The sequence below is a fragment of the Hermetia illucens genome, chromosome 1, assembly GCF_905115235.1.
Source record: "Hermetia illucens chromosome 1, iHerIll2.2.curated.20191125, whole genome shotgun sequence".
In the NCBI taxonomy this organism is placed as follows: Eukaryota; Metazoa; Arthropoda; class Insecta; order Diptera; family Stratiomyidae; genus Hermetia; species Hermetia illucens.
In genome coordinates this window covers 220,112,383-220,241,953 of record NC_051849.1, presented here as the reverse complement: position 1 = coordinate 220,241,953, position 129,571 = coordinate 220,112,383, and the positions used below count along the sequence as shown (strand labels likewise).

Here is a 129,571-nt window from a genome sequence, read left to right as displayed (position 1 = left end):
TGGTGCATGGAAAGTTATAGATAAATTTACGCTTTAAAGCTGAAGATTCAAGTTCTGAATGTAATTTAAGACTAATCGAAATGCTAACGTCTTACTAACACGGGTTCGTTTCCAACACGTCTGAGAAAGCGTCTCATGCAAATAGTTTGTTACAATATTACGAATAGAAACCTTCTCAATGATATCAAAGCTCCTATGAATTAGCGGTTAGATCAATAGCCTTCAATGGGAGATGCTCATGATCTGTAGCTTCCTGTATCTAGCCAGACAGATATCAAGTTACCTATTATTTTGTTCATGGATAGAAACCCAAAGCTTCAGTGCGCAATAAGAAACAGAACCTACGATGTCAACCTTTATTACAAAGTATATTGGTTTCGTTATCCATTTGTTTAGCAGCAAGTGCAGTTAAAGTCGTCCAAGTCCACCAGTTCCCGTATTCACAGTTCCAATCTACAAATCTTCATCCTTCTTTCTGTTTATTCCTTCTCATCTATTTGAGGAAAAGGGTGGATTGGTATCCACCATAAAGCTGCTGAACACCCACAGCTCTACTACCAAACCATATCCCGACCTCTAGGCGGTGTGTGTGTGTATGGTGGGGGAGAAGCTACAGCTTCTGAGCACTCAGGCCGTGTTGGCCCATTGTACTCGCTACCCCCGTCTAACGGAATATTCCGGATTCGTTAACGTATCGCAGGATTTCCATTAATGGATGTGATGCTACCCGTCGCAACCGGAGAACATCGGCACCAAAAATCCGATGCCTGATGCGTCCATAGGCGGGGCATTCACATAGGAAATGCTCCCTGGATTCCGCTTCCTCATTACAGGAGGGACACATAGCATCTTCGGTAATTCCTATTCTGAACATATGCCCAGCTAGTGAATTATGGCCTGTCAGAATGACCACAATACACCTGCAAGTCCTCCTGCTTTTCGACAGGATAAACTTTGCGGTACGTATGTTGGGTTCTGGCAGCATTTAGGCTCTGCCACCTGTCATTATGGGAAGCTTGTTCCCAGTTTTTGAAAACAAACTTAGCCAATGCTACTGATATCCCAATTGCTGGCTCCGGTCCCGGCATAGGGGAGATTGAACCCTCTTTCGTCCGAGATTTCATTTCCCTCTATGCCACAGTGACCAGGTACCCAGAGTAGTTCCACCGTATTGAATCTAGACATAGAGTTCAAACGGTTTCTGCATTCCTGAACGATTTTCGAGGTGATCAAAGGACTGCTCAATGCCTTCAGTGCAGCTTGACTGTCACTGCAGATTGCGATGCGCCTGCCCTTCAACCGCTCGTCAATCACCCAGTTTGCCACCCTTAGGATCGCATAAACTTCGGCTTGAAAAACCGTGGCATATTGTCCCAAAGGAAAAGCCCACTTCTCGTTTTTATTCTAGAGGTAGACTCCGGCTCCAGAACCCTCTTCTGTTTTTGAGCCATCGGTGTAGAAGACTTCCGTATATCCCGCCACGCATTCCTCTGGGTCTTCCCAGTCCTCTCTACGCTTCAGGGTAACTACATATCTTCTACCAAACAGATGTATGGGAACACGAGAATCGGAAGGCATTGTAAGAACTGGATTCAGTCCTCCCAGTAACTCTTCCAATGCTCTGTGCCCCCCACATCCGTTGTTTTCCCATAGATCTAATCGAATTAGCCTATGAGCTGCTCTCATTGCAGTGCTTTGAATAAATATATCCAGGGGCTGCAAATTGAGTAGTGCATTCAGAGCTGCGCCGGATGTCGTTCTCATGGCACCAGTGATACCCAGACAAACAGTTCTTTGCAGTGCGGCTAGTTTACGGTGAAAACCTTTTTGTCTCACCTTAACCCACCACACTACGGATGCATATACGAACATCGGCCTAACGATGGCAACGTATATCCACATTACCACATGAGGCCTGAGGCCCCATGTCGAGGCAAAGGTCCGTCTGCACAGCCCATAAGCTGTGAGAGCTCGTTTCATCTTTACCTCTACATGTTTGTTCCAAAGAAGTTTTTTATCTAGAGTGACCCCCAGATATTTCACTTCTTCGGAGAGTTGAAGAGTAGTACCCCTCATCTCAGGGAGGCAACGTTCATCCAGTTTTCTCCTTTTTGTGAATAAAACCAATGTGGTTTTATTTGGATTAACTGGCAAACCATGTCTAAGGCACCAGCTGTCTATCAAATCAACGGCACGCTGTATATTCCTACACACCGTTCCAAGATCCCGATCAACAGCAAGTACAGCCACGTCATCAGCATAAGCTTGAGCGTGTATTGGCAAATTTTGCAGTTCGCATAGCAGTGAGTCGATCAGCATACTCCACAGAAGCGGCGAAAGCACACCTCCTTGGGGGCAGCCCTTCGTTGCTTCCGCAGTCAGGTAACGATCGACCCCTACCTTAGCGCACAACAGTCTTTGCGTTAGCATAGCATGGATCCACTTAATTAAAGCATCATCAACACCATGCACTCTGGCGGCATCACAAAGTTTTTGAAAAGGCGCACAGTCAAAAGCCCCTTCAATGTCCACAAACACCCCCATCGCGTACTCACCATTTAAAGTTGCATCCTCTATCTTTGTGACCAAAGAATGAAGAGCAGACTCACAGGACTTTCCACGTTGGTAAACATGTTGGTTTTCACTAAGTGGGTGTGACCTAAGTGCGTTTCCACGAATGTGACGCTCCACCAGTCTCTCCAAGCTTTTCAGCAAGAATGAAGTCAAGCTGATCTGTCTGAAGTTCTTTGGATTAGAATAGTCATCTTTCCCAGGTTTCGGTATGAAAACTACCTTAACCTGTTGCCAAGAAGAAGGCACGTAGCCCAGAGCAAGACATCTTCGAAAAATATTTCTTAGAGGTCGCTCTAAATGCTCCATACCCTCCTTTAGCATTGCCGGATAGATGCCATCCATGCCAGGTGCTTTGAAATGTTCAAAGGACAGTATGGCAGCTCTCACCTTTTCATGGGTAACAACCGCTTTCGCAGTGTTCCAGTTCCCCTTGCAACGCTTACGTGTTGAAGGGGTTGCAAGAACCACTTCTCTCACCCGTTCTCCCGGGTGATGTACTTCCAGGAGGGTCTGTACTGAGTCCAGTCTGGAGCTCGTGAAAGTACCGTCGGGTTTTCTAAGAGAATCCAACTTGGCCGACTCATCCGTTTTGAGGACTCTGCATAGCCTTGAAGTCTCCCTTTCGCCTTCCAGTTCCTCACAGTACGCTCTAAAGCAGTCTCGTTTCGAGCACCTCACGAGCCTCTTATATTCACGTTGTGAGCTCCTGAAATTTAACCAGTCTTCGTCCTTGTTACTTTTGCAAGCACGATTTAGAAGTCGCCTGGTTGATTTCCTGAGTTTTTGCAGTTCTCGGTTCCACCAAGGAACCGTTTTACCACTTTGGCCTCGGGAAATAGGACAAGCCTCTTCATAGCACTCTAAAAGTGTGCAGTTCAGAGTTTTCAATTCATCTTCCAGTACCAAAAGAGTCCTTAGTCGCCTAGGGAACTGTACTTTATTGCCAAGAAGTTCATTGAACTTTGCCCAATCCGTTTTCCTAGGGTTCCGTCTTTGTACTGCAGACTGTTCGCCCGCAATAGTCAGATTGAATTCTAGATATCGGTGATCTGACAGTGAGACCTCGTCTAGCACTCGCCAGTGTGTAATCAACTCTAACAACTTTGGGGTACAGATTGTTAGGTCAATTACTTCGCTTCTTCTCGGTCCCACGAACGTAGGGGCGCACCCTACGTTTGCAGTCATAAGACCAGCTGAAGTGACGAAATCAAATAACTTCTCTCCTCTACTGCCTTAACAAATATGTTGAGCATTCGCATCGCAACCTATTAAGAGTTCGAGACCACTTGATTCTGCATATGCCACCAGATGCCTAAGTTCTTGCGTCGGTGGAGGATACAAAGAATCATAGGGTAAACAAGCGGAGGCAACTATGATGTTTTTCCTCTCGCCTTTTATCTGGTATTGTATGATGACCGCAGCTAAGTCCTGGGAACAATATTGTCTCAGCATAGTTGCCTCTAACCGTGTTGACATCAGGACGCAAGCTCTCGGTCTTATGGATCTTTCGTCATAGAAGATCCTAGCCCCCTTTACTGATCCAATGCCACAGATTTTGTTAAATCGAACCCACGGTTCTTGCAACAGAAAGATATAGGGGAAATCCTGCAGCTTTGTCATTCTCGCTGCCAACAGGTAGGAGGGAGCTTTGGCATGCTGCAGGTTGATTTGACCAATCTTTATGTTTTTCGACATAAACTTAGTTTATTGTCTTATGGAATAGACTAGGCGGTACTCACAAGGAGTTCTTTCCAAGTAAAAAATGCAGGCGGTAAAGGATGAAGACAAGTCTCTGGACTCCAAAAACGGGAAAAATTTTACTAACAACCGTTTTCACCACTAAATTTTTAAAAATTTGGGAGCTAAGCTCGAAACGGTGGGTCCGTGGTCCAAAAAAACGAGTAAATGGCTCTCCATTTGGTACGGTCCGATATCAAGTGGACGTGGACTTAGAATTATCTAATGCTCGAAACAAAAAAAACACACCAAAACAGCCTGGGAGCCGATGGAGATTGCAACCACGGTTGCAGATACAGATAAATGACTTGAGCATTTTCTCATAAAAGGGATAGGAGCTGGAAAGCAACTAGCTAATAACTTGTCCCAATATAGGGCTGATTCCCCAGACAAAGGAAGATTTTAATAACCAGGTATTCAGGCGATATGTAGGCTTTTATAACTTGCATAAAACTTCCATGACAGCGGCCTGTGGATTTTACAATAAATAGTGTCTAACAATCGTTGGGAGTACCTACTTTGCACGGAAAAATGTCCCAGAGATGAAGCATTGACAAATGATCTTTACAATCTTGGCAACCTGGTCCGTCTACAAACATATTTGGCCGCAGTCGTTTAAAAATTCGAAAATATTGGTTCGATATTGAATGTAAGCTAGCAACTGATCGGAAGAATAGTACAATGCATCAATCTCAAAGGACACCGCCACGGGCAGAGGCCTATCATGAACTGCAACTTCGTAAAGAAGGAGGAGGACTTTGCTAAACTACTCAACTACCAGAATATAGGCGAGATAGAGGTTCCGCCAACTGACGAGCTGACGGACAAATGTTGCCAAGTATGGAGTAAACAGTCCGTGCAACTCATCGTCATAAGAGTCACAAGTCGTCAGGACCCAAAAGAGTTACAGCCCAACTGGTTAAATACGTACAGAGGCGAACAACCAAACTAGGCGCTTCACCAACTTATACTCAATGTTTAGGACAGCGAATCAACGCCTGATGACTGCAACGATGCATCGTCTCTCCCATACATTATAAAGAGGGATTTCACGCAGTGCAGCAGAGCCATCAAGTTGCTGAATACAATTTATAAGATATTCTGTCTATCTAGCTATCTAGTCTAGTAGATAGTAACGCACCCTTATCAAGTGGCAACTCTCTTCGCAAAATGAACCAAGGGGCGCAGCTCATCGACAATTTAGACCCGTGAATGAAGGCACAGTAAAATTGATTACGATCCTTACTCAACTTCTAAGCGGGCATGGAGGTTTTCGGTCATACCTGCACAGGATTGGGAAGGCGCGATCTCCTGTTTTGTGTGTTCTGCAATGGAGTGGCGGACGACGCTGAATGCACATTTTTCTCTTGCGAAAGGTGGGACGGCTTTCGTCAGCAGCTTTATGCAGACACAAGGGAGCTCTCTCCAGACAACATTGTCAGAGAGATGCTGAAGAGCGTTGGCAACTGAAGTCGGGTTGCGCATTATGTTCGGTCTCTTCTTGTTGCGGAGAAGATTGAACTCGACCGGCGGTGGGACCGAATGGCAAGGAGTTCCCTAAACTAACAACTCCCCCCTCGTTGGTGAAAGGGATTCCCTGACTTCAAGGCTCCCAAAGCCGGGGAGTGGGAGGGCTAGCTCGAAGTAATGTGTCAAATGGTTCCAGGGCTAGTTCTCTGATGACAGGGAGGTGTTTAGTTGGTAGTCCAACAGCGTACTGTTGCAGGAGTCCAACACATTCACCTACCCTACTCTAAAAAAAACCCGCATCTCCCTGCCTTGAATCTACATATTAAATATGCTGTATCGTGCAGTGCTGTGAAACTCCTCGAGTTCGGATGCTAGATAATGAAGACCTACGACTATAGCATTTCCAACTGACTTCGCCGCACATCAGCGGAGTTTGAGGAAGAATTTCGCTTTAGGTTTCCCAACCAGGCAGAATGAGCGTACGTTTCGGATTTTCCGATGCACACAGTGTAGGTCCCCAGGACACATGACCCGGGCCCTAAGTGTAACACAATTATTTTGATCAACACATAAACAGTCATTAAGGCTTTGTACTCCAGGTTGGTGCGATAGCCGCTGACTTCAGATGGCGAAGGCTGATCACCTGCGCCAAATCAAGAAGGATCTGGCCTCCCTAAAAAAAAATCGCGATAGCTTTTGGACCAGACTCGCGCAAATGCATAGAGGACTGCGTGTCGGACACATGCATGTGTAAATCGCTGTGGTCATGACAACGAAAAGATGTAGGTCCTCAGGTCAGTCTCCAAAAAAAATCCGACGGCACCGCTTGCTTCCAGCAACACAATAGCAGTACGGAGACTGGCAGATAGCACCAGCTCAGCGAATACTCCCGGAAAGAAAAAGGTGTAGAATTGGGTGTAGAAAGCTTAAATACGATTAAAAATTTAATTGTTCTTTCCGGTATTATATAATATTTTCGGTGCAGCAAATATTTCCGGTATAGCAAAATACGTCAGGCCGCAAGAGTCGACACTGCCTCTTTCTCTTCCACAAATTAAATATTAAGAAAAAAGAATGCCGCAAGTGCCGGCACAGAATCATTTTCTGTATCCGCTCTTTCGTTTTGCCTTTTCCGCTTACGTGGGGGGTTGTTTACTTTTGCTTACGATGCCCACTAGAATAGAAGCAAGTCCCTTGGTAACTTTCGTGGCCATATGTGTGTCACTGTTTTGGCCTAGGAGTCCGGTAGCGTGGTTCCTCCAGCCCGAAGTCCAATTCGCTTTCGCCGGCGTCACAATGGACGCCATTCACTTCAAATACGCGCTGGTCGAGCTAGATTCGGAGATAATTGAGTTTTTCTCCGACTTTCTCGAAGACTGCCCTTATATGAGACTAAAAGAGTAGCTCATAAAGCGCCTATCAATAGGTGAGATGGCTAAACTTAACCACTTACTGACAAGGCTAACACTAGGTGACCGTGCCCCCAACCAACTGCTGCGCGAAATGAAGCAGTTGGGTGGTGACCAAGTCAGTACCGAGCTGCTACAGTCTTTGTGAGTGCAGAGGCTCCCGAAGAGCCCAGAATGTCATCGGCCAATAGCGAAGAGGCTTCACTCCAGGCAAATCAGCAACAGGTCAGATTTCGAAATTAATAGAATTAACTAGATTGACCCTGGTTAATATGTCAGGCCAAATAAAAGCAGCAGTATCACTCACGAGATCATTTAATATCAACAACGGTCTAAGCAGCGGATGCTTTCCCATCCACCGTTTTTAACTGGACTATGGAAAAAGTGATCTGTCATGCTGATGTAAATGCGAGAGGCACCATTCTTTTCAAAACAACCTAATTGATCTATAAAAGACTCCAGACAGCTATTAAGGACATTGCATAGCTGGATCTCGGCGTAAAACTGGGATGTCTGTTCCTTACTAAGTCAGGCCTAGGCCGGACATCGGACAATGGCATGCTATTAGAAGGGAAATCGGCCGCTCTACTTTTGTTAGTGTATGCTAGCTCCATTTAATTTAAATATAGATTAAACCTTTATCCCTAGAGACTTTAGATTCGCCTTTATGAATACGTATGTGACCAATTTCTCCACAGATAACATAGGCATATGGCCTAGAAACCGTTTATCTACAAAAAATGGTCGAATATTTCCGGCTGATCTAGACAATTTCAATGCGCGTCATTATTGTCTGCACTGTCGTTCTGTTGATATGGAAATCTATCTATTTAAATCTGCACTAAACAGCGCAATGCCCAACAATACGAGTAACTTATACCAGACCACCCTGTAAACTCTAGAGCATCTATTATCTGCAGTAAAACATGGGCTTACTAGTATGTGACTCGGTATTTTATTCTGTAATTATCTAGGTAGTACGCAGACACCAATTAATTAAGAGCATGACTAATATTGCGTGAATCTAATTGATTATTCGCTTCAATAAACACTTGTCTAGCTTCAATCTAGAATAACTAAATGGAGTTTGTAGGAGCCTCCAATTTAAAATGAAAGAGTTGGAAAACATATCCTTTTCCATTGGGTTGAGAAAGCTTTATGACATCACTATTGGTTTGTGCTTTTTTTCATCAATATAGGGAAAATAATTAATAATTGTTTTGCTGAAATTAGCGCCAGGATTATAAGAATGCTAAGATGGGTGAAAAATGAAGAAAAATGGAGTATAAAGTAGTCTGTTCTCTTGTTAATTTGTCTATTCAGTTTTCGGTTGTGCTTACAATTGCAATAATTAAAAAAAAAGTCTTTAAAAAATATGCAGGTAAAACCACCTACGGACGTAAAGATAAGAGAATTAGACCCCCCCCCCCCCCTTCCAATAAGAAAGGGGACCTGTTCTGAGGGACAGATTGGATCTTAAAAACGGGAAAGAATAAGATCTCTCCAACAAGAACAACTTTCTGAACTCAATAAGAATGAGAGAGAGGCACTCTTTATGGCCGCAGCTTGGCGACATGAGTAATATTTCGTTCACTTTATCCAGTAACAAGTTGACTAAGGAATGCATCTTCTAATATGCAGTATTTCTTCTTTTTTCACTTTTCAGTAACTGTAGCTTCTTCTATGCACCTAGGCACTCCTTCCAATTTCCTAATTCCCATCCCGACATTATTTTCTAACCCAAAGCCAGCCTGAAGTCAGTCTAAAACCGGCCCGAAGCCAGCCCGCTATTCGGCGTCCGCATCGACAACTGGTGCCGCGATTTGTACTAGGAAGAACAGTAGTGTCAGATGATATTATATTACAACATAGCCTTATGTAATGCGGTAATGTTAGGTGATGCAGTAATATTAGTTGATATTGTAACGTTTTGATTGCACTCTATGATGGTAATGAGATATTACACTTTGTTTCTATTACATACATCACCTGCCCACCTCTAGCCAGTAGTGTCCCAAGGAGCCGGCGTCCCACCGGACCCAGTGGACTATTTTCCTCAATTAGACATTTACATTCAACCATACCATTTAAGATTCGAAATAAGCTACAACATAGTACTTGAAATTTCAAAGTGATTTTGCACTTTGTGTAGAATATGTGAATTATCATATGAATTTGGATCTCCATGCTTGTGCTCGACCCAAATCTCAATACACGGGATCAGTGTATGGGTCCAGTGGTCGTTTTCGCAATTATCCCACCGTTGCTGCCGTCTTCTGTACAGCTCCTTCCTAGTGGCTTTTAGGAATCCCGCAGTCACTTCGGCCCGATTCACCCTCCTTTTCCGATAGAGACAGTATGCCCCTTTCGCCAGAAGATGCAAGGGAATCATTCCCGCGATGACACACACTGCCTCACCTGATACCGTTCAATATGCACTGCACACCCTCGCGCGATTGGCCGGTATGCTGAACTTACCCTTCTCTGGTCCGTTGTGTTATCCAGTGCGCACGCCCAGACAGGAGCCGCGTTTAGCAGGATGGTTTTCACCACTACTGCGATAAGCAGCTGGCGACTAGGTTTGAGCCCGATTATTGCTTGAGAGGAACCTTGCTACCTTTTTGCGAGCATAGTCCAGGTGCCCCTTGAAACTCAACTTGGCATCGATCATTACCCCTAGGTATCTTATGATCGATTTTGAAACGACTTCGTGATTACCAACGCGGATTTTGACAGTGTTGTTTTTCCTGTGATTGGTAATAAGAACCGTCTCCGTCATATCTTTCGCCAGGGTCAATTTTACCATTTGGAGCCATGCTATGAAAGCATGAATGGTTTCACTTGTATACAGTTCCACGTCCTGTTGGTGTTTCGCAACTACTACCACTGTCAGGTCGTCTGCAAAACCAATTAATGTTGCCTCCCTTGGTACGCCAAGACCGAGCACTCCGTCATACATTATGTTCCACAGCATTGGTCCCAGTACGGAGTTTTGGGGAACACCTGCTGTCACAATATGTTCCTTCGGTCCATCGTCCGTCTCGTACCAAAGAAGCCTCTCCGAAAGGTAACTCTCGATTATCTGCGTTAGCGGAGAGAACATAGAAGCCTCCGATCAATTTGCTGATCTTGATAGCATTGTTTCTGTTGACCGTACCACAGGGTTCTATGTTACTCAAGGTATTAGAAGAGCTAGATCCTCTTTCATTCTTTTGTCTAAAATTCGGAAAAGCAAATATCGTAACGCCAGCGTAAAGTTGAGTTTGTTCCCCGTTAATATTTTCTCTGTGCTGTTATATAATAGCAGCATATATAAAGTGACCACTATTGTCACTCGAAGGCTTTAAGTCTTCGTTAATACCTGTCGCCACCGGATTGTCAACGTACTGTCCGGATCTGGTAGAGGTACCGAGAGCGAGTACTGTAAGTAAGGGACTCCATTGATGGCTATGCCATGTATTGGAATCCACTTTCCCAGAGTGGCAGACGAGTGGGTCATTCTAGAAAACTTGTATTGCTGAACAGTAGGGGGAAGAATATAGGGTTCTCAAAAAGGTCTAGAGAAAGCTAAGAAAGCTAAAGCAATGATAGCAGGTAGACGCGGTGGCATACTAAGCCTCATTTAGTAGACATAATGAATTTTAAATAATATATATTTAGCGCATCAAATTAATCCTAACCTAAGTGTCAAAGGGAAACCTGCAAACGGCTAAGCTCGTTTCATGGATTGCAGATAATAGCGTGACCCTTGTAAGTTGACTACGAATATAGCAAATTATTCCTGTAAATAAGTAACCGCGGATTAGCAGAATAATTTCGTTTATATTTGGTTTTTCTTATTGATTTGTCCTTTATGGGAGAGTAAACTTGATCCGTAATCCGAGGTGAAGGAATCGACGCGCCTGCCGGATAAATTGTAGTAAATCACAATGTATTCAACGACCCGCCTTTCAATACCTCATGTACCTTTGAAAGTGACAATGGAGCACTGCAGTATTGCAGCTCTGTTGAAGGGCTGATTGCTTCTCGATTAATAATGAGAAAAAATAGAGGATATTCTTTCTTTTTCTTTAGCCTTTGTCCCGTTCACAAGCGGGGTCGACTCGTCGTGATCGATTTCGCCATTTGGCTCTTTCAAATGCCTGATCTGAATGCAATCTCGAGGCTTTTAAATCCCCATCCAGCGTTGTTTTGGCCGGCCTTTTGGTCGTTTACCATCGACTTAGATGTTCAGACCAATCTTGGCAAGTGAATTCTCGTTAGTGCGAATTGCATGACCATACCATCGGAAACGCCTCTCTCGGAATTTTTCACGATCGGTGCAATCCCATATCGATCGCGGATATCCCCACTTCGGATGTGATCAAAACATGTCACGCCACTAGTCCAACGCAGCATCTTCGTCCCCATTACCCCAAGACGCCGTTCATTGTTTTTTATAGTCGGCCAACACTCGGAACTATAGAGAGCGACAGAACGGACGACATTGGGATAAATTTTAGATTTGAGATGTTCGGAGGATGTTTTACGAAATTCTATTACAATAAAGCCTTTTCATAGCAGCTCCGAGTACATCGAACACCTAGTTTCTAATGCATGCCTCGATATATATAGCGAGCAAACACGGACTGGATTTGATCCCCCTCCCCCTTAAAAATGTTTGGGTTAAAATGAACTTGAAATTTAGAGTGAAATTAAATTTGCAATGCATTACTCAAGAAACAGACAAACAGCTTCCACCTTTTCAAGAAGAGTTTCGTGGAAACTCCCATTGTCACGCACAATCAACCTTCGACTGTCAGAGATAGATAAGTTTAAAATGATGTAATTATGTTGTCTTCTTCGGCGACGAGATCGAAACGTAAATTGATTTCGATCGAAGAAAAAGAAAATTCCTGAAGACATCGATGAAAAAGTTTCGACAAGAAAAGTGATTCCAGAAAAGTATCATCATCATCAACGGTCCAAGCCCCATCGGTCCATCTGAAGCAGGGTCTGCCATGTCTTCTTTTTCTACCATAGATGTTGCCCTTATAGATATTCCAGGCTGGGTCATCCTCACCCATACAGATTAAGTGATCCACCCACCGCATCCTATGGAGCCGGATTTATCCACAACCAGACGATGGTGGTATTACTCATAAATTCATTCATCATTATAAAGGCGAGGAAATCGTCCATCCTAATGTCGAGGGCCAGGAAAAGTCATCTCTGGAACGTGGCCAAAAGTTTTTAGTTTTTCTTGCTAAGAACCCAGGACTCCAAGTACAGTAAGAGCTTTGATCCTATCGAGAGGAAGAAGTTTTTGTAAGCTGAAGTAGACTTTGCTGGCTGCCAGCATAGATTTCATTATCGTAGCTGTTATAGGTTGCGATTTTCAACCCTAAATAAAAGGAATTACAAGCGGCCTCAAAGTTGTAATTTCCCATCTTTATTGTTCTGATTTGACCTATAAGTTCTCCAGTTTTTGGTCCTGACGTTGTAACTATGCACTTCATCTTAATTTCATTAATATGAAGCCCAAGATCTCTCGCCGTCTGCTCAATCTGGATGAATCCAAAATGTCAACATTGTCAGTGCAGACCAATAGCTGGGTAGAGTTGAAGAAGATGGTGCCTCATTTGTAGATAATTTTTTCTAGGGCCAGGTTAAAAAGGATGCCTGATAGAGCATCCTCTTGTCTTAGGCCATTGTTAATGTTGAATGGTCTCTAGAGTGATTCTGACCTCGCACATTAATCAGAGTCAGCTTAGTCAATCTTATCAATTTGGTCGGGATACAAAATTCTCTTATGACCGTGTTCACTTTTATACCAGATGCCCAGATTTCAGGGTGGCTTATCAAAACAATACGGAACTTTCTTGACTGCTTCCTCTTTTTTGCATCCCTAACTTCAAATCTTCTGTTGGATGGCTCCAGAGGTTCCATAACCGAAATAATAAGGAAGTGATTAAAGTAAAAGGAATCTGTTTTAAAGATTGGCAAAAATTGATTAAATTTTAAAAATCCACATATGCCGAAGCTATTTTTTGTTTTGATGTAGATAAAATCAGCGTAGAACTCTACACTTTAAAGGGGTTGAGTTCCATGATAGAGCAAAGTGGAAAGCAAGACATCATCATCAACGGCGCAACAACCGGTATCCGGTCTAGGCCTGCCTTAATAGGGAACTCCAGACATTCCGGTTTTGCGCCAAGGTCCACCAATTTGATATCCCTAAAAGCTGTCTGGCGTCCTGACCTACGCCATCGCTCCATCTTAGGCAGGGTCTGCCTCGTCTTCTTTTTCTACCATAGATATTGCCCTTATAAACTTTCCGGGTGGGATCATCCTCATTCATACGGATTAAGTGACCCGCCCACCGCAACCTATTGAGCCGGATTTTATCCACAACCGGACGGTCATGGTATCGCTCATAGATTTCGTCATTGTGTAGGCTAGGGAATCGTCCATCCTCATGTCGGGGGCCAAATATTCATCGGAGGATTCTTCTCTCGAACGCGGCCAAGAGTTCGCAATTTTTCTTGCTAAGAACCCAAGTTTCTGAGGAATACATGAGGACTGGCAAGATCATAGTGTTGTACAGCAAGAGCTTTGACCCTATGGTGAGACGTTTCGAGCGGAACAGTCTTTGTAAGCTGAAATAGGCTCTGCTGGCTGACAACAACCTAGATAGGAGAAATTATCAACAGTCTCAAAGTTGTATTCTCCTATCCTTATTCTTCCTCTTTGACCAGTGCGTTTTGATGTTGTTGGTTGATTCGTCTTCGATGCTGACGTTGCCACCATATACTTTGTCTTGCCTTCATTGATGTGCAGCCCAAGATCTCGCCCCGATTGCCGCCTGCTCGATCTGGATGAAGGCAGTTTGTACGTCTCGGGTGGTTATTCCCATGATGTCGATATTGTCAGCATAGGCCAGTAGTTGGGTGGACTTGAAGAGGATCGTACCTCTTGCATTTACATCAGCATCGCGGATCACTTTCTCGAGGGCCAGATTAAAGAGGACGCATGATAGAGCATCCCCTTGTCGTAGACCGTTGTTGAGAGTGATCCTTCTGCTTTTATCTGGCCTCGCACATTGGTCAGGGTCAGCCTAGTCAGTCTTATCAATTTCGTCGGGATACCAAATTCTCCCATGGCCGTGTACAGTTTTACCCTGGCTATGCTATCATAGGCGGCTTTCAAGTCGATGAATAGATGGTGCAACTGTTATCCATATTCCAACAGTTTTTCCATCGCTTGCCACATGGTATGGGCCAACGATGTTCGGGGCGTATGGGGCAATCCGGCCTAGCAAGACAGCGGAGAATATCTTATAGATGGTACTCAGCTGTTGCTGATTTGGAGTGAAGCCTCTTTGGTATGGGCCAATGATGTTCTGGGCGTATGGGGCTATCAGGCCTAGCAAGATAGCGGAGAATATTTTATAGATGGTACTCGGCAACGTGATACCTCTATAATTGCTGCACTGTGTGATATCTCCCTTTTTATGTATGAAACAGCTAATGCCTCGTTGCCAATCGTCAGGCATTGATTCGCTGTCCCATACCTTGAGCACAAGTTGATGAACCACTTGGTGTAACTGGTCGCCTCCATATTTAAACCAATTCGGCTGTAATTCCATCGGCTCCTGGCGACTTAGGATTTTTTAGCCGATGAATTGCACGGACTGTTTCTCCTAAACTTGGCGGTGGCAGTATTTGTCCGTCGTCTTCAGTTGGCGGGACCTCCAACTCGCCGATGTTCTGGTTGTTCAGTAGCTCATCAAAGTACTCAACCCATCGCTCCAATATGCCCATTCTGTCGGAAATCAGATTTCCCTCTTTGTCGCGGAAGGATGAGCATCGAGGTGTATAAGGCTTCATCCTGCTGACTTGTTGGTAAAACTTCCGCCTTCTATGCCTGGTGCGGTTGCTTCCTGTACTTTTCTAGTTCACAGACTTGTTGGTTCTCCCAGGCTTCCTTTTTGCGTCTGTGAAGGCGCTTCTTCGTAAGACGGAGTTTGTGATAAGTCTCTGCGCGTGCCTGCGTTCTTTAAGAATGCAACATTACTCGGTATGCGGCATTCTTCCGTTCCGTTGTTAGCTTACATTCATCGTGAAACCAGCCGTTCCGAATCCCTTTGCGGCTGGGGCCAAGTATGTTTGTGGCCGTATCAATGATGACGTTCTTCAGGTGGTTGTGAAGATCATTTATTGATGCTTCATTTCCAGAATCTCTGTTGACTGCGGTTATTGTGGCATTCAATTCCTTCTTATAGATGTTGCGGAGGGCTGTGTTGTGGATAGCTTCAGTGTTACCTGTCACCTGTTTGTCAAAGGGGATTCTGGGTGGTGTCGTAATTCGAGCTCGGAACACCATGCCAACGAGATACTGGTCCGAGTCTATATTGGCCCCCTATATGTTTTGACATTCTTCAAGGCTGAGAGGTGGCGGCGTTCAATCAACACGTGGTCAATTTGGTTGAAAGTGGTCCCGTCTGGAGAGGCCCACGTATGCTTGTGAACCGCTTTCCACGCAAACCAGGTATTTCCAACAAAACAAGACATACGGTTGTGTTTTGTCTAATTTAAAAAGATTATACCGAAAACCTTTCTCAACGCAATTATTGCCTGCCTTTTCTCTTCATGGGGCCAGATGACAGGGTGGCCCTATGGCGGCCCACCCCAACCTAAACGTTCACTCGCTGCCGCCTTAAATATAATGGGGGGAAACATTTAGGTTGGGGTGAGCCGCCGCAGGACCACTATGTCATCTGGCCCCCATGAAGAGGAAAGAAAAACGAGCGTTACTGGTCGCATAGGTGCCGGAAATGGCTCAAGGCTAGTCCTTCTCCGTCCATTCCGGGCGTGTTAATTTTCTTTATGATTCTGTCCCCTCCCTTATTAGACCGTTTGGCAGTTTAGCTCCTTTGGGGTTGAAATTTTCGATGGTATCAACCCGTCTCGAGACTTCACGTCTCTTTTAGAGTAGTTTACCCTGGGTGGGTTTATTTTTTTTTTTTATTATTGAGTCAAGGCACGTGATAAAATCTCTGTGAGCTGACAGGAAGATAATATCTGAGAACCAAGAACTTTGACCTTCAACATTCGGGTTACCTCCAGTACATGCCATCCGGATGCACATATTATCTCGCGCAGTCGGTCTTCACGGCTGGTAAACATGTCAGGGGAATTTGGATGGTTGACAGGCTTGGTGATCGCGGTAGTGTCAAGGTGGTGCAACGCCGTACTCTCATCGTAACAGAGTTGGCGCCCAACGTGGGCCAAAAGTTGTTGCGTACGTAACAAAAGCCCTATTATAGCGATGATGTGTTCTAACTTTTTCAAATTTTATTAGTAGATTCTATTGGTCTTCAAATTTAATGGCTACAATTTTCTAAGGTAGGAGATTCAGAAAATTTCAGTATCGCTTCTAGGGTTTCAGTGAGTCTCTTACTCACTATTGGAATCTATTTCAAAAACAACTGAAATGAACAACATCCTTGTTTCGACCGAACTAGACCAGGAAGATACTGTTACATCAACTCTTTCTTATGACTAATTGCATTACAAAGCAAAATATCTTAATTTCCTCTAACGACTTCAATTCGATTTTTCAAAACGCGAACTATGAACTGGACAAATTTAAACGAACCAACGGGAAGATCAGTTAATTTCAAATTTTAAATTATTACGTCGTTCCACCCACGTACCAGACACAATACATTCAGCGCGCTGAGTTGCAACACCAATCTAGAGTCTAGGAAGATAGCTTCCCGGTTCGAAGGGACTTCCCTAATTGAGTCGTATGCAAAGAAGTTTCAAAGAAACTGCCCAACGTCTTGTCGGATGAATGCATTCAGTTGTTGGTCAGTTAATGACCATCAAGGAATATATTATTTAATGTATTGTTCGTGCCATGAAATGAGAAGATCGGACATGTCTAGCGCGATTAATTCGGATACATTTGGATAAGTACATACGAGCATGCATGTTTGCACTGCTATGTGGGCGGTTGTTTGCCATAACTCTTGGCGAATTCCAGAGATCGCTTTCAATTAGGAGAGGTCATATAGTCATGAGGTCGACACACAACACTTTTGCTAAATGAGATTATAGTCATCATTTCGGTAAATTCGTTAAGTACGTGTGAGTTGTTTGTTGTATGATGAAACAACTTTAGCTTCACCGAGGGTCCCACAGAAACTCTAAAAAAGTGGCTCTTTTATGGGTTCGATATTTCATAAGAGAAGGGATGAAGAAATAGCTCAATAGTTGGGAAGCTTGGTATCTCACGCTGTTCTCAAGGTGAGGACATACAATAATTAGTTCTGCAACCGTCAAATCGATGGAAGCTAGTGAATGTAACGAGGAATAAACATAAAGAGGAAGTTAGGGTTGCACAACTATTGACTTTCCGAAGCAGATTCTGTCTTCATTTACTATACTAGTATATTCTCTTATATATGTATCTCATGACCCAGAGTGGCTCTTTTCAGAACAAAATTTAGTTTTACAGAAACTGTCTATATGGTTGTGGTAAAAAATTTAACCCATATTACGTCTAACTGTCCACAATTTTCTAGTCGTCATTCGACTCTTTTCCCTGTATAACTTCTTCCCCTTGCCCCAACAATCCTTATCAAGGATCAAAGACTCTCCCTACCCCGAAACGAGATTTGAACCGTGATGATCCTTCCCTGTGATAGCCTAGCTCTCTAACAACTAGGCTATCCGGACCATGGTAACAATGCAAATGATGCTGGAATTGATAACAGTACAGGAAGTCAACAAGTCAACAATAAAGGTAAAAAACAATGGTGTTAATTTGGTAAATAAGATATGTTTCTTCTATGATGTATCCATAGATCCAAAACGATTTCAGTTAACGGTGTCCTTTCGTCTGCTCTAACTTCTTCAGCACCAACGGCGGAACAACCGGTATCGGGTCCTAATAAGGAACTCCAGATATCCCCGATTTGATGACGAAATTCACCAATTCGATATCCCTAAAATTTATCCGGTGTCTTAGCTTAAGCCATTGCTCCATCTGAGACAGGCTCTGCCTCGTCTTTTTTTCTACCATAGATAGATAGATAGGATGATTGTTGGGTGGACTTAAAGAGGGTGGTAGCTCTCGTATTTACCCCAGCATCATGGATTACTTTTCCCAGGACCAGGTTAAAAAGGGGGCACGATAAGGCATCTTTTTGTCTTAGACCGTTGTTGATGTCGAATGTTCTCGAAAGAAATCCTGCGGTCTTTATCTGGCCTAATCAATCTTATTAGTATCGTTGAGATACCGAATTCTCTCATGGCCGTGTACAGTTTTAATCGGGCTATGGCCTTGAAGTCAAAGAAGATATGGTACTACTGATTGCTATATTCCAATCGTTTTTCTAGCGCCTGGCACACAGATAAGATTAATCTGTTGTTGACTTGCCTAGAGTGAGGACTTTTTAGTATGAGCCGGTGGCGTATGGGTCTCTCCGACCTAGCGAAGATAGTGGAAAATATTTTATAGATGGTACTGAGCAATATGATAAACTCCGCCATGCTATTAACATAGTATGCTGGTCCCAAGCCCAGGTAAAGGAGGAGAGTTTGAGGCAACGTACTTTGTACTATCCCCAGTTAAAACAAAATAAAATGCTGAGATCAGGGAAAGAGATAAATAGAGTATAGTTGGAGTTATTCCCCTATGTTAAATCCTACCTGATCTCTTTTGGTGACAGGTCCCGCGACAGGCCGACCAAGAAAATGCATACAATGTCGTTAGAAACAAGATGATCGGATTGAGTCACAAGCCTTGGAAAAATGTTAGGGCCTCCACCTCTGTCAACGCGGCAGGACGGGCCCCGGTCTTGCCGAGAAATGGGCAAGGATTTTTGACGCATGGACGGCGTCAGGGCGTAAGCAAGTTAGTCCGAGTAAAGCAAATACGTGTCTGCACGCTAAATGAGCCCTTCGGGAAAGGCGCATTGATATCTGCGCTCTGCAAGAAACCCGATGGTCTGGTGCCAAAAGCTGCAACATTGAACGCGAACGCGGTAAAAATGGCTATAAACTTCTCTATTTTGATAGTCTTCACTTGCCAACATCGAAGTCGATCGTAAACGACTAAAAAGCAGGCCGAAACATCAGTGTCTTGATACGCTGGATGGGGACTTAAAAGCCTCGAGATTGCATCCAGATCAGACATTTGATAGAGCCAAATGGCGAAACCGATCACGACGAGCCGACTCCGCTTGTGAACTGGACAAAGGCTGAAGAAAAAGAAGAATGCATGGTTTCTTCCTCGTTAAGTATGCCGCATATTCCGAATTGTTCTAGGACCCACTTCTATACTTAATTCTGTTTTCACACATCCTTGTAATTTTGCTGACGTTATCGTTGACTCCATTTTAACATACTTTATCAATTTTCGTTCTTCGCGGGGAGTTAAACTGTATGGACGATCACTCAGCGAATCACTTTCCAAGCTTTGGGCATCATAAAACCAATTATAAACACTTCTCGCTGTACTTTGACTTCTTTTAACTATATTTGCAATTTCTTTGAATAGTTTTCCACTTTTACGAAGATTTATTACTATTTGTCGCTCTTCCGCAATGGTTTCTTTCACTTTACGCTTTTTAATTGACGGCAGCTTATCTAAAATATGGTCCCAAAATTTTTTATGTGGGATTCCCCGAAAAATGTATCTTTCGTTTGCTGGCCATCAGACATCATTGCAGAACGAAAAGGACTATTTGTTGCCTAAGTTTGGACGAGAGTGAATACTGTTTCCAGTAATTTATGTAATAAATGAAACACTTACTTTGTTTTCTTGTTGAGTTACTGTCCTATTCTCCAAATTACATGATTTTTGGTATGCATATCCATAACGAACTGTTTTTAACTGAAAATTAAGAATTAATTAAGAATTCTTATAAACTTGCAAAGCTATACCTTCTTTGTAGCTTTGGAATGAAGAGCGAATACATTTTTTCCGGCACTGTATTAAAATTTCTGTTTTTTTTTAGATTGCATTCTCCCATAACAAATATCGCTCCAACTTCTTAAAACTTATATAAGATTTTAAGATTATTTGATGTAGCGTCTCCCGGTGCCATCAATATGGAGGTTCTCCTCGGCCACTTGGTTTTGGTTCGACCGACGGGGTTGCAGCCCCGTCTTTCGAAAAGGCAGTCCCATGTCCGCTGTCAAAGCGTTACCGTTTGATCGCCCCAATTTAAAGCTCTATCCTGTGTTCTTTGACATAATTTTGGATCACGTCATTACCTTGACTAATCCCTTAAGTTTAGGTGATTTATCATTGAGAAACCAAGGGGCTACCTGATAAATATACTGATAAGATAAAACAAATTTTTTTAACTAGCACAACCATCATGCCGCACAGAATCACAAGCAAAATGAAAAGCACATCAAACAGAAAATTAAATAAGTTGGGGAGCCGGAAGCTAGACGCTTCAGGTATGATGTGCTTGAAAGAAATAGTCATTTTCGACCCCCCGCATTCTCCACCTTTCCAACAAATGTCAAAACTAAGACCGGCTTCGGAAAGTACTAACCGAGACCTTCGAATTGATACTCTGTCCGACTATATTTGGTAAAAAAGCTATACCTCCATTCTGCACCCTTAAATTCGAGGTAGAATGATGTAATTCAGTGTATGCATGAGCGTTCACAGTTTCCACATTTCCACCAATTTTGGTGTTAATCGCTAAAACCGCTTCCGAGAAAAATGCGTGTGACAGACAGACAGAAGGAGAGACAGATCGCTGTGCCTCGGTGGTAGAAAAGTGTGCCACCATGCACGGGCTCGGAATCTCAGAACCCATGGTTTTTGGGAGTGAACAAGCGGGCTCCCGGCCATCGATATCCCTCGATCACAGCGCTTCAGTGGTGGATAACTTGTCCACTGTGGCATCTAATGCGACAAGCGTTTTAGATTTGCAAAAGGAGGTATTCAAACGAAGCACGAATCTGCCAAAAACATCAATTGCAAAAGGCAAACAATGATGGGCTGAAAGGAGATAGTTGGCCAAAAATGGCGATTTTGACAGCCATCGCATCTGATCAAGACGTACTCCAGCAGCGGGAAATGGATCCATTCAAGAGAAACTCATCAATTTTAGGATCTCCACCAATACCAAAAACGGCAAAAGAGAAAGCTCATGATTACTCACCAATTGGAAAAGGTGAAGGAGTCTGATAAAGGAGTAGTCTGACCAAGGCTTACTGAGATCACTGCCTTGAACCAGAAGAACAACCTTGTATGCAGTGTGGGGCTAAAATAGTTGAGCTGGCCGAATTCATGAAGGAGAAACACAGCGTACACTAAGCCATTAAGAACATGGTGAGAGCCATAAGGGTGTTTTATAATAGGTCACAGGAAGGAAAAAGAGAACCTAAAGAAAAGCCAAACATACCAGCCCCAACAGTGTCACAGGCGACCCAAGTGACACGAAAGCACAAGGCCATCGACCTTCGCTCAAGTAAGAGAGCGCGAGACCAAGAGGGGGAAGTTTCAGGGAATCAATAGGCGCCAAAAAGGGAAAAAAGGCGTTACCATTAGCACAAAAAACGGAAGTAAAAGCTCAGAAGGGTGAAACATGTGCCCAAAGTGGGAATGCCGGCTTGCGAAGCGAAAACAAAAGAAAATAAAAGCGATAAATAGACTAAGGCTGTAAAGAAAACAAGAAACAAGAAGCCAAAGGTGTAAATTCGTCCAGAGGCAATTGTAATTTACAGTGAAGGAAATCTATGAAGTGCAAAGATACTAAAAAGGTGAAATCTGACCCGCAACTAAGATCCAAAAGAAGCAAAATCCGGAAGACCCAGAAAGGAGATCTTATGATTGAACTGAAAAATCCAGTGTAGGAAAAACTAACGGTTTTCGTAACCAAGTTATAAATCCTCTTGGGGAGAACATCGTCGTACGTTCCCAAAAACTTGAGATATGCAGCGCAAGGATCTTTTGAGGTAACATGCAGAGAAGAGATCTGCTCTGTTTTGAATAAACAATTCAAGTTGGAGGAATTCGGGGAAGCATCTATTGTGAGCCGAAGAAAAATTTATGGTGGTACTCAAACGGCTACAATGTGACTGCCAGTGGAGCCAGCGCAAGAAGCTGTTGGCCATAGGGAAGGTTCGGATTGGATGGGTTGTTTGCCGACTAAGGGAGGAGATCTCTCTAAAGAGATGCTTCAAATACCCCCTTCAAATGTTTGGACATTCGCGAAAGCATGCACGAGCGGCATCGTTCGGTCCGATCGATGTGGAAGGTGTGACTAGAAAGAACATACTGCCAAGGAGTGTAATAGGGACCACTTAAAACCTTGACGGTGGTGTAACTTGAACTGGTGGAGCGGCGATATGGGTGTGCGATCCATAAAATATAGCATGAGTCGGGCAGCTAATGGCTTTGTTTAGTCAAAGATAAGCGGCTACGCCCCAACAAGCCTCAAACTGCCTGAGTTCGAATACCTATTGGACAATCTTGTCCGCGACGCAAGGAAACGAGGTCCAAAGATGATAACTGGAGACTTTAATGCGCGGGAATTCGAGTGGGGAAGTAAAGGGACTAACGCATGGAGGCGGTGCTTATTAGAAGCATTCGCCCAGTTGGATATAGTTCTGGTTGTCGAAAGTAATATAAACACTTACCGGAACGGGGGCTGTGTCACTAGCAAGTTAGCAGGATTTGTTATACTGTGATCACTAGGCAATCGTCTTTGAAGTAAGTATGGAACCACAGGGCAGAAGACTCGTACTCCGGAAGCCAAAATCCAAAACAACACCAGAATGGTCCGCAAAAGTGATGGATGAATAAACATTCATGGAAGTGTGGCTAGGCCTGTCTAGGAAAACAGACATTTCCACGGATAGAGTTCTCCATGCCACCTAAAACACCTCTAAAGCATGTGACGCATTGATGCTTAGGAGATGCTCATTAGAGGATTTAATTACTGGTGGAATGGTGAATATGCCAGCCATCGATCGATTTGCCAGCGAGCCAGACGAACGGCTCAGCAAGCAATAGGTAGGACCAAGAAAAGGCGAAAAAAGCATGTCAATGGGAAGTCCGCAAAGCTCGACATCCAGCGGAGTAAGAGGAAATGTTTTAAGGAGCTCTGTTTGCAAGCGGACATGAATTCGTAAAGTAGCGTCTATAAAATCGTGACATTATAATTCAGAGGCCGTTCATCTCCGCAGATCACGTGACCAATCATTTTGTTAAAAACAATCCAGGGGTTATTTCCCCAACATGAAGGGGGCACTGACACTTTCTACATGGGACGTCAGTGACCAGGGAAGCGCTGCTGGAGATCTGCGGTGGAATAGCCGACTGCAAAGCCCCTTGTGTTGACGATGTACGGAATAAGGCCTTAAGTCGTCAAATGTAGGATTGGATATGTTCGTGGAGTTGTTCGAAGCGTGCATGTCCGAGGGCATCTTTTCTGCATCCGCAGTATGAGTTCCATGAAGCCAGATTAATTATTGATGTCATCAAAATGGTTATAAGGTTGCCCGGAAATACAATTCACGGAAGGGTTTATACCAGTAAATATTGCGTGGCGGTGACCATGAACGTGAGAAATGCATCCAAACTGGGCAATTGGAACCTTACGCGAAATCCTCTGCCGACGTTTTGTATTCCCACCTATCTCGCTGATAACCACTTGTAAGAGCGGATGCTTTGGTGTAATATCGAAGATGGACCCAAGGAGTATGTTGTCTCCGCGAATGTTCCACAGGGCTCTGTACTGGGCTCACTACTGTAGGAATCAATTTTAAGCATCCCAAAAATCATACTTGCGAAAAAGCATCCAACACGAGTATGGCTCTGGCAAGAATGATGCCGATCGTAGGAGGACCGCGACATGTTTGCAGACTGCTCATAGCTAGGGTGGTGAGTGCTATCTATATTCCTGGACTTTTCTCAAGAATCTTTAACTTTTAATTTTGTTCCAAAATCCCCACGAAAACGGGGATCCCCCACTTGCCGACTTCAAAGTTGATTACCTTCATAGACGAATTAAAAGTACGGAACCGTTCCGTGATTAATACATGATCACATAATTCAGTCGGAATTAGAAAGTTTTATCTTGATAATTTCTTAATGAAAATGAAGCTAATCTTCGGATCGCAATGTAGAAATATTTCTTTTTCCCCTTTGTATGCTTTCGGTATCCACTATCCGGTCTTTCCAATGAATATTTACTTCCTATTAATTCTGCTTCCCAATCACCGCAAATAATCTATTACATTCCCATTCCGGCCGTCCCCTTTCCAGACACAACACAAAACAGCTGTTCGACGTCACTCGGCCGACATCGCATAACAGCAGGTGTCCTCTAATACCATTAGGTGTTTCTGGTTGGATTTTTTGTGTGTGTTTTCAAAGTAACAGTCTACCGTCCGGTGGGGGGAAATCATGACCGAATCCGCATCTCATCAAAAACTGGTTCCTCGAAAATTGTCAATGTCAGTGAAATGCTAAACGCGCGAGGACTGCTTCCGTTAGTGATCGTCTGGGTCGCGCTTGCCGATCACCTCACGCGGTCGGACGATTTTGCGTATGTCAACCTGCCGGACAACCACCTGCCGCAGTATTTTAACGCCTTTCCAGCACAAGCGGATCGATGTCTCAGCGATGACGAATGCCCATACAAGAAGCTGCTGCAGAGTCAAGGTTACGACGAGAATGCTTGCTGGGGCCATGAGCGGAATTGCATCCAAGAAAAACGGTTCTCTGAGCCTCGGTGTCCCGGGAAGAATCTGCGCTACGTCAAGGACAAAACCGAGCAGATCGAAACATTCTACAACCAGGCGGACTTTGGGTACATCAGGCAGCAGCTGCGGGAGATGACTCTTATGTGCGAACCCACTTATCCGCATGACTCGTCGCTGGAATGCTCGCAGTATCTGCGCTTTTGTCGGGGGCGGAATCTCATGTTCAACTTCACAGATTTGCCTGGGCGGAAAGAACCGTTGCGCTATAGGATGGATGTCTTGAAGCCGGGGCAAGTTGGCGGGTTTTGTAAGTTCCACAAGGAGCGCCTCGAAGCCGAAGCGGAGCACGTAAGTGCCTTACAGTCCTGGGCCCCTGAGCTGCGCTTCTTCGAACAGCTCGAATCACAGCCCATCGAAAGTGGCAAATGTGACGTGGTGGTCGACAAACCCACGTACATAATGAAAATCGATGCCACTTCGAATATGTACCACCATTTCTGCGACTTCTTCAATTTGTACGCTTCCCTCCACGTAAATCAATCACATCCACTCGCCTTTCATACTGATGTCCACGTCCTCATCTGGGAATCGTACACTTACGAGTCTGCGTTCGCCGCGGCGTTCAAGGCATTCACGACGAATACGATCTGGGACCTGAAGACGTTTAGCGGCAAAACCGTTTGCTTCAAGAACGTCGTGCTGCCTCTACTGCCCCGGATGATCTTCGGATTGTACTACAATACTCCAATCGTAAGTTTTGACTTGAAAAATTAGAGGTGGATCTTCATCTACGTTCTATGGTTTTAGATTAGTGGCTGTGAGAAGAGCGGCTTGTTCCAGGCGTTCTCTGAATTCATGCTCCATCGCCTCAGAATCCCCATCCAACCGCGGAAGTCCGCTAGAAAGGTTCGAATTACGTTCTTAGTCCGTCGCACCAAATATCGGCAAGTTCTGAACGAGGATGAACTCTACAAGGAAATCGCTCAGAATCCCCAATACGAAGTCCAGAAAGTTGCCTTCGGTCGAGGCATCCCTTTCATGAGGCAACTGGAAATCACTCGGAACTCTGACGTCCTAATTGGAATGCACGGGGCCGGGCTCACTCACCTACTCTTCCTGCCCAACTGGGGAGCTGTCTTCGAGCTGTACAACTGCGAGGATCCCAACTGCTACATGGATCTGGCGAGGCTGCGCGGTGTCAAGTACCTAACGTGGGAAAATTCAAGGAAGGTGTTCCCTGAGGACCAGGGCCATCATCCCGAAGGCGGAGCACATGCCAAGTTCACGAATTATTCATTCGATAAGAAGGAGTTTGCACGGTTGGTGCGCGAAGCTGCCGAGCATGTACTTAATCATAAAGAATTCAAAAAAATGATCGCCGAGCGATCGGAGGACCCAAGTGGGAGCAATAGTGATGACGCCGACAGAGGCCACAACGAATTGTGATGATGCTAATTTTAGTTTGGTAGGAAAATTACTCGAGTCTCGAACGATGGTATTTTAACTGTAGAATTCCATTTAAATGTAAGCAAGTACTTAAGATTTTTTACTGATCATGAAATGATTTCGTTCCGAATTGCCTTGATTACGTTGGCCCCCAGTAGGCTTTAGGCAAATTTGTACAAGAAATAAACTTTTTAAAATTCCGAAAATCATCTTTTGTTACGCTCTGGTAAGCGGTTCGGACGTTCCCCTGGGCATGGTGGTATGTGTCAGAACTCTGGGAATAAGACGTTGACGAGTCACTTGGTTCAGCATTTCAATGAGGACGCTTCGTGCTGGGTTGGCGCGCTAGAGCACTCTTTTTGTCGGTATCTGAGTCGTTTTTCCTTACCTTTTCACGCAAACACGTAGAATCAGCGGCAGACGTAGTCCGGTCGCGGTGCATGCTCAATGGCAATCATAAACATAATTTCGTTAATTTATTGCTGCTCTGACGTATTCAGTGCTTGGCTTGGTACCGTGGTTGAAATAACTGGGGATTGTGCTATTCATAAGTTGAAGGAGGAATGACTGACTTAATAAAATAGAAGATGACATACAATCGCGTCGCCTCCAGGCTGCGAAAAATTTGGATTATTATTAAGAACAGCCAAATGGATCTCGAGTTGCAAAGAACTTCCTTGGTATCATCAAACGGAAGAAATAAAGCACGAAATCCATCAAATCGTCAACAAGTTAGTATACCTTCGTTGCTATTTTTCTGTTGGGGGAAAAGTTCAGCAAGTTTCTAGCCTTCTTCGAAATCGCGATTTGGTCGCATAGTTTTCAGGTCGTGCAAATGAGGTGTACGACCGCTTACCATTTTGTTCTTTTTCCATTTCTTCTTTGGTGTAATGTTTGATATTTGATGGGTTCTCCCCTTTCAGTTGAGTTTTCTTACATGAACGTTCTGTGGATTTAGAAAAATTAGCGGAAGAGGAAAAGACAAAAAATATTGAAGATATTTGAGCTAATCAGGGCCCCTTGATTTGTTCCTCACATGAGTATAATTCAAGATCCCCAGGCACTAGCTACAGCCTCGTCAGAAATCAGAAGGAAATTTGAAATGAAAGGAAAATTGAATTTCCTGCCACTCTTCAGATATCCATATGATAGTTTAAGGATCAGTGTCCTTTTAAGAGCCCTAATACGGTCCCACATCTTAAAGGACAAAAAAATGCCGCTCTAGTGGACCCGGATTCCTTCACAAAGATTTTCGACTGCCGCTAGAAGTTCAAAGTACATTCAACGGATCCTGGAGTGACGGCAGTTGCTGATATATACCGACCATCGCCTGTTTACTTTCACGTTGATGCAGCGCTTCGATAAGGCTTCACCACTCAAACCGGGCAACTCGATTTCATCGGCCAGTTTTAAACCCGCTTCAAGTACACACCGATCTATCTCGCGAGGAATTGGTCTCTATGTCCAGCACACTCAGTTCTGGTGCTATCAGCGAGGCGCAGACGAAAGAGGAGTAACTGCCGCACCTCATTGTTAGTCGTCACAAGTTTCACCGACTCTAGTTAAATGACCATGTGGCCTACTACATGGAGTTTAACAGGATGATTAAACCGTATTTACCAGTTTCACTTCGCAGCCTGGCTTTTAACACCGTTCACCAATTGACACACTCCAGCGGCCAGGGCACAGCCAAGCACGTCAAGCTTAGGTTCTTTTAGCCAAGTCTCTACAAGGATGTCTTGCGCTGGGCTAAGCAATGTATGCATGCATTTTGGTAATTTCAAGACTCTTGCTCCGAATCTCTGGTCATTCCTCTCCTTACGCCTTCCTTGGCTTAGTCCCTCATTGGTAATCTTGGGCCTAATATCTCTTGACTGCAGAAAAGACATTTCTCTTCCCATGTGTATACCTAGAACAAAGGTCTAGAAGAATGCTATTTTCTCTATCTCCATAAAAAGGCCCTTATCATCCCTATCCTCAAGAGCGGAGACCCTTCTCTTGCTGAACTACCGGCCCATCTCTTTGCTCTCCTCTTTCTCTAAAATCCTCGAAAGATACGTCAACGACTGGTTGACCGTGCACTTCGGTCACCTCATTGCCAAAGAGCAGCATGATTTCGTTCTCTAAACCCTTTCTACTCAACTTCCTTCCCTCAATCATCTCCTGGCTTCTCTGCTATCTCGCATACCGTTCCTGCAGAGTTTTTTTTCACGGTTACTCACCTCATTTCTTTTCTCCTCTCCCTGGTGTTCCCCAAGGCTCTATACTTGGAACCCTATTCTTTCTGATTTTATCAATGAACTCCCCTCCATCCTCACCTGCTCGCATTTGCTTTAGAGGATCTTCAATTATTTGCCTTTGTTTCGTCGCCGCTGGATGTGTGTGATCTCTTTCAGTCCAACCTTAATAATCTGGTTTGTTTGTATTCGGTCAAAACGCTGACACTGAATGTCAGCAAATTAAACTAGATGTGCTATTCGTTTAAACCCTCCTCCACATTCTTTTCCTATTCCCTTAGTGGGCAACCTCTTTCACTATTCACCTCTTTCCAAGAACCTAGTTCGTTGACATCATCAATAGAGCTTCCAAAATGTCTGGTTTTATGCTACATTCCTGCTCCGACTTTGCCCCAATTCAGGCTTCTTAACACTCTTCAACTCCTTAGTCAGAAACATCTTCAAATTTTGCTGTGTAGTCTGGTCCCTTTCCACATCCGCGAGTGTCGTGCTCTTAAAATTCACCCGGACCCTCTTTTACAAAAAGAACCTTCCACGGGTTGACTATCCGTCACTACTCCCCACCCTCAATCCCCCCTCCCTGCAACAACGCCTCATCTTCCTTGATATGTGTACTTTTTCCAAACTCTGCAATTGCCTGATGGATTGCTATGCCAACTCGGATATTATTTTCCGCACCGATTCTCATAATACACGCAGTGCGGACATTTTGGAAGCACTATTAGCAGGGCTCAAGATTTACTTTTACTCCTCGATCCCGAGGCTATGCCCGTCCTACAACGCCTTATAGCTTGGGTTCCTTGACTCTGTCTCCTTCTTTAGTTTTAAGCGTGAGATAAGCTCGAATCAAATGATAAAACGGTTTGACGCCCGAACGTTCCTCGTAGATGTTAACGGGTTCGCAAAGACCCTCTCTACGGACCACCTGAACCCTATTTATCTCGAGTCGGCAGGCGCCACATTCTCACAGATTCCACCATCTCAGCTACCGTAGACTGTAGACCCAGTCACCTCAGCAGTCGTAACCTCTGTCTACTAATCTGCAAACTTTGGATCTACATTTGCCTCCACCGGCTCTTCGACAACACGACAAAGCTTCGCGGCCCTTAAAAGGAGTCACATTTTCACTCCTTCATTGGGTAGGAAATAGGTGGGGCGCCGCCTACTCCGCACGCTCTTAGCCTCTTCAATAGTAGCGTCTTAGGAGTCAAACGCGAATCCTTGCACTGTACTTACGACGTACTTTGTTTAATAATCGACCTCCTTTTTCGCGGAACTAGTATGTAATACATTGCCAACAAATATATAATATTAAACGAGAATATGTATTCTGGGGAAAATAAAAAACGGTTTATAAAAAATTTTTGTTGGGCATTTCCATTCGGGACTTCCCCGAACGCGGGGAAAAGTGCTTCTACTTTGCGTCCCCTTTCAATATTATTAAATCGAAATAATGTTTATTACAGCAAATCAAATTAATTATATATATACGTAGGCGTATTTCATTTCAATGTTGCAGGGAAAAATACAGATTTCAAAGATATTAAATCCAAACGTTCACCCAACGACAACTCAACTCAACGTGACCTAGCACTTCCACGATTGTACTAGATTCGCTTTTAAACAAATTGTGCTGACATCTTTAGCCTTGAAGTCAGCAACATCTGAACGCAGCTGATCGGCTGTCAAGTGCCTCAGGAAGTTGTTTTGAATTTTCTCTGGTTTTATATCGAAAAGTTTTATCCCAAAGATGTATGAATAATTGGACAGGACAAGAACTTGTTTGTTCAACGTATAAAATTCTAGTTATTAAGTATTTTTTAAAAGATGTTTTGAGAGTGTTAAAAGTGTGGTAAAGGCAAAAAGCCGAGTTCAGTTTAGCGGGTAGGAAGTCCCCCAAAGGTGGTTACAAATAATTGTTAATAAATGATTCCATGTTTACTTACAGGTGATCGACAAATTCGAAAAATGGTAGAGAATATAACTTTGTATGACCAAATTGAAAAAGACGCTGAGGGCACGTCTGCTGCCTACGTGTTTGCGTTGATAGTCCCCAACTTGCTCACGATGCTCCTCACATTCCTGTTGAATTTGCACAGTCGTGTGCCCGGGACAGTGTCTAGATTTTTAACAGAATTCATTGTATTGTTTTACACCATAGTTTTTAACGTTACTATTCTAAGCGACTTCATTGTGGAAGTTTTGTGCTTGTTGGTGCTTCTGACCGTTCCGTTGGTTCTGGTGAATCTGCATAAATGTGCAGTAGCGCACGACACTCAGTGCGGTTCATCCGGACACGATGATCGTCTATTGGACTGCAAAGGTACGTTCCGGGGGATCCATTCTATAACAAGCAACTTAGAGATTCCCGCACAACAACCTGGCTATGTGACGGTCATCCGCTCAATGATTTTTCTAGTCACGGCCGTTTGCATCCTTGCAGTGGACTTCAAAATATTTCCGGGTTATTCCTTCAAGACCGAGACGTACGGATGTAGTTTGATGGATGTCGGCATCGGGCTGTTCGTGTGCAGTACCGCGATCGTGGCCAAAAAACCGCCGGCGGGCTATTTCAGGTCACGAAGGAACTTGTTTCGTTTGTTCGTAGGCATTTCACCTTATATCGTCTTAGGCGTGGGACGAGCGCTGGTAATTGAACAGTTAGACTATCACCAGGGCGTTACTGAGTACGGAAAGAACTGGAATGCTTTTCTGACGCTCGGAGCTACCAAGCTGTTTGCAACGCTGCTCGCAGGCACAGTTCCTCGTGAACAGCATCTGTTGTACGTGGCCGTGCTAATTCTGGGATTGCACGAGGCTGGGCTGCAATACAAAGTAGCAGGATATGTTATGAGTCCCACGATTCCACGGGACAATTTTCTAGCAGCAAACCGTGAGGGAATCGTCTCAATTCCGGGTTTCGTGGGGCTATATTTGTCTGTTATGTATATAGGAACTTTGATTAGTTCCGCTTCGAAGACTATCACGGCGAAGGAATTTCTCCGTAAAGCTTCGGTTTTTGCACTGATGTCGGCGTCTTTATGGCCGATGTGTCTTCAAGTCAATGCAATGTTCGCAATATCACGGAGGATTTGCAACTTGGGCTACGTGGTCTGGATCCTTGCAATCCTTGTGTCTTTGATCGTCTTTTCGATGCTAATCGAACTGTTCTGCACAATCTTGTGTCATTGCAAAGCCAAGGATCGCAGCGAGTCTTATGTTCCACTCATCATGCGGAGCATCAACTACAACGGATTGTTTTTCTTCCTGCTAGCAAACGTCCTCACGGGAATGGTCAACATGACCATCGCCACCAGCAAGACCGACACTCTGCACAGTTTATGGATTTTAATGATTTACATGCTCATTAATTGTTTAGTTGTAACGATTTTATACAAAATCCAGATTAAAATTAAATTCTGGTGACTCAACTCTGAAATTTGTGTTTTCACTTTTCGCTCCTGGTCTTCAAGCGCTCGTCACTTCGAGCGGGGAAGCCAAAATCTTTCAGCACCGCGTTATCAACCCGACTGCCGATAGCAATTCGATTTGTGCTCGAATCTAAATAAAGATAAAGAAACGAATTAGCTTCGATGTTCGATAACAACCTGTTCGCAGTTAACGCATTATTGTTTCGACTCGTTCTAATGCTTTGCGAATCCGAGGACTTTACACGTTGAGAAGCTATCGGAGACGGTAATCATGGGAAGTCATTGCGATATGGATCCCAGTGGTAAGCTCGCGATCCCAACCTAATGTAAGTATTTTACTGGCCAAGGGCACGATGACGAGACATCTGGCAGCCGTTAGTGCGGGTTCAAAGCGTAATGACCGAGCCAGTGGGCTCTACGTATTCGCGTTAATCATCCCAATCGTATTCACAACTACTCTCTGCATATTATTAAGTTTATATGGTCGGGCGCCAAGCGCAGCGCGTAGATTTCTAACCGAAATTATTATTCTAGTGTTCACGGTGGTTTTCAATGTTACTGTTCTAAGTGACCATATTTCTAGTGTTTTGGGCATACTTGCATTACTGACTGTTCCAGCCGTGCTGCTTAGTTTAAGGAAATGGGCTCTAGAGCGCGAAGATATCGAACAAGGTTCGCCTGGGGAAGTGGGTTTACTCAAGCGAATACGGATGAAAACGAGTCTGGTAGAGATCACATCAAAGCAACCTGGATATGTGACGATTTTCCGGTCAACAGTGCTTTTGATTACAGTTGTCTGTATTCTCGCCGTTGATTTCAAGGTATTTCCGGATTATTCCTTCAAAACGCACAAGTATGGATTCAGCCTAATGGACGTCGGGATTGGATTGTTTGTTTGCAGCATCGCAGTGGTGTGTAATAAGCCACCAATGGGCCATTTTAAATCGACGAGAAACCTGTTGCGTCTTCTCTGGAATGTCTTCCCGTTCATGGCATTGGGAATCGGGCGAGCGGTGGTCATTAAACAAATTCATTACAACCAAGCCGTGACTGAATACGGCGAGCACTGGAATGCTTTCCTCACCCTTGGTTTCGCTAAACTAATTGCAACATTATTCGCAAGCTTAGTTCCGCATCCAAAGCATCTAGCTTACCTTGCAATTGCCATTTTGGGGATCCACGAGTTCGGTCTTCAGTTTGGACTAGCGGAGTTTGTTATTAGTTCCAGGACCGGCCGAAAAAGCCTTCTCACTGCTAACCGCGAAGGAATCGTCTCAACTCCTGGATTTGTAGCGCTTCAGCTGGCTGCTATGTACCTCGGGTACCTCCTGCGTCCAAATAAGGATAGCATCACCGTTCGAGAGTTGCTCAATAAAATCTTAGTATTCGCATTTATGTCGGCGGTTTTATGGCCCGTAGTTTTCTATATTAACTCGCATTTTGGAGTTTCACGGAGAATCTGTAACTTGGGTTATGTTATGTGGATGCTGTGCATTTCTACGACGATGTCGGTTTTCTTTATGCTGATGGAACTACTCGCAGCGATAATGGCGCAACACAAGGGCAGGGATCAGCATTGGCTCTATGTACCCTTAATCATGCAGAGCATCAACTACAACGGATTGTTTTTCTTTCTGATGGCGAACGTTCTAACGGGTATGGTGAACATGAGCCTCGATACGACCGCAGTGGATACAGGGAACAGTCTGCTCATTCTTACCACTTACATGTTCATTAATTGTTTAGTTATTACAATTTTTTATATTAAAAAGGTCAGAATAAAATTTTGGTGAGAACGGATTACAAATGTGCTTCTCTTGCGTTATCGCACCTCCATAAATACCTCGAACTATTATATCACCAGTTCAGTTATCGTTATCAGTTCAAGGTAGCTTAAGAGGGGTCTCCTATCTTAAGCCTCTTTGGAATCTATTCTCGGAGCTATTGAGTCCAACTGACCACTGGGTAATTCGGTTGAGTGGATAAGACCGGCAGCGCGGAATACTGAAATGAGTGTCGTATTCTCTTGGCCGCTGTTTCTTATTTTGCTTTCCCACGTGTTATCAGTAGCAATCGGTGGCTCGATTTACGCTTTATTTGTCCGACATTCAGTTCACACATGATAATATTTTTCTCGTAGAATTTATCTGTACATTTGTTAGTAATTGTCATGGTTTTGTAATTACGATAAGTACGTGTTGAAGGTCTACTTATGAGTGTAGGAAATTACCGAGTCAAGTGATTACAGTATCGTGACTTTCTATTTGTGTTTACCGTGATAATTCGATTGCTTTCAAAAAATCGGGAATGGTATTATCTTTCGTTTTCAATGTTTAGATACTAATGAATACTTTCTATGGGGTTCGATAATTTTTGCGTTTTTTTTCTATTATGGTTGCTGCTATTGGAAATTGTTACAGTTTTGAATCGATAAGTCCGTTCTGTAATTCTTCTTTTTCTTCAGCCTTTGTCCCGTTCACAAGCGGGGTCGGCTCGTCGTGATCGGCTTCGCCATTTGGCTCTATCGAATGCCTGATCTGGGTGCAATCTTGAGGCTTTCAAATCCCCATCCAGCGTATCAAGCCACCGTTGCTTAGGTCTGCCTTTTGGTCGTTTACCATCGACTTCGATGTTCAGACCAATCTTGGCAAGTGAATTTTCGTTTGCACGAATTGCGTGACCATACCATCGAAGACGCCTCTCTCGCAACTTTTCCACGATCGGTGCAACCCCATAACGATCGCGGATATCCTCATTTCGGATGTAATCTAAACGTGTGACGCCACTAGTCCAACGTAGCATCTTCATCTCCATTACCGCAAGACGCCGTTCATTGTCTTTTATGGTCGGCCAACACTCAGAACCATAGAGAGCGACTGGACGGACGACATTGCAGTAAATTTTAGATTTGAGACGTTCGTTGATACGTCGATCACAAAGAACTCCAGTTGTGGAACGCCACTTCATCCAGGATGGTACCTCTTGCATTTACCTTAGCATCACGGATCACTTTCTTGATGGCCAGGGTAAAGAGGACGCATGATAGGGCATACCCTTGTCGTAGACCGTTGTTGATGTCGAATGGTCTTGAGAGTGATCCTGCTGCTTTTATCTGGCCTCGCACATTAGTCAGGGTCAGCCTAGTCAGTCTTATTAATTTCGTCGGGATACCGAATTCTCTCATGGCCGTGTACAGTTTTATCCTGGCTATGCTATCATAGGCGGCTTTAAAGTCGATGAATAGATGGTGCAACTGTTGTCCATATTCCAACAGTTTTTCCATCGCTTGCCGCACAGAGAAAATCTGATCTGTTGCTGATTTGCCTGGAGTGAAGCCTCTTTGTCTCGGCAGGATGAGCATCGAGGTGTATAAGGCTTCATCCTGCTGACTTGTTGGTAAAACTTGCGCGCCTGGTGCGGTTGCTCCCTGTACTTTTCTAGTTCACAGACTTGTTGGTTCTCCCAGGCTTCCTTTTTCCGTCTGTGAAGTCGCTTCTCCGCTCGACGGAGTTCGTGATAAGTCTCTGCACGTGCCCGCGTTCTTTGAGAATGCAACATTACTCGGTATGCGGCGTTCTTCCGTTCCGTTGCTAGCTTACATTCATCGTCACCCCAGCCGTTCAGACTCCTTTTGCGGCTGGGGCCAAGTATGCTTGTGGCCGTATCCATGATAACGTTCTTCAGGTGATTGTGAAGATCATTTGTTGAAGCTTCATCTCCAGTTCCTCTGTTGACTGCGGTTATTACGGCATCCATTTCCCTCTTATAGGTGTCGCGGAGGGTTGTGTTGTGGATGGCTTCAGTGTTCACTCTCGCCTGATTGTCAGAGGGGGTTCTAGGTGGTATTGTTATTCGAACTCGGAACACCATGCCAACGAGATAGTGATCCGAGTCTATATTGGCCCCCTATATGTTCTGACATTCATCAAGGCTGAGAGGTGGCGGCGTTCGATCAACACGTGGTCAATTTGGTTGAAAGTGGTCCCGTCTGGAGAGGCCCATGTATGTTTGTGGACCGCTTTCCGCGCAAACCAGGTACTTCCAACAACCATCTCGTGTGACCCTGCTAATTGAATTATCCGCAGTCCGTTATCATTTGTGTTTTCGTGTAAGCTATGGGAGCCAACGTATCGCCTGAATACGGGCTCCTTCCCTACTTGACTGTTAAAATCCCCAAGTATGATTTTGATATCATATCTGGGACAGGCTTCGAGGGTTCTTTCTACTGCCTCGTAGAAGGTATCCTTCTCCGATTCTGCAGTCTCCTCTGTAGGGGCGTGAACGTTTATGAGGCTTATATTTCTAAACTTGCCTCGCAAGCGCAGAGTGCATAGCCGTTCGCTTATACTTTCAAAGCCGATAACAGCAGGTTTCATTTTTTGGCTGACTAAGAAACCTACTCCGAGCACATGGTTTACTGGATGACCGCTATAATATATGGTGTAGTGGCTCTTCTCCAGGAAACCGGTCCCTGTCCATCGCATCCCTTGTAACGCTGTTATATCAGCCCCATATTGGGACAGGGTATCGGCTAGCTGCTCATCAGCTTCATCTCTGTACAGGGAGCGCACGTTCCATGAGAAAATGCGCAAATCGGTGATCCGTTGTCGTTGCCGGGTCCGTCGTTTTAAAGTTCGTCCGGTCCGAGGCTCCTGTTGTGGCTTCGTAACAAGTTGTTTTCCGTGTAGGGTTGTCAGCCCTACCCAACCCCCAACCTGGAGGACCAGTTGGTACAATTTGTCCCGTTTTTAGGCGCGGGAGACTCGCCTTCATCCTTCTTCGTCTGCAACTTTTCGTTAAGAAAGAGCTCCCAGCGGTCACCACGTGGAGGTGGAGATAGGGTTTGGTAGTAGAGCTGTTGGTATTGGTTCAGCAGGCATTTTCCAGGTTTTATGCTCCATCGTGGGTACCAATCCACGTTTCGCCCTGGGACCTATACTACCCTTTGACCACCAATACTTTCTATGGGGTTCGATAATTTTTGCGGTTTTTTTCTATTATGATTGCTGCTATTGGAAATTTTTATACTTTCAAATCGCAAGTCCGTCCTGTAATTCATACAGATAATCGGTTTCGCAACTCAAAAATAAAAGTTAGTTATAACACTGACAGAATCAATGAATTCTGCTTATGAAAGTTTATTGAAATAGATTTATATGTTGAGGACGCAGGGAGTCCTGAATCCGAGATTTATATGCTTTTTTGGATGCATCCCATGCTGTTACTTCTAATGGCTCCTGGCAATTTTTGAGTAAGCAACTCAGTTGATGTTTTTTCTTTGAGGATGCTGAGGACCCACTTGATGATGGATCGGGCTACTTGGGAAGCAACTTACTTCTTTTCTTGTGATCCACAGATTACTTTTTTTTGTGTTAAAGTTTTTCCAAAAAGTGGACTGACGGTTTGCCGAAGGCAGAGGCAACTCATCAGACGCTGCCTCACTTCTGGCCTGAGAGCAGCGTGACCGAAAGTATCGACAGGTTTTTATGTTTATCTTTATTTTCTCGAACAGTGGCCTACATTACAAATGGCGCCCAACGTGGGGCTCAACATTTTCTGGATTCAGGCCTAGTTTTCTGAATCAAGTGGAAGATAGCCTATTCCGGCTCACAACTTCGTTTGGTGGTGTCGGATAGAGAATCAATAGATTCTCAATATTGTTCCCGACTAGGCTCCACGTACACTTGCTTTCAGATTTCTAGTTTTAGGTTTCACGCCTTTTCCCCGGAAGCAAGTGTTCCTAAGCCTCAATTTCCTTTCCCACCTTGTAACGTAGAGTTTCCTGTCCTATCCTTGGTAGAATACCATAAGAGCTAGTCGTTTGTCGTGTTTGTCTTGAGATTTAACGTCTCGTAGGTGATTGCCTCCCAGAAGCCTCTGGATCTACGGGCCTTTGCGGCTATAAGCTGAAAGGTATTGCCGTCCGAGCTTCTGAGGAGTGTCCTTCCCTACCTTTATGTGAAACAGCTATCCTGGCTAGCACAGAGGCGTGCAAGAACGTGTCGACCGAGCACTTTGATGGAGCTTCAATCTTTGCGGGCGGACCTTCACGGTCAACTTAGCCAATTTGTTAAGATTTTTGGGATAGCTCTGCCCTCTAGGTCGTTGTCGGCCACTTAGGATGATCGACCTGATCCTTCTATTTCCACTCTTACATTACAAATGGCCCCCCCACGTTGGGCGCCTCTACTGAGTTTAGTGAGTGAGGATTTTGGGTTTTAATGTTGTACTCACGATTTGGCAGGGCCTTAAGTATGGGGCCAATGGGGTGGTTTCACCCTGTCGGTAGAGATGTCGAATTGGGTTCTCGAAGTGGTTTAATTTTGACTCGCCGGTAAACATCGGGGTTTCTTCCAACCTTCTTGGTTTTCCAATCGTAGGAAAGACCAGTGCAGTATATTTAAATCCGGCGTTCGAATTCCCCACATTTGGACATGGTTTTAATAGAGCAAGTGATCCACGTGGGCGCTCCATAGCAGTTTATGGGCCTGATCGGTGTCTTAGAAAGAATCAGTTTGGCCTTGTTGCTGAGTCCTACTTTCCATCGAAGAAGAAAATAGATCCTACTGATTGTACCGCGTGCCTTATCGATAGTGAATTCAAGGAGTTCGTGAAGTTTAATTCCTAAGTATTTTATGGACTGGGATCTGCTCACTATTGTGTTTCCGATCTTCATTTTTAAGCGTTTAGCTTTCCTATGGATTCCTCTAGAACCTAGGTACAGTTGGGACGTCAGCCGTGAAGATTGCAAAACGTGGGTCCAGAAATGAATCCTTGCGGTACTCCAGATGTTACCGCAAAGAGATCGGAGAATTCATTTCCCACGCTGACGCTTAGCGCAATTCTAATTATCGGAATTGGGAACTTATTTATTACCCATACGGTACCGACAGGTGATAATCGTTCCATTTATATATAATCGCAAACACGACATGAATGCGAATATGTTGAAGCGAAATCCGTCGTAATTTCAAACCTAAACCAGACCGAAGTGAATTTTTTGCTGAGGGTGCTGGGAATCCTGCGTCGATCACACTGCTCCCAGGGCAGCTTCGGATGGCTTGCTTCTGCCCTGAACGAAACCGTCAGTGAATTTTTTTTTCAGTTGATGTGTTTAAAAAACACTCGAAAATATTCCATAATAATAATAATCGTTGGCGCAACAATCCATATTGGATCTAGGCCTTGAAGTGTGTTATTCCATGCTCGTCAGAAAGGGCAACTGAAAGAAGTAGAAATTTGTGAGCTACCAATGTGTAAATGTCGAATTCACTCTGCTCTGGAAACGATAATCACGCTTCAGATAGGGACTGAATTAACGGGAATGGTCTTTAGCTAAACGTGCATATGACCCTTGCTTTGAGGATCCTCAAAATTGTCGTTTTCTCCAATTTGTGTAAAAATTCCTGCAATGTTGCCTGGACGTTCTGGGTCTCCTCCTCCTGCAGCACTATGCTTTTGTGTTCTGGTTGGCCTAGTGCCAATAGACCCGAATCTGTCGTGGGACTGATGTTGGTAGTTGGCGTAAGATTTTTTCTTATGATCTGGGAACCGATTTTTTATGATCAACAACTCCAATAGAGAAAGGTTTGCAGGATCCTATAACTTTCATCGATGCATCACTGACATATGTGTCTGGATTGCTTAGTGGTTAGAGCACTATGCTGTCGCTACGGGAAAAAATCCCCAAGTTACCACTATACGAGGGTCAAAAGACGAGTCTGTGCAAAAATAAAAACTACTTAATTGTTTGGGGGTACACTTCGTCCAAAGCTGATCTAGTTTGTTGATCCCTTCCGAATAATAGGATTTGTCCAAGTCAGAAAAATAGCCATTTCTTTCTGCAATCATCTCCTCGTTTGAATAAAATCTTTTCCCGCCAGCCATTTCTTCTAATCGGGGAACAAATAGTGGTCCAAGGGAGTCAAATCTGGAGAATATGGGAAACCAGTTGGAGCCCTATTTCTATTAATTTTGCGACCACAACTGCTGAGCCGTGACTTGGTACGTTTTCGAAACAATGCTTAAAGTCTTGCGGATTCTTCAGGAACAGCTGCAAGTCGTCTTTGCAATACCTCACACCATTTCGTTTTTGGTCAAGCGTGAGCAATCGCGGCACCCATCTTGCGGTTAGCTTTTCATGTCCAAATGTGTACGCCAAAAATTATATACCCATTCATTCGAGATGTCTACAAAACTAGCAATCTTACGCACCTTCACTCTTCTATCATCCATCATGGATTTTAGCAATGATTTCTTGAGTAATAACTTCAACAGGGCGTCCAGAGCGTTCGGCGTAACTTGTTAATCTTTATCTTCTTTTTCTTCAGCCTTTGTCCCGCCCACAAGCAGGGTCGGCTCGTCGTGATCGGTTTTGTCATTTGGTTCTATTAAAAGCCTGATCTGGATGAAATTGCGAGGCTTCTAAATCTCCATCCAGTGTATCACGCCACCGTAGTTTCGGCCGGCCTTTTGGTCGCTTAACTTCGACTTCGATGTTCAGACCAATTTTGGCAAGTGAATTCTCGTTTGGCCATACTATCGAAGATATCTCTTTCGTAATTTTTCCATGATCGGTGCAACCCTATATCGATCGTGGATAACCTCATTTCAGATGTGATCAAAACATGTCAAACCACTAGTCCAACGCAACATTTTCGTCTCTATTACCGCAAGACGCCGTTCATTGTCTTTTATAGTGGGCCAACACTCATAACCATAGAGACCGATAGGACGGACGACATTGCGATACATTTTACATTTGAGACGTTCGTTGATATGTCGATCGTTGTGGAACGCCACTTCATCCAGGTTGTGCTAATGCATTAAGCAACCTTATGACGCAATCCTCCTTTGCCTGATAGCATTGGCCCGAGATATTTAAATCCCTCAGTTCTGGGCAGGTCACTCCTGCTGACAGTGATTGTGCCTGTTTCATGGGGATCGCCCGACAAAAATTCAGTTTTATTCAGATTTAATCTAAGACCGTGTTGCATGGGGCGATCATTCCATTTTTGGACAAGTTGCTCGAGATAATTTTTGCTATTAGATAGGCTGCATAAAGCAGTGCATAGAGCACTGGACGTTGGATGTCCCGTGCGACAGTGTCCAAAACAAGAGCAGAGGGGAGTGGTGAGGAGGCGCTTCCTTGATGAACATTAACAGAAACACGAAGCGGTTTTAATACACCCGCCACATTTCGAACTTTACTTTTCGGATCGTGGTAGAGCAATTGAACTCAACGCAGGGTCAGACGCTTTCTCTAGACCCATAAATGCATTGTAAAGAGGGCGATGTTTCTCACGATGTTGCTCCATGAGTAACCGCGCAGCGTGTGTTGCGTTAGTAGTTCCGCTGTTCTTGACAAATCCGACTTGAGTCATGGTTATTTCCGCGATTTCGCAAATACGGTTGTTAAAAATACAGTCAAAAATCTTTATGATAAGGGAAAGTAACCAGATCAGACGGTAATCTGAACATTCTGCTGGATTACCTTTCTTTTTCCATATTGGAGCTATGGTGCTTTCTTGCCAGTCAGATAGTGTTCTACCTTCCTGACCCGATCAAAGAATTCACCAAGCCACAGTATTGGGTCCCAGCTCTTCGATTTCCAAAGCCCCCATACGAGGCCGTCAGGTCCTGTTGCTTTTCTCGATTTCATTCGTTTTTAGCATCCTCGACTTCAGTTGCGCTGACCGTTCCACCAATCAAATATTCTGAACACCGAGCTTCCGGTTTTCGTTTTTTAATTAAATTCTTCAGCGGGGCTCTGGCTTTTATGCTCCTTTCACCGTGTTGCTTTTGAGAGGGCAAAAATAGTAACTAAATTTATAACCCCCTATGATTTCTATCATAACTGGATTAATTTCCATTTTTGGTCCATCGTCATTTATATCTCATTAAGGGGTGAAACACATGCCAGAACCCAACCGTCTCGTCAAAGGATATGGCTTTACATCATGCAATTAAATCCTACTTACTATTGTTTCCTTTCACTACTTCAATAAATGTTCCTATCAGAGAGTTTACAAGGGTTTATACATAGAAAGGCGATGAATTCTGTGGATTGTCTGTCCATTTTCAACATACCGATCGTGAAAATGGACAGTCCTGGTGGTTATGCGTGAGCACCCGCCATGTTGGCCAAAGCTCACGGATTGATTTGGAGACCACAATCAAAGTCCCACGGTAACTAGCACGGCGGTACTGGTGGGGCACATACGAGTGGATGCGAGGCCTACCTAATACCTCTACCGTAACAAAAGGGTACGCTTGAGTCCACAAGGAGCTCTGTCAGCGATATCGGCACAACCACAACCACCATGAAACTCTCATAAGGGGCCAACCGCAAATAACTGGGTTGAGAACATGTATTCCAGAAATTGTCCTGAGACATATACTCTCAGAGGGCTATCCCGGTTCCCATGGTACCAGATAAACTCTGGTGACATTTTGCGACAACAGCCACTTCAGATGCGTCCTTCGCAGACTCGGGTCTTTTTGTTTTTTTTTTTTTTTTTCATCGTTGGAAGGTGGAAAGGTTCAAAACCTACTGCTGACTCCTGCCATACAGTTATGTGAGACTCCTACTCGCTAAAACCACCTCCTTCTTCTTCCACTCTCCCCACGGGACTGCTAAAGACATTGCATCATGGGGCTGGATTAGTTCTTAACTGCGGCGCATTATTGTTCGCTCCCTTTCTTGCTTTCTTGGCAGTTCTTCATGCCTTAGCTGTTGATGAATCATTTTCAGCTCAATTACCACTTGATTCCAAGCCTCCGTTGATTCCAATATAAACTCCACTATATTTCCAGGTGTTAAGCGCCTGTCTGCGATCGCCTCCAGTCGAGTTCGGTGTGCTGTAAACCTTGGGCACTCAAACACAACATGCTCCGCATTCTCACACATCTTGGGCACCATGGTGACTCGTCGTGTACAAATCAATAAAGATAAGCCCGATAACCTCCATGTCCACTTAAAAACTGTGTTAGCTCGTAGCTTAGTTCCCCGTGATTCCTTTCCATCCATCTTCGATTGTGTGGAATGATATGGTAGGTCCAACGGCCAATTTGTGCCTCGTTCCATCTCTTTTGCCATTTTGCGATGGATTCTCGCCATGCTAGTTGCCGTCGAAGTACAATAGACTCACCGATTGCATACATATTGTCGTAGAGACGCAGACCTTCATTCGCCAAGATGTCTATGGGGATTTCCTCTGCCAGTACATATGCTGCTTCTCCTGATGTCGTTCGATAAGCACTGCATACCCGGAGTGCATTTAGTCGATACGCCATTCCTAGTTTTCCGCAGTTTGATTTGTTTTCCAGAACGGTTGCCCAAACTGGAGCTGCGTAGAGTAGCACGGAACTAACTACCCTTGAAATAAGACGACGTCGACTTTGTCTTGGTCCACCAATGTTCGGTAGTATCCTCGAGATCGTTAGAGCGATGGAAGATGCTTTAGTTGCAGCGCACTCAATGTGTTTTTAAAAATTGAGTCTTTGGTAAATCATTACCCCCAAATATTTAAGCGACTCTTGGGAGTAAATTGTTTTTTTACCAACTTTAATTTTCACGGTCGTGTTTTTCCTTCTTTTGCTGATTAGCAGTAGTTCCGTTTTATGTTCAGCAAGTGAAAGACCGGACTTTTTCAACCAGGAATTGATCTCCCATATCGCTTCATTTGTCACTATTGTTACCCCGATATCGTCCGCAAAGCCAATAGTTGTCACGCCGTTAGGAAGGCGTAGCGTCAGCACTCCGTTGTACATAATTAACCACAGTAAGGGACCTAAGACAGACCCCTGTGGTACGCCGCACGTCATTGGGAATAATTTCTCTCCATCGTCCGAGTCGCAATATAATCTTCTTCCAAGAAGAAATGCAACAACGATGCGTACAATGTACTTTGGAACCTTTAGTTTGGTTAGAGCCTCTACGATTTTCGTCCACTTTGCAGTGTCGAATGCATTTTTAACATCGAGTGTCACCACTGCGCAGCATTTGTCATCTTGTATTGGAGCGCGAGCCAGGCCAGTCACCATGCTGATTGCATCGATGGTTGATCTCCCCTTACGAAACCCGAATTGGTTGTCGGATAGGCCTCCTTTCTTTTCCGCAACAGCGAGCAGCCTGCTGTATAATACTCGTTCAAATAGTTTACCAATGGTATTGACCAAACATATCGGTCGATATGAGGAGGGGTCTCCCAATGGTTTACCTGGCTTCGGAATTAATATCAACTTTTGCAGTTTCCATAGCTCGGGGAATTCTCCTTCTCTAAGGCATGCCGTAAAAACTTTGGCAAACATACCTGGTGCCGATCTGACTGCCTTTTTCAGGGCGATATTCGGGATTCCATCTGGCCCTGGGGTCTTATTTTCAGCGAATTTCCTTGCTGCATCAAAAATTTCCTCTTCTACCACTTCAGGAATTTCGTCGGGGTTAACATGCACTTTAGGCAGATTTGTGTAGTTCACATCCTCTGGGAAGAGAGTGTCCACTATGTTTTGTAGTAATTTTGGACAGGTAATCGCAGACTCGGGTCTGATTGCCCTACTAGGCCTCAGAGTGTTCGCCTGCTACATCACGACTAGCAAGTCGATGAGAATGCATCGTGTCCCGGTGCTCAGCTGGTAGGGTTGCTGCCCCTTCTGCCTTTTCGACAACTCTGAGCGCCCGTGAAGATGACCAAACAGTGCTAGAAACTATTGCTACATTGAGTCCATTCCGGTTGCAGTATGTTTCCGTGTATACTTCCAATCAATAAAAAACGGATTTATCATTTTCCTCTTCCTTTATTTCTGACGCCGTCTTATTTCTAAACATATGCAGTTTTGTCCGTTATGAAAATATCCATTTACATTATATAGAAGGCACTAACTGTACAGTAACACATTCCCTATAATTCTAACAGTAATCTTTCTTTATATTTATTCTTTTATTTTATAACAAAATATATGCATCTTTTGTAATTCAAAAATGAATTTTATTTTGCCTAAATGTAAAATAGAACAAAATCGATTGGGGAAACAAATAAACTAATATTTAGGATAGCTAAAAACTTTCTTTTCGTACTTAAATTCTAATTGTTAGCTTAAAACAATATAATAACAATGCATTGAACTGTTCTCATTTATTTATCCTGTATGAATGCCTTTAATGCCATTGGAATACTACGTGTGCAATTAATAAATATGCAGTCGCAACAATAATACTACCGACCATAACTGGAAAGCCGACTCTGTAAGTGAAAAGATTTAATGGTTAACGCTTGGGCATTGTCATATTTTCATTAACCTAATATGAAAATTAAAGTAGATCCAATTGGATTGTTGCATCACCGATTATTTTTATATTTCCGAGTTGTCACAATGTCGGGAGATGCCGGATTTTACCTAATGCTAGCACCAAGTACCCAACACATTCTGCACTGGTGGCTCTCCACTCGCTCTTTCACTATGAGCTTTTTATAAGCTCGGGTGGCAACCACGCCATCTTGAATGACACACATGAATCCCTCCTTCTCAGCAAAGAGCTCCCCAGCACCATCCATCTGTTCGACAAATGGCTGCCAATGACAATTCACGTGTTTACTATGCGTTGCCTTCGACTTCCTTTCATCAATCCGCTCTTGGTTCGACTTCACTCCACTCAGAGGATTGATAGATCGATCCTTCAAGTTAAGTGAAGTCAGCCCATAGTCTGCTTTACAGACAGTCGCTTGTAAGGGACTCGCCTGCTCTTCGCTGTAAAAATAAGCGCGCAGCGAGTCGACCTGGCGATTATGTTGTGCCGCCACGTCAACCACGGCCCTATCTCCGATGTCAGGAGGCAGGTTCATCCGCTCCACGGCAGAGTTTGGATGACGCATTCGGAATTTGGACATAGTTCTCCGTATTCGCCCCTGGACTTTTTCCAGATCGGTTTTCGTCCACAGCAATATTCCGAATGCATAAGCCAGTGAAGGGATAGCGTATACATTCAATGCGCTTATTTTATTCTTCCCTGAGAGATGCGATTTCAGCACCAGCTTCACACGACGCAGGAATTCGGACAACAGAGCATCCTTCAGATCGCCAACTCGATCATAGGTTCCTTGCAGAATTCCTAGGTACTTGTAGAAGTCTGTCTCGGTCATAGCTTGGATGTGGAGGTCACCAATGCTACGTCTGGCATGCTGCTCGTGATAACCTTTGCGGATGGCTTGGATTCGACACTTGTCTAATGCAAATTCCATCCGAATATCATGGCTGAACATGTCTACTATTCGCAAAAGACTTCTAAGGTGGTCATCAGTACCAGCATACAACTTGAGGTCAACTAAGTACATCAAGTGTGTTAGTTCGCGCTTAGCGCGTAGGCCATACTTTATTGCGAAACCATGCCCCCAATAGCCTTGAAAAGGGGTTCAGTGCCATGCAAACTCAAAGGGGGCTCAAAGAATCCCCCTGAAAGACGACTCTCCGTGTATGGATAGGCTCTGAGGCATCGGCACCCTCAGATGGAGGCATTGATGAGGTGGCGTGCCACCCTTCCATGACTGTCGCCAAAAACTTTATTAGTTTGGAATCAATGCGATACAGATATAGGACATCGATCAGCCAGGTATGCGGGACGCTATCGAAAGCATTGGCATAATCCATATAGCAACTAAAGAGGTTTCTTTGGCCTCTAATTACTTGTCCTACAACTACTCAGTCGATAATGACTTGCTCTTTGCAACCCCTTGATCCAACTCGGCAGACCTTCTGCTCTTTGGACAGAATATTGTTGGCCTCGAGGTGCGCATTGACCCTCCCACTAATGATGGACGTTATGAATTTTTAGAGGGTTGGTAAGCAAGCAATCGGTCTTGTGTTCGCGGGGTCTTGCACCTTGTCCTTTTTAGGGTGGAAATTCCTCCGGCCGATTCAGGACCTGATTTATGCCGTGTGCCAACCAACCATGTATGCTGGTGAACTTTTTCTACCAGAACTTTTGCACCCGATCCAGACCTAGGCCCCTCCAGTTCTTCGAACTGTTTGTGGTTCGTCGAACTTCCTCTTCAGTAATATCCGCAAAATTCATGCCAGGCGTAGTGGCATGGCGAGTGCCTTCGGTGGTGATCTGCTAAGCATGCTGGGCGGGTAACCCCCCGCCACCAAAAACTGCACTGCCTGGACGCTCTGTTGGGATTCGTTGAGTGATCTGAAAAAACACCGATGGTTCCTCCGATAGAAAGTTTCTGCTTTAGTTTGTCCAGAATTTCAACTACGGCTGTTTCACTGGGGATGACATAGTTCCCGTAAACCCTCTGCACTTTATTCTTTACCGATCTGCTGGGATTGCCAGAGCTGATTTGCATCAGCCTAGCAATATCCTGAGAATTCCGTCATCTTCGTTTGGAATTTGAGAACAAAGTGAAGATGAAACACTAAAGACACAATGCCAACTGCATGCGTATTCCATTAAGGTTTCATCTCTCCTGTCGCTTCATCCCAGCGGAGGAGGATATTAAACTTTTCAAATAATTGACGGAAGAGATTACCGTTTTATAGAAAGGAAGGCCCCACGTTAGGCGCCATTTGTAATGATTCTTAGGAATAGCTTGTGATCAAAAGAGACCATTCTGAAGCTAACTTAGAGGGAAAGGCTATTCCGAAAACCTAAAAATGTTGGGGAAATTGACCGTAAAGGTCACGTTTTCCAATTAAATCATTACAATCTGGGGGCCCATTACTTCTTAATGTTGCGCACATACATACACATATGCATGTATGTATGCATATTTATGTATATACGCATCTTTTTTTTTTTGTTTTGTGCGTATACGGAGGTGGAAAAACTTGGAAAGACACGTCCGCCGCAGCTCCGCCGCCCGAACGGTGGAACTACAGCGGGCGCGTGTGGGATTCACACCCACTAAAAACCATCCCCGGTCTCTCCAGCCCCAGCCCAGCGGGACCACCATTGAGGTGGATCCTCCGGTATGCCATCGCATCTGGGACAGTTCAGAGAATCATTCAACCCAAAGCGGTGCAGATACTGCCTGTAGCAACCACCGTGTCCCGTGAGGAACTGGGTAATGTGGTAGTTGGTCTCCCCATGTTTTCGCTCAAGCCACACCCTAATGTTGGGAATGAGCCTATGCGTCCACCGACCTTTCGTGGACTCGTCCCATCTGCGACTCAGAGATCAAGCGACTCTGACCTTGCCGCATTTCTACGCTGTGCATGCTCCTCCATATGTCTTGCATTGTACAGGACACTCATTTCTTTGGCCAGAATGTCAACCGGGATCATGCCTGCCACCACCAATACTGCCTTATCTGATGTGGTTCTAAAAGCACTGCAAACCCTCAAAGCCATCCGCCGGTAAACCGAGTTCACCTGCTTCCGTCTCTGAGAGTTTGCAAGCACCTCTGCCCACACAGGCGACGAGTAAAGCAGGATGGAGCGCACCACTCCGGCTAGCACCAACCTCCGGCAATGTTTCGGTCCACTAATATTTGGCAACATTTTTGCAAGTGCCGTGGTGGCACTGGCTGCCTTTTGGCATGCATACTCTAGGTGTTCCCTAAAACTCAATTTGGTGTCAATTATTACCCCCAGGTATTTGATAGCCGGCTTTGATACGACCGTATGTCCACCGACCTCCACTTTCACAGTGTTATTTTTCCTGCGTTTCGTTATTAAGACCGCTTCCGTTTTCGCGCCCGCCAAGGTCAGCCCGGCCTTTTCTAGCCAGGACTTTACCGCTCTCACAGTTTCCGTTGCGCAAACCTCCACTTCTTCTGGGTGTTTCGCTGCAACAAACACAGCTAGGTCATCAGCAGAGAGTCCTCTCTGAGAGGTAGTTTTCCACCAAATTCGCTAAGTATCCGGGGACATCTATGTCAGCCAACGTCTCTTTAATTCTATTTGAGTTGGCCGAGTTGAATGCGTTTTTGACATCCAACGCCACCACGGCACAGCAGCCGCCAGAAATCAGTGCACCTTTTGCCAGGTTTACCACCATGCCAATTGCGTCCACCGTAGGATGGGCGCGTCGGAAACCAAACTGGCGTTTCGACAAACTATTGCTGGCTTCGACGATGGGCAGGAGTCTGTCGTAGATGACTCTTTCCATCATCTTCCCCATTGTATCCAACAGGCAGATAGGACGATACGACGCTGGGTTTCCAGGTGGCTTGCCCGGCTTCGGAAGCAACACCAACTTTTGCTTTTTCCACTGGGCAGGGAATATTCCTTCTTTTAGGCACGCCTCGAAGGTGTTGGCGAAAAGGTCAGGCCTAGTCTTCACTGCCAGTTTCAAAGCTCGGTTGGGGATGCACTCCAAACCTGGGGCCTTGTTGTCACCGAACCTACCACATATTTCCCGCAGCTCCTCCACAGTTACAGGCGGTATTATGCCGTCATTTACCTGGACAAAAATTTGCCTTCCCCTATTTTCGTGGTGAGGGAACAGAGTGGTAACAATCTGTTTCAGGAGGCGCGGACAGGTCACCTGGGGTAATTTCCGCAGCCTTTTCATCACCACTTTGTAAGCCGCGCCCCAAGGGTTTATGTCGCCATGGTCGCACAGCTGTTTGAAGCAGTTCTTTTTGCTCCTCCGAATGGCTTCCTTTAGACGGCCACGCAATTGCTTGTGTGGCTCCTCTCGACCGTCGCCACCGGGTTTTCCCCTGAGCATCTGGCAGAGCCTCCTTGCCCGAAAACATGCGGGTCGCAAACTTGTAATTTCGTTGTTCCACCAGTAGTTGGGTTGCCTACTGGGGAGCAATCGCCTTCTGGGCATAGTAGCATCGCATGCTTCCGTCACCCATCGAGTGATCTGGGTGGCTTTCTTTCCAGCCGTACCATTTAGGGATATGTCGGATTTGAGCACCGCGGAAAACGTGTCCCCCTCGAAAGCTTTCACTGTCCAGCCAAGCATAACACCCGGCATTCTGCGAAAACTCTTTTTCGAGCTCGATCCGCCCTTGATCTCTATGCAGATTGCCTGGTGGTCGTTGTGAGTATAGTCCTCACTGACATGCCAAGCGATTCTACTGGATAAAGTATGTACGCATCTAAATTGATCATACGCATTCGAATATTTCCTTGCCAAATTTCGTAATTCTAGAATTGGATTCTGGTTCTCTTATCTTCCAGCCGATGTGGAAAGTTGGACTAGTTCTGAAAAGTACCCTTTCATTTGGTATCCCACATGGGTATATTCCGATTTGACCATATTCTGAGGCCAAGAATATTTTTGAAAACACACAAGTCTTACTTTGCTTTATACTCACTTGAAATACTCAACAAATGTAAATCTGTAACCATGTTGCTCTGCGACACCTGCGCAAACAACATTTGCTGAGGCACCAATTAATGTTCCGTTACCTAAAAAAAGATCATTTCTAGCGTTTGAAAATCTCATTCAAGGGAAATCAAAAATTACCACCGAAACAAGCTCCAAAAGCTAAAGCCCAAACCAGAGGCTGTAGGGGTAGACCTAGTTGATCATTTTGTGCTAAGGAAATTGCAATTTTTATCATCATTGTCGTTAGGGGAATGTTATCGACAAATGCAGATGCGAATGCTGAAACCTGAAAAAGAGAAATGGAACTTGTTAATATGAAAACTGAATAAGTTGATAATTGCGCAGCTTGTCTAATCAAGAGGTATTGTCCTCCTGTTTTACGCGGCTTTGAATACGAACCCAAAGTATTAACAGAATAGCAACCGTCAGCCTAGAGGTTTCACCAACGGACAAAATTATATTTTCAGTTTGTTTTCCAATCCAATCGATTAGTCCCAGTTCTGAAAGCGCTTCCATAAGAATAAACAGCGCTGCAAAGAACAACAACGTTGACCATTCCACTCTAGCCAGAACTGCTTCCATGTCCTCTCGATCGGCTAGGATCAACAGCAAAATCGCTCCCAACAAAGCTGTCCAGCCAAGTGATAGCCTTTGCAGCTCAGGCACTGAATGCAGGAAAAAGAAACTCACGACAAATACCAGGGCCACGCCGGATTTGTAGAGAAGAACCTTGCACCTGATCGGATACTGTAATCAAAAAGGATATTCACTAAGACGACTTTATTAAAAATCGCGTAAGCCTGAGTAGATCGGTTACTTTTGCCTGAAGTTCTTCCAATGTTGCTTCGTAGCTGTCGACCGGAACAGTGGCGGTGGTCAATTTTTTCTTCAAGGTCCTTTTTAGTCGATTAACTTTTTTCACTAGTGTTTCGCGTACAAAAGCTTCATCCTTTGAGTATGAAGAAAGTGAAGCGGCTGCTCTCTCCCAAACCGAAATCTCGTGACGAAGTTCCTGGACATCTTGTGGCTCACTGAAACGTAGGTCGTTCATATTTCGGAATTTGAAACGAAGCTGGAGGAAAGTTTGAACGGTAACCAGAATAACGCCAATAGACATGTGAAGCGTGAAAATTGTAAAATTTACTCCCTAGAAAAAAGAAAAAGATACAAAATAGACTGATATAGTATTTCGGAGGAGTTTAGGTATGAAGGAGGCAGACTTCTGCTGTTCTAGGTCAGATACGTACTCCTTTCGCAATATAACTGTTGGAGGCTATAATAACGTTTGGGGGATCTCCTACAGGGGTGAGGGCTCCACCGATATTTGAGTAGATAATCATACTCATAAGCACTGGAACGGGATTCAGTTGCATCACTTCACAAAGTCTTATGCTAACTGGTGTCATCAGCAGAACAGTGGTCACATTGTCCAGGAAAGAGGACATAACTGCCGTGAAGAGGCACAGACAATTTATGAGCGGCCATACCCTGCCACTAGTTATCTATAATAAGAAAGGAGGATATCATTATTAAAATAGAATACAGGGCTCGATTTGGATAACAAACCTTGTATGCATAAACCGCTAAATAATCGAACACTCCAGTTTCCGATAAAATCGCTACAATTATCATCATGCCGAACAGCAGGAGTAACGTTTCAACGTCTATCCACGCCATGATCTCAGTCATTGCTGGTCTTTCTCCCATTGCAGCTAGAATTCCTATAGACATAGTGGAAGCTATAATTGCAGCGAATGTTCGATGAACTAACTCCCAAATGATCATGGCGTATAGTCCTAGCAAAACAATGGCAGCATATATAACGCCCTTTTGTTTATCAATTGGTGTATCATCGTAGGCAAATTGAAGCGGAAGGTCCTCCTCGAAATTGGTTTCCATCCGAATACGAAGCTTTTTCGTAGTTTTATCGGGGTTGCTTGCTAACTGAGAAACTTCCCTTAGGTCGAATGTGTGTGTTTTGAGTAATTGTTGTGATGTATCTATTAAACTGATGTTTGCAACAGGAACTATCCAGGGTTCAGTAATATTCTGGAACAAGTACATAAGTTTAGGCTACTGATCGCTTCTACCAGTAAAATATTGCCAAGGAATTTAGGTAGAAGAATAAGTTAGGCATACTCACATCAATGTGCGTTATTTCTGTTTCGTTTGTACTGAAATTCAAATGGAGTAATTGAACATAAACTATCAAAAAACTCTCGCTAACATTTATGTAATGATCCGATAAAAAAGCACCACGCAACGCGATTTCGAATCGATTATCTGGCGGAATTTCTTTGATATTGTAATCTGAAAAAAGGAAACATTTTAAAACGTATATCTTAATCGAGAAGATTAACTTATAAAATGAAAAGCACATTTATCTGATGCATTCTGTGAAGATATAAACAGCTTAAAATGGTCCCAATCTTGTTTGTAAACTTTGTAACACCAAATTTTAATGAGATAATAATAATACTATCAAGGGAGGTTGCACCGCATCATAGAAGCACTACTGTGCCCTTTTAATGGTTCTACTATATCTACTATCCCTCAGGGATCGTCAACGATCCTTCATGGGTCGTTTACGATACGTGGAGTCGCGTCCCCGAGGTGCCCGAGCAAGTAGTTCTGACCCCCTAGCTGGCATAATACTTGCGTCCTAGGTAGTAGTCTCGAGAAAGTTTCTCGGTGAAGAGCGAACTGCTACTGACCGATACACGCCGTTACACACTGGGAGTCCCCGGAGCCGTCGACAACTCCCTGTCGACGTCGATGGGGTGATGTGAGCCTAGCTCTGCCAAGGTGGTAGTTGTGGCGTGTATCAGGAGCCAGCCCCTTCGGGACCCTGGTCGGGTAGTGTGCATTGAACCGGTGTTAGTAGACCGCGTTGCCCCGAGCGAGCGCTGATCCGTCCGTGAATTCCGGGATCAGCTAAGCGTAGGTCAGGCCTCAGGGAACTGGGGTAGGGGCTGTGTCCCCGATGGTATACCCGTTCCTGACTATTCCAGCCCGCTCCCTTGCACACGATGCGCTGGTAAACAACTCAAATGGAGAATAAAAACGAACGAAACGAGGAGATAGTGGAAATGGAGAGTGAGCTGGCTGCGTTTATTCGCAGCACGAAAATGCGCCGTTCGCCCCAGCGCTTAGCGAAGGACGCAACAAGGGCTGAAATACCCGACGAGACATCGGGACGCGCAGACGGAGAGAAAGACCCGGAAAGTGATGCGGCACTTGCAACACAGATAAGAACCCAGACCATACCGCACAGTGCTGTAATTGGGGAAAGAGGCACAGTGGAAACTGCCGAAACTAATAAAATGGTTTCGAATATAAGCCGAGTGGGAGGACTGTCGATTACTCTGGCGCAAGCGGAAGAGGAAAGCCTTATTAAAAAATGCACGGCAGTTGTGAAGCACATGCGATCTTCGACGTTTCTCCAGAAAAACGTCCGCGCTTCCCGAGGAGAACACCACGAGTGCCAAACGGATCGCTGACAGCCTATTGCAGAGCGAACTTGGTAAAAAACGAAAGGAGGAAGGGACATCTGAAGGAGACTTCACTCAGGTACTTTCCAGGGCTGAAAAGAAGAAGGCGAAGAGGATCAAAAGACGACAACATGTCGCGCCATCAGAAAAACCTCTGCCTAAAACTTAGGCGGACCCGAAGGAGGGAGTGCCAAAAGAAAAGGTGGGGAGACGAAGGATGACTAGACCGCCAGCTTTGCTTATTAAGCCGATGGAAGGCAAGACTTTTGCGGAAGTCCTCAGCGAAATCCGTTACAAAATCAAACCCGAAGACAACGGAGCGGAGGTGTCTTCCATACGTAAAACGAAGGGTGGTGGAGTCTTAGTCGAACTAGGCCCGAAGACTATAAATAAAATTACGTTCTGTGAAGCAGTCATGGTGCTTCTAGGAGAAAAAGCTTTGGTTTCTAGCCTGGAACCCACGTGTGCTTTAGAAATCCGAGACCTTGACTGTCTCACGGAAAAGAACGAGGTAGAAGAGGCCATCAAACGCGAATGCCCGGAGGTAACCAATGTCCGGATTGGTATCACCTCCGCAAACTCCCGAGGCCAAAAACTCGCTGTGGTGGAAGTTGCCGAGCAATACGCGAGGAAGCTTCTAAACAGCGGGAAAATAAGAATTGGTTGGGTAGTGTGTAGGATACGAATTCGGGCCGCCCCAACCAAATGTTACAGATGTTTGGATTATAAGCACACATCTGCAAACTGTCGGGGACCTAACAGAAGGGCGACATGCCGTAAATGCGGTCAGGCAGGCCATAAAGCGAACAGCTGCAATGAAAAGGAAAGCTGCGTCCTATGCAGGGACCGTGGCGCGACTGATGAGAGCATTGCGCACACTGCGGGATCGGGGCGGTGTCCAGTTTTCAGAGCAGAACTGAAAAGAGCTAGGATACGGTCAACATGATTCGTATCCTACAAATCAATATACACCGGAGTGCAACCGCTCACGAGTTGCTACCGCAGTTCACTGCGGAGACCAAAGCTGATTTAGTAATCATCAGTGAGCAGTACCGAAACAAGGGGCCAGTTTCATGGTACCCAGACATATCAGGTACCGCTGCCATCTGGGTTCGGGACGGCACCCTCTGGGGGTTCTTGCCCAAGGCCGAGGGGACGGCTTTGTCTGGATTCGGTGTTCAGGGATAACGTTTTTTAGTGTCTATCTTACGCCGAATGAGACGATGCCGGACTTTCGTCGGAGGGTTGAGGCTTTGGAGGACGCTATTTTAAGCACAGATGGGCGGATCCTGGTCGGGGGTGACTTCAATGCTAGGGCACTTGAATGGGGCATGCCTCACACAGATTCCAAAGGGAAATGAATTCTGGAAATGGCGGCGAGAACAGGACTGGTAGTTCTAAACACCGGATCCACCCCAACGTTCCGGCGCCCGGGCTGCGAAGGAAGCATTCCAGACGTAACCTTCGCGTCGGAATCACTGGTGTCGCTGGTGGACGGGTGGCGAGTTCTGGAAGACTTTTCAGCAAGTGACCACCAATACATTGCTTTCGAAGTGGTGGACACAAAATCTCGGTGTGCGCCACCCCAGCGATCTTTCTGTGTATGGAACGTCGGGAAAGTGAACACCGGGAAGTTTGTCGAAACTCTGGGAACAGGTGGGACCACGCTGAAGGGTACTCCTGGGGGCGGTAGCGCCGCGGCTGCCACTGTTGTAAATTCAGTTATGAACCTGATAACGACGGTCTGCGGAGCCTCCGTGCCCAGGAAGACATTGAGGCGCGGCAAACATTCAATGTATTGGTGGACAGTGGAAATCGCAGAGCTCTGGAAGGAGTGTCACAGGCTCCGCCGCTTAACACAACGTCTAGGCGACCGGGGGGAGTCATGTACCATAATGATGGAGTACAAATCAGCCAAAAGGAGACTCCGCAGCGCAATAAACAAGAGCAAAGCTCGCTGCTGGCAAGATCTGATCGACGAGGTGAATGGGGATCCGTGGGGACTCGGTTACAAACTTGTAACCCGAAAAATCGGGGCTCTGCGGAAACCCTGTTCACTTAAGGCCGAGCAGATGGACTTCATAGTGAGGGCGCTCTTCCCTGCACACCCCGTATGGGATGGTGACGTCGGCGGGGAGCGCGCAGAGGACTGTCCACTTTTCTCAATAAAAGAGTTGGAACAGGCAGTCCTCTCTATAAAAAACAAGAAGGTGCCAGGACCCGACGATATTCCAGCAGAGGTATACAAACTGGTATTCCAACACCGGCCAGGGCATTTTCCCTGCTCGTTGGAAAGTTGCGAGGCTTGCGCTGATCCCTAAAGGGAAAGGCGATCCCGAACTGCCGTCTTCATACCGCCCACTATGTATGCTTGATACTGCTGGGAAAGTGCTCGAAAAGCTCATCAGAAGTAGACTCGCTGAAGCGATACGCGCTGCCGGAGATTTATCTCCCCGGCAGTTTGGTTTTAGAGCAGGGAGATCGACAATGGATGCTGTCATGCAAGTCGTGGACGCCGTTCGACGAGCAGAGGCACATAGCCGCCGAACTCGACGGGTGGTGCTCCTCGTAACGCTTGACGTCAGAAACGCCTTCAATTCCGTAAGATGGAAGGACATTCTAGGCACACTAGACAATACCTTCAACGTGCCGAACTATCTCTTACGGATTTTGAGGGACTATCTGAGGAACCGCTCCCTGCTCTATGAAACACTAGAGGGTCAAAGGTGGATGGAGGTCACGTCTGGGGTAGCACAGGGATCCATCCTAGGGCCGGACCTCCGGAACGCTACCTATGACAGTCTGCTTAAACTCGACATGCCAGAAGAGTCGCGCCTGGTCGGCTACGCAGATGATGTCGCAGCGCTTGTTGCTGGACGCACTGTCGAACAGGCGCAAAGCAGACTCGGCATATTGATGCGACGGGTAAGCGGATGGATGACTACTCATGGTTTCAACCTTGCACTGGAAAAAACCGAAGTATTCATCCTGACTAAAAAGAGAATTCCGACCCTGCGTCCCATATCATTCGGCGAGTCGATAATCGAGTCAAAATCAGCGGTAAAGTACCTCGGGTTGACTCTTGACTCAAAGATGAGCTTTTCTGAGCAAATCCAAGCAGCAGCGAACAAGGCTGCGGCTGGAGTTTCTTCTTTGAAACTAGAGGCTGATGGACTGCGCGGCTCATCGGCAACTTAGGGGCGTGGTTGAATCGGAAGCATGGTGAGACTGACTATTTCCTTACCCAATTTTTAAGTGGATATGGAAGTTTTCAGTCTTACCTGCACAAGATTGGAAAGGCGCGTTCTCCGGATTGTGTGTTTTGCAATGGAGTTGTGGACGATGCCCAACACACTTTTTTTTCTTGTGGAAGGTGGGATGGGGTTCGTCAGCAGCTCTAAACACAGGGGATCTCTCTCCAGACAACATTGTGGAAGAGATGCTGAGGACTGCTGACAGGTGGAACCGTGTTGCCCATTACGTTCGGGCCCTTCTCGTTGCTAAGAAGACAGAACTCGACCGGTGGAGGAGCCGGATGGCAGGGGGCTCCTTGAACTGACAGTTCCCTTCCTCCTCTCCCCTCCTGTTGGTGAAAGGAATTCCCTGATTTGAAGGCTCCGCAAGGCGGGAGAGTTCGAGGACTAGCCCGAAGTAATGTGACAAACGGTTCCAGGCTAGCTCTCTGACGATGGGGAGGTGTTTAGTTGGTAGTCCGATGACGTACCGAATCGGGAGTCCAACACTGTGTGCGTAAATTCACCTACCCTACCCCAAAAAAAAAAAACTATATCTACTATCTATAGTATGTCGATCAAGGTTTCACTATCCTTACAGAGTCTGCAGACAGTGGCCGTATGTATCCCCACCTCCCCCAGTGATAATTTACCCCAGAGGCTCCTCTCGGTAAAGTTTAAACAATCCTTCGAGCACTTGGATTCGTATCCCTTCTTGCCCACCCAAAAATCCATCCAGCGGTGGCAAAACTGATGACTTTCGTGAAAAACTCACTTGGGGAGAATGCCGCAGTGCGTGCCCAAAAACATGAGATCTACATACAATGTAAGGATCTCGATAAAGTGACATCGAAAGGAGAAATTTGTACTGCTCTGAAGGAGCAATTCAAGTTGAAAGAACTTACAGAGGAGTCCGTTGTCGGTCTACGGAAAGCCTATGGTGGCACTCAAACGGCGTCAGCGAACGCTACACCCACAGCGATCGCCAGACAATCATCTTTGAGACATGTGTCGAGCCACAGGGCAAAGAGCTATCATGCCCAAAACCGAAAAAGGTTTCAGGCTGGTCTGCAAAATTTTTGGATGAGCAGACCTTCATACAGGTATGGTTAGATCAACCTGATATAGCAGGGGCCTCTACGGAAAGAGCCGTCCATCTGGCTCAATGCATTGCCAAAGCATGTGACGCATCTATGCCTAGGAGGTGCTCATTCCCCAGTAGAAGACCAAACTACTGGTAGAATGATGAACTGATCGGACTTCGATCAGCCTGCCACCGAGCCAGAAGAGCGGCTCAGAGGGCGGTAGGTAGAGTCGATCAGGGGCAGAAAGAGTGCGCCTATAAGGCAGCCCGCAAAACCGTCAAGCTCGCCATCCAGCGAAGCAAGACGAAATGCTCTGCTCAGAAGCGGACATAAACCCGTGGGGAAGTGCTTATAGAATAGTGATGGGACGATTCAAAGGCCGCTCCTCTCCGCAGATCACGTGTCCCACTCTCTTGCTGAAAATCATCCAGGGGTTATTCCCCCAGCAAGAGGAGAGCATCGACACATTCCAACCACCTCTGAATGTGACAGCAATTCCTCCAGTCACCAGAGACGAACTGCTGGAGATCTGCGGCAGAATAGAAGACAGTAACGCGCCGAGCCTGGACGGAGTACCGAATAAGGCTCTTAAGCTTGCCGTGAAATCCAGGCCGGACATGTTCGCTGAGTTGTTCGAAGCGTGCATGTCCGAAGGAATATTTCCGGCGGCTTGGAGGCGACAGAAGCTGGTACTTCTGCCTAAGCCTGGTAAACCTCCAGGTGAACCATCGTCATACCGACCCATATGTCTTTTGGACACGGTGGGGAAAATGTTAGAGCGGGTAATCTATAATAGATTACTCCCGGTTGTTGAGAGCCAAGGCGGCTTTTCAGATCGGCAGTATGGGTTCCGAAAAGCAAGATCAACCATTGATGCCATCAAATTGGTTACTGGCTTGGCCGAAGATGCAATTCACGGAAAAGGTAGTACCAGCAAATATTGCTTGGTAGTAACCCTGGATATGAAAAATGCATTCAATTCGGCCAATTGGAATCTAATACACAAATCCCTAGCGAAGGTTGGTATTCTCGCCTATCTCGCTGCTATCGTCGATAGTTACTTAACTGAAAGGAGGCTCTGGTATGACACTGATGACGGACCGCAGGAGTACGTTGTTTCCGTGGGTGTCCCACAGGGCTCCGTATTGGGCCCACTACTGTGGAACATAATGTACAACGATGTACTTAATCTTCCCCTTCCGGAGGAAGCACCAGTGGTGGGTTACGCTGACGACATAGCACTGGTTGTTGTGCGGAGGAAAAAACAGAAGCGGTCCTCATCACGAAGCGCCGGAAGAAAAATTACGCCTGTGTTAGAATCAGGAATCATATCATCACTTCCAAGCCGACCATTAGAGAGAGAATTTAGCAACAAAGGCTTCCGAGTTTGCAATGTTGTTTGCAAGAATGTAGGCAAAGCCGTCGACTCTTTATCTCGAGAGCTGTTAGCTCCATCTTGCTTTATGCAGCTCCAGTTTGGGCATCGGCATTGAAACTAGAAGCAATAGATGAACAAGCCCCATGTCGATTGAGTGCATTGGGAACATCTGTCGTGCGTTTATCGTACAACATTGGACGAAGCAGTACGTGTAATAACAGGCATGGTCCCCGTCGAAATCTTAGAGAACGTAGAAGCGTCGATTTCTATGGCCCATATTCAATCGGCGAGTTCTGTACCTGTCGTCGGCAATTAGCGCGAAGCAAAGCTAGTTTGGAGTGTCAAAAAAAATGGGATGATTCACCTAAAGGACGCTGGACTCACAGGATTATTGCAGATATCTCAAAACGGGTCAAATGAAGGCACTATGAAGTTAGTTACGACCTAATTCAATTTCTAAGCAGACACGGAGGGTACCGTACATACCTTTATCGCTTCGGGCGTGAAGACTCCCCATATTGCCCATCATGGGAGATGTTCTTTCTCCTATCTAGGGTCGAAAATCACAACCGATAACAGCTATAATGATGAAATCCGCGCACGGTAGTTGTCAGCCAATAGAGCATATTTCAGCTTACAAAAACTGTTCCGCTCGAAACGTCTCACCATAGGGTCAAAGCTCTTACTGTACAAGACTATGATCTTGCCAGTCCTCATGTATTCCTCGGAGACTTGGGTTCTTAGCAAGAAAAATTGCGAACTCTTGGCCGCGTTCGAGAAAAGAATCCATCTATGAATTTTTGGTCCCCTACATGAGGATGGACGATTCCGTAGCCTACACAATGACGAAATCTATGAGTGATACCATGACCGGTTGTGATTAAAATCCGGCTCAATAGGTTACGGTGAGCAGGTCACTTAATCCGTATGGATGAGGATGATCCAGCCCGAAAAGTTTATAAGGGCAATATCTATGGCAGAAAAAGAAGACGAGGCAGACCCTGCCTAAGATGGAGCGATGACGTAGGTCAGGCCCCAAAAAGCTTTTAGGGATATCAAATTGGTGGACCTCGGCGCAAACTCGGGATGTCTGGAGTTCCTTATTAAGGCAGGCCCAGACCGGATACCGATTGTTGCACCGTTGATGATGATGATGGGGGATGTTTCAGGAGGATGCTGAGCATGTTGTTAACTGCCTGAGGTTCGCTGTATACGGAGGGAGAATATCCTGGATCACATTTTAGCCTCTGAAAAAACTTGGAGGGCGGTAGAAAAATTATGAAGATAATCCACAATCTGCTGAAGAAGGAGGAGGTTCGGAGTTAAGTAGTAAATAACGACTTGGCTAAAAAGAACAACTACACCAACACATAAAGTCAGCAGTAACCAGACGTTTAGTGGAGCAAGGACATCTGACGTGGGATGATGCACAGATTATCAGCGACATATATGGTAAAGAAATGGAGTGAAGTTTGTTTCTTCACTTGGAATGTATCCACTGAGATATAATAGAAGAATTGAATCAAAAATTTCTAGATACTAAGCAATAAGCTCCACTGTTGGTTATTTGTAGACATGACATCAATGATTTAAATAAAATATTCAAGCTTCAAGAGGCTTAATCACTCATTCTCTATGGCTTCTGCCGCCTGTTTTATTATGGTAATAAATCTACGGAAACCTGGAATACGATTATAATCTGTAGAAGGTGCAACTCTAAGTACGTCAGCAAAAGCAGGGGACGACATTTGTCTTACAAAGTTATCAATTAACATTATTCGTCATCAACTATAGCAAGGGAAGGTCGACAGAGAACAACTATTGCAACAATATCTTTGCATTAATTACGAGTAATACGATTATATTATACAAACCTTTGGCTCTTCCAACGGGGACAGATAATTGTTGTTTTACAACTTCTTTTTCATACGTTGTCATCAAAAATCCTGTGAAGAATCCCCAAACGATGAGAAGAGCTGCTATTTTGATCCACTGCATCCACGATGTGGACTATTCAAGTAGGGATTTAAAAGATTAGTTCATACTTGCATATAATATGAGGAAATTTTTCATTATAAGATAATCTAGATATCAGCCACATGTGCAGATAGTACTTACCTCATGGTGGTTGATAATTCCCTCATGTGCAATGGTATCAATGCAATTATCTGAGTCACTCCTGTGGAATATGAAAGTAACAATGAAATACGAGTAATATAGCTATGGCAATGACTTAACTTGTAACTGTCCTTCCTTATTTGTGCGTGAGCCACGAAAAGAATAAAGATAACATTAAATAAATTGAACAGTAAAATGTTGAGACTTAAGTGCAAGCAAGTACTTTTTACCAAAAAAAAATATTTTTAATATTATTCAAAGCTATTTACAATTTCCCAGGTACTAACCATTCGTCCATTAACTATATTACATACATGAGCATCCCCTTCCCTTAAAGAGTTTAGAATTATTGAAAGGGTTCGTAGTTATTGCATTGTGATGGGAAAATGTTATGAGCATTAACCTTGCATGTCCCCAGGGTATAAGAGGGCGATAATAAGGTGGTAGGCGAAATCATAAATAGTTATTGATTTTTCGAAGTTGCTCTCCTCAACAGCCAACCCCGAAAGAATATGACAAATAACCCAACAACAATTCTATTTTTATTGCTACCAAGTAGTTTCTATGATTTACCATGCCCATTCCCTTGTGGAGTGAATTTCCAAAATTTGGGGTGGTTGGTAAACAATTAAATTTGCCCCTAATGGATGGCATGGCCTTAGAAGATGCCACCTGAAATTGAACCCCACGAACGGAAGTACCTACCTGTTATTCCTGTAATGCTTCATTTCTCCTAATTCGTTTGTAATGTTTATCGTGATGTCGTTTTGTCGACTGCTGGTCGAGGGTAGGTCATGCTCTGGAACTACTGTGTCTTCTGCCGGTAGAGGGTCATCGTCGTGCTCCCCTGCAACCGAATTGAATAAAGTTCAAAAGAGCGGAATATAAGCAATGGTTACTATGGCAACTTTGATGTAATAACTTGATTCATTCACTATTGTTTGAATTTGAATTACAAAGGTTAAGGGTGTATTTTTCCTTTCTAAAAAATTAACATCCAAAGGAAAGAAGCAGGACTACAAGCACAAATATTGGAAAAAGCTAAAATCATTTTCATTAATTAGTCCTTCTTGTGGAAATATGTATCTACTTTCATATCTAATATCTGAATTGTCTCTACTTTTAATGTTTCGCAGATACTGTCTTCCATAATACCTACCATGCATACGTTCATTCTCTTCTTGAAATGATGCTAAGCTGGGATCATGCCGAATTTGTTCGGGTAAATTTCTCCAGACTTGTAAAGCTCCTTCTGTTACCTCACTGGAAAGGAAAAACTATGGATTATTTTCAAATAATTCACATATTTGCTAGCTGATTAGGGAAATTAGATAAATATTCGAATTTGTTGCCTCAGTACAAAGGACATGCTTTGGGGTTGATTTACGTAGTTTCTATATTGGGGTTTTTTTTTTGAAGCCAGACATGACACTATTTAAAACTGAAAGCCAAATATTTTCTCGCTTGCGAAAACAGGTTGATGTTCGAAAAAATCAAAAATTGACTGACGGTTTCGTCCAGAGCAGAGGCAACTCATCAGACGCTGCCTCACCTCTGCCCTGGGAGCAGCGTGACCGAAAGTGCCAACAGGTGGAAAGACGCTCCCTTTTATCATCGCAAAAACACGACAAGGTGTATATAATTCGCAACCTTGTCGTGTTTTTGCGATGATAAAAGGGAGCGTCTTTCCACCTGTTGGCACTTTCGGTCACGCTGCTCCCAGGGCAGAGGTGAGGCAGCGTCTGATGAGTTGCCTCTGCTCTGGACGAAACCGTCAGTCAATTTTTGATTTTTTCGATTTTTAATGCTTGGGGTGCTACGCTCCAAACTAGGGATCCATGGACTAAAAAACGTGGGAGTAAGTTGCTCCTCATTTAGTCCGGTCCACCATCACGTGGATGTGGACTTAGGATCCCGCAGATCCTAAACAACAATCTAGGTTGATGTTGTCACAGATTACAATATAACATCGGAAAAAAACTGCAGTGGGATGGAAATGAAAATGATCAACTCCGGATTAATAGCTCCATCGATAAGGAAGCGGATGCTTCCTCCTTTGTCCAGAGCTTTCCTGGAAACCTGGTATAATTTGCAAGGGGGTGGCATAGCTTTCACGCCACAGCGAGATCCCCTCTACCAACATGACAGCACTTTGTCTTGAGCAATTAGGCAAATAGATGTATTCCACGGATGTGCCGTCAACCTCACGTACACCTCTTTTTCTCCGAGTTCTGGGTACGTAGATTACGCTATAATTTGTCGCCGATTTCTTTGACCGTGAAAAAGAATCTTGTAGGTTGGAATGGTCATTCCACCCAATGGCTTCGAATGCGACTTTTTGTCACTAGTTGAGATATTGATCCAGAGTTATTAGCTCAGTCCCAAACCCCGAGTGCCATCTCGAAAATAACATATGAGGAACCAAAACAGCCTACCTCAACCATCAACATAAGAACAGATACGAATGCAATGAAGGTGGTTCTTGCATCAGTCATTATGACAAACATCTGAACTGCGACTTAATTCGGATACGGATCGTTAACGTCTTTGCTCACCAAACAGTTCCTCTTTCGTATCCATTCCAATTCACTCTTACTCTAGCATAACGTACGCCATTTTCCTCTTCAGTCCTGTTCTAGCGGATCGATATACTAGTTAGTTGATGGTTGCGAGAGGGGGTGAGTGCGATGTGCTGGAGCTTCATTACCGTGGCAAAGCTACACCATCTTCTTCTTCAGTCTTTGTTCCATTCACAAGCGGCGTGGGCTCGTTCTGATCGGTTTCGCCATTTGTTTCTATCAAGAGCCTGGTCTGGATGCAATCGGCTTTCAAATCCCCATCTAGCGTACCAAACCACTGTTGTTTCAGCCGTTCTTTTGGTCGCTTACCATCGACTTCGATATTCAGACCTATCTTGGTAAGTGAATTCTCGTTAGCGCGAATTACGTGACCATACCATCGAAGACGCCTCTTTCGCAATTTTTTCATGATCGGTGCAGCTCCATATCGATCGCGGATGTGATCCACCGCAACATCTTCGTCTCCAATGCCGCAAGACGTCGTTCATTGTTTTTTATTGTCGGCCACCGCTCAGAACCATAGAAAGCGACAAGACAGACGGCATTGCGGTAAATTTTAGATTTGAGACGTTCGTTAGTATGTCAGTCACAAAGAATATCAGTTGTTGAAAGCCATTTCATTCAGGTTGCGCTAATACCTGAAGTAATTTCATAAAGCAGTTCTTTATTGGTTGATATTGGTTGATAGCATTGATTATTTAAGATTCTGTTGAACTATCTTTCTTTTTCCATATTGGAATTGTTATTCTTGTTATTCTTCATTGCGCGCGCCAAACCGCTTTCCCCGTGGCAACTGTTACCGTCTGCCTTTTCATCCACATCACCATTAAGGTCTCCGGCAATGATGATATAGTCATCAGCAGACACGTTGCAGGTCTTTGCATTGAAAAGTTGCCAGAAGGCATCAGGTCGACCTGTCTGTGCTGCGATCATCTGATGACGGAGGTAGAACCCGTCACAAATAGTAATTATGTCACTACCATATATCATATCACAAAAGAGGTGTTTTTAGCCATTCAATAGTCTTATGAGGGATGTTAATGGTATACTTTTCATCCATGATGATAAGCAGCAGAAGCGGTAAAGAAGCTCTTCACCGCGATTCTCATTCTAAAACATCCGATTAACTTCCACATCTTATGGATAATATGAAAAGTCACCGTAACCTACAGATACGGACTGCTCCTTCTACTAGAAATGAAATTATCGTTGCCATGAACGCAATCACGGAGTAAAGCCGCCGACCTTGACGATCTCTGTGCGAAACTGCTCCTTTCAGTCCCTGTATCCTTTGAAGAATTGCTACTTTTCTTCGTACATCAATCCTTGGGGTTCAAAATGTTTCCCAACGAATGGAAAAAGGGATGATCGATAAAGCTCCGAAGAAAAGCACCCCCTGGGAGTGCGATGATTTGAAAGGTATTTGAATTCTTTCCGCCATCGCAAAGGCTACTTTTCGTCCATTGTGAGAAAGCTTTAGGGGGTCACCAGAGAGTCTATCTGAAATGATCTATGCTGGAGGGTGTTCGGGCAAGCAATAACTAAAATTAGAGTGCTATGTGAGGGCGCAAAATATCAAGTGCTTCATCGAGATAAGACCTCGGAGTCAACTTTGTTATTGTTGCTTTTTCTTCTCGTTATCTGTAAGGTCCTTAATGCCACCTTGACTGGAGGACGTGGAAAATTTCAATGGATCGACACTGTCTTGGCTAAAATCTGGAAAATCCTTTTCCATCTTAAGACTAACATCAAGTTGAAATTGTTCTGTGCCAATGTGTGACCATCATATCACTTGGAAGAAGTACTCTGGTTTAAGATTATATCAAACGAAGAACTTAGTCGGCGTGCGGGATAGATAAACGTGGTGAGGGCGGGAAATGTATTGAATAGGTCACACCTTAAGAAAGGGCGGCAATCCATTGCGGGTTATTGAACGAGTCCTGAGTCCGCCATCCGCCTCATGGCAGATCAATTGGGGATAAACTTTTTCCTACTATTTTTGGTGCATGGATTCCTCCGTTTTAGCACCTAGTAACCACTGCTCCCTGGGCAGAGATGTACCTAAGCAAATCATAGCAATTAAGTTGCCAAAATAAGACAAAGAATGCAACCTACTGGTAATTTTTTGCCTAATTCTAATCAATGCCGGCAAGTCTTTAGACGAATTACAAAAGCAAGGCGGAAAATCGATCAATACTGACTGTGGTCCAATATTAAGTTATTCGAACTATTCGAAGTTGTGTTTGAAGAATTTACGAATACTGGATTTTAAAAAAAAAATATTTGTTGGAAAAACTGAGGGAGGTAGTATCCCTGATGATACTGACGCCTTGTAAAAGTAAATAAATATTGTCTAAACTTACGATTGTAGTAATATGAGTAGTATATTGTGTAATGCAACACTGTCATACTTTTCATTCATTTTAAGCCCTATGAAGTCCTGTGCGGAGTTGCACGCCTCCGGAGATGTGTGTGTATGGGCATGCTTATGCGCAGGCCGGGTAGGTGGGAAGTAAACGCCCACCCGTGGATAAAAATTGGCTATGGGAAGGACACCCAGAAATTAAACCAAATATGGAAGAGGAGAAAAGTAGTTTTTTTTACGATGCAGGGCTTCGGAAACCCAGTGCCGGCGGTTTTTGGGAGTGAGCAAGCGGGCTCCCGGCCGTCGATATCCAACGACCGCAGTGCCTCAGTAGTGGGAAACTTGGCTACTGTGGCATCTAATGCTACAAGAGATAATGGTGGAGTGGAAATTAGGTCCACACCGGATCCTTTTAGGAGGAGTCCGAAGCTTGGGAGATCACCACCGAGATTCGTCGCGGGACTCTGAAAGAAACATGAATAGTCCCTTGATCGACATCATTGCTTGTGGCGCAAGGCGCGAAAGCAAACGGGAACATACCGGAATGGCGTTCGTTACACTCGGGGAACGAATAAATGAACTGTGCGAGTTCATCAAGGAGAGGCGGAATATCCACCAAAATATTCGAGCCTTGATAAGAGGCATTAAATTGTCTTATATGAAGGCACTCGAAGAAAAGGATTCCCAAGCGTCAGTTGGCAAGGTCACAAGGGAAACGCAGGTGACGCCTCCCCATGATAAGGCAGGCGGGAAGACAGGAAAACGGGCTAGAGAGGGTACCAGCGAGCCTCTAGGACCACAGCAAGTCCCGAAGAAGAAAAAAGCCTCTTCACCAAAGTAGGCGAGAGTACCCGCGAAAGTCGGTAATCTCACGATTGTAGCCACAACACCTACAAAAGTGGAAGAAACCAACGCCCGGGGGCCCGAACAATGGACTAAGGTGAGCAACAAGAGGAAAAAGGACAAAAAGAAGCTCCGCCCGGAAATAATAATTATTTCCAAGAAGGGAAATATGTCCTATGCCGACATCCTCCGAAAGGTGAAGTCAGACCCGGAACTGAAGGATTTGGGGGATAGTGTAAGCCGTATCAGGCGAACACAGAGAGGGGATCTGATGCTGGAGTTAAGTAGATTCGCCGACAAGTCGGCCGATAACTTCCGCGGGAAGGTAGAAAGTGTACTAGGAGAGTAAGCTGAGGTAAGAGCTCAGAAACAGGAGGTAGTAGTTGAATGCAAGGACCTAGATGAGGTCACCTCACGGGAGGACATCTGTGCTGCGCTAAAGCAACAGTTCAACCTTAGCGATATAGACCAGAGTGCCATAAAAAAGATGAAGAAGGCATATGGTGGCACACAGACCGCCATTATTAGTTTGCCGGCGGAAACAGCTATTAAATTAATTACCGCGGGCAAGGTAAGAGTAGGTTGGTTCGTGTGCAGGCTTAGGGAGCAAATATCTCTAAAGAGATGCTTCAGATGCCTCGATTTCGGCCATTTTGCGGCGGTATGCACTAGTCAGCATGATAGGTCGAGGAGTTGCAGGCAGTGTGGGGAAGAGGGCCACCTCACCAAAGATTGCACCGGAGATCCACGGTGTATGCTATGTAGTGGGAAAGAGGGCGTGGACGACCGGCATGTTGCGGGAAGCAGCCGATGTCCGGTATATAGGAGGGAGCTGAACCGCACAGGCAAATGAGATTGATACAAATCAATCTCAATCACTGTGAGGCAGGCATTCGAGAGTCGAATGTGGATGTCGCGGTTATTTGCGAGCCGTACAGAAATCACGGCGATGCGACTTGGGCGGTGGATGCGTCTTTCAACGCCGCAATCTGGGCGTGCGGAAGACAGGCCATTCAGGAAGCCATGGCCTTCCCGGCAGCCGGTTTTATAAGGGCGAAGGTCAACGGTGTCCATATTTACAGCTGCTACGCTCCTCCTAGTGTAACCTTAGCACAATATGAGGAGATGTTAGACAGTCTGGTGTTGGACGTTAGAGACCGCAGCCCTAAAATCATTGCGGGCGATTTCAACGCGTGGGCCCTGGAGTGGGGAAGCTGATCGACGAACACCAGAGGTCAAATTCTGTTGGAGCCTTTGGCGGAGCTGGACATCGTGCTGGCCAACGTTGGATGCGTGCCCACCTTTCGAGGAAGAGGGTCGGGTTCGATCGTTGACCTGACATTTGTTACCACTTCACTGGTGAGGGAGATGGCTTGGCAAGTGAGTGAGCACTACACCCACAGTGACCACCATGCCATCTTCCTACGCATTGGGAACCGGGGAACCAGTCAACCACGCTCTGGAGGTGGAAAGCCTAAGGCGGTTGGCTGGTCTATCGGAGCTTTCGACGAGGAGACATTCCTGGCCGCATTGGAGGGAACCCATGATCCGGATGGAACAGGGGTGGAAAGGGTCACACAGCTTTCTCAGCGTGTAACCGAAGCATGCGACGCTACGATGCCACGACGACGTTTGCACCACGGCAAGAGGCCAAACTACTGGTGGAACACGAAAATCGCTGCCTTGAGATCCTCTTGTCTCCGAGCGAGGAGACTTTCCCACAGGACAAGGGGAAGGCCGGAGCACCAGGAGCGTGAGGAGGAATACAGGGATTTGCGAAGGCCATTCGGAGAAGCAAGCGGGAATGCTACCAGAAGCTCTGCATGGAGGCTAATACGAATCCGTGGGATACAGCCTACCAAGTTGTAATGAAGAAGATCCGCGGGCAAAAATCACCTCAAGTGACATGCCCACGGCCCTTGTTGCAAATAATTACAACTCTTTTCCCGCAACAGGAGCAGGATGAAAGAGAACCCCAACTGGCAGCTCAGCAGGACGTCTTCTCGATCCCTGATGTTACCGAAGAGGAACTTTGGGAAATCTGCAGACGTACTGGGGACAGCAAGGCTCCGGGATTGGACGGAATTCCGAACAAGGCTCTGAAGGTGGCGGTCAAGGCCAGACCAAGGTGGTTCGCAACACATTCGAATCGTGCATGGCGGAAGGAGTGTTTCCCGCTCAGTGGAAGAGGCAGAAGCTGGTGTTGCTACCGAAGCCCCAAAAACCACCCGGCGTGCCCTCTTCATATCGCCCTATTTGTCTCTTAGACACCATGGGGAAGATGTTGGAGAGGGTGATATACAACAGGCTGCTCCCTTTCATCGAGCTTGCGGGTGGTCTTTCAGAGTGGCAATATGGGTTTCGGCGAGCCCGTTCTACGGTCGATACAGTAGCAAAGGTCGTGGAATTGGCTCGAAATGTAATGGCCATGGGCAAATACTGTGCTCTGGTGACGCTGGACGTCAAAAATGCTTTTAACTCAGCCAACTGGGGCTGGATTAAAGGCGCTTTGGCCAAACTAGGTGTTCCTAGTTACTTGGCTCGGCTTATTGAGAGTTACCTTTCGGACAGACTTCTCTGGTACGAGACAGACGACGGGCCGAAGGAGTACATTGTGACAGCAGGTGTGCCTCAAGGTTCTGTATTGGGACCGCTGCTGTGGAACATAATGTACGACGGAGTGCTTGGCCTTCGCGTGCCAGAGGAGACAACGCTGATTGGTTTTGCGGACGACCTGGCGGTAGTTGCAACTGCAAAGCATCCCGAGGACGTGGAGCTTTATGCAAATGAAGCCATTCATATCATCAAGTTATGGTTACGAATGGCCAAGCTGGACCTGGCGGACGAAAAGACGGAAGCGGTCCTCATTACCAACCGTAGGAAGAATAACACGATTACCGTCCGGGTTGGTAATCGTGAGGTCGTTTCAAAATCGGTTGTCAAATACCTGGGGGTGATGATCGATGCCAAGCTGAGTTTCAAGGGGCACTTGGATTATGCGCGAGAGAAGGCAGCAAATGCCAGCTCATCCCTTGCAAGGATGATGCCTAACGTGGGAGGGCCGAAGTATAGTCGCAGGCTACTTATCGCGGGAGTGGTGAGGTCGATCCTGCTATACGCGGCGCCTGTCTGGGCGGGAGCGTTGAACCACGCTGTCAACCGGAGGAAGATAAGTTCGGCATACCGACCAATTGCGCTAAAGGTGTGCAGCGCATTTAGGACGGCGTCGACGGAGGCAATGTGTGTTATCGCAGGAATGATTCCTATAGATCTTCTAGCAAGCGAGGCACACTGGCTCTACGAAAAACGGAAGGCAAATACAGCCCAGGTGAATGCGGATTTCCGAAAAGCCATCAGGAGAGAGTTGTGTGGCAAGTGGCAACAACAATGGGATAACTCCGACAAGGGCAGGTGGACCCATACATTGATCCCGTGTATCGAGAAATGGGTCAACCGAAAGCACGGAGAATTGAATTACCACCTGACACAGTTCCTTACGGGACACGGTGGCTATAGGAAGTACTTGCATCGCTTCGAGTTGGACGAGTCTCCCAACTGTCCTAGATGCGGTGCCACACCCGAGGACCCGGAGCACGTAATGTTCCATTGTCCCAGATTTCTGCAGCAGAAAAGGAGGTTGAACAGCATCTTAGGGGCGGACATCGAGCCCTCGAACCTGGTGGAAGAGATGCTGAAGTCGGAGGAAAACTGGATGGCGGTAAATGAGGCAGTAGCCGTGGTGCAGACAAAACTCCTGGAGTTAGATCGAGCTCGAAAGGTGGCGCGACGGAGTCTCCCCCGCGAAGTAATACTTCACGATGGTCCCGCGGGGAGGGGCGGAAGAGTGGGGGTGGTTTTAGTGGATGCAAATCCCACACACTGCTGCAACCTGGCGCAGCAGCGTCTTTCTAAGATTTCCACGTCCATCCATAAAAAAAAAGCCCTATGAAGTAAAATTGCAAACAGCAAATATTTGAAACCCAAAAGGACTCCAACTAGTTAACGTGAAAATTTGTGATTTATCTGTTAGAAGTCAGTTGAAGTCATCGACCATGTGTAGCAAATTGAATACCAACGGTCACTTTACCAAGGTTTTTTTCAGTTTTTCTTATCCTTGGTTCTGGTAAAAAAATTGTGCACGTTCATCATTCCGTTTGCTTCGCCCTGTGACAAGCTGGTGAGAGATTCATTTCATGTTCCTTTTCCTCCTGTTTAGCTCCTTTCGGCACCTCTATTATCCAAGTTCTCTCTTTCCATCCCGACATCACATTACACCAAATACTGAATGTATATTGTAAAATATTAATTTAAAAATGAATATTTTTATTTTTTTTTTGACAAATACTCTCTCACTTTTAAATTTCGGGAAACACCAATCCATTTTAATATTTACAATTTTACCCATAAAAATTCTCTAATATTGCAAAATGATCATTAACGTCTGTTTTTTTTTTTGTTGAAACCAAAAGAAGGATTTTTGTCTTTGGGCAGAGGCCGGTTCGATAAAGGACAACTCGATCTGAAAGATTAAAAAAATTCTGCCTGATCACGGCGGCGAAGCAGCTCTTGTTATTGTTCTAACTGATGATGAATTCCGAGTTCATTGTTTGAGTCAAAGTTAACGGGTAGCTGATCGGGGGGTGTCTCGCGTTTTAACCGTGGCCTGTTCTTCATTGGTGATCTAGGATACTGACCAATCAAACGAATCTTTCGACACGTTTGCAAGGAGAAAATCTGTTTGTGTTATTGATTTGATTTAGTGTTACATGAAGAAATCTTTAATTGTATCAGGCTGAGTATTTCAAAGTTATCGCTTTGCTGGTTATTTTTTTTTCTTCTTGTGACATTCATGGAACCCTTTGAGTTGGGTTGGTGGTAGGTTTATGGAGTTTTCACAGCTCTCTTTTCTTTTTACGATATTTTTAGTAATTTTTTGATTGATTGATTTATTCATTCGGTTTGATTCGTATTTGAATTTGGATCCTTTTTTATTGACTCCTTCCTTTTTATTATTTTTTTCATCATGTAAAGCTACATATTACCAAGTTGAGTTATTAGATTAAATTGAAGCAGAGTTAATTCTATGATTTGAGGACCCGCTCTCTTCTCTTACTACGGCGAAACTCACATTAACTTTTTAGGTTTTCGGATAACTCCCCCTCTATGTCAACTCCATCCAACCAAGATATTATTTGGACCCTAGTCAATCATTTTAGCAATTACAATCGGTTATTATTAAATATTAGGTTCGAGTTGAAATGTTAATTAGAGATTATCCTGGGTAAAATGAAACCTTATTAAAATCGATTCACTGTCTGTCTGCCTGTTTGATTCTCTGTCCGTCTGTCTATCACACGCACTTTTCTCTAAAATGGCTGAACCGATCTGAACGAAATTTGGTGGATATATGCAAACTATGAAATCCCACGCATAGAGTGAATGACACATATTTATGTGCAGTTTAATGGGGGGCTTACTTTCTGAATCTGATGCGAGTTTTTACATCGATTGTAAAATACGCGAGTAGGAAGGCAAAATTTATATACTTAAAGTGGGACAGGATTCATTTTCGGAAATTATTCAACTTAAAAATTTCGAAAAAAAGTCAAGAAGCTGCGCTTAGATAAAATCTAGGCCTCAAAATATGTCCCACTCCCATATTTGCCTAAATAAATTTAATAATAGTAATTACCCACCTTTTAGAAATTGACTGAAAAACCCCCCTTAAGTTCATCATAGGCTATAGCAGCTCAAACTTAGCAATTTGACGCGAATTTAAGCCATGCCAATAAGATGCTGGCATCATAATTAAGGAGAATAATTGATATTCGAGTAAAATGTTAAAATTCCATTCATGAAGAATCCACTTCTGTTGTAGGTTGTCTTCTTCACATTTTTTAATAATACTGGGCTTCTTGTATGAAGCGCATGAGGTGAGGACTTCTATCAATATAGTGCTTTACAGATAAAATTATTTGTGTAAATGGTTTTCTAAAAAGTAGAGGGCAATTGAATTTTTAACTATGGACACAGCGAACAGATACTCATCATTCCTCACATAGGGAAACAAAAAAACCTTTTGTACCTCAAGCGTCTAGCTTCCGGTTTTCTGATTTGTTTTTATTTAATTATCAAATTTAGATACATTTAATGGAAATATTGGCAAGAAAAATATATCTTTTAGATATCAGTTTTTGTAAACATAATTGAGCGCATTTTTACATGGGTGTGCATTGGCTTAATTGCGTCAACATTTTATTAAAAATCGATATCTATTTTGCATACCTGATAGAGCTTCCGCTGGGAAAGCTTCAATATGGAATTTTCAATGATTTAAAATTCTAGTTGTTCGCTCAGATAATTTGTCGCTCTTGAGGGTTATTAAGGATACTTTTCAAGATTCTTAGTTTAATAGCAAAGGATCCTCAAGGGACTCTAACCGAGGCATGATCCCTGAGCCAAAAATACCTCTTAAATTAACACTGGAGGGTTCGCATCCCTACCACCAACACCTTCGAAGGGGTCTTGAGGAGTATTCTGCTTGATGGGTCAAAGGCAAACTTACAATGATTTGATGCTACTTCTTGATACCTTCACAACAATCTTCAGTCTTTTTGGTTGCAACCAGCAAGATGATTCTACATATGCAGTTTCACTATTAAAACACCAAGTGCAATGGATAATACAACACTCACATTACAAAACGCATTTTAATTTTCTTCTTAAATACACACCGTTGTTCGGCACAATTCATCGATGTAATGAACTTTGAATTTTAAAGTCCTAGAGAGCACAAAGATTCACATGTTGACAACTTCCAGATATTGTAGGGTCTTCAACTAATTTCGAGGCATTCGAAGAATTCCGTACAATGGAATGCAGCCAACCGCAACGACCGAGAAGCACTGTCTATCCTATAAGTTGGAGTTTCCCGTTGAACCTAATAGAATCGTCAATAACAGCTAAATAACATATTAATCCACTAAAAGCTAATTACTCGTTCCGTTTGAAAAACGCGTAATCAAAATACAGCCATTGTGTCTCACCAATTCTTCTATGAGCGGCAAATGAACGCATGGACGGACGTAAGCCACTTTACTATATTGCTATCGTGTCACTTTCCAATCTTTTAAAAGTGACTTATGAATTGCTTCAAGCTAAAAGAACACTTCTAGCTTCTTCCGAATGGAACAAGTGGTTAAAATTAATTTCAAAAATTAATCCACGGAATGGAAGAAGGTTTTATTTCATGGCCCTCGCCGTGACCAACACGCAATGTCAGTTGTTGGATGATTTGGTAGTTCTGCTGCAACCCTAAGGTTTGTGACTGCTGCTTGAAATTACTCAGCAAGGTTTACGCTATTTCAATTCTGTATTGATTTGTCCCATGCTAGAAACCATTCCGTAATTAAATTAGGCTTTCGTCTCGTTTGAGGCCATGACTTACCTCTTTAAAGCATAGTACTTAGCTAGAGCGGAAGGTAGCAGTTGAAAACAGCCACTTTATGTTGAATTTCTTTCAAAAAGATTCGTTTGAAAAGTTCCAACATTGCGAACACCTTGGTAATGACTTCATGTCAAATATGGGCGGATGCAGCACGACCTGAAACTGTTTCGACCATAACATTGCGAATGCTTTGTAGGTGACATATAGTATTGTGGAAACTATTGCTGAAACTTCATGTGAACCTTGGACGTAGTTGACAGGATAGTCGACAAATCTGAAGCCCTAAATGTAATGGAGTTTGTTTGTTAGCCAAAGTCTTAAAATGAAAGATTTCCTTGGAAGATATTTTTCCATTTTATTGGCTAAAAGTATCTAATTTAGACAAATACGTATTTCGGGGACCAACTGTCCCCTTCTCCAGTGTTTTATCTTCTGAATTTGTTTCACCATTTGGGGGGGGGGGGGGCTACACAGGAACATCGATTTCCCCCATGGAGATCGAGAAGGAAGGGGAGATATCGTTCCTAGACTTAAAAATAATCCGGAAAAGGAGGTATTTTGAATTGGACACTTACAGGAAATCGACCCATACACAACGAACCATCACATACACCTCAAACCACGATTTCCACCATAAAATGGCGGCATACAACTTTATAATTCACAGGATGGTCACAAAACCGCTCAATGAGGAGAGAAGCAATAAAGACATGAATTACATCCTAGAAACAACCAAGAAAAACGGATACAACAGGAACCCCATCGAAAATCGGATCAAATAGAAACTACGCCAGGCCTCAAGACAGCAGCTTTTAACACTCTTCCAGGAGGTGAACACAGAACCTAGGCAATGGATAACACTAACCTACTCGGGTCGAACGCAGAACATTAAAAGGCGGCTACATAAACGTGGATTACAATCAGTCAAGGACAAAAAAGAGTGTACTGAAAAAAGCGGCATTTATAAGATTTCCTGCGAAAACTACGATAAGATTTATGTAGGGCAAACAAAACGGCCACTCCACGCTAGGTTGTAAGAACACATAAAGGAGGTCGAATCCGCTAACAATAAGAATAGCTCACACATAAAATCCGCGGTTGCCAGACATATAGTAGAGCAGGGACACCATTTGTCGTTGGACACAACGCCAATATTTTGAAGGAAATGAACGACGTTAAAAAAATTAGACTCATACGAGAACCTGGCCTCTCGAAATTTCCCCCCGAAAAAAGGCTAAACACCGACATGGGCAACAATTTTCCCACCTTGGTGGAGCTTTTAGGAAGGACTAAGAGAAGAAAAGAAGCATGATTAAGATAGCATAGTTAAAGGAATAGCTTTAAAAAAACCCAAATTGTAAAGAATGATCTGCTTGAAGTCAAAAGGTTTCTATATGAGCGTTCAATGTTTCCATCCTGTGCTATTTGGCTGACCATACAATCGAAAGCACTTATCCCCCGTTCAAATCGGCCAAAAAAGGATAGCAAGCGGTAGAAGGAAATTAAAGTTGCTAGGGGATGAGATGGATTAAAAGGAGCACTATTCTCGAGCCGGAGTTATCTCTTGGACCAGGAACAAAAAAACTCTGACGTGACTACTAATTATGCGTTTTCATGGACCCTGCATGATTTATTTCTATCATGAGCCTGGTGTTTCCTTCCTAAGAACCTGACAGCAGCCATACTGTATTTCGTGGGTGGTGAATAACACAGCCACTACCTATCTGGTATTGAGCGGTAGGATCACTTTGTACAGTACACATTCGTGATATGGAAAACTATGAGAATTGTTTCAATCATCAGCAGTAAAGTTATCTTGTTTAACCGGGTTAAAGTTTTGTCTAGGGGTTGAGGAGGAGTCCACATCTAGTTGATGTCAGACCGGACCAAATGGAGAGCAGCGTGCTGCCACTCTTTATGGTCCACGGACTCCTCTTTTCGGGTTTAACACCCAAAGTCCAAAAATTAAAAGAGGGACGAAGACGACAAGGGTTTTGTACCAAGGTAGAGACAACTAATTATAACGCAGCCTCACTTCTGTCCTGGGAACAGCGTGATCGAAATGAAGGTTAAAGTGTCCGGTGAATTGTTTATTAAACTTCGCCGAGAGCACTTAATAATATAGACCAATTTAGATCAACTGCCTTTAGATTATTTTTGAGGCGAAGAGTCAAAGTAGACGCTAACGTGATTCCATAATAGTTGAAAGGATTTGTTCGAGGGGAAACCACCCCATCCCCTCCCCTTGTTTTGGCCGGTTAAGCATAGTCTTTATTTATTACAGCATTCGCGCAAAGGCTTTTCATGTCAAAAGCGCCTCTAGATCTCTTATAGATCAGCGTCGGAGAAAATCATCAAGAAACTATTTTAGGGCCCGATGAACAAACAAAATCCAATTTTCTTTGAAGTCAATGATGTTACTTTAATCCTCCAAACGAAGCTGTTAAGCGATTTCGTTCCTTCGTATCTTGCATTTTTCTTATTATGCAAGCACGGTGAGCGGAACACGCAATAATAAAATAGGGCGCTCAGCGTAACTGGAGTAATTCCACTTGGTTCAATTTTCAATGATATCACCCTTTCGTCAAAGAGAATAACCAATTCAAGGTTGAGGCCTTTCAAGTTGGAGGAACCTAAGGAACCAGACCCAGAAAGAATGCGAATTGCTATCTGGATTGTATGAACCCCGTCCAGAACGGGACGAATATAACACAGGTGGCAGGTCTGTTTGTGATACATTCATGAGTGAACACTTAAAAGAGGCCGAATCCGCTAAAAATAAGAATAACCCACGGTTGCCAGCCATATAATAGATTAAGGACACCATATGTCGTTGGACAACGAAAGAAAGAGAAAGAAAGAGGTGAATGACGTTAGGAGACTCGATTCCTACAACTTTGTAGGTGGAACTTTTATAAATGACTAGGAGAAGAATAAAAGCCTAATCAAGATATTATAATCACAAGAACAGCTATAAAAATCCAAATAGTGAAAAATTTTTCAGAAGATAAAACACTAAAGTAGGGGACAGTTGGTTCCCGAAATACGTATTTGTTTAAATTAGATACTTTTAGCCAATAAAACGGAAAAATTTCTTCCAAGGCAATCTTTCCTTTCAACCTAAATGTAAATTATCAAAGATTCGTCCTTATAAATAATGGAGTGTAATGGTTAAGGAAATGTGGCTTGGTATCATGCCTGTGAAATATTTCTCGTAAACGGTTCTGGATTTGAAGAACTCTCAACTTTGTATCTGGTAATAAGTGTTCTCCCAGGTGCCTCGACTTACTTTGCCCAAGTGCCGGACCCTGTTCCACAACGTGTATAGAGGTTTCAACAAACTCTACACAGAACCTGTAGACAGTGTCCGTAGATATCCTTAGCTTCCCTAGGTGAAAGTTTGAAAGGATTCCCTTTATTATTCGGGGTTTCTTCTTGGTGAGTCCTTTGTGCACTTGGATTTGTATCTGTCAATAAGTACCCTAGACTGCTCCATTCCTGGTAGACCCGCCCAGTGTAGTTCCCTCAGCCATTCCTCTTCATTTATTAATGTCATAGCCATGAACTCGTTTCCAATTGTACAGAAGGGTTCTTGCCCGTGCAAAGACGTCCTAACTCCTTTCTTGGCCAGTTCGTCCGCTGCCAACATGGCCTGGAACCCAGAGTATCCAGACCTTATTTAGCGAGCCGAGCGTATTCAGTCTCTCAAGGCATTCCCATACCAGTTTAGAGTGTACCTGATTGGACCTAAGTGCCTTGATAGCCACTTGCTTGTCAGTCAGAATAACAATGTTCTACCTCCCGTAGTTCCTTTGGAGATTAAAGGAGGCGCATTTGTCTATTGCGTATATTTCCACGTGCAATATGCTAGTGTGCTTACCCGTTGGTTGAAAGTACATTTTCCTCGGACCAGTAACCCCGGCCTTCGCTCCCTCTCCTGTGAGGGGTCCGTCAGTGTACCAAGTAATCAGTTGCTGGTTTAAGCCGTATGTGCACATGGAGAGGGGTTAATCCCAGAAGGATGTCCAGGGATGCCGTTGGGCAGGTCCTCATTGCCCCACTGATACTCGTGCAAGCCAGTCTTTGGAGTTTGTGTAACTCCGTGGCTTGTGTGCGGAATCCCGTTCTTTCTGCCCAGATTACCGGCCCATAACAGACCACCTATTAGGAGCTGAAATCTACAACACTCATAAAAGAGCAAAATGAAATTTGTAGATTATCCCAAAAATGGTATTTTAGAATTTAAGTATCACGTGGGGACTTTCAGGAGTTATAATGCATGTCGATGAATAAATATATAAAGATAACACTAACGCCCTCAAGATAAAAACAATGATAACAAGCTCTGATAACCGTTTCTACAAGAAATTGGAACTTTTTATTGGTTTGCGATGATAGTCGATTTTCAACCGAATTCTCAAGTGACTAACAAGCGTGCCTTCAAATAAAGCAAATTTCATTTGAGTTTACGTAAATTTAGTTTGTAATTGATAGCGTTATAAATTCTATCATGCGTTAGGAATTTTTCACAACAAATAATAGCACATTGTTCACCTACGATTTGGCTACAGAGCTGTTAGCACGACCACCGTTTCCGCTTGGAGTATTTCATACGATATTGTTGATGAACAGATACTTGACCCATTTAAAATCAAACAAGTGTGGCATTGTACATAGATAGAAAATACGTACATACAAAACAAATCGTGATAAACTATTGCATTAAAGATTCATCGGAAAAAAACTGCTATAAATCCAAAAGGCTTTTAAGTTTTTCTGAGACATTGAAACTATTCTCCAAGAAATAATTTTGATCCGAACTTAATAATAGGTTTCACTACAGCAGTATTATCCTTGAAAATCACTCTTTCCGATCAACCGAACTTAGTTTCATCAGCGGTTTAATAGGCAGAAATTACAAGGATCTTCTTAGATAGTTGACTTTTCAATGGAGGCAGCTCAGGGTTTTAGTGATATTGGTTAACCATTCTGGACCTAAGAAAAGTAAGACCTCTTGAATCCAGTCCTTGCTTTTCTACGACATTGTGATTTTGCAACCTGGAAGACGCGAATCTGTTGTCGGATAAGTCCTGACAACTTCCGCAAAGTGCACTCTTTTAGTCCGGGACCGGCTTCAAGCAGCATTTTGACTGTAAGATTCTGACCCAGCTGGAGGAGCATCACAATAGTCCTATGAACCATCAAAGAGCTGCGATGCAGGTGAGACCGAAGGATGTTTTCTATGTTAAATTGCATATAGTGCAGAAGAGGTTACCTAAAGATGATGATCCCTTCTTCGACTAGGAGACACGTTCTTGATGATGATAACAAAAGTGAACTGTTCTAACAAAAAGTCTCCAATTAGGTCAGTGGAGTTTTGATTAACCGGTGACGAACGTTTAATAAGTACGTCATTTAGATGTACGCTCCAAGAAAGTTACTAACATCGAGCTCAAAACAGACCATCATTTGATAGTGGTTTACCTCCGAAAAAGAATACGCCTTAGGCGCATTCATGGACATCGAAGGTGCCTTCAATTATGCCTCATTCGCGGCAATTTGTGATGCGGCAAGACAGCATGGAATCGAACCGCTGCTAATCAGTTGGATCCTTCACATGCTAGAGTGGAGAAAAATCCACATATCGGTCGGCCAGAAGTCTATTGAAGCAGGATGTCTCAGGGGCTGCCCACAGGGAGGGGTTCTCTCTCCACTGTTATGGCTCTTGGTGATGGATACCCTGCTGTGGCTCCTGGAGGGCAAAAAAGTCTTCGCGCAAGCATCTGCGGACGACCGGCAAGTTTGCGGACACAGTATGTGACCGCTTGAATGCAACTCTACATGTAATCCACAGCTGGTGCCTCCGCAATGGACTCACGGTGAATGCTAGGAAGACTGGACTAGTTATGTTCACTAGGAACGTCAGGGGGGGGGGCAGCTATACGCTACCCACCTTAGCAGGGGCGGAAATCCAGCTGGCACAAACAGTCAAGTACTTAGGAGTACATTTCGACTCCAAGTTAACGCGGAAGCATCATATCCAGGAACAATATCAGAAATCCTGCAGATTGCTCTGGTGCTGTAGGAATGCGATAGGTAAGACCTGGGGACTTTCACCTAAACGGATATATTGGATGTATATATCCATAATAAAACCCATTTTGATGTATGCATGCATCGTCTGGTGGCCAAGACTGAAATTTGCTAACAGCAGGAAGCTGCTAACTCAGATTCAAAGACTTGGTTGCCTAAGTATTACTGGAGCAATGAGTACTACGCCGACTGCGGCACTTGAAGCTATCCTAAATTTACCCCCCATTCACTTGGAGGTGAAACGGAAAGCGGCCAACGACGCATATTGGCTCGATACCATTGGGACGTGGAAAGGCGGCGAATCCAACGAGCATGCGTCTATCTGGAAATTCCTTGAAAAACATCCGGTAGCCCTGATGCCGACCGATCATATGGTTTTCAGATTCGTCTTTGAAAAGACATACACTGTCGTAATCACCGAAAGAGAAGAATGGTCGACAAGTGGCCATAAGTCTTTTCAGATTACAGACCTAATAATCTTCACCGACGGGTCAGTCACGGAGGATGGATCGGGTGCAGGTGTGTTCTCGGAGAATCCGATTATAGAACTGCCCCAACCCATCGGAAAAATGACGACCATATTCCAGGCGGAGATATATGCCATTTCATTGGCAGCAGAAGAATGTCTGCGACAAAAACGGAGCGGTCGCACCATTCGAATCTGTTCCAACAGTCGGGCGGCATTATCAGCACTAAATGGCAACAGCATATCAAGCCAGTTGGTGTGGAGTTGTCATCAGGTGCTGTTGAAACTTGGCCGACTGAACGAAATATTCCTGATGTGGGTGCCGGGCCACTCTAACATCGCCGGTAATGAGCAGGCTGATAGACTGGCTCGTCGAGGGTCTGGATCCACAATGGTGGGGTCAGAACCAGCTCTTGGAATCCGACCATCTACTGTCAAGTCTACTCTGAAGTGTGAAATTGCAAGGATTCACGCAACCGAGTGGAGAAATTTGGACTCTTGCCGGCAAGCGAAAATCTTTGTGAAGGAGCCTAGGGCCACTTAAGAAGTGAGACATGAAAACCCTTGTAGGGCTTTTGACGGGACACTGCCCCTTAAACTACCATATGGAAAAGATTGGGGTAGTGGTTTCGGCTGTGTGCAGCCAATGTGAGGAGGAGGAGGAGGCGGCCCTGCAGTTTTTATGCAGCTGCCCGGCATCCTCAGATCTCAGACGAAGACACCTTGGAAAGGTTTTCTTCAATGAAGAATCTGCACACTCTCTGCCCCTTGAGAATGTTCTCAGATTCACTAAAGCCTGCGGACAGCGTAGGCGGGAAGCCATTGAATAGGCAAGTTACGGGGATAGTACAATGGGCCTAATAATGGCCTGAGTGCTCGGAGCTGCGGCTCCCCCCAGTTAACTAAACTAACTAACTAGTGGCTTACCGTCGCTTGCATGGTATTGCGGCTTTTACTTGCAGAGGCGGAAAGTGCCTGCTCTCCAATTTCAGCAGGAACCGTTTTCATCACCCAAATATCGTTCATCAGCTTTTTAGCTGGAAGAATGACAGGCATTTTGAGTAGCCCATCAGCAGTGGCTCCCCAATTATTGAAATTGCAAACTTAGACCTAGAACATAAAGCACCCTTATGAGGATGGACGATTCCGTAGCCTACATAACGACGAAATCTATGAGCAATACCATGACCGTCCGGCTGTGGATAAAATCCGGTTCAATAGGTTACGGTGGGCGGGTCACTTAATCCGTATAGATGAGGATGATCCAGCCCGGAAAGTCTATAAGGGCAACATCTATGGTAGAAAAAGAAGACGAGGCAGACCCTGCCTAAGATGGAGCGATGACGTAGGTCAGGACGCCAGACAGCTTTTAGGGATATCGAATTGGTGGACCTCGGCACAAAACCGGGATGTCTGGAGTTCCGTATTAAGGCAGGCCTAGACCGGATACGTTGCGCCGTTGATGATGAGTAGGCGAGTAGGCTCGCGCGTGACAAACTAAAACCCCAATATTGTTTTAAAACCGAAAAAGTGCAGTGGGACGGGCATCGTAATAAAAGGAGAAATAATTAATTTTCTAAGTTTTCGTTGGTCTGGTCATAGACGTTAAGATTAGATATTTCATTATCGACCCTGATTAGGTTGAGAGGTGGAAAGAGCACTCGACTATGATATCTAATCGCGGACCAGATGACAAAATTCCTCCTCTCGTGGGTAAAATGAGCGACCATAATATTCAGATGCGGAACCGAGTAAAGCCATGGACCTAGATGGTCACTCTTTGCAACTTTTTCTTGCAGTTCTTCAAGTTTCTGCAGTTTTCATCTATTCATTCGAATTCTGGTACTGAGGAAAGCGACCAGCAGTTTAATAATTAATAATTTTGGCAAATATTCATAAACTTGCTTCAAAATCATCATTACCTTTTTTATTGTTGAGTAAAGAGTTTACTTTAAATTTTGCGTTCCTAACTTCCGGCTAATGCGTTGAAAATGTTTCAAAAAGCCTTTGGGGATCCTGCTCTGTCGAAAACTCCGCCATCTAATGGTGTTGTAAAGACTTCAAAAGTGGCCGTATAGTGCTAGTGCTGCCTCATTCCCATCCACGTCAAACACCAACGAAAACGTCAAACCTATGAGACGTGTCGTATTCACGCCTTTTGCCAAAAGATCTTAATTTCGTGCAGACGTAAGGACATAATTTGCCACGAGAGGACAAAACATTATTCCTTTGGGGGCCTCCCAGGCGTGTAGGGAACACTCGCATATGTCGCTTCAGATGGATGTTATTTGGAAGGAGTTAAAATGCATTTTTCTGAAAATTTAGTTGCTTTTGTTTTATTTATGAATTCGCGGTTCTCTCTGACCATAGGGTATCAAAATTTCGAGAAGGAGCGTTCGTTTTGAAGGGCAATACCACCCGCTCGTCACTGATATTATTTCGTCTCCAGGAAAGACATCAATGGACTTTGAAAGCGTTCCTCAAACACCTCTGCTACGCTGAAAATGTCTGCTTGCTTTCTCATAGAATCATGGACCCTGACCAAATGGCTTTGGATTTGGAGCAGCAAGCAGCATCCCCACAAATTCAAGATTCTCAGTCTAAGGGATTAACGCATTCTTAACATTTGCTTTAATGGGCCGAACATTGAAGGCGTTGATTAATTTGTATATTTAGGAAGCGTTGTTTGTGCCAACGTCTGCACAGAACTTAACGCTGCTTGACACATAGAAAACGCTAAATCTGCCTCCGCTCTTTGGTTAAAAAACCAAAATTACACCTATCTCAACATTAAGTTGAGACTGTTCCGTACTAAGTTTTTTCTGTCTGGTATATGGGGGACAGGACATTGGAAGTGACCACCAGGGTTAACAGAAACCATAAAACCTTCGTCAACACTTTTATGCGTCATGTTATGAAGGCATTCTGCCCTGAGATAATAGCAAACAAAGAATTTATTATCGTATGGGCCAGATAACCATGAACCGGTTAATGACAAGGCGAAATAGGCAGTGGGCAGGTGACAAATTTAGAAAAAGCAACACCTCGATTGATATCCGGAACGCTTTCTAGCAATATCTTCTTGTAATAAAAGCGGGAACAGAACTTCGGTCGAGAAAACGAATTAGCGTGGTTGTGACGTTATAGGCTTTCAACATTGCTTTCATCTGCGAAAACACCTTGGACGCAAGGAATCCAAAAAATTTGAAACGCTTGCCGCGCTTCAATAGAAGATAAGGACCAAAAAATAAAAGGCAGCGATAATGCAAAAAATTTTAATAAGTTTTGCTTGCGCTCGTGAAGTCGAACAGCTCGCAAACTCAGATGCATACAGATGTCACTTGATATCCATTGTGAACTTAGGTATTGAAAAATATTACCACTGCTTGGATCAACATTATGATATTGACATAGGCGATGGGTGGTTCCAACGAGATTCTATCAAGTAGCAAAAATCGTGGTTAAGTCCTGGTGATGAGTATCTGTCGTGTAGACCTAAACCTCACCCACGATCTTCTTAAGACGTGGATGGATTTTATGACCACAACCAGAGCCCCGCTGTAATAAGGACAACGGTATCATTCTATACTGGGTGCATGGGTCAGCATTCATACTAGTGGATTCAAGACCCACTTAAATTTCTACTGAATTGCAGTGTACGGCATTTGAGTTGAAACACAACTTCACGTTTGACGTCCGAAGGTCTCTTGTTCGCTTGGACGTCAGTCACAACCCCCATGAAACTCCCACAAAGTACATGAACCAGGAATTCTTATGAGACATGTAAATCCAGGGAGATATCCCGGTTCTTATTACACCAGCATACCTCTGGTAAGGTATTGTGGTCGAATCCACTTCAGATGGACCTCCGTGCAGAAACATTCGTCTACTGCATCACAGCTATCAAGTCATATCGTTTCCCAGTGACACATTATGGAGGTTCTCCCTGCCACCTATCTTTCTCCCCACCCAAAGACCGATATAGAAATTATGGAAAAACCGACCGCGGAGTGAGCGTTATCCTTTTTCTTTCTCTATTCCGTCAAGCCTGATTTCAATTATTAGAGAAAAATTGCTTAGGTTGCATCATTTAACAAAAAAAGTGAAAGCCATGTAGTTTGTTTGATTGAAACCCCCACTTTCTCCACTTGGGCAAATTCTTGTTCACGAGCTTCGGTGGACTTACTATATGTATTGTTCGAATGTTAAAAATCTACTATAAATCTTTTATCTTTTTTGAAGGCATTCTGGCGGGCCTTATGTTCGTATTTCGAGACTTGAATAAAGACAGTGAGTTCGCTGAATGCGAATTTAACTCGTTTTAAGGAGACAGTCGGTTTGAAATGTAACTATCCTTTGACATGAATCCATCGATAAGGCTCAGTGCATGAGACCTAAGTATCCAACATTGAGATGAGTGAGAGATTGATATTTTTTCTAGGTGATATCACGAATTACTGGTATCAACGGATGGCATGGCAATGAGGTTCCATTTCGACAAGACGTTTGAAACACCATGGAGCCACAGGGCAAATTGAGAGAGCGAGGCAGCGAACCTACATCTTCAACCAGCAAATAATTATTGGTATCCTGATGGATCCTTAGAATGGAAGGAGCGGGGTCAGGTATCAATAATCCAAGGAAGGCGTTATTTGAACCAATGGGTAGGAAAACTAGTATATTTCGCGCAAACATATAGGTCAGAAAAATTATAAGGGGCAGTTAATTGCGAATATTTAGGCTCTTAGGTTCAACTAGGTAAATCTTAAACTGGTGGTGCTCGTTGGAAAGTTGCGAGGCTTGCGCTGATCCTTAAAGGGAAAGGCGATCCCGAATTGCCGCCTTCATACCGCCCACTATGTATGCTTTATACTGCTGGGAAAGTGTTCGAAAAGCTCATCAGAAGTAGACTCGCTGAAGCGATACGCGCTGCCGGAGATTTATCTCCCCGGCAGTTTGGTTTTAGGGCAGGGAGATCGACAATTGATGCTGTCATGCAGATCGTGGACGCCGTTCGACGAGCAGAGGCACATAGCCGCCGAACTCGACGGGTGATGCTCCTCGTAACGCTTGACGTCAAAAACGCCTTCAATTCCGTAAGATGGAAAGACATTCTAGGCACACTAGACAATACCTTCAACGTGCCGAACTATCTCTTACGGATTTTGAGGGACTATCTGAGGAACCGCTCCCTGCTCTATGAAACACTAGAGAGTCAAAGGTGGATGGAGGTCACGTCGGGGGTAGGAGAGGGATCCATCCTAGGGCCGGACCTCTGGAACGCTACCTATGACAGTCTGCTTAAACTCGACATGCCAGAAGAGTCGCACCTGGTCGGCTACGCAGATGATGTCGCAGCGCTTGTTGCTGGACGCACTGTCGAACAGGCGCAAAGCAGACTCGGCATATTGATGCGACGGGTAAGCGGGTGGATGACTACTCATGGTTTCAACCTTGCACTGGAAAAAACCGAAGTAGTCATCCTGACTAAAAAGAGAATTCCGACCCTGCGTCCCATATCGTTCGGTGAGTCGATGTTCGAGTCAAAATCAGCGTTAATGTACCTCGGGTTGACTCTTGACTCAAAGATGAGCTTTTCTGAGCAAATCCAAGCAGCAGCGAACAAGGCTGCGGTTGGAGTTTTGGCGTTAAGTAGGCTAATGGCAAACATTGGGGGTCCTACGTCTAGTAGGCGACGTCTCCTCAGACGCGCAGAGGTATGGGCTGGCGCTCTTAACAAGGAGGTATATCGTAAACGTCTCGCGCAAGCAGTCGGGGAGCTTTACGGGTGGCGTCTGCGTACCGCACTGTCTCTGAACCGGCCGTGATGGTGATCGCGGGAGTTATCCCCGTTGTCCTTCTTGCTAGGGGGCGTCAGGCCATATACAAGCGCAAGGGAGATAAGCCAAGGGAGGTGGTTGCTCGCGAAGAACGGCAACACACTCTAGACGAGTGGCAGCTCTCTTGGCAAAATGAAACTAGAGACAGATGGACTGCGCGGCTCATCGGCAACTTAGGTGCGTGGCTGAATCGGAGGCATGGTGAGACTGGCTATTTCCTTACCCAATTTTTAAGTGGGCATGGAGGTTTTCAGTCTTACCTGCACAAGATTGGAAAGGCGCGTTCTCCGGATTGTGTGTTTTGCAATGGAGTTGTGGACGACGCCCACCACACTTTTTTTTCTTGTTGAAGGTGGGATGGGGCTCGTCAGCAGCTCTATTTAAACACAGAGGATCTCTCTCCAGACAACATTGTGGAAGAGATGCTGAGGACTGCTGACAGGTGGAACCGTGTTGCCCATTACGTTCGGGTCCTTCTCGTTACTAAGAAGATAGAGCTCGACCGGTGGAGGAGCCGGATGGCAGGGGGCTCCTTGAACTGACAGTTCCCTTCCTCCTCTCCCCTCCCGTTGGTGAAAGGAATTCCCTGATTTGAAGGCTCCGCAAGGCGGGAGAGATCGGGGGCTGGCCCGAAGTAATGTGACAAACGGTTCCAGGCTAGCTCTCTGACGATGGGGAGGTGTTTAGTTGGTAGTCCGACGACGTACCGAATCGGGAGTCCAACACTGTGTGTGTAAATGTATTCACCTACCCTACCCCAAAAAAAAAAAAGAAAAGTGGTTTCGGGATGCTCTAATAGATTGAATACGCTTGGCTTGTACAATAAGATCTCCAGGCCACATTGAGTTAGAAGGCAATGAGGCAGTTGATGGACTGGCCAGAAAAGTAGCACGGACACCGCTATACGGATTAGAACCGTTCTCTGGAATCGAAAAAAAGCTATGATGTTAAAGAATGAGCAGGGACTGCTGAGGAAACTATCCTGGACAAATTTACTCAACTTAGGAATGGAACATTTCAGGATATTCATGGGGGATACGAACCCAACCGTTCAAAAGATTGTTCAAACCTCACTAGCAAGAGCCTGAGGATCATAGTAAGGATACTTACTGGTCATAGCAGGTTAAATTATCACCTTGGGAGGCTAGGAACATCTGCAGACATTGTCTTCAAATTCAGTTTGGAAAGTGATGAATTCTAACCATAAGTAAATAAGAGAAGAGATTCTAACTTGATATTCTAATAAAGATTTAAGGGACTGAATGCAGCATCAGGTAAAGACGTGACATGTTTACTACATATAAACTGCATACTACTTTTTAGAGAAGCCCGATCTATTATGGAAGGCATGATATACAAATAACGAGGTAGTACATATCGTGCACTCCAGTGAAAGCGGCTCGATATCGAGCTCTGTGACATCCTTTGTACTGAAGCTATTTTGTGAGGCTATCTAATCGTCAACTGCTCTGATTAGCAAGCAAAAGCATATATTTTATAAAATGCATCTTTTTTTTTTCTAAAATTCGTTGCAATTTTACCAAGATGCCCAACTGGTTCTTTTCAACAGCTCTCTGCTGCCGTTGACTTCCACTAGGATCTCGGATTTGGCACTCAATTAACAAAGGAACTCTATTCTGGGCTCTGGGTAACATCAATATGTTTGTATGGCTTTCTAACTGAATTTCTCCAACAGGGACGTCGAGGATCCGCATATGACCTCCACCTTAAGGGATAAATTCTAGTAAAACTAATGGACATCCTAGGTTCTTGCAATATGGAAGCCGGCTCAATACAGGCTTCCTCAACGTGGCATCCGGGGCTTTGAAACCACTTTGGTCGAGAACATGATGACAATCGAGTCAAGAAAGCATCTTCGCAGCGATCATTCAGAATCGTCAGCATCGAAGTGCACCGAAATGTCTGCCAACATACTATGTCAATTCACATACAATTTTACCAAATTCACGTACCGCATGCCCACCGCAATTTATTTCGCATCGTGATAGACTTTGACCTAAAATAAACGTGATAAAAGCGTGAAGGGATGGACCATAAAATTACAACGGGGAAACGACCGAAAGGGTAATAACATCACAGATACGAAGGCAGCGCATCACTACTCGGATTTCGAAATTGGAGCACGCGATCGATGGACCAATATGATTGGAGGAAGGTCATCCTGAAGGCCAATGCCTTTAGAGCCTCGACTACGACAACGAACCATCGAAGTAACATTTGCGGAAAGTGTTACTAAACTTATTTAATATAAAGTGCAGTGCAACTGAAAGCCATGGTTTACTCTCGGGTGCTTATGGTGCAACTCTTTCTTCTCTGCTTATTAAGCCGATAGAAGGGAAGACCTGTGTGAAAATCCTCAGCGAAATCCGATATAGGATCAAGCTCGAAGATAGCGGAGGAAAAGTGTCTTCCGTTCGGAAAACGAAGGTTGGTGGACTCCTCGTCGAATTAGGTCCGAGGACAACAGATAGAACCCACGTGCTCTCTGAAAATCTGAGACATGGACCACCGGCCGGAAAAGAAGGGGCCAGGGGAGGTAGCGAATTGGTATCACTTCCGGGGTGAAAAACTCGCTGTGATGGAAGTTGCGGAGCACTGCGCGAAGAAGCTTCTTAACAGCGAGAAAATCAGAATTGGCTGGGGCGATCTGTAAGATAGGAATCCGGGCCGCCCCAACCAAATGTTAGAGGTGTTTGGATTATGGGCACATGTCTGCAACCTGCAAGGGTTCTGACAGGAGAGCAACATGCCGCAAATGCGATCAGGCAGGCGATAAGGCGCACGGTTCGGGGCAGTGTTCAGTCTTCACAGCAAAACTGGAGGAAGCTAGGACGCGGTCAACATGATCCGAATCCTACAGATAAATATGCATTGGAGTCCAGCCGCTCACGAGTTTCTGGCGTAGTTCGCTGCGGAGATCAAAACTGATCTAGTGCTTTTTAGTGGGCAGTACCGAAACAGGGACCACGACATATCAAGTACCACTACCATCTGGGTTCGGGGCTGCGTCCACTTTAGGGTTTTTGCCCAGGGTCGGGGGATGGTTTTATTTGGGTTCGGTGTTTCGAGGTAACGTTTTCCAGTGTCTATCAAACGCAGAACGTGACTTGATGACTTGGACGCTACCTTTGGGACAGAGGGGCGGATCCTGGTCGCAGGTGACTTCAATGCCAGGGCATTTGAAAGAGGTATGCCTCACTCAGACTGCAGAGGGGAATGAATTCTCGAAATGGCATCGGGAATAGGACGTGTAGTTTTAAAAACCAGATCCACCCCAACGTTCAGGCCCCCAGGCCCAGGAAGCAGGTAATATTCGGGTCGGAATCGATAATGTCGTGTGTGGCGCGACAGGTGGCGAGTTCTGGAAGACCTTTCGAAGTGGTTTATATTATACAAACTCTCGGTGTGTGCCACTCCGGCGCTCTTTCTATGCGTGGAACATCGCGAAGGTGAACACCGGGAGGTTTGTCGAAACTCATGGGATCCACCCCGGGAGTGATGTCACTGCAGCTGACACGGTTGTAAGTTCAATTATGAGCCAGATAACGATGGTCTGCGGAACTTCCATACTCAGGGGGGCATCGAGACGTGGCAAGCTGTCTATGAATTGGTGGACAGTGGAAATTACAGAGCTCCGGAAGGAGTGTCACAAACTCCGCCGCTTGACGCAACGTCTAAACGACCGGGAGGAAGCACGTACCATAATCATATAGTAAGTGAATATTGTCTAAATAAATTTGGCCAGTTTTTTCAAAGGGAAAAGTGCTAAAAATTGAGGTTCACGCAATGAATTTGTGAAAAGTAGGTTGAAGCACCTGAGAGAATATTAATACCAGATGTGCTGAAACACTTGAAGTTCCAGTCGGTTATTGGCTTGGTCGACATACTATAGTTAATAGGTTTACTATAACCATTAAGGACGCACAATAGTTCTTTTGATATGGATATGGTGCAACTTCCCTGATCCTATTATTATTATTAGCTCTTATTCCTCTTGTTTACGAACTTCATATTCCAAAACGTAACTATCTGAGACTGTGTTGGCTATAAGTCCTGAATCTGCTTTCCGCTTTTGATCGAACTCTTTATATTGAATATTGCCATATATGGTCACATACAAATTTACGTCACATTCTATTTCATTACTCACGAATTATAATAATTATCCAATTCATGCACCATCATTACCAGTGATGTCTCTCTTCCCTTGATTGTACGCTAAGAAGAAAGACATCCAAAAATAGGAATTATGGTCAGCATAACAATAGTAATGAAAATGTATAAGAAAACCATCTAATTATCCAATTAAGGCACAAGCGCAGCAACAACTCGGAAGTGGTTGATATTATTCATATGTAAATTATATAATAACCGTTACTTTTGTCAGCAGCACTTAATAAGAATTACAGGAGCGTCATTACGAGACGACGAGGCACACCCACTATTTTCCAAGCACTTCTGTCTTTGAGGAGGTAAGGGTCAATTTTTGGTATATCAAAATTTTTGGCACTATCGAGTCACATTGGAATTAATCGGACTAAGGTACTGTTTTGGGCCACTGGCACTTACTTTTCACTTGGATCAGACATATTTTGGGGATCGTTGTTAGCTAAAAGAAAAGCGTTCTTTTTTCGAAAACAATTGGTTTTTCGAATCGAGCGGTAAACGGACAGTGGACCGCTAAGAGCGTTACTCGAAAAATTGGTTACTTTTCACCAGAAACTGAACCGCGACCTCTCACACTGAATTGCTTTTGACTACTCGACAAATAGGCTTGCTCGGGTTACTGATGAACCTGCACTTCAAATCTCAGAATAACAACAATGATAATGCAGCATTGCTAAATTGGACTTGATCCACTCACGGTACTGGGCTGTAGCCATCAATTCGTGCAGTAGCCGCATGTATATCTGGAAGTATGTAAATGCTCACCATAGATCCAACCCTCTGGGGGGATGCAAATCAAGGAGAAAATGTGACTTGTACTTATTCTTCAATTATTCAATGAATAAGCATTACTTCGGCATTCACATGAGGGTTTGTTTCATAACACCGTAATAGGACAGACTTGCTGGCTAGCCTCCTATGAGTCGTTAATGGATGATTCATTCCCCTAAGGTGCCAGGCAGGATGAAGTTCAGAGGTGAAAAGCATATTTAAAAGCAAAAAGTGAGGAATGTTGACCAGAGAAAAGAAATTTCTCATTATTCGATGGCAAGAAATTTGACAAGGGAAGGCACCAAAGTCAACTGGCAGTAATACTCCACCTCCAAAAAAATGTTCGGTTGGGGTATCGGGTGCGTATGATGCTTCACTATTTTCGGGGAGTGCTAAATAAGTGATAGAATCCATGGGGGCTTGGCGAGTTAGCTGAGCTTTAAGTTAGCCATACAAGCAGCCGAAAATCTGCATTTGGAAAGAGAGAATTGACCAGAAGCCGCTAAATGACCCCATTGTCCCAGAGAATGTATTACTGCGGTGGAGCTTCTAACTCGAACTGCCAGATTAAAAAAGTACCTAATACTTAAGTAGTATATAATGAAATTTTTAGGCAGCGAAAAGTAACATAGAGCTCTCAGCTATAAAGTTGCAATACTCCTTTTTCAGTTGTGACGGAAGTAAATCTAATTTTTTCAGCATTTAATTGCATTTGCTTTAATTCATCATCATCATCAACAGCGCAACAAACGGTATCCGGTCTAGGCTTGCCTTAATAAGGAACTCCAAACATCCCAGTTTTGCGCCGAGGTCCACCAATTCGACATCCCTAAAAGCTGTCTGGCGTCTTGGCCTACACCATCGCTCCATCTTAGGCAGGGTCTGCCTCGTCTTCTCCTTCTACCATAGATAATGCCCTTATAGACTTTCCGGGTGGGATCCCTCGACGATTACCTACCTTGTCGTGGTGAGGAAGCTCAGTAAGGAAGATCCTCCAGGAAACGGGAGGTGACACCTGAAGCCAAGGTGTGACTACCGTGCCGAGGGCTGAATGGTCACAGGGATTAAGATGTGGGCGTAAACGGTGAACTCTGGGTACCAGGCGACCGCCAGTTTCAACTAGCCTTGTCTCGGCAAAAAAGGGGTCTGCCGAGATCGACTTACTTTCCCCGAAAAAATTGCGGCCATGGCAGCCAACTATGAAAAAAGAAAAAAAAACAGAAACATAAACCTATTAAGCAAACACAGTTAAACTTCGATCGTGACGATCCAACCCGAAGTGAAGGGGCAACCCTGAGCTCATCGATGGAGAACCTGAGTCTAGACTCAGATTCCCCACTTATTCAAGTGGGAACCAATTCAATTGGAACCCAGTCCTTAACGGACGAGCCGAAGCAGGCCCCTTCTGTCAGTACTCCTGACCCCAGGCTCCAATCGGCGCCACCTGCTGAGGCTAAAGTCTTGCCCATGGGTAAGCACCTGTCCACGGACAGCAAACTGCCTTCGGGCAAACCACCTTCGGGCGAACAGCCTCCGGGCAAACCGCCTTCGGGCAAACCGCCTCCGGGCAAACCGCCTTCGGTCAAACCGCCTTCGGGCAAACCGCCTCCGGGCAAACCGCCTCCGATCAACGCGCAACCAAAGAGCTGTGCCAAAGTTGAGGGGAGAGGAGCGTTCGGGGCACTTGTGGCTAAGGGGAAACCGAAGCGGCAGCGGTCCTTGGACGATCCTAACTCTTCGACACAAAAGGCAGCAAAGAGGGCTCGACCGGCAACGGCTAGGCCTTCATTTGCAGTCAAGGCTATCGAAGTCGATGGATGGGTCCTGAATGACGACTCTAATCCATCCGGCTACGATACTGAGCAGTGCGAGCAGCTTAGGAGGAAACTCCTCCTAGCTGTAAGGACTGCGTCCGCGCAAGGTATTAAGCTTTGCTTTGAGTCGGTACGTGTATACCGTAAAATGTTACGGCTGAACTTTGCTGACGAAGGCACGAATGAGTGGCTCAGGCAGTACTGCTCCTCCCTTAACGATGTGTGGGAGGGTGCGCGACTAACCTTGAAAAGGGTCTCTGAGCTTCCATCGATCAAAAAGTGCTTTCTCTGGCTTCCAGAAGAAGAGCGCAATGGTATCGGGGTTCTGGAACAACTTGGTGCACAGAACTACCTTAACATTTCCAACTGGTTGCTGCTAGGCAGCAAAACAGGAGAGAGAATCGATAGACCGGGAACATTTCTCACTATCGGCGTTCCCGAACCTGATGTTAAGAAGGTTTGGGAAAAATCGGGTTGCCGGCTCTATTATGGGCTGGGGAGCATCACGTTACAAGTGTCGGCTGCTAAAACCATTGAAGGGGACGTGCAGCCCCCGGCATCTACATCTGAAACGTAGATGAGGTGCCACATTTCCCAAGTAAATTTGCAGCATTGTAAAGCGGCGACTGCACTTATCAGTCGTCGGATCAATAACTGCAAGACATTTATATACCTCATACAAAAACCGTGGGTTGTTGGTGGGGCATTCAGGGGCCTAAACTTCCAACATGCTGACCTATTGTATGCCAATGGAAGCGATCGACCCCGCACCTGCATGGTAGTCTCCAAAGACTTCCAGGCTAACCTGGTTAACGACCTATGTGATGGCGACACCACATCGGCTAAGCTAACCATAAAAAGTCAACAGGGAGATAAAGAGATACTATGGTGCTCTGCATATTTCCTCTACGACGCAGAAGACGTTCCCAGTGGAACATTCATCAGAGCTATCCAATATGCCAAAAGTAGAGGCATGGGGGTAATAGCAGGATGTGATGTCAACGCTCACCACATATGCTGGGGAAGTTCGAACATCAATGCAAGAGGATCGAGACTACTGGAGTATCTAGTAGGAACCGATTTGCAGATCCTAAATGTGGGTAATGAACCCACTTTCTTCAACGTGGTCAGGCGAGAGGTCATCGACATCACGGTGGCATCTCCTGACATCGCGGCTCTGATCGGAGAGTGGAGAGTATCAAACGATATCACACTCTCGGATCACAGACGCATTGATTTCGTTATGGGGATGGATCCACCTCCACCCACTCCATTTCGGAATCCGAGGAAGACAGATTGGGTAATGTATCAAACAGAATTGAGCGCCCGAGTCACGATCCCTGGGAAGCGCATCAAATCCACTGCTGGAATTGAAAAGACAACTCAGATGATCACAACTAGCATGAGAGAAGCTTTCAAAGAAAGCTGTCCACTCACGATGCCAAAGAAGGGTAAAACACCATGGTGGAACTCAGATTTCGCAAAACAGAAGAGAACGACAAGGATGCTCCTTAATCGTGCTCTGAAGGGTGAATCAAGCACTAGCTGGCATCGCTATAAAGAGGCACAGAAAGCTCTAAAGAAGAGCATAAGATCGGCTAAACGATCATCTTGGAGACGCTTTTCCGAAGAGGCTAACTCTCTTGAGGCAACCTCAAAGCTGAAGCGGATTCTGGTCAAAGAACGTAGCCAGAAACTGGGTTATTTACGTTTACAGAATGGGAAGTATACAGAAAGCGATGAAGAAACGGCAAATCATTTGCTTGAAGTACACTTCCCAGGCAGCATCCAAAATCTAATCTCGGGGCCAACAGGTGCATACAGCCCTCAACCGAGAGACTGGAATCTGGCATGCAAAGTTGTATCACTGGAGCGAGTGAAATGGGCATTTAACTCGTTCCATAGAAACAAGTGTGCAGGTCCGGATTGAATCATCCCTGCGCTAGTAATAGAGGGAATGGATGCCCTGGGTCTACACATTCGGAATATATATCGTGCATGCCTAGAACACGCTTATATTCCAATTAAATGGAGGGAAGTGAAGGTGTTGTTCATTCCCAAACCAGGAAAACCCACCTACACAGACGCAAAAAGCTTTCAACCGATCAGCCTAACGTCCTTTCTGCTAAAAGGACTAGAAAGACTAGTAGATCGGTTCATAAGGGATACACACATTCCTGTGTGGAGGTGAAACGGAAAGCGGCCAACGACGCATATAGGCTCGATACTATTGGGACGTGGCAAGGCGGTCAATCCAACGGGCATGCATCTATCTGGAAATTCCTTGAAAAACATCCGGTGGCCCTGATGCCGACCGATCATATGGTTTCCAGATTCGGCTTTGGAAAGACATACACTGTCGTAATCACCGAAAGAGAAGAATGGTCGACAAGCGGCCATGAGTCTTTTCAGATTACAGACCTAATAATCTTCATCGACGGGTCAGTCACGGAGGATGGATCGGGTGCAGGTGTGTTCTCGGAGAATCCGATTATAGAACTGGCCCGACCCCTCGGAAAAATGACGACCATATTCCAGGCGGAGATATATGTCATTTTATTGGCAGCAGAAGAATGTCTGCGACAAAAATGGAGGAGTCGCACCATTCGAATCTGTTCCGACAGTCGGGCGGCATTATCAGCACTAAATGGTAACAACATATCAAGCCAGTTAGTGTGGAGTTGTCATCAGGTGCTGTTGAAACTTGGCCGACTGAACGAAACATTCCTGATGTGGGTGCCGGGGCACTTTAACATCGCCGCTAATGAGGAGGCTGATAGACTGGCTCGCCGAGGGTCTGGATCCACAATGGTGGGGCCAGAACCAGCTCTTGGAATCCGACCATCTACTGTCAAGTCTACTCTGAAGGGTGAAATTGCAAGGATTTATGCAACCGAGTGGAGAAATTTGGACTCTTGCCGGCAAGTGAAAATCCTTGTGAAGGAGCCTAGGGCCACTAGAACGGCATTTTTGTTGTCCCTTAAAAAGTGGGACATGAAAACCCTAGTAGGGCTTTTGACGGGACACTGTCCTTAAACTACCATATGGAAAAGATTGGGGTAGTGGTTTCGGCTGTGTGCAGTCAATGTAAGGAGGAGGAGGAGACAGCCCTGCACTTTTTATGCAGCTGCCCGGCATCCTCAGATCTCAGACGAAGACACCTTGGCAAGGTTTTCTTCAATGAAGAATCGGCACACTCTCTGCCTCTTGAGAATGTTCTCAGATTCACTAAAGCCTGCGAACACCGTAGGCGGGAAGCCATTGAATAGGCAACTTACGGGGATAGTACAATGGGCCTAATAATGGCCTGAGTGCTCGGAGCTTCGGCTCCTCCCAGTTAACTAAACTAACTAATTTCCGGGTGGGATCATCCTCATCCATACGGATTAAGTGACCCGCCCACCGTAACCTATTGAGTCGAATTTTATCCATAACCTGACGGTCATTGTATCGCTCATAGATTTCGTCATTGTGTAGGCTACGGAATCGTCCATCCTCATGTAGGAGGCCGAAAATTCTTCAGAGGATTCTTCTCTCGAACGCGGCCAAGAGTTCGTAATTTTTCTTGCTAAGAACCCAAGTTTCCGAGGAATACATGAGGACTGGCAAGATCATAGTCTTGTACAGTAAGAGCTTTGACCTTATGGTGAGACGTTTCGAGCGGAACAGTTTTTGTAAGCTGAAATAGGCTCTGTTGGCTGACAATAACCGTGCGCGGATTTCATCATCGTAGCTGTTATCGGTTGTGATTTTCGACCCCAGATAGGAGAAATTGTCAACGTTCTCAAAGTTGTTTTCTCCTATCCTTATTCTTCCTGTTTGACCAGTGCGGTTTGATGTTGTTGGTTGGTCCGTCTACCGTGCGGACGTTGCCACCATGTATTTTGTCTTGCCTTCATTGATGTGCAGCCGAAGATCTCGCGCCGCCTGCTCGATCTGGATGAAGGCAGTTTGTACGTCTGGACTGGTTCTTCCCATGATGTCGATATCGTCAGCACAGGCCAGTAGTTGGGTGGACTTAAGGAGGATCGTACCTCTTGCATTTACATCAGCATCACGGATCACTTTCTCGAGGGCCAAGTTAAAGAGGACGCATGATAGGGCATCCCTCTTGTCGTAGACCATTGTTGATGTCGAATGGTCTTGAGAGTGATCCTGCTGCTTTTATCTGGCCTCGCACATTGGTCAGGGTCAGCCTAGTCAGTCTTATTAATTTCGTCGGGATACCGAATTCTCTCATGGCCGCGTACAGTTTTACCCTGGCTATGCGATCATCGGCGGCTTTAAAGTCGATCGCTTACCGCAGAGAAAAAATCTAATCTGTTGCTGATTTGCCTGGAGTGAAGCCTCTTTGGTATGGGCCACTGAAGTTCTGGGCGTATGGTGCTATCCGGCTTAGCAGGATAGCGGAGAATATCTTATAGATGGTACTCAGCAACGTGATACCTCTATAATTGCTGCACTGTGTGATATCTCCCTTTTTATGTATGAGACAGATAATGCCTCGTTGCCAATCGTCAGGCATTGATTCGCTATCCCATACCTTGAGCACTAGTTGATTAACCACTTGGTGTAACTGATCGCCTCCATATTTAACCAATTCGGCTGTAATTCCATAGGCTCCTGGCGACTTATGATTTTTTAGCCGATGAATTGCACGGACTCTTTCTCCTAAACTTGGTGGGTGGCAGTATTTGTCCGTCGTCTTCAGTGGACGGGACCTCCAGCTCGCCGATGTTCTGGTTGTTCAGTAGCTCATAAAAGTACTCAACCCATCGCTTCAATATGCCCATTCTGTCAGAAATCAGATTTCCCTCTTTGTCTCGGCAGAATGAGCATCGAGGTGTATAAGGCTTCATCCTGCTGACTTGTTGGTAAAACTTCCGCGCCTGATGCAGTTGCTCCCTGTACTTTCTTTCTCTTGCTTTAATTAATCTCGGATTAAGAAACCTGATTTTAGTAAATTTTGCTTTTCTTCCAGTATATAGTTAAAAAAAAACCCTCGAACCGTCTTCCCGCCCAACCGGATCGACGCTTGACTAACCTAACGATGGACTGAAGGCAACATCTAAAGGCCCGCATCATAGCGATGACGCGTTTCAACGCAAAGTGTGTGCGACCATGTGAAAATGTATTGCTACATCCCGATTGTCGCAAACACTTCAAGCTGTGAGACGGTGGTTCTAAACTGCAGAGACATATAGATTTTAAATCGAAGACAGTGCGAATCAAGACTAGATCCCACTATGTCAGATCATTACCGGACAGGACTCTTCGGATTATGGCACAGATTGTAAGGATGCAATGTATACCCCAGTCCTAAGATCCAGCGTTTTCAGCGCTTCAGTCTTTTATAGTCTCCAAGTCTGCTTCATATCGTCCGCCAAGGGGCCGCAGTTCCGGATTTTTTCTTGCCGTTTATCAATAGTGTTCCGGTCCAACGGTACGGCTACATTGATTATCAAGAACGCTCGATCTTCCTTGAGAAGCAGAACTAGATGGGGTCTATGTGGTCGGTAGCAATAGTGTGATCCCACAGTAGTTTAGCCCGATAATTTTCCAAGATCCTCTGCGGTTTGTACCATGGTTGCCACTAAGTTATACTTCAACGCAAAGTTTGGATGGAGAATCTTTCAGACGAAGTTATGACGATTGGTGTACTCGGTACTGTTCATCATCCTGCACGCAGATGTTATGTGCTGTATGGTCTTCTCATCACAGTTGCATAGCTTACAACTGGAATTGGTGATTGAGGAGTCGTGAAGAATGTATTGTTTTTTAGTTTTTAGTGGGGAGCGGAGAATCCTGAATAGAAGTTAAGAATGCGTGGGTCTCATAAAATAGCACACCATTAGGCAACCATTTGTTCGAATTTGATGTCTATGCTTGGCAACAACAAATTTTTGGCATGACCTCGGTGATGGGTTTCTCCTTCTACATGTGCGATATGGAGTCAAACGGGGCTGATTTATGATCGATGTAGGCCGTCGAGATATTACGTTTTTGGTGTACAGCCTGCTTTACAGCTACCGTATCAATTATTGTTCCTTGCAGCCTCGGGAGCCTTTTGTGCATCCTTTTTGCTCCTCAGCTATCAATTTATGAACATTGAGATGTTTTGAGATGTTCGCGCACAGAACTGAAGTGAAGACCTTGTAGATGGTACGAAAATAAGTAATTGGTCGACATTTTGAAGGGTAAGAGGCACCCTATTCCTTAGGGATGAGGAAAGTTATCCCCTTTGTGAAAAATTGTAGATTCGCTCCAAACACTTCTCCAGAAGTCTTCTGCCTGATCCAGATCGAGGTTATTTTCGCGACTTGAATTAGTAAGATTTTTATAGAATCAAGGTTCGTTTTGGAAGAACATGGTGTTGTCGGTCCTTCGTTGAAAGCTTGTTTGATACCTACAGATGCGATTGGAGCATATCGCAAATTTCTGTTGCACCACTTCGAGGATTTCTTCTTCTTCTTTTCATATATCATTGGACAGATGGTAGTTTCCAACGCAGCGCATCTGTGCACTCTTGGTGATGGATTTCCAATAAGTGCCTGCATGACACCGCCAGCCTCTTTTCTCCAATTTTTTACCCTTTTGTTGAGTCGAAATACCAAGAACGGTAAATTCATGCATTCAAATCGAATACGATCTGCATGTCAAACACTCACAGCAATCTTCGGCGGATACAACGACAGAATACTGGCACTACGCTATTGGTCAAAGAAGATGTGTAGCTTAAGTTGTTCCCCTCAATTATAATATTATGTCCTAGTGAAAAATTCGTAGGTACCAATAAGATTGTTGTTATAATAATCAAAAACATTCGGAAAGGGGAGAAAAATTGTCCAATTGCACCAAAACAGTAAATCTAAGAAGAATTCGAGGCGGATGTCCTCTCTATACAACTTGGGAAAGCTGTTTGAGAAAGGATTTAGTTGAGCCTTCTTTTTTTGTTGTCAATGTTGTAGTGGGATGGTAATGGACTTATTCAATTAGGAAACTCAATGATCTGACCCTGGAGGTTTTTTTTAGATTAAAACGGTGAGTCCCCGGCAAGAAAGTGGTGTACAAGGAGTCGGTTTCCTTGAGGTAACTGATTTTAAATTGACATCTGGCAATTGCCAGTTTTAAGGATACAGTCAACAGGCAATTTGAGAACTTGTAACGAAAAAGTAAAGAACCAACAGCATCAAATGGTACTGCTAAAATGACAACAATAAGGATAGGAGACTACAACTTTGAGACCGTTGATAATTTCTTCTATCCAGAGTCGAAAATAACAACCGATAACAGCGCACGATTGTTGGCTGTCAACAAAGCATAGTTCAACTTCCAAAAACTGTTTCGCTCGATACGTTCCATCATAGCTCTTACTATACAAGACAATCATCTTGGCAGTCCTCATAGAGGCTTGGGTTCTTTATCATCATCATCAACGGCGCAACAACCGGTATCCGGTCTAGGCCTGCCTTAATAAGGAACTCCAGACATCCCGGTTTTGCGCCGAGGTCCACCAATTTGATATTCCTTAAAGCTGTCTGGCGTCCTGACCATTTTTATCTATTATCTATTCTTTAGAAATAAAATGAAAAATAAGCACTTCACTTCATTGTAATCAAGAAAATACAAAAACACAAAGTAGACGCCAGTATTACATACCAAAAAAGTATTACCAGATAAAAGTGCTTTCTAAAATATTTTGGTGGGTAGTGAGTCGGCATTGCGTTGTAGTCTATTTTTGTTTGTAACCGGCTTGGTATAGAATTGACGAGATTTTCTGTTGTATCTTTTGAAATGGTTCTCCATTCTTTCTGAAGAGCAATTCGTAAGACAGTTTTGTTTGAAATATGTCTGCTCCGGATGTTATTTTCCAATCTGAAGACTGTGGTGGAGTTTCCAACCTTTTTGGAGTATTGTAGAGTAGCCACAATTTCGTATTTAGTATAAGGCCTACAAATAAGTTCTGTCGGTTTTCACAATAGATGGCGTAGCTTGTTTTTTATTCCATTGATCCACATTTCCAAACATTCATCGGAAAGCTACTGTCAATAGGCACAAACGTCAGTATAAATTATTTAATTGAAATGTAAACAACAATACTTTTTTCATCAACGAAAATGGCCAATTTTGTACCAAATAATGTGTTTTTGCGGGAAGTTCTACTTCATTATTTCAATATAAAGAAAAAAGCAACCGAAAGTCATCGCATTTTGGTGGAAGTTTATGGTGACCATGCTCTATTTGAGCGAACATGTCAGAGGTGGTTTGAACGGTTTAAAAGTGGCAATTTTGGCTTAGAAGATGAAGAGCGCGCCGGACGGCCAACAATTTTTGAAGATGAAGAATTAGAGACATTGCTCGACCAAGATCCATCGCAAAAGCAAGAAGAACTTGGAAAAACACTTGGAGTCACTCAGCAAGCCATTTCCCACCGTTTAAAAGCAATGGGAATGACCCAAAAGGTCGGAAATTGGGTTCCGTATGAACTGAAGCCAAGAGACGTCGAACGCCGTTTTTTCACGTGCGAACAACTGCTCCAACGACAAGAAAGGAATGGTTTTCTGCATCGAATAGTTACTAGCGATGAAAAGTGGATCCATTACGATAATCCCAAGCGTCGGGCAACGTGGGGATACCCCGGCCATGCCTCATCATCGACGGCCAAAGCGAATATTCATGGTGAGAAGATCATGCTGTGTGTATGGTGGGACCAGTTGGGTGTGGTATACTATGAGCTGCTAAAACCGAACGAAATGGTCTCGGCAAACTCTACCGACGTTAAATGATGCGTTTGAGCCGCGAACTGAAGAAAAAACGGCCGCAATACCAGCAAAGGCATGTGGCAAGTTATTTTGCAACATGAAAACGCTCGTCCACATGTTGCACAGCCCGTTAAAACATATGTAGAAACGTTGAAATGGGAAGTCCTACCCCACCCGCGGTACTCTCCAGACATTGCTCCTTCTGATTACTATTTGTTCCAGTCGATGCAACATGGCCTGGCTAACCAGCACTTCTCCAATTACGACGAACTCTAAAAATGGCTCGATGAGTGGATAGCGGCCAAGCCGGCCATTTTTTGGCGCGATGGTATCTATGAATTGCCTGAAAGATGGAAGAAAGTTGTGGCTAGCGATGGGCAATACTTTGAACAATGAATGTATAACCAATTTTTCATAATAAAGCTTCAAATTTAAAAAAAACCGACAGAACTTATTTGTAGGCCTTTTACTATATGTTTCGGCATATTATTTTGACTAAAAATATGATCTGAAGATAGGCCCATACTTCCCACGCTTTTGTGAAGATGGCATTTGGAGCTCAAGTATGATTTCCTGTGAGCTGTACGCCCGACATATCCAGCGTCACGAAGAACATTCTGTACAGTTTCAACCGATACGATTATCCCTATCTCTTTTTTCATCTCAGCAGCTATTATTGGCGCACTTTGGCTATGATTTTTAAGCTTTTGTGTAAAACAAAACCTTATTCAAATCGGTTTATTGTCTGTCTGTCTGTCCATCTGTCGAAAAATTTGAAGAAAATCAAGAGGCTGCCACTATATGGTGCCTGGGCTACGAAATACTCTCCATATCGATACCTGTTCATATAAAGTTAATAATAGTATATTATTATAATTTTCAGTAATTGGTTGCAGAACCCCCCTTTTTACTCTGGTCATTGTGGGGTAGAGGGAAATGAAATCTCGGATGCCTTAGCAAAAAATGCTTCAACTTCCCCCATGCCTGGACCGGAACCAGCAATTGGGGTGTCAGTAGCATTGACTGATACTGCTATCAAAAACTGGGAACAAACTTTCCATAATGACAGGTGTCTTAATGCGGCTGAAATATAGATTTGAACACCCACCATTTTGTCAAGAAGTTTTGAATTCTTTTTCGTTGGTGTGGATATTTATCCTTGCAAATACCGATATTTCGGGAACCACTTGTTCCCTTCATCAGTGCTAACAAGTTTGCTCATCTGTAGACATTAAGGTTCTATTTATACTATATACTATGACATTATAATTATGGCTAAAAACTTATATCTAGGTCCTGAAAAAGAAATAAATATTTAATTAATTTCCTAATAGTTAATTTATCTATCCTAAAACGGGAAGAGATTCATTTAGTTTTCTTTAAGAGTTTTCTAAACAATGGGGAATAGCAGTTACCCAGATCTGAGTTCAACCTAGTGTCAACCGGTTGTTTGCTAATGAACCAGCTTTCATAAGCATCCACCTGGTTAATCTTTTTTACCTGCTTTATGACCTTCAAATCCTCAGCGCTTACTTTATGGCCGCATTCCACCATATGTTTTGCCACCATAGATTTAGTGAGTTTTCGGGAGTACTTTACAGCCAGCTCTGCCTCCTTCATGTGCTCCCTAAATCTGATGGTTGCCAATCTTCTTGTTTGCCCGATATACACCTTCGGACAATCTGAGCAGGTCGGTTTCCTGAAAATAGAAAAAGTGAATTTTCCGTTTTGACGTTTGATTAGCAAATCTAGGAAAGCCAATTGGTTGTTAACTTCAATCTCGTGAGTGAAGGTTATTTTAGGGTGCAGCGTGTTGATTTTATCCAGTATATTTTGGATACTTGTGTCCCAGATCACTGCCAAAATGTCGTCCACGTACCTAAACCATTTATTTGGCAATAATCCATCCTGCTCCATTTTTTCCTCTAGTGATACCATGAAGATTTCACTTAGGAGTGGGGAGAGGGGATTGCCCATCGCTACACCTGAGGTCGTTTTGAAATATTTTCCCCTGAATGTGAAATAATTCTCACTCATGCAGAGGGAAGCCAACCTCGCATGTTGTTTAGCCTTTTTCCTCCATTCTGGTGTCGAACCAAAACGTAGTAGCTGCTCTTCAAATTTTGTTATGGCTTCTTTTACAGGCGTGCTTGGGAATAGAGCTTTGACGTCAATTGACACTAGTCGTTCATTATCCGCCAAAGCCCCCATTGCACTCAATCTATCAATCAATTCTTTCGAGTTTTTGACGGATTGATTTCCGTTAATGGATCCCAATTTTTGGCATTCCTCGACCAACCAGTTGGCAATGTTGTACGTAGGGGAGTTAGAATCTGCAATGATCTCCCTCATCTCATTGCCTGGATTGAAGTTAACAACCAATTGGCTTTCCTAGATTTGCTAATCAAACGTCAAAACGGACAATTTACTTTTTCTATTTTCAGGAAACTGACCAGCAGAGTGGTTCCCGAAATATCGGTATTTGCAAGAATAAATATCCACACCAACGAAACAACAAGTTTTTATTACTTCAATTAATTAATCGTTGGAAATACCGCATAATTTCACTCAGTTTGAATTCTGTATTTTTAAAGTTAAATATGGGATTATCTGATGTGAAAATTCGTTGATGAATATCTTCTTATGAGTCGAAAGATTTTTGGGCTTTTTAGTCTAAATTTTGTTTTGCGTACAACGGTTTTCTGGACACAAAATTTGGATCTAAAATTTTTAATGTTACATTCAAAACAAAAACATAAAGATTTTCGTTCAATCTAAATGGTGTTTTAAGAGTTTGCCAGGAATAGTTTTTGTCTGGAATATTTTATACCACTTTTTGTAACGTAGCTCACAACGAGAAATTGGTAGCAAATTGGGTTGTTAATTGTCTTCTCTTCTTCCCTGGGAGGTCTACTTTGAAGTGGTGAATTAAGCCTATTGGTTCCCAGTAACACCGATTTACCTATCTAGATACAATCATCGAATGCACTGTTCATAAACTTAAGTCAGGTTCATTGGAGAATGTCGTTGAAAACTACATTTCTTGATTCTGTATCTCATGCATATTCGCATTGAATTCACTTTAAAATGAAAATGAAAAACGCGGTTATTTTCCAGGATTTCATCAATGTATCTTAAGCTTGTTTTGCTTCACATTGATTCACTAGAAGCAATAGCAAAATTTATTGATAACTATTATAATTTTAGATGAGTTTTCTGTAGAAGTGAACACAGCTGATAGGTCCGGTAACTATTCGCAATTAACATTAGAAATATAATCAATCACGTTACAAATAACAAAGTTAGACACGGCGGTTTTCCTCTTCATTTCCAGGAAAAATAATAAGTTTTCTCAACATCAAAAGCAAAAGATATATGGGAGTGAAGTGATCCCCCTAAGAGCATGTATGAGGGACGTTAGAATTTGTAATGCAACATGCTAAATACGTACATAGGAGTGTCACGTTTTAACCTCCCCAGTATTATGGGGTGATGGGGTATCAAGGTCAATGAAGAATAATGAAAAGTTCCTTATTTCTGAGATATGATCCGAATCTGCTAAGCCTTGTCATCCCCAAGGTTATGCTAGTTAACAAATGTAATATTTCTCTGTCTTTTGCAAATTTCTGTTCTAAAACCATTTAACATCGCAGCATCAACCCCTCCATTGTATTCACGAAAAAAAAATTTAAAGATACACCCGAGCAACGACCACATTACCTTAAATCTATCATCTACTTTTATTAGTTGCGATAAGTGACAATGATAGCTCGGCATCTAGCTGGTGTGGTGACATAGAACTTCATCAGTAAATGGATATGCTAAATATAGGCAGAAGCGTGCAATCCAATGAAAAAAGTAAGAGATCTTTGCTTGGATTAAGTGCAACAATGGACACTTCCACTCCATAAACGATTGTATACATGAACGGGGCACATATTGTCATATGTGAAAGGGGTTATAAATTAATAGCAAAAAAGCCGCTTAATGGTTTCGGTGAATTTACACCAAACTTGTTAGTTCAGATTTTTATGGTATTAATTTGTTTATGTGTGGCATTTAAAAAATCTTTTGAAGAATATTGTGCCTAACGTAAGAGATATTTCCTGGGAATTAAAGGCTGCGGTAATTTCTACAAGTGAGAACTATAATAATGTCTACTGCATAACAAGAGGGGACTCTTAACTTGCCCTTACCTGAACAAATTTCAATAGTCAAAGTTGCCTCAAAGTATATCATTTTGGTGGGGTCAAGCAGTGCACTGCAGGATAGACTGACGCGGAACATAGCTCCCTGAAGCCAACCTATCTCTCTCTGAGGATGAGCTGTCTTTCCTCTGGGACGGTGCGTGGCTTTTCAGGGGCCAAGCCTCTCGTCTACCAAGACCGTTACTGAGTGGTGATAGCCACACTTTGTACGAGGTGACCCTACTATTAACAAAACGCTACGAATCTAGACTGGGGAGTCGAGAAACACCTCCCCCAATCCAGAGTGTTATGTGTACCGTGTCCATTGGATAGTTTGCAGTCGGGGCAAGCCTCACTGATACCTGGTCGCCTCACTGAGTAAGTTAGGCCTTACCGTGCTACCGGGGGCTATGGCACGGGGGGCCTCTTAACCCCCATGTGGGAATCAGATGAGTACAAAAAAAAGGTTAATCAGGTGGAGGCACGTCTCCGAATTACTGACAGCCAGGTGATTACACCCAAGAAGGGAGAAGTTGGGACGTCAAGCAGTGGATCCAAGGTTAACATTGGTATACTGCGTAGACAACAGCCAATGAACACCACTGCTCAAAGAGCAGGGACCAGCAAAAGCACGTCTGAGATAAATATAACAGACGTCAGGAAGGAGACAGGTATCAGTGGCGCCGGTGTTAAATGGTACCTGCGCTATCTGAAGGAAGGCCTGAAACCAGAAGAGGCCCTTAAGAAGGCTCAGGACAGACCTAAGCCAGAGAAAGCGGGGAGCAGCAGATATCAGCCCGCATGAAGGGAATGCTCCCAAAAAATCCAAACCTGAACCCAAGGGGGGAGAAACCCCGGGCAGGTCAGGAGTGAAGGCAGGACCCAGGAAGCCCGCCATTAGCTATGCTAGGGCGGTCAAGGTCATTCGACTGGCCATACTGCCAAAAAGGTTTCCCGAGCAAATACTCACTCGTGAGGAGCAGGAAATCATTGAGGACTTTGTCGTCAAACAGATGATCAAGGGTTGGACTTCGAAACTGGTGTTCACCGGGATACGGTTTCGACCAGGCCTTATACTGGTGGACTGCGCGACGGAACACACCGCAGAATGGGTTAGAACCATAGTTTCTAGATTGCCAGGCTGGGAAGGGGTGGAACTGTTAACATGTGCTGGGGATGATATACCACTAGTCCACATGGTGACAGTTTTGCTGCCAAAAGCCGCGGCAATAGAAACGGAGCCTCCTAATCGCTCAGAATGAAGATCTCCATACCCGATTATGGAGAGTCTTCAGAAGCAAGGTGGAGGGCAAGGGTAAACTCCTCACAATCGGGGTAGATGACCGATCCCTGGAGGCAATTAAACGTCGGAGTTGTCATATCAACTACCGATTTGGCAACATACCCATCCATGTACATAGGGAAAAGCCGAGGAAAGATACCTCGGAGGAGGTACCGAGTAGAAAACATACCGAGGTCCCTCAAGAAGTCTCGAAAGCCATAGAGGCGCAAAGGACTGGATCAACTAGGGAAATAGACCTGCTTCCCAGTGAAGAGTAGAAGCTGGACGACCTAGACCTAGGACTCCTAGGGCTCAGGGTGGACAGCGATGCGCTGGAAAGCGCCATGTCGGAGGAGGAGGGTGACACTCCGACAGTGGAGAAGAGCTTCAAACAATAACGGAGCCAATAGCCAGCACTAAGATAGCCCAGATAAACCTCCACCATGCGAGAGCTACATCTGCAGTGATTGCGAGGGCAAGTTACAAGGAGAACATTGGAATAGTGCTGGCTCAGGAGCCCTGGGAGCAGATTCGCGGTCTGCAAGGAGGAAGCATGCAGGTAATTTGGGACTCCTCTTGTGAAAAACCAAGAGTTTGCATAATTCTTAGACGTATTTTAAAATACATATGTCTTTCATAGTTCTTAATCGGGGACGTTGTGGCTATCCAAGTCTCATTGGAAGCCGGGAGGAGCACTCGAGAGGCAGTTGTGGCATCGGGATAGTTCCTAGGAGACGAAATCCAGGCTCCACCGAAACAAGTCGCAAAACTGACGAAGTATTGCGAGGAGAGGGCGTTACCACTTCTTCTCGGTTGCGATGCCAGCGCCCACCACGAAGTCTGGGGAAGCAGCGACAAAAATCGTAGAGGTGAGTACCTTCTTGAATTTATTCTTAGCAATAAGTATTCGCGAAATCGTTGAAATAACCGTGAATCAAACCGGATTTGTCAAAAACTGCGAAACTACTGACGCAATACACGCTGCGCGGTTACTCATGGAGAAACACCGTGAGAAGCATCGTCCTCTTTACATTGCCTTTCTGGATCTAGAGAAAGCGTTTGACCGTGTATCACACGAACTCATCTGGTATGCTTTATGACAACACTTCGTGCCAGAAGAACTCGTGCGCTGGGTTCAATTGCTCTACCACGATCCGAAAATTAAAGTTCGAAGTATGGCGGGTGTATCAAAACCGCTTCGTGTCTCTGTTGGTGTTCATCAAGGAAGCGACACTGGCGCTCTACTCAGTTCAGAACTCGCTACAAGAGTGAAGAACAGAGTAGGGCGCCGGTGACGTCATCTGTCCGCTGGTATTCGCGACATTCGAAATAAATTTCGAATGCCGCGCCACAAGGGCATCAGGCCTTACCTGAACGCGGGCACAAATTTCAAGTTTCCCAGGGATATGGACATGGCTTTAATTTGGACACGGTCTCTCCAAGATCATCTCTTTTGTCGAGGACCAGGTCGCCAGTGAGTCGAAGGTTCTCCCCGTACACCAGCTCAGCAGGGCTGGCAGCAAACTCTTCGCCGACGGCTGTACGGAAGTCAAGCAGAACGAAAAGCAGGACCTGCGACCAGAACGCCTCATCGCGCGCCAATATGGCTGCCTTCAGCTTCCGACGTTTTAGCAACCCATTAGACTGCGGGTGGTATGTAGTTGCTATTTGAATCTCAGGTGCTTTCCGAGCTTCGAGAAGAGAGTAGATTCAAGTTGTATTCCCTAATCTATGACGATGGTGACGGGAACAGCCTCTTTACTGGGCACATGTTGAATATCCGTTGAAAAATACACTTGAGGTGTGCCAAACGCTCGGACTCGGAAGAAGATGCAGCCAATACATCATCCAAATAGACGAAACAGAAGTCTAAGTTTCGTTGAATAGACTCAATGAATGTCTAGAAGGTTTGTGTCGCATTGTACAACCCAAAAGTCATCCATGCGAACTCGAAGAGTCCAAAAGATATGCAAATTGGTGTCGTTGGAATATCTTCGGGACCTACATGGATTTGATTTTAGGCCTTGACGAGATCCAAGGTCAAGAAAACACGACAGTTTGCCAAATAATGTGCAAAGTCTTGAATGAGTGGAATGGGGAACCGGTCTAAAATCGTTTGAACATTCAGGCGTCTATCTCTATAAGGTCCCCATTGGCCATTGGGCATTGGGACCAAATCGAGTGGAGATGACTAACTGCTGTTGGAAGGTCTACATATATCCTGCTTAAGTAATTGTCCAAACTCTTTCCGCGTAAGAGCGAACTTCTGAGATGGTAGAGGACGCACCTTCGAGAAGGGGACATAAGGGAGCCAGTAGTGTTGATGTGCTGGACATCAAGCTTAACTGGCTGAAAGAGACTTCATTCGGTAGTAATGTTTCGATATTTTTGGAGAAGTGCGCTACTGCGTGGATCGGCAACATTTTCAAAAATAACAGAAGGAGTGTTGTTGTTAGAGCAGGTTGAAATTTTCCCTAACTACCGAAGAGAGATTGTCGTCAGGGACCTATACTACATGCAGTTTGCTGTCACTACTTTTCACTACTGGGGAAAAAGTATGATGATATTCCGCGCCTGTGTCTCCCAGATTATTGCGCCCACTAGGGGGTGTATACTGTAAGGCGACATGCTGCTGCACTTCAGGTAGAAGTCGCCGCGCCTATACCAAACTCAGTTTTTTGAAGTCGCGTTAAAAATAAGCGACACCGTCACACGGGACATCCAGCGCCCACCGCCCTATACACTGCTTTATACAGATGATGTTTTCCTAGCATCTGATAGCAAAAATGATCTCGACCAACTTGTCCAAAAATGGAATGATTGCCTCATGCAACACGGTCTCAGATTGAATTTAAACAAAACTGAATTTTTAACGAGCGATCCCCATGAAACAGGCACAATCACTGTCAGCGGCAGTGATTTGCCCAGAACTGAGCGATTTAAATACCTCGGGTCAACGCGATCAGCCAATGGAGAGCTGCGTTATGAAATTGCTTCACGCATTAACGCAACCTGGATAAAGTGGTGTTCCACAACTGGTATTCTTTGTGATCGAAGTACCAACGAACGTCTCAAATCTAAAATTTACCGCAATGTCGTCCGTCCAGTCGCTCTCTATGGTTCTGAGTGTTGGCCGACTATAAAAGACAATGAACGGCGTCTTGCGGTAATGGAGACGAAGATACTACGTTGGACTAGTGGCGTTACACGTTTAGATCACATCCGAAATGAGGATATCCGCGATCGTTATGGGGTTGCACCGATCGTGGAAAAGTTGCGAAAGAGGCGTCTTCGATGGTATGGTCACGCAATTCGTGCCAACGAGAATTCACTTGCCAAGATTGGTTTGAACATCGAAGTCGATGGTAAACGACCAAAAGGCAGACCTTAACAACAGTGGCTTGATACGCTGGATGGGGATTTGAAAGCCTCGAGATTGCAGCCAGATCAGACCCATACGAGCCGACCCCGCTTGTGAACGGGACAAAAGCTGAAGAAAAAAGAAGAAAACCTTATCCATATTCCTGAACAAGTTTCAATAGTCAAAGTTCCCTCAAAGTATATAATTTTGATTATTTATAAATGAATGGCATACGAGCATAACCTAGACATACTTTAGAAGTTTTGTTACTGGCCTAAGCGTGTACCTTCACGGTCTATTTATTACAATTAGGTCACAAGGTAGGACTAAAGGACGTCTATCTACATAGGAAAATACAGTTTCGTGTGTATAATCACGAACTAAAGATATCTTTTAATGAATCTAAACTATTCATTGTCCGAAAAATATAACAGAACTTTCAAGTAACATTGAAAAAGTTAAAAACTCCAGCAGAACAATAATTAATTCCCCAAAGTTGTTTCAAACCATCCAGAACTCGTCACGAAAAGCGCAATCTCCCTTCAGCAAATACAGGTGCCCTTGACGCTTTTGTGTAATCGATTTGGAATTACGATAATGCCCTTATTAGATACAATTTGTAGTACAGATATCTACTTATAGCGTATCATGTTCTCACAATAATACCAGTGCAATATTGGGCTTTCGTGAAATCGCGAATTGATCTAATAGGGGTAAACTACCTTAAAATAATCGCGCCAGGGATTACCAAATCAAAAGCGAATTATTCAATTGAGTTAGAACATGGAAATTATAGATGTCGGCTTGCGGGTGGAAAGTGTTTGTTGGGTTGCATGAAGGCATTTTTATTGATTTTAAAGTCGACAATCGTGTGCAAACGAGTCGAATGCAATTAAGATAATAATTCGAGGTCACCATAATTTACTATTGTTGTTATTTTCCGAATTTATTGTTTTCATAATGGTTCCATCTTCAGCATTCAATAGATTAAATGTCATATTATTATCAATAATTATTAATGGAAATTCAGACTCTTCTGCATGCTGTTTATGGCCAATGTGATCTCATGCTTTCATTGATTATATTTCCATATAACTAAGTAACGTCATTACAATATCACGTGTTATTCGAAATGAATAATCAACCGGATGATTTTCCAATCGGAATGGAATAATTTAAAGTTGTTATAGCATCCATCTTCATTAAATTATAACTAACAATAGCTGCCACTTGTAATCAGACGCCAACATTTGACTATTGTTCAAAAGTCTGCCGAAAGATATGGTTCATTTGTGAGACCTTAAAATCCGCATCTTGAATTTTATGGTGCATTTGCTCGACCTAGTTAGTTTCCACAATAATATTCAATGAAATGGTCAACAATCTCAAATCCAAACTATTGATAGGGGGTAGAAATGCGTCTATCTTAAACAGCAATTTGTCATGATTGAGACGAATACAAACGAATCCTTATAGTGGGGATCACCGGTTCTACAACATTTTTATTTGATTACTAGCTGACCCGACAGACTTCGTACTGCCTCAATCGATAAATAAAAGACCTAAACTTTTGTATAAAATAATTTTAAAGCAAACAAAACGAATCCATATTTCATAAAAAAGCATATTGTGAAGCATTCCGTCTGCGGATTCGATCAATTTCATTTGTCGTGATTGCTGTTGTTGTGTTTGATGTGCTCGAACTCGTTGCATTCTAAGCCTATCTACTTCATTATCACTCACTAAATAACGCAATTCTGACATAGCAATACGACTATTTTCTTGATCTGTCTCTCTCTGGTCATCTCCCTAGCGAAAAAAACAACCAGCCTCATCATCAGAGGCCTGGATCGCACATTTTCCCCACAAGAAATTATGAATGCACTTCCCCCCGGTGGACTACTTCAAATCAATTGAAGTCACCCTGATCTCGATCAATACCGAATCTACCACGGTATACATGGCAGCAATCTACTGCCCACACCAATTCCTTGATTCAGCAGATCTATCCAATCTGCTATCTTATTGCTCTAGCCAACCACGCGAAGTCGCCAAAGCCTGGGCTCTTGTCATAGGCGGAGACTTCAACGCGAAACACCTTTCATGGCTAGACCGAAACCCGAATTTCAATGGTCACGAACTCCACAGGTGGCTCATCATTCCCACCTTAGTCCCGCACTACCAACCTTCTTCCGTTCCAACTACCAATCCTACCTTGACCACTTCCTTACTACATCCAACATCACCATCGTCCCAAATCCAAACACCTTTCCTTTCCTAGAGACCGCGTCTGGACTCAGTGACCATGGCGCAATTATCCTCGACTGCAAACTGCCAGGGAGGGTCAAAAACCCCCCTCCTTGCTCAGTACCTGACTTCAGTAGAGCGAACTGGAGCCATATAAACCAGCACATTTGGAGAGAACTCAGCAACATTGAGCTCCCAACCTCCCACCAAATCTCTAACTCCGCAATCGACCAAGCTGTCGACCGTCTCACCCAGCTCATGCAAAATTCATGCAATGAGCTTATCCCACAGTGCACCCTGGGGTATAAAAACCTAATTTCTCTTCCCAATGATATACTGGCGAATATCAAATATAAGAGAACCCTTCGGCGCAGACTCTTCAGAAACAGATTCTCGCCAAACTTCGACACCATGAAGGCCGAGTTATACAACCTCGACCTATCAATTCGAAACAGAATTCGCTCTCTGTACCTCGAAAACACCAATTCTCGCCTTGCGAACACTATCCTAAATTCGGAAACTTTCCACGAATTAAGGAAATCCTGCCCTGGGCTCGGAAAATCTTCCACCCCAGCCCCAATTCTCCCCCAAAACATTCCCCCCCCCCTTAACGTTTGCAAAGCCCCATATGATCAAAGGCATTATAGAGAAGAGCAAAAATAAATGCTCAACCGGCTTCGACCGTATCCCTGCAATTTTATTAAAAAAATGCTCCAAGTCAATCAGCCCTTTCCTTTCCAAACTTATAAACCACTGCATCCTGAATGCACACTTCCCAACTAGCTGGAAATGCGCCCGCGTAGTCCCTATCCTAAAGAAACAAGAGAATCCGCTACAACCAGATAACTACCGGCCAATTTCAGTCCTTCCGGCCCTAGCAAAAGTCTTTGAACGGACCATCAAATCGTTCATTGACATACAAATCGACGCTTCTAACGCTATTCCAGATATCCAGTTCGCGAATCGCACTGCTCACTCAACTGAGCACTCCCTTCTCATCCTGAAAACGGATATCCTTACGGGACTCAATAACAAGACTCCCACAATTGCTTGCCTTCTCGATCTAAAGAAGGCTTTCGACTCTGTCTGGCAGCACGGACTAGTCCATAAGCTCTACCGCTCTCTGTCTTTTCACCCTCATCTTTGCAAGCTCATACTGAGCTTCTTAGAAAATCGCTCGGCAAAAGTAGCAATATCTGAAGCCACATCTTGGGCATTCTCATGCCCAGCAGGCATCCCACAAGGGTCGGTCCTATCAGCCACCCTTTTCTCACTCTTCACTGCGGACCTCCCAAAACCACCAGCACACCCACAACCTATCCGGATCCTACAATATGCAGACGACCTTATTATTTATTCCTCGACCAAAAACATCCCCCTGGGAGAATCTCGCCTCAACTCATACTTAGGCGAGTTGTTCCACTATTTTAATAGATGGAAACTCATGTTGAATCCACAAAAGTGTCAGGCAATTGTGTTTCGAGGCCACCTCCAACTGACCAAACCCATACTCCATAGGCTTAAAGACCTATCTCTCCGGGTTAACGGCTCCACAATCCCAAACACCGATAACGTGACATACCTCGGTGTCGTAATAAATTCAAGGTTATCAAACGTTCCCCACATCTCAAAGGTCCTAACTAACCCACTTAGAAAAAATGATTTAATCGCGGGAGAATACAACTTAGAACTTGAAGAACAATTAGGCCCTATTTTTGGGAATCGTACGGTGGACCTTATAGACAGCACCAGCTATGGCCTAAAACGCACTATCAATACAATAGCAGAAGACGTGGATGGATCTGAATCCTGGTGCCAAAGAAATGAATGGTTTGACGATGAATGCCAGGAATCCTTGACAAGAAAATGAGGCACACAGACAACATCTAGAACAAAATCCAAAAAAAATAAGGCGCTCGGTATAGGTGACTTCCTCGCTGAACTCATCAAATCAGGCGGTCATCGGACCATGAAAGTTACCCATAATTTGGTTCTCTCCATCTGGAACTACGAACAGATCTCGCAAGCGTGGAAGAAAATATTATATGTCCTGTCCACAAAATAGGTGACAAGTTGACATGTGACAATTAAAGAGGTATCTCGCTACTTTGTACGTCCTATAAAATCTTCACAAAAATTCTAGAGAACTCGATTAGACTGTGCGCCGATAAGATGATTTGTGAATACCAAGGAGGTTTTCGGATTGGAAGATCGACCATCAATCGGCTATTTACAGCTAAAAAAGTGTTTTGAATTCAACATCGATGTTCATCAGACATTCGCGGACAAACAAGCATATGCCAGTATTGATCGAAACGTACTATACCAAGTAACGCTGGTAAGTCTAACCAGAATGACAATGCCCCACACAACAGCGTAGGTCACAGTCAATGATAGGCTGATAGATGCGTTTGAGGCAAAGGCTAGTTTAAAACAAGGAGGTTCAAGCTGGTGCTGGAGCTGCTTATACGAAAGTTGCCTGTAGACACAAAAGGCATGCTGCTTTATAAGTCCTGCCAAATCGTCACATATGTGGAAGATGTAAACGTTATGGCGAAATCTTTCACATCTGCAGCGGTCCTGTGGAGACCAATAGGAACTAAATGGGAGAACTCATGGCGAATCTGATACAACCATAAGTTGTGCTAAATTTTAGACAACCCTCCTTTTGATGGCTCCAAATTAATAAAACTTCGGAAGTTGCAATGACCTGGCCACATTCAGCGTATGGACGACATTCGCATACCTAAAGAAAAAGGACGGAGACCGAAAGCCCCGATAGGTCAAGATGGTTAGAGGAAGGACGTTCTGAAGGTCTGAAATAGGCTGCAGTGCCTCGACGACGACGAATAGCTCGATGCTTGGTTGGCCATTCACACACAAAAACAAAATGGGCTCGTGAGGATTTATTGTGTCAGAAATCCATAAGGGCACTTTACATTCATCCTACGACGGTTAGCTTTCCTGACACTGACCAGAGATCACCAGAATCTCAGGGATTCAAATATGACATGACAATGATCGTTAGGTTTACTAAGTGGCCCGAGGCGATCCCAATGATATCACATCGGAGACCGTGGCGAATGTCTTCTCCTCACATTGGATCGCGTGTTTTGGGCTTGGGACCGTTTATAGCGAGATTAGTGCGGGGTAGTACATATTTTCTCTATCAACAATTCTATTCCTCCAATTCCTTCACTAACATCTCATGCAGATGCGGTGACTAAAGCCCGTTATTCATGTACAGTTCAGCCTGTCAGTTACGCCTGGATATTCCACATTTGACCGGCGGCCGTAACGTGGATGGGAGACTCTGGCCGTGTCAGTTTGGACTCTTCAAGGGACTGATGATCAAATGAAAAATTATTCGGTCAACCGGCCAGATATGTATGTTTAGGCTGTGAGCGAGGATTTTTCATTTGATTAGGATGTGAACGAAAAGGCAAAAATATCTCAAATTTTCCTCTTAAGACCTTCCACGTTCAGAATCGAACTACTGATGTTGCGGTTGCCGGTACGTGGATGGTGTCTAACCAACAGGCCGAACTGTACGTGAGTGGCGAGCTTAAGTAACTTGAGACCAAACTGATGAGTTTCCATAAACGCTGCTGTTCAATGCTTAATTTATCCCGCTGCTAACTGTGAGCGTCAAAAACCTACTAGCCGTTAAAATCTTTGTCCATAGAATGATATTCTTTCATCTATTTGTTAAATCGTTGGTCCATACTACGCCATCCGTGTTGGTATGAGAATTACTGATCATTTGGATTCGCTTCTCAGATGCCCTTGGGAGCATATCCCGGTAAAGTAATTTAGGTCAGCCTCATCAAGGTATCGACGATTATCCCAAATCATTGACCTAGTTACTTCGGGTTAGAATCGCTACAGGTCATGAAGGTTGGTGTTCCTCTTTGGTCTCTAGTGGTTGATAACCCAGCCCTGCTCCGGATGCCAAACCCCTCTTTACTCAGAATCCGATGCCAACAAATCAGGCAATGAGATGAGGGAGACTATTGCTGATTCTAACTCCTCTACTTACAACATTGCGAAGTGGTTGGTTGAGGAATGCCAACAATTGGGGTCTACCAACGGGAAACAATCTGTCAAAAATTCGAAAAAATTCAGTGAAAGATTGAGTGTAGTGGGGACTTTGACGGATAATGAACGCCTAGAGTCATATGATGTCAAAGCTTTATTTCCCAGCACGCCTGTAAAAGAAGCAATAATAAAATTTTAAGAGTGACTACTACGGTTTGGTTCGACACCAGAATGGAGAAGAAAAGCAAAACAATATGCACCGTTAGTTTCCGTTTGCATGAATGAAAATTATTTCACATTCAGGGAAAATACTTGAAGGAGGACAATCCTCTCTCCGCACTCCTAAGTGAAATCTTTATGGCATCACTGGAGGAGAAAATAGAGCAGAGTGGATTATTGTCAAATATATGGTTCAGGTACGTGTATGATATTTTGACAGTAATCCCGAAAACAAGTATCAACAATATGTTGGATAACGTCAACACGGTACACCCTGAAATAACCTTCACTCATGAGATTGAAGTTAACAAACAATTGCCTTTCTTAGATATATTAATCAAACGACAGCAAGCCTACGATAGAAATCCTTCTGTCACCAGCAAGATTTCATCCCTGACCTTCTATATAACACCCAGAGGGAAAATTGGCAAATAACAACTTCAACTTTACTTTAGTATCGAGATATCTTTATTTCTAGATTTTTATTTGTTAATGCGTCGGGTTCCAGCGATGTCAAGATAAACAGATTGATTTACGCTTTATAGGTTTTTCCCAGTTGCAGTTGGGGTGTGGCGCGGCAGGATCCGCAACATTTGAAATTTATTTCGAATGTTGCGGATGCGGACGGGTAGATGGCGCGGAACTCTCAATCATTTTAGAACTCGCCACGGGAGTGGAGAGTTAGCGGTGAGAAAGTGCCGTTGGTTGGGACAGTAAGGACCTCATGGAAATAAGCCGATCTCTTCTGTGTCCAACCGTGATATAGAACACATCGAATCGAGTCCGATTTATTTTGCACGTTTCATTTTTATTCTTCCATTTACTGTTGCTACAACAACTATAATTCATCTGTGATTCTAATAAAAGTAAATTTTAATCAACTAAAAGTGTTGTAAATGAAATAGCAGAATTGGCGACCAAAAATTATAGTAAATCAAGTGATTAACATACTAAAGAGGAAAGCATTGCTTTGGTTGGTACTTTTTTCTCTACTATTCTGCTTGCCCCCCTTTTCCAAATACAGAGCCACTTGGCCACGATCCATGGCTCCGTCAGAGAGGAAACTCAGCAGCAGGAGGGATTCAAGAAAGAAAATTGATCAGCTTTTGGTCGGATAAGAAGGCGTTTATTCGGTTACACGTCCCTTTCATTGCCACGTATAATTTTGTTCGATTGAAAATTTTCTTTGTTCTCACATCTTCCTTGAACATAATAGTCTCTTCTGCTTCTTTCATTTTGAATTCCTATAGATTTTGTAATTTTTTAACTAAAAATTTAAAGACAATATTGCCATCGTGTACGCATATGAGACCAGATATCCGATCGAGATCATTTTCATTGTAAGGGGTGTAGACCGGTGAAATAAGAGCCTACTAAGCATCGAAAACTGGTGGAGGTATTAAAATGCATTACAATTAGACAAGACCACGCTGTCACGTTATCTGCCACTGGAAAAGACAAAAAATGGCTATCAAAGTATGTTTTTAAGCTGTAACACCATAAACTTTTAATAATGGCTTAAAGGATCCCAGTTCCTCATGTGGTCTACTTCCCCTCATATGGCGCTATAGGCCGATATCGGTCCATGACCTCCTGAAGTCTGCGTCTCCATTCTTCACGGTCTAGCGACCGTGTCGTCCAATTTCGGAAACCGAGTAGCGTGTAACTTGCGTTGTTCGTTGAGTCCCCCCACCCCATTTGTTTCGGACTTTTCCTGGTGATCGTTTGTCCTCCACCTTGCCTTTGAGTAAGCCCTGGGAATACTTTTTGGTCAAGGTTGAATTTTCAACCCCATCTCCGGGAGGGTGGAAATTTGGAAGTTGGTGGAGGAAAGGAGAGGTGATGCCTTTTCAAATACGATCAAAACTCATAACAGTAATTTTACTTAAAAAGTTCTGGCTCCTCAAAGAGGGCCTTTTTTGATATGATCGTGGTCAAGTTTGAATTGAGTCCGGAGGTTATGTAGAAGAAAGAGAAAGTTCCTCTCTTTCTTACCCCATTAAGGGATTGCGCCGGTCATCACTCCTTTAAATACCATGGCTGCTCCAAATGGGGCTATATTTATGCCAAAACGTTAGGGTTTAATTTTGAGCCCTATCCCCTCAGGGGTACGGAGGTCTTCTCTCTCAAATCCCCATGAAAAATCTCGGCAGTCACCTTTGTTAAAAATTTATGGCGGCTATAATGGGGGCATTTTGATATCATCAGGATAAAGTTCGCTTTGAAGGAAAAAAGGGGTCCCGCCAATCCCATAGTGGTTACTACTCGTTAAAAAGTTACGGCAGCCTGAAAAGGAACTATTTTCGTATCAGCAAAATTATTGAGAGTGTAATCGTCATCACGAAGTGCAAGGTGGAGCTACAGAGAAGCCGCCCTCTGCTCCTCCAACCATGTGGGTACCCTTCCCCTCCATTAACTCCTCCAGTATGGACCCTGCCGTAATACAAGACAGATCGAATCAAAGCGATCATAGAACAAGCAGATATGATCATAATCAATGTGTGATGCGGGAAATTATAGCAGACTCTAATTCCCCCATATATAACATTGCAAAGTGGCTGGTTAATGAATGTCGAAAACTAGGACCCACCAACGGAAAACATGTGAAGGCTCTGCTTCCGAATACACCCGTAAAAGAAACCCTGGCAAAATTCGAAAACCGCCGAGCACCCAACGGGCTATCCGTAGCACTTGTTCCCCAATCACCAACAAAAAAAGAAAAGACCGCCGACACAATAATCCATTGACTCCTGACTACCCCCTGTCGTAAGGAGAAAGGTGAGGCTTCAAAATCCATAGTGGCCAAACATATGTTAGAGGAAGGGCACCAGATAGATATAACCAATGTGAAGATTCTTAAGCAAGTACACAAATGCACTTTGTTAGATGCGTACGAAAGCCTGTCGAGGCAGCACGGGACATTTTGGTCCATCATATGCCACACTGATAATAGGTGGGGCATTTACATAGGAAGTGCTCCGTGGATTCCGCTTCCTCATTACAGGAGGGACACGTATCATTTTGATTAAATCCTATTGTGAACATATGCCTAGCTAGTAAATTATGGCCTGTCAGAATGCCCGCAATACTCCTGCAAGTCCTCCTGCTTTTCAACAGGATGAACTTTAGGGTACGTATGTCTGGTTCAGGCAAGAAAAAATTGGTGTGTCGGGCAGCATTCAGGCTCTGCCACCTGTCATTGTGGGTCCTGCCCTGGTAAGAAACCGTAGCCGTCTTCGTCCCTCCTTTCATTTTTGAACTTTGGGTGTTAACTCAAAAAGAGGAGTCCGTGGATTATAAAGAGTGGGAGCAAGTTGCTGCTCATTTGGCCCGGTCCGACATTAAATGGATGCGGACTAAGGACTCCTTAAACCCTAAAAAATAAATTGTCTAGCTTGGGCCAAGTTTTGGTCCGAACTATGGGCGGATTTACGCTGAATATTGTTCGTACCATTGTTGTGTTTTACGAATTATAAAAGGGAGCGTACAACACCAGCGAGCCGCTTCGGTGACGCTGCTCCCAGGGCAGAGGTGAGGCAGCATGTGAGGGTTTTCCTCTGCCCTGGTAAGAAACCGTAGCCGTCTTCGTCCTTCTTTTCACTAGGATTCTATATTTTGGAATCCGGCAGCAAACACCAAAGTAGATCTGTCCAAAATAGGAGCTCTTATAAGCCTTACCACGCTCTCATTTATTTATTTATTTAATGAGGACAATACACAGAAAGCAAATTTCTTATTACATATTGTCCTCAGAGGGAGGAGCAAGTAAATGGCATATTTTGCGCTTCAAGCTAGAGAGAGTCAAAGGAACCAAGCTGTAGGGCATTGTAGGACCGGCAAAACCTCGGGATCGGAGAGTGAAAGTAAATCTCGAGTTCGGCGAAGGGTACATCAAAAATGTCCGCATTACGTGTGTTATGAGACGAGGCGATACGGAAAGTAATATCCGAGTTAGTGGAGCAGTCCATCACACCATTGCAGAGTTTGAAAAGAGTACACATATCAAGGAAGATACGGCGTTGCTGTAGGGAGGGGAGATTGAGGGTGCGGAGTCGTGACGGATAATCAATCCGTGGAAGGTTCTTTTTATAAAAGAGGGACCGGGTGAATTTGCGTTGTACAGCTTCAAGAGCGTGGCCGTCACGAATGCGGTAGGGGGACCAGACTACACAGCAATATTCAAGGATGTTTTTGACAAGGGAATTGAAGAGTGTTAAGGAGGGCTGGATTGAGGTAAAGTCGGACGAGGAACGTAGGATAAAATCAGACATTTTGGAAGCTCTATTGATGATGTCAACGAAGTGGGAATTGAAACGAAGTTTATCGTCGAATATTACACCCAGGTCTTTGAAGGAGGTCAGTAGTGAAAGGGGTTGACCACTGAGAGAATAGGAAAAGGGTGATGGGGAGGGTTTAAGGGAATAGCGCATCCAGTGGCATTTGTTGACATTCAGTGTTAGCTTGTTGACCGAACACCAACGGGCTAAATTATCAAGGTAGGACCGTAAGAGAGCACAGTCTAATGGAGACGAAACAGAGGCAAACAATTTAAGGTCGTCTGCGTAAAGCAAATACGGACAGGTGAGGATGGAGGCGAGGTCGTTGATAAAAAACAGGAAGAGTAGGGGACCAAGTGTAAGAGCCTTGGGGAACACCAGAGGAATGAGAGAAGGAACCAGATGAGTGATCATGAAAAGAAACTTTGCACGAACGGTATGAGAGATAGGAGGAAAGCCAGGAGATGACTGAGGGAGGGAAGTCTAGCGAAGAAAGTTTAGAGAGGAGAATGTTATGGTCAACGGTGTCAAAGGCTTTTGAGAAATCAGTATAAACAGCATGTACCTCCTGTCGTGAATTCAAGCGTTTAGCAACAAAGTTGGTAAAGACCAACCAGATTTGAAGCCGTTGATCTATGTTTCACGAAATCATGCTGCTCTTTGACAGTGAGGTGACCGAAATGCGCGTCAACCAGTCGTTGGCGTATCTTTCTAGGATTTTGGAGCAAGAGGAGAGAAGAGAAATGGGGCGGTAGTTCACAGCATGGGAAGGGTCTCCGCTCTTGAGGATAGGAATGATAAGGGCCTCTTTCCAGAGACGGGAAAAATAGCATTCGTCTAGACTTTTGTTGTAGATTATACACAGGGGGAGGGAAATGTATTTTCTACAGTTAAGGAGGAAGAGGTTAGGAAGCCCATCGGGGCCAGGTCCGACATTGGGGTCAAGGTTACCAATGAGGAACTCAACCAAGGAAAGCGTAAGGAGAGAAATGGCTAGTGATTCGGAGGAGTCTGTGATTATGAAAGGTGTAGAGGGTGAAGGGCTCGAGGAAGAAAACACTGAAGAGAAGTAGGTGCAGAGAAGGTCGCAGGATTGTTGTGGGGAGTTGGCAGTGGAGTCAGCGAAACTGATAGAAGAAGGGACAGATTGAATTGGATTACGAGAGTTGCGAGCGTGAGACCAAAAGGGTTTTAAGTTACCGCGGGCAAGGGCGGCTTCGACGCTCAATAGGTACCTTTTACGCGCTTTTCTGACCATTGACTTCATAGTAGATCGTATAGCCTTAAAGTGAGCAAGGTCGGCGTCATTTTTAGAAGCCCGAAACTTCTTCCACAGTGTATGTTTCAAGCGAATGTTAATATGAAGTTCCGTTGTGAACCAAGTTATGTACGAACGTAGGTAGGGAGGGGAAGAAGGGACATAACAGGAGAGGAGATCAGAGAGGATATTGTAGAAGGTGTTAAGAGCTTGATCACACGATGAATTGCTTAATATATGTACCCAGTTGAAAGACGCTAAAGCTGAGTTCAGACCGTCTAAATTGGCTTTGCGGAAGTTGAACTTAGTGGGTTTACGCTTGGTTTTGGGTTTTGAACGAGGGAGCTCCGCTTTAAATTCAACCGCGGGGTGGTGAGGTTCAATTTTGACATACGGGAATGTGCAAGGAAATAAAGAGAGGTGGCGCTCGGGGAGGTTGGAAAGGAAGAGATCGAGAGTGCGGCCCAAGGAGTTTTTGGTGGTATTGAAATTCAGGGCAGAGCAAGTATGCATAAAGGAAGAAAGTGGGAGGGAAGAATGGGAGAGGTTGTTGTAAGGAATTGGAAGGCTAGGATGATTAGGCCAGTTGAGCATGGGGAGGTTGGAATCTCCACAAAGGAAGAAAGGGAAGGAAGGGAATCTGACGGTAAGGAATTCAGACAAACTGTCAAACAATTCTTCATACAGGTGAGAAGGGCTAGCACAGGGGACATATACACAAGAAACAATGAACGGGAGGAAGTTGGGCGGGGAGACACGAAGAGCAACACAATCAAAAGGAAAGCCAGAGGAGGAGAAGACGAGTTCAGCGGGGAGTGAATCTTTTATAACAATTAGGACTCCACCGCCAGTGGACTTACGAGAAGCATCCCGGTCCCTGTCACAGCGGAAAGTGGAGTATCCTTCGGGGAGCTCGGAGTATAATATGGCATCGTCTAGCCAGGTTTCGAAGATACAGATGGCATGGTATTGCTGAGCCAGCGCGGATAAATTGAAGGCCCCCAGCTTGGTTCTTAAACCCCTGACGTTCTGATAAAACAGACGGACAGTGAACATGGATCCAATTATATAGCTCGGCGAGGCAGGCGGGTTACCCTGAAATTTACCCGCGAATTGGGGCGCTTATATGGCTTGATGAATACACCTTCAGGCCAGAAAGAAGGGTTGCCGAGGATATCAGCTTCGTGTGGATAAGTAACCTTGAAAGATGCAATCACCCGGTCGGTGTTGTTGTTTTTTGTGAGTTTAATGCAGGACAGAGGAGAAAGTAAACCAACTTTGCTCCTTATATACTCCAGAACATCGTCCGTAGAAGTTGTGAACTCTAGCCTGGAGATGAAGAGCTGTTTAGGTGGGGACGCCACCTTTAACTTGGGGCCACTGGTATAGATGGATGAAGTGCCAGGATATATGGTTGTAGCGGGAAGCGGAGCTTCGTTGGCGACAGGAACGATATCAGAAAGTGGGCGGCTGTGTTCCGATTCGAAACTTGCTGAGGAGGCTGCGGATATTGTCCTGTCGTAGGCGCGATGGAGCGAGACAGGATCGGAGGCTCGGTGGACCGTAACTCGTCGCATGGGGGCCGCTGGATTAGGGGTATAGAGCCAGTGGAAGCAACCCTGACGTAGGAGGGCATTGCAGGCGAATTCAGCACAGATTGAGAGGCCTGGTGCATAGACTCCTGAGATGATGTTGAGGCTACATTGTTATGCACAGTAGGTACCGCCTTTTCGGAAGTCACAGTCTCGTCTAACGGATTCCTGAACCGTCGGGAACACGCAGATGACGACGTCGATCGCTGCATTTTTTATAAATTTTTTTAAGTGAACCACCATACCGTCAGATGAGTAACCTGGTTTCCTTGATAAACATGACATTTACTAATTGACTTCGAGTAATTTTCCTGTAGACGCAATTCAAATAGCCGTATATGCATATATGTGGGTAGATTAGGGACATCGACGCAAGAATGACAATTGATTCAGTTTCCTTAGTTTTATTCGATAATTTACTTTTAATTAGAATAAGTGGTGACAATTGGAATCATATTTCAAGAAGGGATCCCGTTTCCTCCCAGTGTGGAGCGTTATCTACTATTACGTATTGGGAGTACTACACCCCGGATCACCTGATATAGTGATGTAAACTTCTCAAAAGGTCACGAAGGTAATGAATACGTCAAATTCTATCAAACCTTCTGACCATTTAAGGGTTTTCACCTAACAGCAGAGCAATTTGGAGGCGCGACGTGAATCGATGTAATTCAAGTCTAGCACACGCACCTTAGTTAATTCATCAAATATCCTTGGATATCTACACAACATAAACATTTATTCCTACTCGTCATCCACGTGTATTATTATTACGTCTTTATCAATTTTTAATAACTAATAGTTTCCTACGCTTAATACCCAAAAAGATATTAAGTTCTTGAATTTGATATTTATAAAATAAAAAAAAATAGATTCAAATGATCTAAATAAAGAACGGATAATGGAAAAAGTTTGGTCCGAAAAATCCAAAACTGACGGACAAATACTCTTTGATAATTTTGTAATTAATGTTGATTAAAATGAATATAAATAGCGGAACACATCAAACAACTTGGAGGCATGCTAAAACTATCTAAAAACAGTCGCGTTCAATACAATGTTTTCAATTAACGTTTCGTTGGATTAAATAGCATTGAAGACTTACTGTCGCATTGGGAATTTATCCACACTTTTCCGACTTTTCTTGGATCGGAAAATACGTTTCTGGATAGCCTTGACTTTCATATTGTATTTAATCCTTTACGGGGTAGATTGTTATGACGATATTGATTCCACGTACACTCGCCTGTGCTCCCCTCACCGGAGCAAAACTAACGAATTCGAAAACAATCGCGAGCACAGTGACCGTAGGATTTATAGCGAGTGACCAGTCACAAGTTCTAGATCAGCATTTAATTCACTGTACACAATCAGGGAATCAATTTAATCCAAATTCAATTAAAACGGTGCTACTTTCACTAAATGGATAACGAGATAAACGCAAACGTGCAGTGGAAAGTTGAAATTAAAGGCACATGTAGACAGTGCGTATTTTTGCACTTGAACTGGGAATTAGACTACAATGTACACTTATCCATTAGGCAGGAGATTTTTATACTAACTACTAGATACATTGGCACCTAGTTAAATAGGACGTGCCCCTTCCAATTCTCATTGTTATTCGACCGGTCGCCTGCAGCTCACTATCAATTTCAACAGTCGCAGGCGAACGCGTTCTTACGCTACGAACTGTTCGCGAGTAATGTTGTGAAGCGAATGAATGAAAAGTGTTGAACGTATTGGAGCCCGGTTCCAATGAATTCGCCTTTTGTACACTCGGGAGGGAAAATGTGAAGACAGCATCAACGGAGTCGTATCGTTCGAGCTTTGGTATTTTCACGGGAAGTATTCAGTCTCGATTTCGATCAATATCTAGATATTATGAACGCTGCATGACGGTAGTTATCACCCCTAAAAAAACGATTTCTCGCTTCCAAGGGAATGCATGAAATTGACTCCAAATATAATTTTTATGACTAATAAAGGATAAAGGAGCACAAACGCATGCAATCAAGTCATATGTCGCTTTTCCACGCACGATGGAGCTCTATGAAAATAAGTAGTTTTCTATCAATGCAGGAAGCAGCGTATTTTTTTTTGATTGATGGAGGGAAAGGGAAACGTCCCCCATCTTCAAGTCCGGGGAAAGATTCGTCTTGGTTATTCCCCCCCCCCCCCTCACGCCCCAAAGTGTGTTTTTTTAATATCATTATGGTAAAGTTTGAATTGTCAACCCTACCTCATGAGGGAGGAAAGATGGTAAGAGTAGACCAGAGGGTGTAGAAGAATTCTCATCTTTATCCACGTTAGGCGACCATCCCGAGTGATAGCTTCCTTCAAAGTGACATATCCCCATGACGATGCCATCGTCCAATCCTCCTTTTGGCCACAGGGGGTCTTCGTTAAGCCTTATCAGAGGTCTAAGATTCGTGAAAATTTCCGCCCCGCCCGCCTGCCTCGCCGAACTTGAATGATTCCAATAACTATACGCTATTTTATCAAAATGTAAGGGGTCTAAGGACCAAGCTGTCGGATTTCAAACTGTCTGCCTTAGCATTCCAACATCATGTCTTCTGCATTTCTGAAACCTGGCTGGATGACAGGATTTTAGATTCTGAGCTCCTCGAAGGTTATTCTGTCTTTCGTTGTGACAAAGACTGCGTTGCGCTTGGCAAGACAACTGGCGGAGGTGCCCTAATAGCTGCTAACTCCCCTCTCCGCGCCGAAATCATCTTTTCCTCCTCCTCCTCCTCCTACGATTCTGTTACCATACGTGTCCTTCCGCCAAACGTATGTCCCTTTATCATATCGTGTGTATATTTTCCCTGCCTAAGCCCGCCTTCTCTGTACGAGGATTTCTTCGACAGATTATCAGAGGCCCTAACCGTTTTGTTTGCCTCACTTCCTTTCATCCTCTGTGGTGACTTTAATCTTCCTATGCTCTCCTGGCCCGTTACTCCTGGCCTTCCCTCCCTCCCTAATAACTCGACCCACCCTTCCCTTCCTCTATCCACTTTCATGTACACCTGTGGGGTCCTCCAGTTTAACCTTTCTAGAAACCACTTAGGTCGCACTCTTGACCTTGTCCTCTCTAACCTTCCTGTACGTTATCTTTCCCAATCCCATCATGCTCCGTCTTACGTTGCCCCTGATGCCCATTATCCTGCTCTCGAGTTCGATGTTCAGATATCTCGACTCCACTCTCCTGTCGCTCGCAAGCCTACCAAGTTCAACTTTCGTAAGGCGAACTTCGAAGGTCTGAACTCAGGCCTGGCGTCAATCAATTGGGTCCCCCTGCTCTCTCCATTTACATGTGACCAAGCACTCAACACTTTCTATACCATTTTATCTGATCTTCTTCCTTGTTACGTTCCCTCCTCTCCTAAGTGCTTACGCTCTTACCCCGTCTGGTTGACCACTGAAATTCACAAAAAACTAAGTCAAAAACAGACTGCGAGAAAAAAGTTCCTGTCTTCTAGAAACGTTGCTGACTTAGTTTTTTTCAAATCCCTTCGTTCTTGGGTCAAATCTTTAATACGTAAGTCCAGAACGAATATTTGTCCAGCGTGGAAGACTCACTAAAGCGCGAAAATCTGAAACCTTTCTGGTCCCACATTCGCAACTCCCGCTGCCCTGCCCAGTTATCCCCTCCGTCCATTAAATTCTCTGGCTTCTCAGCTAACTCCCCCCAACGATCTTGTGATTTACTCTGTCGCTACTTTTCGTCAGTCTATGTTCCTCCCCCTTCCTCCGAATCCCTCCCGATAGTAGATGTAGCCTGCCCCGCATCGCCTACCATTCCCCTTCTTACCCCTATCCTTGTCCTCATTGGCGAACTTGATGCCAAGGTCGGACCTGGCTACGATGGTCTTCCAAGCCTCTTTTTGCTCAAAACTGGTAAGTCCATCTCCCTTCCCCTATCTCTTATTTTCAACAAAAGCCTTGAAGAGAATTATTTTCCCAACTTGTGGAAAGAGGCTCTCATTATTCCCATTCACAAAAGTGGTGATCGTTCGCTTGCCGAGAATTACCGTCCCATTTCCCTCCTGTCCTCCTGTTCCAAAATCCTGGAAAGATATGTCAGCGACTAGTTGTCCGCCCACTTTGGCCAACACTCTCTCTTTTGACGGCTGTACTTCCCGCTCCTTCTCCCCCTCTTTTGGCGTCCCACAGGGATCTATTTGGGGTCCTTTGTTATTTTTATTTTTTATTAACGACCTTCCTCCCCTCCTTACTTGTCCCTGTTTTCTCTATGCAGACGACCTTAAGCTGTTTTCCGCTATATCGTCGCCTATGGACTGTGTTTCCCTTCAATCTGACC

General features: G+C 44.4%; 4 protein-coding genes across 10 annotated transcripts; 3 read left to right on the top strand and 1 right to left on the bottom strand.

Annotated features, from left to right (window-relative positions):
- Positions 1 to 24,500: 24,500 nt before the first annotated feature.
- Positions 24,501 to 26,568, top strand: LOC119661719 (EGF domain-specific O-linked N-acetylglucosamine transferase). The gene is made up of 2 exons (XM_038071173.1): positions 24,501 to 25,666; positions 25,724 to 26,568. Exons 1-2 carry the CDS (start codon positions 24,677 to 24,679, stop codon positions 26,360 to 26,362), a joined length of 1,629 nt encoding a protein of 542 aa, XP_037927101.1. The 5' UTR covers positions 24,501 to 24,676; the 3' UTR covers positions 26,363 to 26,568.
- A 3,684-nt stretch (positions 26,569 to 30,252) lies between these two features.
- Positions 30,253 to 32,034, top strand: LOC119646402 (phosphatidylinositol-glycan biosynthesis class W protein-like). Its single transcript, XM_038046847.1, has 2 exons — positions 30,253 to 30,483; positions 30,548 to 32,034. The coding sequence occupies exon 2, from the start codon at positions 30,568 to 30,570 to the stop codon at positions 32,023 to 32,025; it is 1,458 nt and encodes a 485-aa protein (XP_037902775.1). The 5' UTR covers positions 30,253 to 30,483; positions 30,548 to 30,567; the 3' UTR covers positions 32,026 to 32,034.
- A 217-nt stretch (positions 32,035 to 32,251) lies between these two features.
- LOC119647055 (uncharacterized protein At4g17910) lies at positions 32,252 to 33,823 on the top strand. The gene has a single exon (XM_038047812.1). It carries the CDS (start codon positions 32,384 to 32,386, stop codon positions 33,821 to 33,823), a length of 1,440 nt encoding a protein of 479 aa, XP_037903740.1. The 5' UTR covers positions 32,252 to 32,383.
- A 10,985-nt stretch (positions 33,824 to 44,808) lies between these two features.
- LOC119661244 (P protein) lies at positions 44,809 to 126,971 on the bottom strand. 7 transcript variants are annotated; one of them, XM_038070475.1, is made up of 16 exons: positions 74,406 to 74,735; positions 74,143 to 74,348; positions 73,974 to 74,063; positions 62,781 to 62,884; positions 62,327 to 62,468; positions 61,742 to 61,756; positions 61,622 to 61,682; positions 61,378 to 61,513; positions 52,460 to 52,626; positions 51,883 to 52,365; positions 51,564 to 51,818; positions 51,134 to 51,463; positions 50,716 to 51,063; positions 50,455 to 50,602; positions 50,303 to 50,396; positions 44,809 to 45,274 (listed from the first exon to the last, which is right to left on the bottom strand). In XM_038070475.1, the coding sequence occupies exons 2-16, from the start codon at positions 74,160 to 74,162 to the stop codon at positions 45,190 to 45,192; spliced, it is 2,478 nt and encodes an 825-aa protein (XP_037926403.1). In that variant the 5' UTR covers positions 74,163 to 74,348; positions 74,406 to 74,735; the 3' UTR covers positions 44,809 to 45,189. The 7 variants fall into 7 exon arrangements, with proteins under 7 accessions (XP_037926403.1, XP_037926405.1, XP_037926406.1 ...); XM_038070477.1 differs by having other exon boundaries at positions 45,190 to 45,274; positions 74,455 to 74,737; XM_038070478.1 differs by lacking the exon at positions 61,742 to 61,756 and having other exon boundaries at positions 45,190 to 45,274; positions 74,406 to 74,737.
- Between the last annotated feature and the right edge of the window lie 2,600 nt (positions 126,972 to 129,571).

Bases quoted from the DNA above. Each gene is read 5' to 3' on its own strand.
- LOC119661719 (XM_038071173.1), top strand. From the start codon at position 24,677: ATGCTAAACGCGCGAGGACTGCTTCCGTTAGTGATCGTCTGGGTCGCG. The intron at 25,667-25,723 runs GTAAGTTTTGAC...CTATGGTTTTAG, and splicing joins TGTACTACAATACTCCAATC to ATTAGTGGCTGTGAGAAGAG.
- LOC119646402 (XM_038046847.1), top strand. From the start codon at position 30,568: ATGGTAGAGAATATAACTTTGTATGACCAAATTGAAAAAGACGCTGAG.
- LOC119647055 (XM_038047812.1), top strand. From the start codon at position 32,384: ATGACGAGACATCTGGCAGCCGTTAGTGCGGGTTCAAAGCGTAATGAC.
- LOC119661244 (XM_038070477.1), bottom strand. From the start codon at position 74,162: ATGAATTGTGCCGAACAACG. The intron at 52,627-61,377 runs GTTTGTATAATA...TCCTTTTTTCAG, and splicing joins CCCCGTTGGAAGAGCCAAAG to ATTACAATATCAAAGAAATT. The intron at 51,464-51,563 runs GTACGTATCTGA...TCTTTTTTCTAG, and splicing joins ACAGTTATATTGCGAAAGGA to GGAGTAAATTTTACAATTTT.